The sequence below is a fragment of the Sphaerodactylus townsendi genome, linkage group LG04 (genome assembly GCF_021028975.2).
Source record: "Sphaerodactylus townsendi isolate TG3544 linkage group LG04, MPM_Stown_v2.3, whole genome shotgun sequence".
NCBI classification, from domain to species: Eukaryota; Metazoa; Chordata; class Lepidosauria; order Squamata; family Sphaerodactylidae; genus Sphaerodactylus; species Sphaerodactylus townsendi.
The window spans coordinates 155842016-155966388 of NC_059428.1; the positions used below are offsets into that span (position 1 = coordinate 155842016).

Consider the following 124373-nt stretch of genomic DNA (forward strand, 5'->3'; position numbering starts at 1 on the left):
CCACCTGAGCTGTGGAGGCTTCTCTGGGGAATTCAGATTAGCCTCTGCACTCCAACTCAGCTGGGTGACCGTGGGCTAGTCACAGTTCTTCTGAGCTCTCTCAGTCCCACCCACCTCACAGGGTGTTTGTTGTGAGGGGGGGAAGGGAAAGGAGTTTGTAAGCCCCTTTGAGTCTCCTTACAGGAGAGAAAGGGGGGATATAAGTCCAACTCTTCTTCTTCTCCTAGTAGGGCTTCAAACACACCCTTGCGCTAAAATCGCAAAGAGGCCCTGAGCTACCCTTTGCCATCTGCATTTGCACACCAAGATAGACGTGGAATATTTCACCAGATGAACCGGCTTAGCTGGTAGCTGCTGCCCAAAATCCTAGGCTGGGGAAGGTTTTGTGGAACTCCCTGCCACACGATCCAGTAACGGCCACAAGCTTAGATGGAAAAGAGTGGGGCACAGCCTCTGGTTATCAGAGGCATGGAAGGCTGTGATTGCTGGCTCTCTGTCTGCTGTCTGCTGTTGGAAACCAGATGCTGGCTTGGAGGGATCACTGCTTGCCCTGACATTTGGCTCCTGAGGATCTTCAGTAGATACCAGAGAGCAAAATTGGGACATCACCTTGCAGAGAAGCCTGTGCCCAGTCCCAGAACTGCATCCCCCACGCCTGGCTGCCGACTGACCATTCTGGCCTGACTCCTAGAGCTTCACCTTTGCCCTGCAGATGGGAACACGGTGGCCACTGTTCCCTGTGTCACGATAAGTGTGATTTTTCTGGGTTTCCGGAGATATGTATGCAAGCCTGGTAAAGCACACTTAATATTGGGGGCTTTTTGCTTATTTGTGTTTAAAAAATAGGCTTCTAGCTGCTCCCTGCTTTATCCCATGGCAATGCTGGCGTCCTGTCTTGTGCCACGTAAAGTGTGCTGTGCCACCTCCCTCCACCTGTGCCCACGTTCACCTGGGGGTTTTCTTGTCCCGAAGCCATCTTTGTCCCAGGAACTGTAGGCAGACACAAGGACACCTGAAATTGACCTCTTCTCCTGCCAGTGTAAATTTTATACTGGGCCACAGTTATCTAATCTGACTGGAAAACACACCTCGTTCCTAGAACCAAAGGTCTGGATAAAAATTGCAACTGCAGGTTGCTTTTGGGGGTAATGGCAGAGCTTAGACAACATCGATTGTCCCAGAGGGGTTTACATAAATTTCCACAAACTTCCTTAAAACTGAGTTGGAAAGACCGTCTGTGTTTTCCATACCTTCACACCTGTCTTGTGTTCATCTAGCTGAGACTGAGTTTCTTCCCACTTAACCCTGATTGGCCTTCCAAAATAGAGCTGAAGAACCAACAGGTGGGTTTGAGGTTTCTGTCGCTCAGACATTTCTGCCGCTCAACATCATAGTCTAAACCAGTTGTTTTTTTGAAAGGAACCTGGTGGCTGACCACAAGGCGCCTGTCACCCTGTCCATCAGGTAGCTAAGACGTCAGTATTATTTCAGCTGGTTCCGAAAGTGCCGCTGTTGTACGTTCATCGTGTCTTTCCCCCTTATTTTCCAGGTGCCGTGCGAACGAGGATTTCCTTTAAGTGCGTGAATTCATAACAATTAAAATTCGTTATTGGCTTATCAGATTTTTTTTAGTCTGCTTTTTTGGTGGGTTTCCTTTTCTTTCTCGGGTCATGGCTGTTCAGGTGATCGGGAGCAAGGAAAGAAATTCAGCAGTGACCATTAGAGCTGTGGGGTTCTCTAAAGTTTGCAACCAACAGGCACCTGTTGCAGCGTTGCACATTTGGAAAGGAGATGACTGGAAATGGGAAATCACAGGAGTGCTTCTCTTAAGTGTCACATGACAGAGATAACGGACGCGACCAAAGAGCGTGGGTCGATAGCTGAGAATCCCTATGTCTCTCTGGCTTTTGGGATGCAATACCTGTACTAATTTGGGATGGTGACCCCCCCTGCCCCTGCCTAGTGGGAAGAGGAAAGAAGGTGTTTGGAGCCAGTTTGGAGTTTAAATTGGAGGGTCTGGAAGCAAAGTCAGCTGGCTTTGAGACCTTAATGTAGGGTTAAGTAGATTTGCTGCCTGCTGCGAGGGCATTGATTTTCTTCCATTTAAGTTCTGCTTCTATACATATTAGTGGAGTTGGTTCATTTAATACTATCAGATACCCAGAGTAATTCATGGTTCTCACTGATAGAGAGGAAGATCGAATCAATTGGTATACCTCTTGACTCCCTTCTACCTTTAACTTGTTCAGAATCGTATAAATTATTAAAACAAAAATTGTTGGTGAGAGAATGGAACTATTTAACTCTGGCAGCGAGGAAAACTTGTTCACCTTTACATCTATCAATCCCCTTACAACAGTGGTGGCGAACCTTTGGCATTCCAGATGTTATGGACTACAATTCCCATCAGCCCCTGCCAGCATGGCCATTTGGCCATGCTGGCAGGGGCTGATATGAATCCCTGCTATCTAGTATAAGGATTATCCTAACTTTATAACAGAATGGCCTCCTATTTGTATCATCTGCCCAATCCAGACCAGAGAAGAGTTTTTTCACTCGCTCGCTTCAATGTTTTCCCTTCAGCCATACTACAAGGTAGATATGACAATATAGAAATGTGCAAAAGGGTGTGCTCATGTGATGCAAATCAATCAGAAACATGAACTCACCAATTGTTCTGTTGTCCCAAATCGGCAAGCATTAGAGTCAAATACTCTAGGTTGCTTTCTATGATACCTAGCGAGCTGGATGAACTAAGCAGACTATTGTTTTTATTAAATAACTCTGATGCTACAATCTGTAAAATGACTGTGAACTTTCTGCTGGAAATATCCCATATCCCATAAGCACCAGCATGTAAACTTCATTTGCTATATGTGGCAAGTTTGCATTTTGATGTGATTTTGATGCGATTTTCATATCGTTTATGCCAAATAAAGGCTGAATGAAATGAAAGTATTAGTGGAGTAAATCTTATCAAGACACCCCAAGTCTCCAGCGTGGTGTAGTAGTTAAGAGCGAGGGACTCTAATCTGGAGAACCAGGTTCGATTCCCCCGCTCTTCCACGTGAATCCTGCCGAGTGGCCTTGGACCAGTCCCAGTTCTCTCGGAACTCTCTCAGCCCTACCTACCTCACAAGGTGTCTGTTGTGGGGAGAAGGAGGTGGTTGTAAGCCACTTTGAGACTCCTTGAAGGTTGGGAAAAAGCAGGGTATAAAAACACACACTACAACCACTTCTACTCTCTCATTCAATGAAAAATGGAATATTATGGCACTGCCTGTACAAACTTGTCTTTGATTTATAGGCCTCTCTTCCCCAGCAACACGTTCAATGCTCAGCAAGCAGGGAGTGCCTAACAACAGTGATCCAAATTGTGGGGAGGTACCCATGTTTCCCCGAAAATAAGACAGGGTCTTATATTAGTTTTTGCTCCAAAAGATGTGTTGGGGCTTATTTTCAGGGGATGTCTTATTTTTTTTCCCCATGATTTTGCGCCCCCCACATGACCAGATCAGCTGCACCGGGGAATCTGGAACTAGGGTGGTGAGAACCACAAAGGATTGCGAAGAGCTCCAAGTGGACCTTGATAAATTAGGTGAGTGGGCTCCAGAAATGGCAAATGCAGTTCAATGTAGCTAAATGTAAAGTGATGCACATAGGGGCAAAAAATCCAAACTTCACGCCCTGCGCTTCAGTTACAGGGGTCAGTGCTATCAGTCACAGACCAGGAAAGGGATTTGGGCGTCTTTGTTGATAGTTCCATGGGAATGTCAACTCAATGCATGGCAGCTGTGAAAAAGGAAAACTCTATGCTGGGGATAATTAGGAAAGGAGTTGATAATAAAACTGCAAGGATTGTCATGCCCTTATATATATAAGGCAGAGTAGATGCGACCACACTTGGAGTCCTGTGTGTTCCAGTTCTGGTCGCCCACATCTCAAAAAAAAGGATATCGAAGAGTTAAGAAAAGAAGAGGTGCAAGAGAAAGAGCAACAAAAGGTTGGATTGAGGGGACTGGAGCACCTTCCCTATGAGGAGAGACCTGCAGCGTTTAGGACTCTTTAGTTTGGAAGAGGACGTCTGAGGGGATATGATTGGGAAGTCTGTAAAAAAAAATTATGCATAGGGTAGAAAATGCTGAGCCAGAGAGAAATTTTTTCTCTCTTTCTCTCACAATCTTTACTAGAACCAGGGGCATTCATTGCCAGAAAATGCTGGGGGGGAAGAATTAGGACTAATAAAAAAGGAAACACTTCTTCCATAGCGTGTGATTGAAGGTGTTTGGAATATGCTGCCACAGGGAGGGTGGTGATGGCCACTCACCTGGATAGCTTTAAAAAGGGCTTGGACAGATTTATGGAGGAGAAGTCGATCTATGGCTACCAATCTTGATCCTCCTTGATCTGAGATTGCAAATGCCTTAGCAGACCAGGTGCTCAGGAGCAGCAGCAGCAGCAGAAGGCCATTGCTTTCACCTCCTGCATGTGAGCTCCCCAAGGCACCTGGTGGGCCACTGCGAGTAGCAGAATGCTGGACTAGATGGACTCTGGTCTGATCCAGCAGGCTAGTTCTTATGTTCTTATGTTCTTAGGGCTTATTTTTGGAGTAGGCCTTATATTTCAAGCATCCTCCAAAAATCCCAAAAAATCATGCTAGGGGTAGGTCTTGTTTTGGGGGGAAACGGGTATATGCCCTGCTCAGACTAAGAACCTCATGTTTGCCCTTCACAGGAGGAGTCTTAAATTAGTTTTGGTAGCACTTAAGGCACAGGTGTCAAACTCACGGCCCTCCAGATGTTATGGACTACAGTTCCCATCATCCCCTGCCAGCCGCGATGCTGGCAGAAGGGGGGGATGATAAGGCTGTAATCCCTTTAACAATCTGGAGGCTTCTGTGACACCACTGTGCTACTAAAGCTACATTCCTAGAATTGTGAACTTCATTCAGTCGCTCATCTCTTTAAAGACTTATCAGCTGAATGAGTATGAATGGCCTCCACTGGGAAGCAGTGTGTTCAAGGTGATGTCAGGTAATCGGGCAGGTTTGATTGTAAAGTGTCACACAAGTCATTGTGACATTTCATCAGGTGGGGTGTGTGGTTGACACCAGATGTCTTTTGCTTGATTTTTGGGTTTCAGCAAAGTTGGGCGAAGACTTTAAGCCGGGGATTAATCACACTTGATGAAATTCTTCCGCACTAACAAATTCCTTTCCATCCCTACTTGCCCCCCCCCCCCCCAGCGTTTTTCAACAGAACACTTTATGGCTGTTCCACACCTTTGTGACTTGGCTAGCTCTGCACCGCTTTACAAAACAGCCAGTGGCTGTGCTTGGCCAAAAGGACTCTAGAAGATCTGGATCCCCAAAAGTCAACCGGAACAAGGTAAGCGTTTTGTTGTTGGTTGCACAGATCCAGGTTTCGCCCTGGATCTTCCATATAGTGGAGATATCCCAGTGTCAGGATGCTTGCTTGCTTGCTTGCTTGCTTGCTTGCTTTATCTATCTATCTATCTATCTATCTATCTATCTATCTATCTATCTATCTATCTATCTATCTATCTATCTATCTATCTATCTATCTATCTATCTATCTATCTATCTATCTATCTATCTATCTATCTATCTATCTATCTATCTATCTATTTATTTATTTCACTTTTATACCGCCCTCCCCCGGAGGGCTCAGGGCGGTTTACAGCACCAACAAACAAATAGAAACAAAATAAATACAAAGTTAAGAGTTAAAATGCAGCATTCAATTATCACACCCAATTAAAATAGATGGCATCCGACTATTAAAACTCCTCTTAAAAGGGGAACAGTGGGTCTTAGATTGTTTCGGGCACCCACATCAGCAGCTGGTCTCCCCAAAGGCCCAGTGGAATAGCTCAGTCTTGCAGGCCCTGCGGAACTCGTTGAGGTCCCTCAGGGCTCGGACAGCTGGAGGGAGAGCATTCCACCAGGTAGGGGCCAGGGCCATAAAAGCCCTGGCCCTTGGGAGAGGAAGGGGGCCAGTCACCAGGCCTGGCAGAGATGGAAAAACGCAACCCGGGTTACATGGGCCACCTGGGTCTCCATTGAAAGAGACGAATCCAGGTGGACCCCCAGGCTGCGAACTGAGGGGGTCGGTGGGTGCTTTGTGGGTGCTGGGGCTGCTTAGCACTTTGGGCTTTTGGGGGGATGGGAACGTTGTTCACTGTCTGTTCACACTTCATTTCTTACAGCTCCTACCACCAGGTAGGACGACCTGGAAAAAAACTATTCGGAAACTTCATCTGGTTTCAAATACAGATTGCGTCCAAGTGACCACAATAGATAACACATCTTCCCTGCTTTAAAAGTCCCGTTGGGTGCCAGTTTCTTTTCGGAACTGCCTCTTATCTTGAAAGTCCTCAGCACTGTGGGAGGGACCAGGGTACACGAAAGCTTGCCGGGTTTTAGAGGATCACACCCAACAAGATTTTAGCCAGAGGTCCGGCTGTGAGCTTTCACTGAGTGGAAGTGGAGGAAACAGCTACTGGTGAACGGGGCCTTTTCTGTTCTGGCACCTCAACTTCTCTTCTGTATGTAGCTGGTGCCAGATTTTGTTGTCATTCACAGCAAAAAAGTTCATCTTCTCTTGGTCACTTGTTTAACTAGTTTTAGCTGAGTAATATTCAGTCGATTGATTTTTGTAGTTTCTGCCCTGATGTAAAATCTGCTGCACTATATATAGACAAATACACTGATAGCTTTAGGATTGCTGTTCACAACAGGAAGTCAATTGTCGCTGCTTATTGCTATTTTACATTGGCTGAATTGCGACGGGATATTTTTATTTCATGCTGCTCTTTTGTGAGACAGACTTTGATGCTGTCAGCTGTTTTAAGTGATCTTTTATTGAGAGCTGCTTTAAGAGATTGTTTCAAGGAGAAGAAGGTAAAAGTCTGTTAAAGAAATCGTTTGGAAGCTGTGTACTCCCGTATTCTCCCTTTGGAACACATATTCTGTTTGTGGATCTGTCCAATCTCTCCTGGTTAATGGCAGCTTTGCACTAGTATTTCTTAATTTTTTTTGTTTTTGTTTTTGTTTTATTTTGTAAGCTGCCTCAGGCAGGCTCTTGAAGAGAAGCCAGCGTACAAGTTTTGCCATTCCCCATTTTGTCCTCACAACAGCCCTGGGAAATAGATTAAGCTAGAAGAAGAAGAAGAAGAAGAAGAAGAGGAAGATGAAGAAGAGGAAGAAGAAGAAGAAGAGGAGGAGGAGGAGGAGGAGTTGTTTGGATTTATATTCCCCCCTTTCTCTCCTGTAGGAGACTCAAAGGGGCTTACAATCTCCTTACCCTTTCCCCTTCACAACAAACACCCTGTGAGGTAGGTGGGGCTGAGAGAGCTCCAAAGAACTGTGACTAACCCAAGGCCACCCAGCTGGAATGTGTGGGAGTGCACAGGTTAATCTGAATTCCCCAGATAAGTCTCCACAGCTCAAATGGCAGAGCGGGGAATCAAACCCGGTTCCTCCAGATTAGAATGCACCTGCTCATAACCACTACGCCACTGCAACTCCTAAGGGAGAGCTAGGGGGGAAATGGCTTGCCCCAGATCATCCAGCAAGCTTTGGGACAGAGGTGACAGGGTTTTCAACCCAGGTGTAGATTTTAGTATGATACTTCAACTACTACAGGTACGCCAGTATCTTTCTTTTCACAAGGGGGCGGGGTTTCAACCTGGCAAAATCAACCCTCCGCCATTATTTCATCTGCAATACGTCTGTCATCTCCATACGTATCCCAAAGCACAGATGCGGTCTCACCTAACAAAATTGTTGCGTAACAGCTACAAATGCAATTGGAAGGAACAGAAATGTCACGGGCCGATGCGCACCTCCGCCCTGCGTAAGAAAAACTTAAACGACGCGACTGCGTGTTTTAAAAATGCCCAGCCGTTTATCTTTTTTTTTTTTAACTTCGTAACAATATTACAAGGAATTGGGGAAGGGGAGGCACGAAGGTCCCTGCTGACTCAGGGTCTTTTTCCGCTCGCCGAGATTGATTACGACTTGTGTCAATATGTACTTAGCGCCTGCGCGATTGTTTGCCTTTCTCATTTCTCCCTTTCAATCTATAATTTCCAAGAACAGAGCACTAAAATAGAGGGAGGGAAAAAAAACTAAATTAAATAGAAGAAAAATCAGGGGAGAGGGTGAAGGCAAAGAGGGGTGAAAAACTCAGGGGAATAAAGGCATACCAAAGTCCTTCTGCGTTGGTGTCTTTTTTTTCCTGGGACGCTCTTCTTGTATGTGCATTTTTCTCCAATCTGGCCAATGTTTGGAGAAGCTCTGTCAAAGCAAATAAAGAGCGCCGTTGTCTGTTACCAGAGTGGCTGCATCTTGCCCTCTTTTGACAAGCCAGAAGTCTTTTGTCAGGCAGTACAGATCAAGAAATAGCTGTGCCTTGGGCCTGGAAGCACTGGAAAACATCTTTTTATCAATCAAAACGAGTCCCATGAGTGACTTGGTTGAATTAAGAACATAAGAACATAAGGAAGAGCATGCTGGATCAGACCAGAGTCCCTCTAGTCCAGCACTCTGCTACTCGCAGTGACCCACCAGGTGCCTTTGGGAGCTCACAGGCAGGAGGTGAAAGCAATGGCCTTAAGAACATAAGAAAGAGCCTGCTGGATCAGACCAGAGTCCATCTAGTCCAGCACTCTGCTACTCGCAGTTGGGAAACACTTCTTCATAAAGAACATGTATTTTAATTGTGGCATATACTGATCAAAGAACATAAGAACATAAGAACTAGCCTGCTGGATCAGACCAGAGTCCATCTAGTCCAGCTCTCTGCTACTCGCAGTGGCCCACCAGGTGCCTTTGGGAGCTCACGTGCAGGAGGTGAAAGCAATGGCCTTCTGCGGCTGTTGCTCCCGATCACCTGGTCTGTTAAGGCATTTGCAATCTCAGATCAAAGAGGATCAAGATTGGTAGCCATTATAGTCAAATGTGTCAAATGTGTTTATAGTCAAATGTGGTAGTAAGCTCTCAGAATGGGCCCCCAGGATGTAGTTTCAGGCCACCTTCTTACCGTGGCATGTCGATATCTTGGGCAGTTGGGATTTTCGCTGGGTGCCTGATGCTAAACAGGGCAGGCCATCTGACATGGCGGCGGCTGGGAGAATGTGGCACTGTCAAGGTGTCCCGCTAAAAAGGCCTGCGTTTCCTCCCAAGTCCCGCACTGGTAGACATTTGCAGAAAAAGCCGTGGAAGACTCCTTTCTCCACTGCAATCGATGCCCAGCACCACTGCCTCCTCGTGCCATGGTGGCGAACCTTTGGCACTCCAGATGTTATGGACTACAATTCCCAACTGGCCATGCTGGCAGGGGCTGATGGGAATTGTAGTCCATAACATCTGGAGTGCCAAAGGTTCGCCACCACTGTCCTAGTGCCGTGTTTTGGATCTCTTCTCACACATATATCTGCTTTCATTCTCAGATCATTGGAGAAAGACCGTCTGTTTAGAGAACAAGAAAGACCGGCAACCGGGCCTTTTGGGTGGCTGCCCCAACGCTGTGAATTGTGGTCCAAGAGTAGCTTGCTCTTCAGCAAACTTTGGAGGACCCTGAAGCCACAACACATTCTTCAGACCTTTCTCGATACCCTTTTTTTAAAAAGAATGACTGATGGCGTCTTGATCGAAGTTATTGTGATTGTAATGCAACTGTGTTGGGATGATTCTGCTGTCTGGTGCTCTGAGAGTATTGTTGTTTTCTCAAAGCAAACTAACAGGAACATACTCCTTGTCCAAGCCTTCTTTTCGGTGGCCTGCATTTTGTACATGTCACGGTGGAAGGAAAGAGATTCCTCAGCCCTTCCAAGGCTGTTTCCCGTGGGTCCTCCTTTTAGAATTTTTACTTGGTGCTCCTTTTAGAATGGAACTTCCATGTTCAGAGACAGCGTAACTCTGAATGGAGAGCAGAAGCAAGGTTTTGACCTGTGTGCCTTCTGCGGGGAGCCCTGTTGGACCAGTTGTTGAATCGAAGGATCTCATCCTACAGAGCTCTCCTCCTGTCTCTATTTTAGCGCATCGTCTCTGAGTCCTTCCCGGTTTGTCAGCAGCCTTTGGAATTTCTTGTCAGGGCCATGGCACTCTGTTTGCAGAATCCCTTAAGTTCAGTCCCCCCGGCAGCTTCAGATAAACGCTGGAGCAAATAGCAGACCTGGGTAGCAGATCTGGGCACGACCTCTGGTGGAGGTCTTGAAGAGCGACGACCAGCCAGGCCAGAGATCTGGCTAGGCTCAATACACCAGTGGTCTGAGTTAGAAACCTTGGTGTAAACAGTTGAACACTGGGAGCAGTTCTCCTGCCTCCCTTGTTCTGTCATAACACTGCTTGTTTTGGTAGCTGAACGGTTGCTTGACGTTCCTGACCAGCACCAGAAGGGTTAAGAAAACAGCCCTGGCTGGACAAGCCTCAAAGCAGTTGCTGTAACCCTTCATTATCAGTAGGGGGGAAATGCAGACGGCAGAAACTGCTGCCCGTGACTGCCCGACTGCCGTGCAGAACTTTGGCTGCCAAACGTTCACCGGGAAGCATGAGGAAAGGTAAGAGGACTAGACATTCTACCCCTCGCTTCTTTCGTGTCTCTTTGGCGCTTTGCACGTGCACGCCTGCCCCTGGGCTAGCTGCTGAGAGCCCTGAAAATGACAGCAACTCCAGAGGGGTAGCTAACTTGCAATGCAGGGCTTAAGCAGAGTAATACCTTTAAGAACATAAGAAAGAGCCTGCTGGATCAGACCAGAGTCCATCTAGTCCAGCTCTCTGCTACTCGCAGTGGCCCACCAGGTGCCTTTGGGAGCTCACAGGCAGGAGGTGAAAGCAATGGCCTGCTGCTGCTGCTGCTCCCGAGCACCTGGTCTGCTAAGGCATTTGCAATCTGAGATCAAGGAGGATCAAGATTGGTAGCCTTAGATCGACTTCTCCTCCATAAATCTGTCCAAACCCTTTTTAAAGCTATCCAGGTGAGTGGCCATCACCACCTCCTGTGGCAGCATATTCCAAACACCAATCACACGTTGCGTGAAGAAGTGTTTCCTTTTATTAGTCCTAATTCTTCCCCCCAGCATTTTCAATGAATGCCCCCTGGTTCTAGTATTGTGAGAAAGAGAGAAAAATGTCTCTCTGTTGACATTTTCTATCCCATGCATAATTTTATAGACTTCAATCATATCCCCCCTCAGCCGTCTCCTCTCCAAACTAAAGAGTCCCAAACGCTGCAGCCTCTCCTCATAAGGGAGATGCTCCAGTCCCTCAATCTTCCTCATTGCCCTTCTCTGCACTTTTTCTATCTCTTCGATATCCTTTTTGAGATGTGGCGACCAGAACTGAACACAGGACTCCAAGTGCGGTCGCACCACGGCTTTATATAAGGGCATGACAATCCTTGCAGTTTTATTATCAACTCCTTTCCTGATTATCCCCAGCATAGAGTTTGCCTTTTTCACAGCTGCCATGCTGTGAAGAGATGTCACCTTTCTATGACAGATAGGTTTCAAGCGTGACTCTGATTGAGATTGCATTGTTAACTCTGTTGCAGAAAAAAACCACCACCACCACCACCCCAAAATATAAGGCCCTCTGGCATCTTAAACATGAACACGGTTTCATTCTAGTATAAGCTTCCGGGGCTAGAGCCCAGATTGTGAAGTTTCGGGAGGCCTTATCAGACATTTCTTTTATCTACAAAATTATTGGGCAGGGAGACAGCAGGGTGAAGGACTCACAAAATGCAGCAGGTACGAATAGAATAGAATAGAATCTTTATTGGCCAAGTGTGACAAGGCGTGTCCCGAGTGTTGTACGAGCTGAAAAACAATCACGCCAAAGAACGTTTGATGTTGCTCGTGGACATATTTCCGTTTAGGTTTCTCGAACCAGTCATGGACTTGTTTGCAGCACGTCATCTAATTGAAAGAAATACCCACTAACTTCCAGCCAGGTCACTGTGTTCCGTGGTACTCCTTTCTAGGGAAGATCCTTATTTTAGCTTAGTCTTGTCCCTAAATCCTGAATTTGTGAGGATGGTTAAGTGCGAGGGGATGTGAGCTTTTACTCTGTTCCTTTGTGGGAAAACCATCCGCCTGTAGGAGCACAGTGTCTTGCTTTCTTTCCTCTGGGAGATTCTTGGAGGACCATATCATACTCACGTAGGTGTCAACAAACAGTCTGGGAAGTTGGGTGTGTGAGAGAGATTTGAAGAGCAATTCAAAAGAGCTCTGTTCAGAGTCCTACCAAGGCCTTCCAGCGGGACGTACTTAGAGCCTCCACAAAGTTTCACGTGGCACCAGGTTTGAATCCTATAATTTGGTTCCCCAAGAGCACCTTTGATGCCATTCGGACTACCCCTGTTATTAAAAAGTCTGCGCTACGACAGCTTTCTATTGCAGTCGAGGGCTAGAAACTCTTATTATTTTTGCAAACAACAGTTGAAATCATCTGTGCTCCACGCGGCCATTGATCAGCACTGTGCACACGCAAGGACTTTGTATGCCTTTGTGCTCTTCTGTGCTCCTATTCCTCTGCCGGTTTCTCACCTTCTCTCTTATTCCTTTGCCTAACAGAAGCAGCCCTGATGCTAACTCTCCTCTGGGCCTTGGCGTCAGGGTCCCAGCCTCTTGAAGCAGGAGCCACTAAACAGGCATCGGCGGCCGAAAGCCAGAAGTGCCCCGCCCCGTGCTTTTGCAGCTACGACGACTGCAACGATGAACTGAGCATCTACTGCAGCTCCCGGAACCTCACGAGCCTCCCGGAAGATGTCCCGAGGGCCGTGCGGCTGTTTTGGCTGGACGGCAACAATTTCACCTCCTTGCCGGCCCTGACCTTCCGCAACCTGTCCAGCCTGGAATTTCTCAACCTCCAAGGGAGCCAGTTGGTCCTCATCGAACAGCACGCCTTCCACGGCCTGGAGGGGCTGTACTCCTTATTCCTGGAGCGCAACCGCTTGAAATCTTTGGCGCCCAACATCTTCCTCCACCTGCAGAACCTGGCCTCCCTAAACCTCAACAACAACCGGTTCAGCAAGATGGAAGAAGGCGTCTTTGCCGGGCTGTCCAACCTCTGGTATTTGAACCTCGGGTGGAACTCCTTGGTGGTCCTGCCGGACAGGGTGTTTCACGACCTGCCCAACCTGAGGGAGCTCGTCCTGGCCGGCAACAAGCTGCACTACCTGCAGCACCAGCTCTTCTACAGCCTGACGGAGCTGAGGGAGCTGGACCTGAGTGGGAACACCCTCAAGGGCATCAAGGGCAACATCTTCACCAAACTGCAGAAGCTGCAGAAGCTGTACCTGCACCACAACCAAATCAACGCCATTGCCCCTCGGGCCTTCCTGGGGATGAAGTCTCTGCGGTGGCTGGACCTGTCCCACAACCGCCTGACCACGCTGTTCGAAGACACCTTCTTCAGCCTCTCGACGCTGCACGTCTTGCGCCTGTCTAGCAATTCGATCACCGGGCTGAGGCCGAGGACCTTCCGGGACCTCCAGTTCTTGGAGGAACTGCAGCTGGGGAGCAACAGGATCCGGAGCCTGGCGGAAAGGGGTTTCGAGAAGCTGGGCCAGCTCGAGGTGCTCGCCCTCAACGACAACCAGATTCAAGAGCTCCGGGCCGGGGTGTTCCTGGGCCTGAGCAACGTGGCCGTGATGAACCTGTCGGGCAACTGCCTGAAGAGCCTCCCAGATTTTGCCTTCCGGGGCCTCAGCCAGTTGCACAGTCTTCACCTGGAGAACAGCTGCCTCAGCAGGATCAGGCCGCAGGTGTTCTCCAACCTCTCCAGCCTCCGGAGGCTGTTCTTGCGGCACAACGCCATCTCCGTGATCGAGGACCACGCCCTGAACGACTTGCACGACCTCGTCGACCTGGACCTGAAGAACAACAGGCTGACTAGGCTCCTCCCCAATCAGTTGGCGGGCCTCTGGAACCTCGGGTATCTCCTCCTCTCCTCCAACCGGCTGCTGGAAATCGCCCCCGAAGCCTTTGCCCCGCTTCGACGCCTCTCTTTGCTGGACCTCTCCAACAACTACTTGGAGGCGCTGGACGGGGACGTCCTGACGCCCTTATCGAGGCTGGAGTATCTGAACATCAAGAACAATTCGCTCCGAACCTTCTCGGTGGGCTGGCTGGGCCCTTCCCCGAAACTGACCCAGCTGTGGCTGGAAAGGAACATGTGGGATTGCAGCTGCTCGCTGAAAGGACTACGAGACTTTGCTCTGCAAAACCCCGGCGTGGTCCTGCGGTACACCCAGTCCGTCACGGAAGGGGACGCTCCGGTGTACTCGTTCAACAACGTCACCTGCCTCAGCCCAGAGGTCGTGATGGGGCTGGACTTGCGAGACGTCCCCGACAGCCATTTTGTCGATTGCTAAGTGCCAGCCTTCCCTTCCCAAATGCGTCCTCCCGTTTTCCACTCAGCTGGCGTAAGTGCCCTATCCCCAGGCCGTTGTGACTGTGCAGGACTGAGGCCCTTCTCGTGCGCTCCTTCGTCTTCTTCGTGAGCAGGAGAAGGAAAAAACCACCGTTTAATTTTGATTGGGTGTCTTTCAGGCAGGCGTGTCCCGAGTGTTGTACGCCAGCTTTCTTTGGCTGTTCGGCCTCCCATAGCCCCTCTTCGGTCTCTTTTCTCGCTGTCCCCGAGGATGGGCAGCCCATTTGTAGACTTGGCCCATGATGCCCTGCTCGCCTGAGGCCAATTCTCAGCGATTTCCCTTGGCAATATATATATATATCAATTATGATTTTTTAAAAAATGGGACAGGGGCACAAGAAAACTTGGACAGCTGCAAGGACACCAGAAAGCTCCCCTCCCACCCCCCCAAAAACCCCAAAGGGCATAGTAGGGAATGAAACAGTCACTAATAAATACTGGAAACTATCCGTTTGTACTGACATGACGTAACAGGAGGAAAAGACTGTGATCCTTCAAAAGGAACCCACCAAATGCACGTACGGCGCAATACTAGAAATATCAGGGATGGGGTCAGAGGGCTCAGAGTCACTTCCAGTGGCAGGCTGGGTCGTTAACCTGCTAAGAATGATCTTTGTGCAGCACAACAGTCTGAGGGCTACCCTAGGACTTCGGACACCCTCTGTTCAAATCTGCCCCCTGCCGTGAACTTCCTAAAGCTGCCTGCCCCTCAGGCGAGGTGTCAGCTCTCAGCCTAGCCTTCTTCACAGGGTTGTTGTGAGGATAAAAGAGGGCAGGGAACGACGTATGCTATCTTGGGCTTCTCAGAAGAAGGGTGGAGTAAATGTATGGGGATATCTATTCCCTTAATGATGTGCACAAAGGAAAGAAATTACCTTTGTCTGCAGGTGTTCTGCATGTGCGGGGTCTTTCAAAGAAAGTTAAAATTGCTTGTTGTTAGAACGGTTGATTTTCGATGTTCCTTCGCCAGCCTTTGCACTCTCTAAATTGTACTGTCTGTTCCAATTATTGCATCGATACACAGTGTTTGTTCCTAATATCTCTGATCCATAGACTGTGTTTATTGGGGGTGTCTCGAGCTATCGTGCTATTCCTGAGAAGCAGTTGGCTGCCCAATTCCAGTGATGTTAGTCACACCAGTGTGACCCTGTTATGGACCCTCAAAGGAGATGGGAACTACCCTTTTGAGGGTCCATAACTTTGGACCCCCTGAACCAAACTGCACCAAACCTGGGGGGTGCCATCATAACAGTCTCCAGATGATACCCTGAAATTTTGGTGCTGATACCTCCAAAAATGCACCCCCTGCAGGAACATCCCAGAAATTTGCCCAAGAATCTTTGTTCTGCATTGAGTTTTCTGCATTGCTGTCAATGGGGGTTGCAGGCTGGGGGGGGCACATTTATGAAGGCACAGTCTCAAAACTTTCATGGTCTCATCAGGAGACTGCCCTAATGATACCGCCCAGGTTTGGTGTAGTTTGGTTCAGGGGGGCCAAAGTTATGGACTCTCAAAACTGTAGCCCCCATCTCCTATTAACTCCCATTGGAAACAATGGGGGATGGGGCACCCCCTTTGGGAGTCCATAGCTTTGGACCCCCTGAGCCAAACCTCACCAAACTTTGGGGGTAGCATAAGGACAGTCTCCTGATGATATGCTGAAATTTTGGTGCCGCTAGCCTAAAAACTGCGCCCCCTGCAGGCCAAAAATGGAAAACCATTAAAAATACCCAAAAACGAACCCTGCATTTTGATGTCCCCCACAAGGTGGTGCCCTGGGCAGCTGCCCACCTTGCCCAGTGGGCATTACGCCCCTGCTCCTTCCCATGTGGTGCATGTAGGATAAATTCTCCTCAGACCCTCGTACTTTCTGGTCCTGCTCCCATTCGGCCCAACGGAGCAAGCAAAGGACAGACTCCTGTCCAGCTTGTCCCCAGAGAGACGGCCCCTCCCTGAGCACGGCCAGGATTTTGCAAGTGCCTGTCAGAATGAAAACTGTGACCTCAAGCAGACGTTGACTTTGGGATACGAATCTCCAGGCAGACAAGCTATCACCTAAATTGCACTGGGCGAGGGCCATAAAAAATGGGTTTCATAACGCCGGAGGGGCCTTAGAGCACAGGCCTGCCTTTTCTTAAATAATTCTTTGACCTTGCCGTCCTAGCTATTTAAAGCAGCCCCATCCAGCCCTCGCCCCTGTCTGCAAACAGTCGAATCCCCAGTTGCGCTGTCCACAATGACCCACCGTATCAACACAGGCCTGGTAATTCGGCATTCTAGTCGCTTGGCACCAGTGGGCCAGAGATGCCCAGAAACTTTGGCCGAAGGATTGGGACAGTGGAGAGCGATACGTAGCCATCTTTCTTTCCTTCTGCCACACCGTTCGTAGCTTGATGCATGCCGCTCTGTCAGGGCTGGAGTCCCCTTTTCATGGTAAACAGATTCTCAGCTGGTAGCTAGCTTTAAGGGTCCCTTCCCAGTGAGCAAGCACCCCAGGATAAGGCTTTGCATAAGAACATAAGAACTAGCCTGCTGGATCAGACCAGAGTCCATCTAGTCCAGCACTCTGCTACTCGCAGGGGCCCACCAGGTGCCTTGGGGAGCTCACAGGCAGGAGGTGAAAGCAATGGCCTTCTGCTGCTGCTGCTGCTCCCGAGCACCTGGTCTGCCAAGGCATTTGCAATCTGAGATCAAGGAGGATCAAGATTGGCAGCCATAGATCAACTTCTCCTCCATAAATCTGTCCAAGCCCCTTTTAAAACTATCCAGGTTAGTGGCCATCACCACCTCCTGTGGCAGCATATTCCAAACACCAATCGCACAACCTGGAAGTTTCTGGATCGTTCCCCTTTGAGGCCATCAGCGTTCTCCAAGTGTCTAATATAAGTTGGGCCAGGTGAGCTTCAAAATGTCAGTGGGGGAATTGGGGGCTTCCTTTCTGTGTCTGATCACATGACTTTCTCTTCAGTGCTGTAGTGGTTAAGAACAGGGTGTCTTCTGTTAAAGGACGTCGGGCTGGGAAAACCTTTCTCTGCCTAAGATCGTGGAGCTAGATGCACTCAGGCAGCCAGCATAAGGCAATTGCTTATGGGAAGGGGGGAAACCAAAAGGACTCTTTGACTCCTATTTCTGGCTAAGCCTGGAAAAAGAAATGGAGGGACATATAGAGCTCTGCCCACAACTAAAGGACAGGGAGAGATACATGTCAGTTCTTCATCTGGATCTACTTCAGTTTAGTGAGTGGGGAGCACATTATGTGGATGCAGCGGCGTAGTGGTTAAGAGCAGGTGGACTGTAATCTGGAGAACCAGGGTTGATTCCCCGCTCTGCCGCTTGAGCTGTGGAGGCTTATCTGGGGGACCAGATTAGCCTGTGTGCTCCAACACATGCCAGCTGGGGGACTTTGGGCTAGTCACAGTTCTTCTGGGCTCTCTCAGCCCCACCCACCTCACAGGGGGTTTGTTGTGAGGGGGGAAGGGAAAGGAGTTTGCAAGCCCCTTTGAGTCTCCTTGCAGGAGAGAAAGGGGGGGATATGAATCCAAACTCTTCTTCTCTTCTGGGAACCATTGCTCAGTGGCAGGGACCTAGGGTCTGCAAGAGGTGGGAACAGATTCACACTCAGGGTTTTCCACTGAAGGGGTCTCCAATGGCAGGGCTTAGAACAGCCCTCTGCCTGTGGGAGCCACTTCCCAAAGGGAGCTGGTCGGTCTCCGTTAGGTGGACCCACCGTCCGACTCAGCGAAGACACTGCAAGGGAGCAGTTTCCCAAGTACAGTCCTCCACCATATGAGAGCCACAGTCTTTTTCGGGAGCACAACACGTATGCCTAGTGGACATGCTAATGATGTATGTCAAGACTCGCACATTAGGCCTCCCGCTTCAGAAGGTGTATGATCTGAAGCAACACTGTTCAAGGGTTCTTGTGTCCCTCTTGGAATATTCACACCTTGTCTGAACTCTCTGCGTTGTGGCGTACGCAGCATGGCGAACTGGTTAAGAACGGCAGACTCTGATCTGGAGAACTGGGTTTGATTCCCCGCTCCTCCACATGCAGGCTGCTGGGTGATCTTTGGCCAGTCAGAGTTCTCTTTGAACCCTCTCAGCCCCACCTACCTCTCAAGATGTCTGTTGTGGGGAGAAGGAGGTGATTGTAAGCTACTTTGAGACTCCTTAAAGGTTGGAAAAAAGCAGGGTATAAAACCCACACTGCTACTACTACTACTTCTACTGTCTCATTCAATGAAAAATGGAATATTGTAGCACTGGCTGTACGCATTTTTCTTTTATGTATAGGCCTCTCTTCCCCAACAACACGTTCAATGCTCAGCAAGCAGGGAGTGCAGAGACAGAGTTCTCTTCAAACCCTCTCAGCCCCCACCTTACCTCACAAGGTGTCTGTTGTGGGGAGAGGAAGGGAAAGGTGGCTGGAAGCTGTTTTGACACTCCTGACGGTTGAGAAAAGTGGAGTATAAAAACCAACTCTCCTCCTCCTCCTCCTCCTCCTCCTCCTCCTCCTCCTCTCCCCCCCCCCCACTCATTGTCAATCTCTCAAGCCTTCCATTCCCATCTCCAGGGGGTAATTCCTGTCCTCTGTCCAGCCCCCAGCAGCTTGTAGTCTGGTCGCCACATCTCAAAAAGGATATTGAAGAGATAGAAAAAGTGCAGAGAAGGGCAATGAGGATGATTGAGGGACTGGAGCACCTTCCCTATGAGGAGAGGCTGCAGCGTTTGGGACTCTTTAGTTTGGAGAGGAAACGTCTGAGGAAGGGGGTGTGAATATGATGGAAGTCTATAAAATTATGCATGGGGTAGAAAATGTTGACAGAGAGAAATTTTTCTCTCTTTCTCACAATACTAGAACCAGGGGGCATTCATTGAAAATGCTGGGGGGGGAAGAATTAGGATTAATAAAAGGAAACACTTCTTCACGCAACGTGTGATTGGTGTTTGGAATATGCTGCCACAGGAGGTGGTGATGGCCACTCACCTGGATAGCTTTAAAAGGGGCTTGGACAGATTTATGGAGGAGAAGTCGATTTATGGCTACCAGTCTTGATCCTCTTTGATCTGAGATTGCAAATGCCTTAACAGTCCAGGTGGTCGGGAGCAACAGCAGCAGCAGCAGAAGGCCATTGCTTTCACCTCCTGCACGTGAGCTCCCAAAGGGACCTGGTGGGCCACTGCAAGTAGCAGAGAGCTGGACTAGATGGACTCTGGTCTGATCCAGCTGGCTTGTTCTTATGTTCTTATGTAGTAGCTTAAAAAAAAATAGAAGCAACAGCCCATCCATGCTTAGGACATTTGCATTAAGAGTCTTAGTGCAGCTGTCCTGAGCACGGGCGGGCCACTTCTTTTGAAGACATAACTTAAGGCATAGGAAAGAGTGGAAGCTTGCTCTTTTTTTCCAACTTGGTGCTAAAATCCCACGGCTCTGTTGTGCTAACAGCAGCGCTCTCTCTGCACGGTTGGGAAAAGGGGTACCGTTATCAGTACAGAACGAGAGGACAGACAGCCAAACAGTTCTCTTGCAGAGGTGACCAGTTCAATTACTTAGTGGCCTCACGGTGTCGTAGAAGCTTCTTCCCAGAGGATCTCTGGGGGATGCTTTGTGATGAAGCAACAGCGTTTGCAGCGTGATGGGCGCTACCACCTGGGACAAGAAAGGGTGCCAAAGTTTGGGGGAGAGGCACAAACAAAACTCTGACCAGTCAAGAGAAAACATACACACAGACAAGCCTGCATGGCAACTGAAACCATTTAATTAATGCTCCAAAATTCCTGAGTCATGATTAAATCTGCAGAGTAGCGAGGAAATATATTCAATTGACGCGGACTGATTCACGCTCCCATGGGAGTGTTTTCCATCCCAAGGTGGCAGGTGCCCAGCTGGGTGCATGCCGTACCAACTTAATAAGGCTTTTGTGCAAGGCGGCGCAGAGAGCGCGAACCAAATGCTCCAGTCCTGCTCCCACAAGTCGGCTTTATTAAGGTGTGTGGGGAGATCTCACGTCTGGCCCTGGTGTGGAAATGTGCAGAAGGGCCACGGCGCAGAGTTCCTGGCGGCTGAAACGAGGGCCAAACAGGTACGTTACGCCCTGTGCTTCAACCGCTCTGCAGTTGCTTTTCCAGGGAGCGGCGACAGCCCAGGATTTGGTTTTGCATCTCCTCAACCGCCGCTGTCCAAAGATGCTCCCTGCCTTGCCAAGCACTCTAAACAGCTGCCATTGAGCACCTCGCCAGGAGACCGGGGGCACCGGTGCCAGTCTCAGGAGCTGCCAGGAGTGGCCACGTTCAAGATGTGCTGGGCGATCCTGGTGAGCGCAGGGAAGGCCGAACTCTTGGGAAACTCCTGGATGAAGTCCCGGCCTTCCTCCAGGCTCCGGCTGAGCTGCGGGTCCAGGGGCACGCACCCTTGGGCAGGGAAGCAGAAACACAACAGGTGAGAAAGGCATGCAAGGGCCTCACCCGACAGAGTGACGCTCGACTGCCCACCCGACCCTGAAGCCTCAGTGGTCGAGCCTGTCCTCCCCATAGAGGTTGGGTGGAAATGGTACGTCCTTATAGAAGGACAGCTCTTTCCCCTGGGCAGCCTTTGGTGCCACAGTGGTGGGGGCCGAAACATGAATGTCTTGGTTGTGAAAATTGGTGCATCATGGGTCAGAATGTTGCTTGATCCTGGGTCGGGTCATCTGGCCCAGCGTGGTCTGACTGCCGCTGGTTCTGCAGGAGTTCTCAGGCAGCAGCTCTTTGAGGGTCTGCTACCAGAGACCTTTTTGCTGGGGGATGACGGGGGAGTGAGTCAGGGACCCACCACAAGCAAAGGAGATGCTCAGCGACTGGGCTGAATGTCGTGTGGACTAGTAACACCCAAGCACTGACATGAAAACCGCCCTCAGCTCCCACCCAGCTCAGCAGTTCGAGTTTCCCTCCCTCTCATTCCGCCACAGCGTCAGAAGCCTCTGATCACGACTACTTGTCATTAGTGGGCCTACTTGGTCAGATTGCCGCCTCCTCGGGGCAGGGGCCTTTTATTTGGTTGACATATCGCAATAATTCCCAACCGCCCTCTGAAGCACTCACCTAGGAATGGGACCCCGGCGTGCTGGGCCAGCTCTTGCCCGCCTCCTTTAGAAAAGACATTTGTGCATTCCTGAAACAAGAGACAAGAGTTTCAATACAGGGGAAGGGACTGACAAAAATGTCCCATGATTTAAAAGACAGTCGGGTCCACATCAGGCTCTGCTAACAGCCAAGTGTTCCACCTTGGGATGGGGCGGCCTGTCCAAAGTCTAGAGGTTTCCTACTAATCAGATATGTGGGAGTGTCCTCTTTGGTACAGCCAGTCACTTCCCTGAAGTGTGTCACCTGGGCACGGCTCTCTGCCAGGCGGAAGCTAAAGGCGACCAGATTTTGGATGTGAGTTTTCAGAGTTATTGGCAGAACCTTGTTTCGGTACATAAACTGCCTCACTGTTTAAAGAACCCACAAGCAGGCAGAAGAGCAACCAACAACCAGGCATATTTCTTGCTCTTTGCTCTCTGCCGTAGTCTCCTTTTTGGAATGCTGATACTGGCGAACTTGTAGCGTTGCTGCATCCTGCCTGTGAGCTCCCAAAGGCACCTGGTGGGCCACTGTGAGCAGCAGGGTGCTGGACTAGATGGACTCTGGTCTGATCCAGCAGGCTCTTCCTTATGTTCTTAAGGCCATTGCTTTCACATCCTACCTGTGAGCTCCCAAAGGCACCTGGTGGGCCACTGCGAATAGCAGAGTGCTGGACTAGATGGACTCTGGTCTGATCCAGCAGGCTCTTCCCTATGTTCTTAAGGCCATTGCTTTCACCTCCTGCCTGTGAGCTCCCAAAGGCACCTGGTGGGCCACTGCGAGTAGCAGAGTGCTGGACTAGATGGACTCTGGTCTGATCCAGCAGGCTCTTCCGTATTTTCTTAAGGCCATTGCTTTCACATCCTGCGGTGAGCTCCCAAAAGGCTTCCCTGGTGGGCCACTGTGAGTAACAGAGAGCTGGACTAGATGGACTCTGGATGCTGATCAACCGAGGCTCTTCCTTGCCCATGTTCTTAAAGGCCATTGCTTTCACCTCCTGCCTGTGAGCTCCCAAAGGCACCTGGTGGGCCACTGCGAGTAGCAGAGTGCTGGACTGGATGGACTCTGGTCTGATCCAGCAGGCTCTTGCATACTGTTCTTAAAGAGGCCATTACTTTCACATCCTGCCGGTGAGCTCCCAAAGGCACCTGGTGGGCCACTGTGAGTAGCAGAGTGCTGGACTAGATGGACTCTGGTCTGATCCAGCAGGCTCTTCCTTATGTTCTTAAGGCCATTGCTTTCACCTCCTGCCTGTGAGCTCCCAAAGGCACCTGGTGGGCCACTGCGAGTAGCAGAGTGCTGGACTAGATGGACTCTGGTCTGATCCAGCAGGCTCTTTCGTATGTCCTTATGTTGCAAGGGGAAGGGGTGAAGAACGCTGCCACCCTCTTGGGTTAAATGTCATGCATGCTTTGACACCCTGACCCAAAAGGCGGAGTTCTGAAATGGCCTGGCAGGGGCTGACGGGAATCATAGTCCTTGAATATCTGGAGGACTGGAGTTGGATACTCCTGCCCTGTGCTATTCCATTTGCGAAGCTCCCTCCCAATCTCCCACCCTGAATGCTCCTGTAGAGTATTATTCTGAAATGGAGTGAAAGGAAAATTACTGAAAGGGTTGTTTAGAGACTACAATGTGTTATGACAGCATGTGTGAGGAAAGATTGTGACTATGTTAAACATACTGTACTCCTTGACTATGTTAAGAATACTATACTCCTTGGCTGTACTATACTCACAGGGTGTTTGTTGTGAGGGGGGAAGGGAAAGGAGTTTGTAAGCCCCTTTGAATCTCCTACAGGAGATATTGAGATCTAGTGCTTCAGACTGTCAAGCCTATAGGCCAATTGGCCATGCTGGCAGGGGTTGATGGGAATTGGAGTCCATAACATCTGGAGTGCCAAAGGTTCGCCACCACTGACCTATAGGTGAATCTGGCAATGGCTTGTAGGAGCACACCTGCAGCACCGGGGCCCATCTCTCTGCCAGATTTAAAAGCCATTTCAATGACCTGCCCCCCGCCCACCCTTTTTGAGACATTGCAAACTGTGCCTGCCCAACCCAGGACGGCCATTCTCACCGAACAGTGTGGGCAGACGAAGCCGCTCATGTTCTCCACGATGCCAATGACCTTCAACCCCGTCTTCTTGCAGAACGTCAGCTCCCGCCTCACGTCCCCCACGGACACGGCCTGCAAAAGGAGGGTTCGGCGTGGTGTTGAATGGGCTGGAGGCACAGAGCTGCCACTCGAAGCCACCTGTGTTAGTAACTGGGTGATGGGAGGCCGCCAAGGAATATCAGGGTTGCTTTGCAGAGGAAGGCAAACATCTGGGTTGCTGCTGGTGGCAAGGGAGTATCGAACTAGACACAGTTCGGTCAGACTGTGGGAAAGGCGGCCCTTTCATTCGGGTCCAGATGGCAGCATAACACTTCAGTGGCTTCTCTTATCCCTGTGGCTTCCTTCTTGCCACTGAAACCCTCTTCACTGTTATGTCCCTTATAGTGGGGCCACTTTGCTCCCCCCCCCCCCCCACCCCCAGGACTTTGCAGCTCCATTTCTGCCTGAATGTTGAATGACACTTTGACTAAGAAGAGCACTCCCTGGTGCTTCCTGCCGATGCAGAAATGGAGTGTGGGAAATTCACTGAGGGCAAACAGAAAGACTGTCCCCTCTGCTGTGACGGCTACAAACCGTAATGTGGAGGCTAGGAACCTTCCTGCAATGGCTTTGTAGGATCCAGTTGGGGAGGAAACTTTTGCCGTAGAATAGAAGCAAGGTGCTTGTTTCTCTTCATGAAGGTGATGCCATCTCAGATTTAGCCTCGCCTGCGTAGCTATGTCGGAAGCAACAGCCCAGAATCCAAAGGACAGCGTACCTGCGGCGTCGTGACCAGAACTGCCCCGAGGGGCCGATAAGGGCGGAGGGATTCTACCGCCGCAATGTGCTCGTCGGAGGTCCCTGGAGGCGTATCTACAATCAGGAAGTCGAGCTCTCCCCAAGCCACGTCCGAGACGAACTGCTTGATCAAAGCTGCTCAAGAAAAGAAAAAGGTGTTGATATGCTGGCAGGGGATGATGGGAACTGTAGTCCATAACATCTGGAGGGGCGCGAGTTTGACACCTGTGTGTTAAAGGATTTTGGGCTGGGAAAACCTTTCTCTGTCTAAGATCGTGGAGCTAGATGCGCTCAGGCAGCCAGCGTAAGGCAATTGCTTATGGAAAGGGGGGAAACCAAAAGGACTCTTTGAGTCCTATTTCTGGCTAAGCCTGGAAAAGAAATGGAGGGACCCACAGAGCTCTGTCCACAGTGGTTCAGAGCAGGTGGACTCTAATCTGGAGGAACCAGGTTTGATTCCCTGCTCTGCTGCCTGAGCTGTGGAGGCTTATCTAGGGAATCCAGATTAGCCTGAGCACTCCTACACAAGCCGGCTGGGTGACCTTGGGCTAGTCACAGCTGTTCGGAGCTCTCTCAGCCCCACCTACCTCACAGGGAGTTTGTTGTGAGTGGGGATGGGAAAGGAGTGTGTAAGCCCCTTTGAGTCTCCTATAGGAGAGAAAGGGGGATATAAATCCAAACTCTTCTTCTTTCTGGAGCTGACTAAATTCCATAAATCTTGCTCCTTTTCAAATATCTCAGGAACATCAAGACTGACATTGAAACTTATGCTTGTAACTGTGCTCATTCGTGGTGCAGATCAAAGAGTGAAAGAACCTGGGGGGAGTCCACATAATGTGTTGAAGTCCAATGAATCCTTTCTAATAGGGATCCCCTTTAATCTCAGATTTCTCCCCCTCCCCCCTGTACACATTGTCCCCTATTGCTGTGGGCCAGTGAGTCTGTTATTGCACCATGCCGGAAAGGTTGGTTTCTGGGGTAGCGAGGAACCGAGGCCGCTCCCTACCATTTTTCTTGGGTCCCCTCCACACCACGGCATCGTCCGGTTTCTCCAGGAGGAAACCGATAGACATGAGGGAGATGCTCTTCTCTTGGTCGACGAAGACCGGCACCCAGCCGCTGTCACACTGGTGGACGTCTCTGTCCTGCACACGGAGCATGCGGGGGATGCTGGGGCCGCAGAGGTCCACGTCCAGGATCCCAACCTACGTGCGAAGGGGAACGGGCATCAGTCTTGGGCGCCAGAAACATGTCTTTTGCAAGGCCGGAACAAACAGGGGCCCCTTCCTTGAGACGGATGTCTGCAGTGAAGTCGCCAGAGAGGCAGGTCGTAAATGGGTACAGCATTGGCGTCACTGGAAGTGGTTGCTAGGAGATTCCAACCTGTGGTTTATTATTTTGCGGGAGGAGGTTTTGAGGGAAGACTGCGACAATATGAAGTCCGCGGAGGCCGTTAGGTCCAATCCAATCCAATCCAAAAACCTTTATTAGGCATAAACCAGAAGTACCATACATTCCAAATACAAACACAGGATCATTTGTTTACATATCATGTAAGAACATGGATTAAAATGTAGCAACTTGCTTCAGAAATTTCTACATGAGGGCTGTTCGATAGCTTAGACATTTTTAGTTTGTCTGAGAGAAACAAATTCTAGAGGTAGTAAAGCTCCCAGATCGGTTGTAATATCATTATGCCTCGAACAGTAAAGCAGGATATGAGGGATTGAGTCTATATCATTGGGACAGTACCGACAAGCAGCAGCTCACTTTGTGGGATTTTAAGGAAACAACCTTGAAGATAGACAGAGGGAAATGAGTTGCACCTTGCTCTTGTCATGACCCATCTGCACTTATAATTAACAAGCTGTTCTAAGTATACAGCAGGGCTAGATTTTGGGGGTGTGATCCCAAAGTATAGAGGGGAACAGGAGCTTTGTGCAGCACTCAGGAGAGATTGGTATTCCTGGTTGTACAGTCTGATCTTTAGATGATGGTAAATTTCCGGTTCCCAGGTCAGTACAGCCTCTGTGTGATGGGCCCCGACTTGTGCGATGAAATGTACCACAGTTCTAGGGCAGTGCTGCATAGTGGTACTTGGGACATGGGAGTCTTGGATTCGAATCCCCATTTAGTCCTGATCGTCACCGGACAACTTTGGGCTGTTGTGAGGATGAGGCAGGGCCCCTCCCAATGGAGGGGGCATAAAAATAGACCTAGCCACCTTTTCCCTCAATCTCAGCTAATTCCCCCACTTTACTACAGATCTTGCTTTCTGTCACTGCAACTCCCCCACTCCCCAGCCCAGCCTTTCTGGGGGCCCACTGGGATTCCCTCCACTCTCCTTCACTCGCAGGAAAGCTAGTTAGCCAAGACCCTTCTTTCAAACTGATACGTGAAGCCCTTTGAACGAAGGCAAAACAAGCCAAACGCCTGATAGGAACCCCTGAAAAAACAACCACAGCCCCAAGGAGCCATACCTTTTTCCCGGCGTGCCGCAAAGCCAGGGCGAGCTCCGTGGAGACCGTGCTCTTCCCCACTCCACCTTTCCCCGAGAGAACCAGGACGATGTGCCAGACTCCTGCCAGGTTGCCTCGCTCTGGAAGGGAGGAGGAGAAGAAGAGAGACGGTTAGGCCGAGCCTCACACCGCCCGAGGAATCGGCGTGGGGCAAGACGGACCAGAAGCGAACCAGAGATCCTCTTCTCAAGAGGGGCTTGAGCTAGAGTGGACCAGGAAATGACACTGGGCCCATTCTCCGGAGTGTTCCGTTCTTACCTTTTCACATTTCCCCAGACAGGTGGCCTGGTTTTCACAGAGATGGCCAGCTAGCATCTGAAGGCCTATTTCAGACTGGACTGAGGAGTGCAAACCTTGCGTCTGACAGTCTTTGGGAGGAACACATAAGCATAAGCATTTTATTGTCATTGTGCACGCTGCTTGAGAATTTACAACAGGAATTCTACTCGATCTTTGCACAATTTCAGGCTCATCCCCCATCCTCACTTTCCCCTTCCTCCACCCCATCCCTACACAGCCCCAAACACATCCAACCGTAGCCGCATGAGTTTAGCATCGCCATACAGCTCTAGAGTAAGGTCTCTAAGCCTCTTTGTCCTAGTTTTGATAGACCTGTACCGTCTGCCGGATGGTAATAGTTCAAAAAGAGAGTGTGCTGGATGAGATGGGTCTCTCCAAGGAAGACTATTTTGAGGCTTTCTTTGGAGGCTTCCAGGAATTATATAGAGTTCTTCCAAAGGAGGGAGAGGGCAGCCGATAATCCCTCTGTGCAGTAGTGATCACCCTTTGGAGCGCCTTCCTATCTGCCCCTGTGCAACTGGAGAACCATACACAGATGCAGTAGGTTAAGACACACTCTATAGCACAGCGGTAAAAGGACACCAGGAGTTTTCCATTCAGTTGTTGTTTCCTTAGAAGTCTCAGATAGTACAGTCTTTGCTGGGCCTTCTTAACCACCGCGGCAGTCTGTACGCCCCAGGTCAAGTCCTCTTTAATCATAACGCCCAGAAATTTAAAAACACCACACAAGGAAACAGGGAATGCTGAAAAGCAGACGTGGGGGGCAGAAACAAACCTTCGGTCCCATTGAAGTGAGCGCTTGCGAATCCTTATTTTGTTACTCCGTGGGGGAACTTTGTTAGCGTTATTCCCGTTGCGCAGGTGGAGTGCACAGAGATGGGCATTTCACCCATTAACCCCCAACTCTGAAGTCTCACCCAGCATCTACTAATTGCTGACGGTTCACATGGCAAAGCTGCTTAAACTCAGGTATCAGTTGCTGTGCTCATCACCCCAACATATGTCCAAACACATTTTGGCTAAATCCAGCTTAGGCCTGGGTCCGTAGCAACACCAGAGCCCCCTGCACAGCTGGGCCACTTGGGGTTTTGGACCTGTTGCTTCTTGTCCTCTGAACAGATGTGTTGCATCACGTCTGACAGGACAGCAGAAGTGAGGCAGTGTCTGTTGTCGTGACACAATCAGAGCCCCTTTCCTGGGGCACGTCCAGGAGTGTGGGGGTGGCGTGTTGTTGTTTAGAAAACAAGCTGGAATGGGAGCGCTCCAGAGAGCTTGATACAGTGAGATCCGGGATCCCAACGGGCCAGGAGAGATCCCTTTCCACAGGGAGCTGGCGGAAAGTAAATCCAGGACACATGAAAGGAAGTGTTTGTCCAGAGAAAGAGCAGTTAAGCTGTGGAAGTTGTTTACCCAAGACATAATGACGGCTGCTCCTTTTAATTGGCTTGAATGATACAACTGTGTAGAGGGAGAGGTCCATCCGTAGCCATCAGCCACGATCACTAAAGGGAATCTCTATCCTCAGAGGCAATAACTTTCTGGATGCCAGTGCCAAGGGGAAGTCCTCGGCCTCCCAGCCTTGCTTGCAGGCTTTCCCAAGTCACCTGTGCAGTCTCTGTGCAAGAAAAGGGATGCCGAACAAGACGGACCACAATCCTTTGGCTGCGCCTCAGCCACCACCGTGTCTCAACGACCCGTTTAATTTGAGGTCGCTTAACCGATGCTTCTTGTTGGCTCAGAGTGACCCTTCGGGGCAAAAAGGGGAGCCAGACGGATAGTTTAGCGTTATAGAGTTTTGTGCTCTGAGGCAGTCAGGTCGGGAAGCGGACTTTGAGGGCCTTCGCAGGTGCTCCAGAAATGCAAGAGTACAGGCTGAGGCAGGTACAGCGCTCAACCTGGTAAGGTCCCATCCGGATGCCAAGCAAGGCAGACCCTGGTTCTGAAGCTTGACAAGATTAGGCTAACCTTGGCTTATCCAGGTCAGGGCTCTCACCCAGCCACTGAAATGAATCTATTAGTTGGCCTTGTTTTAGCGTGGTGTACTGGTTAAGAGCAGGTGCACTCTAATCTGGAGAACCGGGTTTGATTCCCTGCTCTGCCACTTGAGCTGTGGAGGCTTATCTGGTGAAGCAGATTAGCTTGTGCCCTCCAACACATGCCAGCTGGGTGACCTTGGGCTAGTCACAGTTCTTCTGAGCTCTCTCAGCCCCACCCACCTCACAGGGTGTTTGTTGTGGGGGGGAGGGAAAGGAGTTTGTCAGCCCCTTTGTGTCTCTTACAGGAGAGGAAGGGGGGATATAAATCCAAACCTTCCTTACTTACTTCCTTTCTTAATATATTAATCTTTATTCATTTATCCATATATTACATTGGTTCTAAAATATATAAGCAAAACTGTTTATGTAATTTTGGTCAAATCCAGCGATAGGGAAAACTTGTGACTTTCCTTGCACAGGACTTAATTAATCGTAAGACCCTTACTGTATATCTCAACCCTACTTCTAGGAAACGGAGCAGAGCCTGTTAGAGATTCAACTGTCAAGCCTGAGCAGGCTTGAATTAATTAACTCCGTGCAAACGTTTGTGTTGCATGATGTCTTTTATCTATTTTTTAAATCTCTGCATATTTTAAATTTTTGTATATTACGTAATACTTGCCAATAAGAGCCTTGGATTGGAAAGAAAATTTAACAAGAGATTCCTGGCGTATGCCAAAAAAGGAAAGAAAGAAAAAATGAATCAAAGTGAAAAGTCTTCTCCAACCCCAGCAAGTTTACTTGGAATAAATCCCACTGTACATCGAAGGAATTAATTTCTAAGCAAGTGTGGTTTGGCAGCCGGAGGGAAGGTTTCTCTGTAATTATTTCTGTGTTGGCTTAAATGTTTAATATCCAAGTTCCAAAAATATCTGAAGCCGCTGTGGGTTTTCAATTGCAAGCGGACTCCAGAACTCTCGTTGCAATCTCCCTCATCTGTAGAAACACCTGCAATTAACACCTGGACTGGCCCCATTGCTTGTCACATTCCTGCTATACCTGGAAGACAGCAGCTGCTGAGGCCACAACGTCATTAGGATTCCATGGGATCTCAGTCACCAACACGTGGAATGGAGCAACTTCCAGGATGTCTCAGGCTGCTTGGTTGGGAAACGAAATAAATAAATAAAGGCCCTGATTACACGCTTGTAAACTGAGGAACCTCTTGAGTCATCAAGGAATTTCCTGTCACTTCACAGGGCCGGGATGAGGCGAGATCTCAGCCAGACGATCCACCTTGGCACTGGGGCGAGAAGAGGCCGTCTGCTCAGTAGATAATTCCACACTTTGAAGGAGACAACAAGATGGAGGTTGAGGACCAGAGTTCTTGGGATCCTGCATGGGGCCCAAATGAGTCCACTGGGACCGTCTCCCTGGCGGAAGTCATCAGGCGGTCCACAAAAGGTAAGGCTCTTCTCTTATGAGCAGGGAAAAACAGCATCCGAATCAAAGTCCTCTGGGGAGCCTCCAGAACATTGTGCGTTGAGCGCCGTGATGTTTGGCGATCATTTATTAATGAGTTGCGGGAAGAAAAGGTTAGCTGGGATCCAGTGTCGTGCAGCTGTGTTGGAGCGTGGTTTGGGTGATCTGGGTACAAAGATTCACTTGGCTGTGAAGCCTATTGGGTTCATGAATTCCTTACTGGTCCATGGAGCTCAGTGGTTGTCTATACTGGCAGCCGCTGCCCATGGTCTCAAACAAGGCAAGGAATTTCACATTCACCTACTGGCCATTGTACATTGTACAACTGAAGATGCCAGGAGGGCTTGAACCTGGGACCTTGTGGTTCTTCATCTGAGCCATATCCCAGAGCGTGGTTTGGCCAAGGCTGTGCAGAGAACAGGTGGCCAAGGAAATATTGGAACGGAGGATGTTCCTGGTCACACCTCTCAACTGCTGTGTCCCTGCAGAGCAGTAGCTGAAGACTGTTACTTCTACCCTGCTCATTAACATTATCTCACTATGAAGTTTGGTTTCTTGTCTAGCTAGGATCAGAGTTAGCCCTACCAAGGGTCTGTTCAGACATTACTTTGCCTCTTGTTTGCACATGCAGGCAGTGGCAGAGCCCCAATAGAATGGACTATTCCATTTCAGATGGAAATGGCTCTGCCCTTCCCAAATCTCACCTATGACCCCCTTTATTGAAAAGTCTGGGGACTGAGATTCGCAGGTCGCTAAGTGGAATGCGTGGCTTTTTTCTTCCTTTGGGAAACCTCCAGACCATCCTATGAAGCAGTTTTGAAAGTCCTTGGGCAAAATCTGTGCACTGTATGCCTTGAGTGTAGGTACCATGGAGAGGAACACGTCGACAGTCCTCTTCAGTACACAGAAGAAGCTGTAGAGGTTTTGGGGATGCAAGCTGTAGTTCTGGGAGAATGTGAAGGAAATGGGGCAAAGCTCACATCTGATATTTCAAAGCATGTATTTGGGAGTTAAAGTATCAAGAAATCGCTGGTGGTTTTGGTGCCACAGGCATACACGCTTCTGTGCTGGAGTCGAGGAGATACCGATCCTCCTGAAAACACAGCACCAAACTGCAGGTGACACTCACATTCTTTCAGGGTGGTAATGGCTGCTTTGGATAAACTGCGTGTGGTCATTTCAGAAATGTGAGAAACCACCCATTGTGACTTGTGACCCTGAGGCAGTGATGCGTGGAGAGTGAAGCCACTTAATAGCTAGATGGGTGGTAATGGCTGGATCTCGCACCCAGGAAAAGAAGAGAACATGCTGAATACCATAGAGATTTGGGGCTGGTGGAAATTGGGGTCTGGGACCGGAGTTGAGTAAGATACAACACCATAAAGTCGACCTTCCTAAGTGGTCATCGTCTGTACGTGAGCTGATCTCTTGTTACCTGGAGATCTGCTGTAGTAGCAGAACCTGGAGGTTCAACAACATTTGTACCACAAACATCTAGCAGTCAAAGCTGCCTGAATATATTCACAATAATCTGAAAAGGCAATATTTACACACAATCCCTACAGAGTTTATATTGTAACAAGCCTCCTCCCAACTTCAAAAAGCTATATGCACGCTATTATAGACTTCTTGTGGTCTGTGGAAGTCAAATTTTTTCAGCGATGCAAGCCGATCCATACAAATATCACACAAACAGCATTTCTGGTATAATATGGAAAAATCCCCAAGCTGGTATTTCCCTGCCTTCCACAGATCTTCAGAGGCTTGTAGTCATTTCAGAGCTCCCCAATTTACCTCTGCGAAACAATCTCTTAATTCACGTGCTTCTCTTAGCAGTTTGTTCTCTTGCTGCACAGTATCCTTCAATTGCTAGCTGTTTGTTGTGCAAACATTGTTGCCCATGTGGACTTAAGATGCGCAGCTCCTGTCTTCCACAAACGTGACCATCTGGAGGTTGGCAGGGCAACAAGGGAGGCATGTCAAAACAACCGCACGTGAAAGAGGATTATGCTTGCAGGGTCTGTGGATGAGATGGGTCTCCCCTGTCGCCTATCAGGTGTGCACCCCCTACAGTTGCGTCCCTGTGGAAGGCAGTTCTGGCCCTCCAGATGTTCCTGGGACTACGATTCCCATCAGCCCCTGCCAGCATGGCCAATCGTAGTCCAGGAACATCCGGAGGGCCAGAACTGGACTCCTCTGCATTACGGACTGAAAACGGCAGAAATCTAACTGCAGGCAGCGGGCTGAACCTGTGGGATTTCCGCCCCCTCCCAATAGTCCTGGAAGGTGGAGGCGCCTGGCCGTCCCCGCGCACGCGCGTGTCACTCACCCGCCACAGCCTCCTCCACCTCCATCATGCTTTACGCAACCCCTGGGCCGCTTCCGACTCGCGGTCGCTCTGCGTCACTGACTGACAGCTGGGTCGGCCAGTGAGTGGAGCGGACCTTCCTCCCACCTTAGATTCCCTCCCTCCAACCGGCTCCGGCGCCTCAGAGATGTCAGGCGCGTGACTTTCCGGCCTCGTCAGTTTCCCCCCCGCCCTTTATCGTCATCAGCCAATGAGGCGAGCGCGACGCCGTTGAGTGGCGTAGGAAGTGCCCAATCGGAGGCCGTGAGAGCCTGTCAACGGTTCTCAGCGAGGAGCGGCGACACAGGCGGCGGGAGGTGAGCGGAGGGGCCCAGGTGGGGGCGCAGCCCCTTGACCACCCCCACGAGGAGACAGGAGGGGGAGAGGAGCACTTTCGGGGGGAGGGGCGCCGCTTGGTGTACGGCGAGGCCTATGCGGAGAATTGGCGGGCGAAGCATTCTGCGGCCTAAAGGAGGCCGCGCGGATGGTGGCCTCGGTGGGCCATTTCTATCAAATCCTTCCGTTTTCACCCGTATGCGTTGCAACTAGGGACTTGCGTCAATCTGAGCATATCTTGAAGTATTTAATTCAAGGATGTCGAACTCTGGCCTTCCGGATGTGCCTGGACTACGATTCCCATCAGCCCCTGCCAGCATGGCCAGTTGGCCGTGCTGGCAGGGGCTGACGGGAGTCGTAGTCCAGAGACATCCGGAAGGCCAGAGTCGGATACCCCCGATTTAAATAAAGTGAAACAGGGACGCCCTGACGTGCACGTATTCTGCCATTAATCATGTGACGTCTTTAATGATTCTGCACTGTAACACCATCACACTCGCAAGTCACAAAGTGACAGTGATTGACAGTCGCTGATCTGTATCCAAGCCCAGGCCTGAAGTGGCACATCCCTTGTTGCTGGCTCCCTGGGGTGCCACAGACCCTTAGCGTCATGAAACCAACGTGGATCCCACCATGATAGAAACTAAGAATCTAATCCTTGGATTTCCAAGAAAGATGCATCCGTGGACAGCATTCTGCTAGAACTCGAAGCGGTAAGCTGAGCTATGTGTTCTCCCTAGGGCCTAGGGCCAGTCAAAGGAAGAGACTTGTCTTCTGCCACGATAGCTGCCTCTCTCTGAAAGTAGACATTATTTGTCTGGGCTCCTGTGAAACTTATAACACAGGCACATCTGAACATATATTTGGCATGATGTGGTGACATTATCAGATCACGTATGGGGAATTAGGTGATGTACCTGCCCTCTGTTTTGTGCGATGGGAAATGATGTGATTTGTTGCCAAGATGGTGTGTCATATTCCACAGGAGTGTGTGTGGTCAGGAAGCAGGCGATATCGAGTTGTGATCGGATGTCCAGGATGCTGTGAAAGACAGGGTGAATCAGTGGCAGGTGCTGGTTATGTCAAAACCCAAACCGCTTCCTGCTGTGAAATCCCTCTAGCTGCCACTGGTCTGAAATCAGGGTGAGGTGCCGTGGTATGTTAAAATGCTGGGTTTTGTCAAGCGGAGCTGTGCGAAGAGACCCTCACCACTGTGTGTGTGTAAAATGCTGTCAAATTGCCACTGACATGGCGGCCCAGGAGGACTGTCAAGGCAAGAGACGAGTGGAGGTGGTTTGCCGTCGTGTTCCTTGGCATAACAACTCGGGCGTTCCTTGGTGGTGGAGTTGGCATTTGCATCTGTGTCTAGACTGTGCCTGTCGTGATGAAATGTGAATATTACGGCAAGTGAGGGCCATGATGAGAGATGCTGCGTCGCTTTGGAAATCGTTTTGAAAACTGGCCACAATGGGCCATTGGCATGTGTATAGAGAAAGGTAGGATGTCCTTTGAATGGGGCATCCATCCTTTTGTAATTGTGTATGTGCTGGTGCCCGTATGTGGAATGTCTTCTGAATGGTTGCTTTAGTAAACTGGGAGCAAGCCTCACATCTTTGCAGCGGGTTGACAACTCTTGTGATAGGATCTGGCCTGAAACTGGTCTGTCTTAGAGATAGGCCCCCTCCCTTGTGCTGGTGGTTCTTCTGTGATTTTCATGATTGAGTAGACATATGTGTCAGACAGTGAATGTTTCACACATTGATGCAAGAAGGTCACTGTCAGCACTGGTGATGCTGAATTGCATAACATTAGTTCGTAAGGTGGTAGCATCAGGTTGGTTCTGTGTCGAATCTCCTTATTGGCTGGCGGTCGCATCATGAGACCAGCTGTGTTCTGCTTTGTTGAAGAGGTTGAATGACAGCTTCTGCAGCCATGGTTAGTGTATGCCCACTATAGTTTATGTTTCTTCCTTTTCTTGCAGATTATCTCTCCAAAGAGGCCATGGCACGACGCATGCGGAACAGGAGAGGCTGGCATTATGTCTTGAGTGGGGTTCGTCGAGATGTGGACTCACGGGTGGTAGCGTTAGCGTCTGGAGCACGTGGCTGGGCCTATGATTCTGATGGACAGGTAAGAACCGTGCTGTGTGGGGTGAAAGAGACACAGAACGTGTGGATGGATGTGTGGCTTGTTGAACTGTACTGCAGTGTACGATGGAGGTCACTGTTTTCAGCGCTGAAATCTAACGCGATGTGGCCGGATGGTCATAATCCGACAGGCTGCTGTGAATCTCTCTTGAAATAATACTGTCCTGTCTTCACTGCGGAAATGTGCATCCCCCCCCCATGGCCCACCAGGTGCCTTGGGGAGCTCACAGGCAGGAGGTGAAAGCAGTGGCCTTCCACTGTTGCTGCTGCTCCCGAGCACCTGGTCTGCTAAGGCAATTAGTGATACACTCAATTTTAAAACCATGCAGGTCTATACCTTACCCCTGGAGCAAATAATCCAGTTATGTGGAAGTATGTACAAGATTTAGCCTATTTACATTCCAGCTTTTAGTAGCATTTAATAATGGTCTCTACAATGCGTTTCCCTTGCTCTGAGTACAGGACAATGAAAATTAATTGGCCAGCACAGATGACCTCCTTCCGAAGGCACACTTTTAGATTATTCCCCTCCCCCGTCTCTCCAAGGACCCAATTTCATCCTGAGGCATGCAAAGGTTCATGGTGGACTGCGTGACAGTTCCAAAAAAAAAAAAAGTTTCCTGCGCTCACCTGAAAGCGTCCGGGAAAAAGTACTGCAAAGCCTGAAAAATTCCTTAATCGTCTGCAACCGTTTCAAGAAGAAAATCTCTTCCAAGACCTGCCGATTGTTGTCGTCGTCGAAAAAGTTGGCCTGCGTGCTGCGGGCTTCCCTGATAATGTCGACCTTGCGCCAGGCCACGGGGATTTCCATCTTGTTGAGCTGAAGGGGGACAAACAAAGGGGGTCTGAGCACACGCTGCTCCTCATCTCTCACTCTTTGGACAACGTCCCAAGTCCACGCCTGTACCTTTTCAACCAACAGCCCAAACGCGGTCTCCACTTGGGCAAACATCCCGTCGAAGGCTACCAACAGCATCTGCCCCGCTGACATTTTGGGGGTTTCATCCACCGAGCCGTTCCTCGGCTGAATCAGTTCACCGTACTGGGCGTGAAGCATCCTAAACCAAGGAAGAGAGAAAAGAGCAGGACTTGTAACAGCTTTGGGGATTTGAAGACCCGAAAGCAGATCGTCAAGGAGTCGAGGAATCTTTTTTTGGTTGCTCAACAACAGTGCATCGTTCACCGCCCAAGCGAGCATCTTCTCATGAAGAACCCTTGTGGGGAGCGGAGAGGAAACACACGTGAGCTGGGGACTTGCCTCGCCACATCAATGTAATGAGCGTGGGTTTCTTCTTCGAGCCCCATGGCCGCGTTTCTCAAGTATGCCTGAAGAGACTCCACCAGCGTTTGCAAAGGGACGTCGGTCGTTTGCTCAATGAGGCCGTCCAGTTCGTTCAGCATGCTCTCCAAGGTGTGCTCGCCCTTCATTAAGCACCGCAGAGCCTCGGGGAAGATGATCTGGCGGAAATTGGAATTCAACTCCTGTCAGGGGAACAAGAAAAGGTCGGTTAATTATGATGCTGTCAATTGTGGTTTTTTGAAGCACAGGAACCCCCCATTATCAGACCAAGAGCCTCTCTAGTCCAGCCCTCTGTTTCACACAGTGACCAACCAGATACCACCAGAAAACCTCAGAGGAGGATATGAAGGAAGCAAATGTTGCCCCACACTGCCTATGAATATGCAAATTCCATGTAGCCATTATAATCAACAGCCAAGGGTGGAACTATCCCCTCTATGGCTTTCTCTATTCCCACTGTCATGTCCTCTCAGCAACTGGATGTTACTTAACCACGTGGCAGTGCGTTTGATATGTTAATCACACACTGCACAGAGCAAGTTGTTTCTCCTGCCTGCTCCTTAACTTCACAGGGGCAAAGGGTTCTGGTTAACTTCACCACTGGGGCAGAGGGTTCCAGCAGCCACCTGGCTACACCATTGCTACATTCTGAAGTCCAGACAGAGGTTTCAAAAAAGAATACAGTCACGTTTGCAAGAGCTGAGCTGCTACAGTGGAGTTGTGTACCGACGGGCCTTTAAAGTGTCAATTTGCCTCTCGGTCTATGTGCACATGTCCGTCTTCAAAGGAAACCCATCGTCAAGAGAAAAAAAAGCTTATCTTCACATGTTAATCACAAACAAAATGCTCTTCTGGGAATCACATGTTCAAACAGCCACTGCGCAGTTTCCAAGTTTGCAGCAGTGGCGTAGGAGGTTAAGAGCTCATGTATCTAATCTGGAGGAACCAGATTTGATTCCCCGCTCTGCCGCCTGAGCTGTGGAGGCTTATCTGGGGAATTCAGATTAGCCTGTACACTCCCACACACGCCAGCTGGGTGACCTTGGGCTAGTCACAGCTTCTCGGAGCTCTCTCAGCCCCACCTACCTCACAGGGTGTTTGTTGTGAGGGGGGGAAGGGCAAGGAGATTGTCAGCCCCTTTGAGTCTCCTGCAGGACATAAAGGGAGGATATAAATCCAAACTCTTCTTCTTCTTCAAATAAAGGACAGTAAAACCAGTGGAAATGTTTCAGACACAGCACCCAAAGAGGGGGAGGAATTCTGAATGACAATGTAATGAGAATCACGTGTGTGTGCATGCGCCAGTAAGTCATCGTGACAGCCCCATAGGGTTTTCAAGGCAAGAGATGTATAGAAGTGGTTTGCCGTGGCCTGCCTCCTGGGAGAGTTCAGAGAGAACTGTGACTGGCCCAAGGACACCCAGCAGGGTTTCCTGTGGGAGGCTGGGGAATCAAACCCAGTACACCAGATCAGAGTCTGCACAGTGGCTCTTCACCACTACACCACGTGTCTCAACGAGAATCTTGAAAAACTTAGAAATATTTTTAGCATTCACCTTCCAGGCCAGCTTCTCCAAACTTGTGAGGACAGGAAGCCCCTCCCCCACTGGCTCTTGGCAAGTTTATTCTGCGCTATATCTCAAAATAAACGGGGCTTGGCTGCTCAGCCGGACCTCCGTGACCTTTATCTGAACACAACGCGGCCCCGCTGTCACTTTTTCACCTGAAGAGAGATGTAAACTCCGTTTGCCAGGTGAATGGCTTCCGACGCTTCGACGGGATTGGGGATATCTAAGTCCTGGGGGACCAGGTGGCACTGTTTCAGCAGCTGCACCAGGCACGTCACGTTCCCGCTCATGCTGCACAGCTCCTCCAGGAACCAGGCTCCGTCCCTGGAAGTCAGATCCACCAGCTGTTCCCCAGCACTCGACGCTGCGCCTTCCATCATGAGATTACGCCTAAAGGGAGAAGTTCGTTCGTTACTACATAGGGGATCATGCTCCGCTTCACGTAAGAACATAAGAACATAAGGAAGAGCCTGCTGGATCAGACCAGAGTCCATCCACTCCAGTACTCTGCTACTCACAGTGGCCCACCAGGTGCCTTTGGGAGCTCACAGCCAGGAGGTGAAAGCAATGGCCTTAAGAACATAAGAAAGAGCCTGCTGGATCAGAGCAGAGTCCATCTAGTCCAGCACTCTGCTACTCGCAGTGGCCCACCAGGTGCCTTTGGGAGCTCACCTGCAGGAGGTGAAAGCAATGGCCTTCTGCTGCTGCTGCTGCTCCTGAGAACCTGGTCTGTGAAGGCATTTGCAACCTCAGATGAAGGAGGATCAAGATTGGTAGCCATAGATCCGTGGGGGCGAACCTTTGGCACTCCAGATGTTATGGACTACAATTCCCATCAGCCCCTGCCAGCATGGCCAATTGGCTGATGGGAATTGTAGTCCATAACATCTGGAGTGCCAAAGGTTCGCCACCACTGCCATAGATCGACTTCTCCTCCATAAATCTGTCCAAGTCCCTTTTAAAGCTATCCAGGTTAGTGGCCATCACCACCTCCCGTGGCAGCATATTCCAAACACCAATCACACGTTGCGTGAAGTGTTTCCTTTTATTAGTCCTCATTCTTCCCCCCGTAGCTTATATGGAAGCTACCACATGTAGAATAGAATAGAATAGAATAGAATAGAATAGAATAGAATAGAATAGAATAGAATAGAATAGAATAGAATAGAATAGAATAGAATAGAATAGAATAGAATAGAATAGAATAGAATAGAATAGAATAGAATAGAATAGAATAGAATAGAATCGAATCTTTATTGGCCAAGTGTGATTGGACACACAAGGAATTTGTCTCCGGTGCATATGCTCTCATATGTAGCTTATATGGAAGCTACCACTGAGAATCAGGACAGAAGGAAACCTTTAAGCTCAACTTTTTAGAACCGGGGTGGGGTGGGGTGGGGGGTGCTGATAACATGAACCAGAGGAGCAAATTGATGCATGAAAAAATCATCAGAGGAATGGGGACGACGTATTCACTGTTGGGCAAAGCCTCCCCTGGCAGCTCTCCAGCGTCAGGGAAAATATCATTCGAAAATCTATCATGTAGCCTGTGAAAGTGAGAAAGACAAATTGCCCCGAAGCCACCATTGGTTCTGCTCAGGCCAGGAGCTTCAGAGAAACCTCTCCCCATGAGATCTCCCTTTGTGTGGTGGAGAGCTCCCAGAAAACACAACCGACTTCTGGTGACCCTGCAGGGCTTTCAAGGCAAGGGACGTTTGGAGGTGGTTTGCCATTGCTTGTTTCTGTGGGGGCTCAGAGAGTTCTGAAAGAACTGTGACGGTGGCCCAGGTGGAGGAGTGAAGAACTGAACCTGGGTCTCCATATCTTAACCACCCGACCATGCCTGCCACTGAAAGAAAAGGAGCCGTCCCAACTATACGCAGAACCAAAACAGAGAAGGAAATATCAAAAGGAGGCTTAGTGAAAATGCATTTCTCACAGGAGCTACCAAAATGGAACACCGTTTAATTACCGCCAAATTAATTACCATTTAATTGCCGCCATTTAATTACCGTTCATGACACCCTCCAATGACACGAGCTTCTCACCTGGTAAGAGTACACAGAGCAGTAAGGATGACGCTCGCTAAGCTCAGAGAGCCCTCGTCTCCATTTTCATGGAGAAAGACCTTAATGCAGCGCTCGATTTCTTTCAGCTGCTCCTCGCAGACGGGAACCGTGACCGCCTCTTGCTTCAAGCGCTCCACCTGCCTGATCAGTCTGGTGTTTATGTCAGCGGCATACCGCTGCAGTGTCATTTCGGTCGTGGTGATAAACTGGGCGACGGCCGGTGGGGGCTGAGGAGCGTACTGAATTTCATACCTGGGGAGGTTAAAGCAAACATTAAAGTGATCTGCTCAAAAACGTACAGCCTGCAGACCAGGAATCAAAGAGGCAGATGTTCCAAAGACTTGCAGTCATTTGACCCTTCCCGCTTTCTGTCGGCTGGGCAGGCTACTTACTTCCTGTAAAGATCCTGACTGCATTCAATCGTCATGTTAACAATGAGTTCCTCCATCCAGGTCTTCCACTGCTCCACACGGTGCTTCTGAAACACCGTCTTGGGGTACTGGAGAGCGACCGTTGCGTAGTTGTGCAGCTGCTCGAGGCACCCGCGCAGCACAGAGCGCCTCTGCTGAAGAAAAGCCCCGACTTCTCCCTCTAGCTGCTCACACTGACTGATCAAGTGCGCTTGGCCGGCATTCTGGAGGAAGGCGGTTGCAGGCACGTAGCTCGGTGGGCCTTTGAAACAAGTAAACGAAGGGGGGGAAGTTAGCGTATTCAAATCCGTTCACATTTATTTTTATCCCGTGAGTTATGCGGAAACTCTCCCTGTAGGGGTCTGCAACCTGCGGCTCTTTCAGCCTTATACTGCGGCTCTGGCGTGGCCTGGAGGTCAGAGGGTAGCGTGGGCGTGTCCCTCCAGCCCTCCAGAGCAGTGCTGGAAGGAAAGGTGAGTGGAGGGGCCAAACCTCTCCGGCTCGGTAGATCTTCGGGGCCATGGAAAACGGGTCCAAATGGCTCTTCGGGTGGTAAAGGTTGCCGACCCCTGCTGTAGACAGTATGGACTGTATACATTGAATGGCCAATGCTTTGTTGTCCAACAGGATCAATATTCATTCTAAACCAATCATTAGCTAAGCCCCAGTAAAACAGGTTCAGAAGTTTCCATGCAACCTTTAGCAGTGGACGGGGGGTATTAAAAGGGCCAACATTTAGATATGCGCTTTCTTAATTCTGGGGTGGGGGGAGGGGGAGATGGGGCTGCTTAACACCAAAGTCCCTAAATCCACGTGGGGCAAATCCCACCATCAGAACAGACAACCCATTTGATGAAGAAAGCATCTACACGGGCTCTGGATAGGACACACTTGAGACGGCTTAGAGAGGACAACGTGATGAAATCACTCGACAAACCACTGAAAAACCAAAGCAAGTGAAAGCCCGGAGATATTTATGCAGCTTTTCAGGAGCTGCAGCCAGCCAATCCTGGGGAAGGGGGCGGGGAGAGCTTCAGAGGTTCCATACCGAGGTCCATTTGGGTGCTGATTTCCTGGAGGAGACTGGCAAGCTGCGTCGCTTCCAGGTTGTTGAACGCCGCTTGGTAGTGAGAGGTCCACTGCTCAAATTCGTTCAGCTTCACCTGGATGGCTTCCTGCACGGCTCTTTGCTGAGTCTGCAGCTGAGTGTGTTCAGAATACCTAGGTTGGAGGGAAGCGGCAAGAGCTGAAAGCACCTCGCGAGACATTAAGATCTTCAAACTTTATACAGCAACAGCTGGGTAGGATCCAAAGGTGTCCTTTCAGTGATCAAAAAGGCAGTTCTGGCTGCGTCTCTGCTTCTGCACAGATCCAAAAAGTTTATCTTTGCTAGAAATGAGGGAGCTTCAGCTTTCGAAGTGGTGGCTCCATATTGAAAAAATAATCTTCTCCTTGGGTCTCTTCATATGCTTACCACCACGGAAATTTACCATAATCTAAAGATCAGACTGTATGACCAGGAATACCAATCTCTCCTGAGTGCTGCACAAGGCTCCTGTTCCGCTCTATACTTTGGGATCACCCCCCGCCCCCGAAATCTAGCTCTGCTGTATATTTAGAAAAGCTTGCTAATTATAAGTGCAGATGGGTCATGACAAGAGCAAGGTGCAACTCATTCCCCTCTGTGTATCTTCAAGGTCGTTTCCTTAACATCCCACAAAGTGAGTGTTGTTGTCGGTACTGTCCCAATGCTATGGACTCAATCCCTCATATCCTGCTTTACTGTTCAAGGCATGATGATATTAGAACCGATCTGGGAGCTTTACTACCTCTAGAATTTATGTTTCTCTCAGACAAACTAAAAATGTCTAAGCTATTGAACAGCTCTAACGTAGAAATTTCTGAAGCAGTTGCTACCTTTTTAATCCATGTTCTACATGACAATGATCTGTTTTTGTACTTGGAATGTATGGTACTTCTGGTTTATGCCTAATAAAGGTTTTTGGATTGGATTGGATAAAAAAGGCTCCTGTCAGAGCAAGGAGGACTTTAATGCCCACCTAATGTCAGCTGCATGCTTCTTGCTTTTGTCTGGCACGCCGGCCTGTCGGTTCATCCTTTCAAGCAACAGCATCTCTATGGCCCCTTCCGCACATACAGAATAATGCACTTTCACAACTGTTTGCAAGTGGACTTTGCTCTTCCGCACAGTAAAATCCAGCTGCAAAGTGCATGGAAAGTGGATTGAAAGCACATTATTCTGCATGTGCGGAAGGGGCCTATGCAGTAACATACCCTTTTATTTTTTTTAAATCACAGCAGCAGATTTTTTTCTGACCATCCCCACAAAACAAGACTGGAATAGGTGCAGTTTTAAAACGTCAGTCCAGCATCCTCCGAACTGGATGCCTTATAAGGACAACAAAGACCCCCTCCTCGCCACCCCATACCTGTGCTGCAGCGTGTGAGACAGGTGATCCACCCCTTCTGCTCCCTCCAGGTAGTCAATTTCTTCCGAGAGTTTGCCTTGCAGTTTTTCAACCTCTGTTAATTGCTCTTGCAGGTTCAAATATTCTCCCAAGCTGCCATCCAGCTTCGGAAGGACAGACAGCATTTCATCTCTGTTCTTAAACCAGTTGACCTATAAGACGAGGGTTCCGTTAGCTGAACAACCAGATGGAATAGGAGAAGAACTTTTACTGGTGTTCTTGATATTATCAAAGCATTAAATGCTCTGTCAAGGGCTCCAATTAAATACTGGTTTTTTTACCCTGTTCACCTGAAAGGAAACCTAGGTTTGTGAAGTCAAGAAAAAGGGGACAGTATTAAAAAGCCTATTGTATATACTTAGGACGCACAACTATGATTTCTTTCTATATATTTGTTAAACTATTAATGTTTTCTTTTTTCCTCTTCAAATCTCTATTTTTTTCTATTATCTTTTTTCTAGGATTAGGATAAGATCAGAGTGTAAACTAATTGTAAACGGAAAGATTAATGTTTGAATGAATCACATACTCTGTATATGTGATTTTGAATATCAATTTTGTTTATTTGTTTATATATTTTAATTTGCATAAATAAACTTTTTTTAAAAAAAAGCCTATCGTACGTAAACCGTCTAAAGAGGGATCATCTTATTCAGGGTGGTTTTCCTTTAGAAGAAGAGTTTGGATTTATATCCCCCCTTTCTCTCCTGTAGGAGACTCAAAGGGGCTGACAATCTCCTTGCCCTTCCCCCCTCACAACAAACACCCTGTGAGGTAGGTGGGGCTGAGAGAGCTCCGAGTAGCTGAGACTAGCCCAAGGTCACCCAGCTGGCATGTGTGGGAGTGTACAGGCTTATCTGAATTCCCCAGATAAGCCTCCACAACTCAAGTGGCAGAGCTGGGAATCAAACCCAGTTCCTCCAGATCAGAGTGCACCTGCTCTTAGCCACTACGCCACTGCTGCTTTAGGGTAAATGACAGGTAGGGGAAACTGATATCAAGTCTTATGGCAAGCTCATGAGGTTTTCAAGGCAACAGAAGCTCAGAGGCAGTTTGCCACTGAGGTCGCCGTAAGTCCGCTGCAACTTGACTTTCCACCCCCGACCTACAGCAAGCAAAGCTCTAACGGGAGATGAGACAGCGACATCCGTGTCACACTCTTAGAACTAATGTTTTTCCAAATCAGACCTGTGCTGCTCCTACATGAAAGGAGTGTCAGCGGCACCTGCACGCACCTTGATTTCGGCTACCCTGGAAGAGAAGAGGCTGCGCGTGATGTCTCTTTCCATCTCTCTCTTGCTCTGCTTGTTCTCAGCCTGCTGCCCCCCTCCGCCGTACACGGCTCCAGCAAACCCGGCTTCCCCTCCGGCGGTCCAGTCCACGAGCGGGTCGTAAACAAAAGCCTCCAGCAACGTCAGCAGGGTCTCTCGGCCGCGTCGCATAATGTGCAGCACCTGTTTTTTTAAAAAAATATATACATCAACTATCTCATTCAAGTTCAGCCACGGCAGCAGGCCCAAATTCTGACCATAGGTGCCTTGGCGTTTAAGGCTCAATGGCGTGATTTATTTAAAAACATTTGTATCCTGTCTCAAAGCTGCAAATAATACATGAAAATTCACTCTCTATAAATACACCAAACAAACCCAGCAATTAAAAACAAGCAGGAAAGAAGACAGACAGACAAAACAGAAAAGTCTTCACGCAACAACAGAACACAGTGAGAAAGGAGGATAGATGCTCCCCTGGGGAGGGAAGGCCATAAGTTTGCCACCACAGCACGTTTTCATTGCTGCCTGTAAGTCTTTGCCCTCGGAACATGTTCCAACAGCAGAAGAAACAACAGACTCTTCCAAAATCAGTACGACAAGCGAAAGAGGGGGTGTCTGATGGGGTAGACCCCCTATCTTGTGGCTTACCTGTTCGCAGGAAAGCCTGAACACCCCTTCAACTCCAGTCACCCCAAACGCCGTCTCAATGTTCTGGGTCATCCGAAACGGAACTTTCTCTGGGACGCGAAGGCTTTTCCCTGCAAGAGGAACAATTCAGCTCCAGCATGGCATCCCAGCCTCGTCTGTTTCAAATGCCTCTTGGTTTCTCTCTCTCTCCCTTTTACCTTTTTCAAAGCAAACGTTATAATCTATGTGAACGACCTCTCCAGTGGTCATATCGATCAGGACGTTATCCAGATGTCTGTCTCCGAGACCGATGATGTAGCCAACCATAGACATTACTGCTGTGGACCTTGCATAAGACTTGGGAGGGAAGGAAAGGATGTTTTGTCAGGCTATAAATCTGATCTTCGCCACATACCAGTTCAAGAAGAAGAAGAAGAGTTTGGATTTATATCCCCCCCTTTCTCTCCTGTAAGGAGACTCAAAGTGGCTTACAATCTCCTTTCCCTCCCCCCTCAACAAACACTCTGTGAGGTGGGTGGGGCTGAGAGAGTTCTGAAAACCTGTGACTAGCCCAAGGTCACCCAGCTGGTGAGTGTTGGGAGCGCACAGGTTAATCTAGTTCACCAGATACATCTCCACAGCTCAAGTGGCGGAGCGGGGAATCAAACCCGGTTCTCCAGATTAGAGTGCATCTGCTCTTAACCACTACATATATACAACATATATATATACTCATATATATATATAAACTCTAGCTTACAGAAGGCCTCTGCCTACCTGTGTAACTCTCCACCATTCATCAGGGGTAGTACAGGATGACCAAAGTTCTTTAGCTAGAAGATTGGGCGGCGTGGTTTCCATTAACTCTTCCAGGACAGACTTCATGACATTCAGCGGCCAGTCTCGGCGAGACACATCCAAGCTAAGTCCAACGGCTTTCAATGCGGGCCCTATTTTACTGTAGTACAGTTCACTGGGTCTTGGGACAATTCCAGGATTCTGAGGCGTCTGGTAGGAATCTTGAGCCTAAAAGAAAATGCATTTTATGGCTATTTACATATGGCAATAGAGACCTATGTTAACACATTCCCAATTGGAATTATTATCCTATCTTGGCTGGACAGTGATTTGAAGCACATAAACAAATCTAAGATGAGTGGTGTGTTGTGGGTTTTCCAGGTTATATGGCTGTGTTCCAGTAGCATTTTTCTCCTGATGTTTTGCCTGCAGCTGTGGCTGGCTTCTTCAGAGGATCTGATGTAGATGTAGGTGAAAACGTCATGAGAAAATACTACTGGAACATGGCCATACAACCCGGAAAACCCGCAACACCCCAGTGATTCCAGCCGTGAAAGCCTTCAACAAATCTAAGATGAGCTTTTGTTTCATATGAACTTTGTTCCTTAACTATTATCCATGTCTTCTCTACTTACGTGTCCCACCCAGAACAATTTTAAACAGAATTAGTAAAACCGGTTGTGTAAAAAGGGTCTCTTTCAAATACTTCAAGATCCTTTTGGAGTATGATCAATTTTGTCCTGGTAAAAAATCGCTCCCTCTAAAAAAGTAGCCTCCTTTTCCTGAAGGCAATTTCAGGCCTATTCTTGGATCTCTCTTCCCCCTCCCCAGTTTCGCACTAAAGACTGCAGCAGCAGCTTTTGTTACCCCTCCCACGACCTGCTCGCTGAGAGCTCTCTGCATCTTGAAGCTCCAGCAAGCTTTCCTGCCCCAAATATATCCACTCTCTGGAGTCTCAACTTAGGCAACAGGGGAAACACATACAGCCCCTTCTGGAGCAATGTACACAATTCGTCCCAAGGAGAAACCCCATTTAGAACCTTTGCCTTCTTCAACCCAAAATAGCTCTCAGAGGGACAAAAAGAAAGTGAACTGCAAAAAGAGGGCTGTTATTTATGTGAAACATTTGTAAGCTTGCTTTCTCGGTCTAAAATGTCAACACACACACACACACCCCCAGATCAAGACCCAGTACTGCCCAAAGCAGTGCTGAACAAGGACATGCAAACAGCAGGTTACATCGATACAGTATTTCCAGTGTTTGTGTCTGGATTGTTAACATACACAACCCCTTTCAAGCGTCAGGGTGCTCCCCACTTTCATGACCTGCTTGCACAATAACAGAAAATGTCACTGATAATCTGGGCCTAATAAATCAGGTCTCCCATTTTACAGGCTGATCTTTATACTTTTAAAAACAAAAACTCCCCAGAGCCACCAGTCTACGCCTTTACCTTCTGTGCTTGCAAAGAGGCTTCTCTCTGCTGCCACCTCTTATACAGACCAAATAACGGGGTGGCTCCGTCAACCCACTGAATCAGGCCCGATCGGGTTCCCAGCGGTGTCACCGAGTAGTGCCTCGCGTGGAAATGGGGCGTCTCTTGGCGATTGATGGTGGCAAACATCGTGTTGACAATGGACAGGAACTGCATGATCCGTTCGTCGAGATGCAAGTCTTCCAAACCTGCGCGGAGAAGCAAAGGTGTATTTGGCTTCGTTTGATAAGAACAGGGTGAGCAGCCAGAACGCACTCCTGTATTTCCCTGAGTTCAAACTGCCCCAATGGCACGGCACAGTCACTCCGTTGTCATATTTCTGAACTAGTCAGGCGGTCAGGAGACCCCTGGACCTCGTTCGGGAGGCTTCTACCAAACCCCATCATGATTTCTCAGGACTTTTGGAGGATTCTTAAAATATAAGCCCTCCTCCAAATATAAGCCCTGCAGGCAGTTACAGATCACAATCACGGACAATGCCTTGTGCTCCCGGCCAATGAGGATGCAGCTTGTGTGTCACACGTGACAGGGGAAGCAACGGGCTGCCGAGAGCCCACCTTAATAAATTGTGAAGGTACCGTATTTTCCCAAATATAAGCACTACCCCGAAAATAAGTCCTAATGCATTTTTGGTACAAAAATTAATATAAGACCCTGTCTTATTTTCAGGGAAACACGGTATGTAAGTATGAAGCTGCCTTATGCTGAACTAGGGCACGGGTCCATCAAGGGCAGTTTTGTCCACTCAGGCTGGAGGTGGCTCTCTTGGGGTCTTTCCCATCACCTGCTCCCTAGACCAGGGGTCTGCAACCTGTGGCTCTCCAGATGTTCATGGACTACAATTCCCATCAGCCCCTGCCAGCATGGCCGTGTCCCCTCCCCGAAACACATACCTTTGAAAAGGTACGGGTAGTTCTTCCCATCCGAGCCCAGGAACAGGAGCTTCTTGGGTTTGGTTTTCGTGGGCAGGATTGTGATGGTGCTCCCCACGCTGTGGATCGTGACTGTGTCTCGGGCAGACACCTCTCCGGGGAGGGCGATCTCGGTGTTGGTCATGGCAGCCAGCCACGGGCTGATCTCCTCGAGACGCAGGATGTAACTGGCCCGCTTCTGGGCTCTCTGCTGAAGGTTGAGCATGACCTGTTCGAAACACACACAGAGGAGATGGTTTAAGAAGCAGCCTTCTAAGCACCCCTACAGTTCAAGCAGCAGCATTAGGATTTTTTCCCCAGGATGCAGCCAAAGTTATTTGGATTTCTCTATTCTTGGCAACGTTTGTGAAGATTTACACCCGCTCAGTCCCCTGATCGCCATACCTCTTTAAAAGGGATCCAGCTGCTCCCCGGCTTAGCCGGGTTCGACGGGTTCTTCAGTTTCTCCAGAGCGTTTTCAATGGCATCGCCGTAGTTGTCTTGGAACCACTTCTCATGAGGAGTTTCCGCAGGAGCCGCGGTGATGCTCCGCACATGCTCCAGGGCAAAGACAATGGGTTTCATCAGGGCTGTGTGTTTCTCGCGCATGATGGCCATTTTTTCCTCTCTGTAAAACAGACCGTCAGGGCAGGGGGTGGGGGTGGGGGGGAAGAAAACGTCACTTGCGTTCTGGGAGCGCTGATGTTGCCAGTGCTGATATTTTTGCAACCAGATGTCACATTCAGATTGTTTAGCATTGTTGAAAAGCTCACAACAAGGAATTTAACTCGATACTGCTGTGAATGGCAGGGCACACGGAGGACCAAGTTCCTTTTGAGAGTCAGCGTGGTGTCACGGTTAAGAGTAGAGGAATCTAATCTGGAGAGCCGGGTTTGGTTCCCCACTCCTCCATATGAGTGCCAAACTCATATCTGGTGAACCACTCCGTCACATGACGCCTGCTGGGTGACTCTGAGCCAGTCACAGTTCTCTGGGAACTCTCTCAGTCCCACCTATCTCACAAGGTGCCTCTTGTGGGGAAGGGAAGGGACTGTGATTGCAATCCGCTTGACCTCTTATTGTAAAGCAAGGTATAAAAACTGACTCTTTCTCTTTTTCAAACAAGCCATTGCCCATTAAGTACTGGTAGCATACATAGGGTTACTTCTGTAGTTCAAGGACAGGAGAGCATGCCCAGGGCATGATTCTCAAGAGGTTTCTATGCCGAGCCCTTTCTCATTGACAAGACACAGCCTGGACTTCACCCAAGAGATCTCAGCAATCCTTACTACGCTTTCTGGAGCTGGAGCCCAGCTCAAACTTAGCCCAGCTCCCACCAGAGAAGATGCAGCCGTCTGGGGCCCTGAATCACGTTTTCCTGGAAGAACCAGGGAAAGAGGGACCACGGGCACCCAATACGGCAATGGCGGAACCCCTTCTATAACAAGGTCTTTGAGGGGAGCCCACCTGAGGACAGGGGAGGCTGGGAGGACCCCCACAAACCAGCTTTCCAAGGAAAACAAAACCCAAATTTACTTTCGCAGGGTGTTGTTGTTCTGGACTCTCTTCACCTCGTCTTCCAGCTGCTGGATCCGCCGCAGGACGTACATGTGCTGCTGCAGTAGGACGCCCAGCCACAGTTCGTCCCAAAGGACGGTGACTCTGCGCAACTCGGCCACGAGCATCTGGACCTGAATCCGCAGCAAACCACAACGGAAGAGCTCTGTCATTTATTTTTAAGCAGCCATTTCAAATTATCTGAGAGGAAGCAAAATGAGTCGCCTGGACGGGCTGATGTCTGAGAAGACCAAAGGGCTCGAAGCTGCGACTCGACATTTTACCTGCAACACCATTGTCGGATTGGCGGTCGACAGCTTCTCAACGATTTTGCTGTAGCAGTCTTGCATCATGGCCTGGTCTTCGTTCAAGCCCGTTTTCGGCTCATCTTTTAGGCTCTCCTGAGAAGCGGGGGGGCTTCCTCCGTCACACTCGCCGGCCAGCAGTTCGTCCCCTTGGATGTTTCCCAAAAAGGTCGGGATCGCGGAAGGGAATTTGCTCCCTAGGTTTAAAAAAGAAGGCGGGAGGGAGAAAGCTCATTTCCGGCTGGTGAAAACTCCAAGGCTGGCAAACTACCCTCCTAACCAAAAGGACAAGGATTGGTCCGTCGCTACAACACATGCCAGCTGCCATTATTTGATTACATCGTTATTTGGTTCTGTCAGGATGGAGCCTGTCATCAATGACTGGGGCGAGGGGCGAGGACTCACGCCTGCCTGTGGGAAGGGGGGGGGGGGGAGTGTATCCACCTTTACTATGTTAATGGATCTTTCCTGTTCTTTCGTTTTCCTCTGATGCTTGTAACTGCAGCTAAACTGGACGCAACCCTGGCGCCGGCCCAGCAGGGAGGAGGCTGCAGGTGGCTAAACACCATCACTGCACTGCCCTCGAGATGCTCGACTCCCAAACATCTTTCTTTCAGTTGTGTTGTTCCCACATTCCACGGGAAACAGGGAGGGGGTTTCATGGCGGGAATCTACAGTTAAATAACTGTACTTCCATAGCCCAGCAGAACTGGCTTTGCCAAAGCCAGGTACTGGCTGGGTCCAATAAAGACTTCTGAGCAAGCAACCAGAGTTCTCTTATTGACTTCAGACCTGACAGGTTCAAACGAAGCATGGGGCAACGGTGTTCACGTATGAGCCAGTTTTAGAGCATGAGAATCTGGAAGCCACACTGGCAGCATTCTCCTACACGCCACAGGCTGGCAACTTCTACTCAACTGGGTCTCAGAGCCACCGATTCTTTGTGAAACCAGGCCATCCTTGGATTGTGCGTCCAGGTAGAGCCGGAGCCCCATGGAAGTTACCGCCTTTAACTTGCGCAATTCAGCCACAATAACGCTGAACTGCTTTTAAGTGGAAGTTATAGACGCGAACTGCTCCACCGTATTTCAAATAAACGTCAAGCACGGGAGCGACGACACGATCGTATCTTTTAAAAGAGGATCGTCAAGAACATAACGGGCTTGGCAACTCTTCTGGGCTTATTCAACGTGCCCTGAATATTAAAACTCACTCACTCACTCACTCACTCACTCACTCACTCACTCACTCACTCACTCACTCACTCACTCACTCACTCACTCACTCACTCACTCACTCACTCACTCACTCACTCACTCACTCACTCACTCACTCACTCTCTCTCTCTCTCTTTCTCACATACACACAATGGACATCACATGGCAATCCGCTTGCAGGGCACAACATGTTTTGCTGCAAAAACTGAACCACTCATTCGACCCAATGGCCTTAAGCAGGATCACACTAGCCAAGGTAAAAACAACCCTCACAGCCCAACACCAGACTCTAATACTCATGTATTAAAAAAGGTTTGTTAAAGGTGATGACAGCGCTCGAATGAATACAAACAGTCTTTCTGCAGTTAGCAAGCGTCATTTCTGCTGGTCCGTACCTGAAGCCTGGGACTCGCTGCTGAGCGATATGGTGCCTACAATTGCAGGGTACAAGATAAGGTGCGGAGAATCTTGCGCTACTCGGCAAAGGAGGTTACAAATGCTCTGCCGGACGTAGACTTCGGGGTGGTTCAGGCGGGAGAAGAGTTGAGGAATGATGCCTTGATGGGTTTAGAAAGGAGGGAGCACAAAGATTACTTCACACGCCACAAGCGCTACAAAACACAACGGTCGTCTTTGCCTCTGGGAACTTCCAGTGTAATATTCCCTCCTGAACAACTGGCAGAAATCTCCTCTTTGCTCAAGAGCAAAGACTCTTCCCTGCACAAGAGGTTCGATTTGGGACAATTATTTATCAGTTGTCCTTGTCAATCAAGGTGGTTTATCAACAGGGAACTGTCAGATCCCAGGAGTTAAGCAAGGTCGGCCCTGGTTAGTATTTGAACGGGAGACCACCAAGGAATATCAGGGTCACTATGTAGAGGGAAGCAAAAGCAAACCAACTCTGTTCGTCTCTTGCCTTAAAACCTCATAAGGGATCGCCCAAGTTGGCTATGACTTGGCAACACTTTACACATATGAAACAAAGAACTATTTCTTCCCTCTTTTCTCTCACAACACACCAGGGCCGCCCTGGCTCAAACAGTGGACTGACAAACCGCCCACCCCACACTTCGCCCATTCATGCTTTTTAAACCACCAGACGCTGAAGGCTACTTCACCTCGCCATGGGGCTGTGGGGGTGGTTTCAAGCCCGTGTTCCAGGTACTGCCTCAGCTCCCCAGCGTGCTTCACGAGCAGCCGCAGCAGCCTCAAGGTGGCCATGACGATCACGTCATCAGTGCTCTGCTCAGAAGTGTTTCTGAGATGCAGCCTGGGGTCGTCCTCGTCCAGCAGAACCTGCACGTTGAATAAACGACTCATCCGCTCAGTTGCACATCACGCGCCAAGTCCTTCTTTGCATTTACTGAAAAATCTAGACCACAAACGCCGCTCCACCCCCCCCACCCCCCAAAACCCTCTGACATATGCCTCCATCCTGGTTTATGAAGCAGCCAGACTTTACATATTTTAAACATTCCACTTGCAACTCAAATTCTACATAAATGCCCATTATGCCTACTGACGGAATGCCAACAGTTGTCACTTGTTCTTTCTCGTTGAGTGACTGTTTCTCACTTCCTTTACAAAATGCTGTTGTTGTCACTCACAAAACCGAATATTTGTTTCATTTATCGAGGGAGAGAATGAGAACAAGAGAGAATTAGAGAGCGAGCAAGTGCGATAATAAGAGAGCGAGGGTGCGTGCGAGAGGGAACAAGCACGGAGTCAAAACGCAGCATACCTGCCCGGCGTTGAGCTTCAGGAAAGTAAAATATGCGCTGCACGAGAGTTTATAAAGACTGAAGATGCGGTCCACCACTTTCCTCCACACTTTGATCAGCCCCTCGGTCGAATTCTCGTCCAGGTCCGAAAGCCAGGGGCAACTCGACAGCAGCTGGCGCCAGATCACATCCACCATGTCGTCTTCCTCGTTGTCTTCGTTCTCTGCAATCTGAAGGGTCATGTCTTCATCCTGAATACACATCATCAAAGAATTATTAGACATCAAACGCGAAACAGATCATAATAGGCACCAGTCACTAACAACTATAGAGACGCAGATTTAACTGGCAACATTAATTCAGTGTGTGCTTCCGTTCTGCACTGCTTCTCTCCCGTCCTTCCCACTCATGTTCTACTTTTCGCGCTTCACTCAAATCCTCTTCTTCAGAGCCTGCTAAACCTCTTCCTGAGCTCTAGATCTTTAAGGACCACAACATCAGTTTATGGGATGGTTAAAGACAGAAAAGGAGCGGACTGTTTAACTGCTGTGCTCCCTACTTCTCTGCAAAGGACAATATCCAAAATAAAATACTAAGTTCTACACAGTACAATCATCTACACAGTTATTAGAGTCCCGCTGAGATAATGAAATCAGACCACAGTTGAATATGCAGAAGCTCAACAAAGCAAGTTCTCCAGGTTCTGTTCTTCACGACTACCAACGTTAGCATTTTCAAAGCATCATAACCTCACAGGAAGTTTGTTTTGCTCAAAATCTGGTTTTCCCCAAAACCGAATGGATTTGGTTCCCAAGTCTGAAGCATTAATTAATGGCAGCGTTGAATACGAACCCTCGTTCCCTGACTGCTGAACTACGCCGACCTTGAGGTAGTAGTTCTATTCATCGACAGACCCAGTTTTGTGTCACAGTTCATTTCTAATTTTTCAATCGTCGTAAACCCTAACCCCTTGAGAAATTATAAATGAAATGACGTGTTTCTGCCCGTCCCTGCCACACGCGCAACTAACCTGAATCCCAGCTGGCCGACACACTGCCTGCCCGAGAATGCTATAGATTTTCTCTCTGTCTTCTTCCGTAACGTTTTCTGGGAGCAGGTTCTGAACTTCGGATTTCTCTCTCGGCAGAAGGCAGACACCTCCCTGGCTGTAACACCACACATTTAGTCATCTTCAACAATAGGAGGTAACATATGCTCGCCACAGTGCTTGCCACAGTGAATGCTGCTTTCATTCTTTAGTGTTTAATGCTGGCTGCTTTCAGGCAACCAGTGACTGGAAACATGGCCGTGACTAATGACTGGTCTGTGGATACTTTCAAAGCGCAAGAGCAGATTCCCAAGACGATGTACATTCTTCCTTTCTAGCTCATTCTCTGCATTCCTTGCCAAACCACACACTCCTCTATTCAGCAACCGGGGGCAATGGGGGGCAGATTGTTTGAAAGAGCCCAAGAAAACTCGATCAAATTTTTGATTAATTTAAAAAACGCCTTGCAGCTATTAAGCTGAATGAAGAAGAAGAAGAAGAAGAAGAAGAAGAAGAAGAAGAAGAAGAAGAAGAAGAAGAAGAAGAAGAAGAAGAAGAAGAAGAAGAAGAAGAAGAAGAAGAAGAAAGAGGAGGAGGAGGAGGAGGAAGAAGGAAGAAGAAGAGGAGGAGGAGGAGGAGGAGGAGGAGGAGGAGGAGTTTGGATTTATATCCCCCCTTTCTCTCCTGCAGGAGACTCAAAGGGGCTTACAATCTCCTTGCCCTTCCTCCCTCACAACAAACACCCTGTGAGGTAGGTGGGGCTGAGAGAGCTCCGAGAAGCTGTCACTCGCTCAAGGTCACCCAGCTGGCATGTGTGGGAGTGTACAGGCTAATCTGAATTCCCCAGATAAGCCTTCACAGCTCAGGCGGCAGAGCTGGGAATCAAACCCGGTTCCCCCGGGTTTGAGATACATGAGCTCTTAACCTCCTACGCCACTGCTGCTCCTGGTTCCCCAGAGAAGCCTCCGCTACTTAGGTGGAGGAGTGGGGAATCAAACCCAGTTCTCCAGATTAGAATCCACCTGCTCTTAACCACTATACTAGTTGGCTCTCAAGATGAATGAGAAGAAGTGTACACTCCCTTATATCATTTGCTTTATGTGTTAATACAGGGGACCATTCAATTATTTTGGCCCTGAAGTCAGTTAGATTTGGCTAGGGTTATCATACAGTGGGACTGGAGCTGTACTGTAAGCAGTGGGAAATGGCCAGCCCTACAACAGTCACCCACTCTGACCCCAAAGTCATTGGCAAAAGGCAAGGGATGAGAACATTTTCCTGAAACATGGGGCATGTGCCACACTGAAGAATGAGGATCAGGAGAGTCACAACGGACCCGTCCCATGTGGTTCGCAATTACTAGTCCAATGGTTCTCCGATGGATGTTTCAGGACACCTCCATGAGCTGAATGGGTGAACAGTGCTGCTTCTGACGTCTTCAACATACCGTGTTTCCCCAAAAATCAGACAGTGTCTTATATTAATTTTTGCTCCCCAAGAGGCGCTATGTCTTATTTTCAGGGGATGTCTTATTTTTCCGCTCCACAGCTGCATGCTCTGGTGTTCTGTTTGACGGGCATGCTTCCAAACAAAACCTTTGCTACGTCTTACTTTTGGGGGATGTTTTATATTTAGCACTTCAGCAAAACCTCTACTACATCTTATTTTCAGAGGATGTCTTATTTTCGGGGAAACAGGGTATTCAGGCTAACATCCTAATAACTTCCTTGGTAAACAGTTCTTTGCAAGGGACATATTATGTAAGCGGCCACCGATAGCTGCAGAAAGTCAAACTCAACGGTTCACACGAAGATGATGATGATTTTGGATTTATATTCCACCTTTCTCTCCCATAAAGAGACTCAAGGTGGCTTACAAGCTTCATCTCTCCACAACAGACACTTTGTGAGGCAGGTGGGGCTGAGAGAGTTCCCAAGAACTGTGACTAATCCAAGGTCACCCATCAGGAGTGCGAAAACACATCTGGTTCCCCAGAGAAGCCTCCGCTACTCAGGTGGAGGAGTGGGGAATCAAACCCAGTTCTCCAGATTAGAATCCACCTGCTCTTAACCACTATACTAGCTGGCTCTCAGGATGAATCTCTGCCCACGCCCCTTCTGACATCAAAACTGAGAGATCCACTTTTGACGCTCACCCCTTCAACAGGTCCCATTCTGATGACTTGCTGGTTTTCATCCATTAAGACTCAGGCATTAGCAAGCATTTCTTTCACCGCCAGAGGCAAATTTAAATTAAAAAACGCAACTTGTCTAGAGGGCTAAACATTTACCTGGCGTTATCAACGACCTTTCGGCCCCATCTGTAAGCCCAGCTGGCGAGGGCTGCCCAGGATTTGGCGATTTCGGGAGCTTGTGCTGAAGACAGGTGGTAGAGCTGCCCCAAGATGAAGTCTGGTTCTCCAACACCGATATTCACTGGAAAGAAATCAAACACGGACTGTTTTGTTTTTTTTAAAGGAACACACCATGACAGTGCTCAGCTTCAAACTATGAGAGAGTTGAAAGTTTCCGGTTTCAGCCTATAAATGTATATATAAATATGTTCTGGCACATTAATCTTTTCCCGTGGAATTACCAAGGAGAGAAGGCGGCGTGGTACAGTCTGATCTCTTCAGATCTCAGAAGCTAGCAGGGTTAGTAAGTGGAAGGGAGATCTGAGAGGAAGGCTCTGCGGAGGAAAGCAAAGGCAACACACCTCTGCCTCTTGCTTGCCTTGAAAGTATATTGGTGGGTTTGTTGCAAATTGGCTGCGACTTGACAGCACTTCACACACACACACACACACACACACACGCACACACACACACACACACACACACGGAACTACCAACCCACACGGAACCTTTCATCGAGCATCAAAGAAGGCAATCAGAAGGTTTACAGAGGATCTTTCCCTACCTGTGGATTCACTTTCAATTCTGGGATAGTCCTCTTCGGTGGTGTTGACAGACGGCAGGTCAATCAAAGTGTAGATGTTTTTGGATAACGTCGAGAGGCCGGCCAGGTTTTGCTGCTGCCGTGCCCGGTAGACCTGCTTCAGCTGCCCCGAGATCTCTTTCCACTCGGCTTGGATCCACTTGGCGAGCGTCAGGATGGACTTGGCCACCGCGTATTCCGCTTTGGCAGACTTGCAGAAGCAGATGGCGCAGGAGCTCAGCATCTCCATGGCGTGGGTGGACTGACCTGGCGGCAGCAGCCATGTTGGGCAATTCAGTTTTGTTGCACAAATTGAAACTTACTGCACCCTCCCTCACTACAGGTATCATTTGGCAGGAACGGGCATTCAGACAGGGCAAGAAATTTTCACAGGGCAACATTTTTAGTGTCGGGGGGGGATGGTATTTTGGAGATGCCAATATTTCCCCAAACCTTTTCTTTTTCACACTATTTTGTTTGTTGGCTGCTTCGATGCCATATTTTTTTACAAAGAATATCCTTCGTGGATGGATTATTAAGCCAACAAGATGGTCACGCCTAGCCTGATCCTGACAGTTCTCAGAAGCTAAGCAGGGTCAGCCCCTGGTAGTATTTAGATGGAAAACCACCAAGGAACACCAGGGTTGCTTTGCAGAGGAAGAGAAGGAGGAGGAGGAGGAGGAGGAGGAGGAGGAGTTTGGATTAATATCCCCCCTTTCTCTCCTGTAGGAGACTCAAAGGGGTTTACAATCTCCTTGCCCTTCCCCCCTCACAACAAACACCCTGTGAGGTAGGTGGGGCTAAGAGAGCTCCAAGTAGCTGAGACTAGCCCAAGGTCACACAGGTGGTGTGTGCTGGAGTGCACAGGCTAATCTGAATTCCCCAGATAAGCCTCCACAGGCAGAGCGGAGAATCAAACCCTGTTCCTCCAGATTAGATACACGAGCTCTTAACCTCCTACGCCACTGCTGCTCCTTAGTTTTTATACTAATCCTGTTTCAGTGATCTCCACAATTTCCTTGTGCGCCGCAAAACTTTTGGCAGGGAACCCAAAGCCTACAAACATGCCACTTTACAGCACCTGGTAACTGAGAAGGTGTCTAGTTTAAAGCAAGCCTAGATCCAAAAAAAAAGCAGAAGAAGAGTTTGGATTTATATCCCCCTTTTCTCTCCTGTAGGAGACTCAAGGGGGCTTACAATCTCCTTTCCCTTCCCCCCTCCCAACAAACATCCTGTGAGGCAGGTGGGGCTGAGAGAGCTTCAAAAAGCTGTGACTAGCCCAGGGTCACCCAGCTGGCATGTGTGGGAGTGCACAGGCTAATCTGAATTCCCCAGATAAACCTCCACAGCTCAAGCAGCAGAGCGGGGAATCAAACCCGGTTCCTCCAGATTAGAATGCACCTGCTCTTAACCATTACGCAACTGCTGTGTGCGTGTCCTCAGTAGGTGAAAAAAAAAATAGGCCTGCCACAGCCACTAACAACTTCATGCCACTGGGACAGGGGAACACATTCCTTGAAGCTTCTCAGATGTGTAAAGGACACACTTACCTGCTGTATACAACAGTTTAGTTTTTTCAATTTCGAGTTCAGGGCCCCATTTCTCATCCATCTGAATGGGGGCAGAGAGTTTCTTGAAGTGCTGGACTAAGTCTTGGGCCGTCGTGGTCTTCCCAAGCTGAACTTCACTGCACTGAGCCAGCAAGCGGGTTGCCAGAGCCACGTTGCCCCGCTTCCGCGCAAACTTGGCAGCGGTCAGGTCCAGCTCCATCAAATGGCTTCGCACTGGAACCGCTTGCTCTGAAAAATGCAGGAACAGGGAGTGTCTTTGAGGGCAAACGGCGTGCCTTCCTTGAAGAAGAGCCAACTGCACACTACAGTGAGAACCACAGCAGTGCTGACCTTGGATTGGGTCTACATTTATTATTCCTTTCACACACTTGGACAAAGTCATTACCTGAAATGTTTGGGCGATTTACAGGGCAGGCCTGCATAAAGTTACTGTACTGTAAACCCACTGACAAGCAATTGGTTTAGACCAGGGGTAGGGAACCTGCGGCTCTCCAGATGTTCAGGAACTACAATTCCCATCAGCCCCTACCAGCATGGCCAATTGGCCATGCTGACAGAGGCTGATGGGAACTGTAGTTCCTGAACATCTGGAGAGCCACAGGTTCCCTACCCCTGGTTTAGACGGTTATGTCAGGAGACCTGTTATTATGGGTTTTGCTTTTGCTGCTTTCTAAATGCACAGGGGGTGGAGGAATGGGTTAAATGCATTTCTAACTGTCTTTCTACTGTTTCTGTAGGATGTTATGCAGCGCCAGGTGGTGCCCAAGGTCACTGCCTGACCATCGCATGTTATCTTTCTTATGGTAACTTTTAGGCGCGCTTTCCCAGGCTGGGGGGTGCAAGCTGTTTTAACTATTGGGTTCTGCGCGGTCAATTCTCAGTACTGGCTTTGACCAGGGAAGATCCAACACTATTAAAAACTACTGTTCTTCAACAAGAGTTTGTGTGTGTTTTTGGGATTCTGACATTAAGCCAGTTGTTTGCACTGTTGAAGAAATGCCAAAAAGTATCTGGTTCTCATGAGACACACTCTTTCATTCAGGCCTCTTCCGCACATGCAGAATAATGCACTTTCAATGCACTTTGCAACTGGATTTTACTGTGCGGAAGAGCAAAATCCACTTGCAAACAATGGTGAAAGTGGATTGAAAGTGCATGAAGCCAAGCTTAACTTTTATTTCGAAGAGGAAAAACAGGTTAACGAGAGGCTGAACTTCTGAATGGGTCTTTACATTTGGGGGAAAGAGACACAATCCTAAACACATCCTGCATGGAATATGTTGCCTCAGGAGGTGGTGATGGCTACTAACCTGGATAGCTTTAAAAGGGGCTTGGGTAGATTTATGGAGGAGAAGTCAATCTATGGCTACCAATGTTGATCCTCCTTGATCTGAGACTGCAAATGCCTTAGCAGACCAGGTGCTCGGGAGCAGCAGCAGCAGCAGCAGCAGCAGGCCATTGCTTTCACCTCCTGCCTGTGAGCTCCCAAAGGCATCTGGTGGGCCACTGTGAGCAGCAGAGTGCTGGACTAGATGGACTCTGGTCTGATCCAGCAGGCTCGTTCTTATGTTCTTGTGCACTGAATTAACAGAGGTAAATCAAAGAGACAAGGACTTCCGGTTTGATGTATATACCTTTCAGTTTTGCCAGCAACTGATTCTGGTACATTGTATATCTAAGGGCATGCATCCACGGTCTTACGTCGTGCTGCTTGCATGACCGCAGCGCTTCATTGAAGAGAGGAATGAGGCAATCCTGCGTAAAAGGACAGAAGTCGAGTGCTTAACAGGGGAGTCTCAAAGCAGCTTACAATCACAAGGCCTTCCTTTCTCCAGAACAGGAAACTCGTGCAGTAAGTAAGGCTGAGGGAGCTCAGAGCGGACTGTGCCTGGCCCAAGATCTTCACGTGGAAGGGGGAGGAACTGAACCCAGTTCTCTACATTAGAGTCCGCTGCTCATGTGGAGGAGCAAGGACTCAAACCAGTTCTCTAGATTAGAGCCCACGGCTGTTAACCGCTATGCCACACTGGCTCTCAGGGTCGCAAGGATTCAGGTGCATTAACACACAAAGCGTTTGGTACGCAAAAGGAAAATACCTCTGAGGAAAGCCGATTCGACACAGTGTTTTCCAAAGCAGACGAACAGTAGAGCTGCAAGGTGCTCAGTACCGGCAAAGACTGAGACACTGTCAAGGTGGCAAGCTTTAAGGGTCCAATAGCAATCCGTGACGTTTGCTTCAGGTACTTGACAAGATTCCTGAAAGAAAAGGGTTTAAGCAAGACCACAGTTGTTCAAGCGTTGTCTCTCACCACAGACACCAATCAACACGCTTTAATCCACAAGTGTCAAACTCGCGGCCCTCCAGATGTTATGGACTACAGTTCCCATCACCCCCTGCCAGCATGATGCTGGCAGGGGGTGGTGGGAACTGTAGTCCATAACATCTGGAGGGCCGCAAGTTTGTGTTGTGAATTTTACCACATCCTTTAAAAACACGCCATTTCGACACGGATTTGGGTGCTGTGTGGTTTCCGGGCTGTATGGCCGTGTTCTAGCAGCATTCTCTCCTGACGTTTCGCCTGCATCTGTGGCTGGTATCTTCAGAGGATCTTCTGCCAGCCACAGATGCAGGCGAAACGTCAGGAGAGAATGCTGCTAGAACACGGCCATACAGCCCGGAAACCACACAGCGCCCAAGTGATTCCGGCCGTGAAAGCCTTCGACAATACATCGACACGGATTGTTTGGAGGGCTTGAAATGTAGCGAAGGGATACGGGAGGCTGTGCTGGATTCCTTTTAAACCCACTGCATGTTTACAGATTTATGCCAAAGATTCAAAGAGCAGGCAAAATTAAGGGCTTACTCCGTAATTGGCTGCCACTTCTGCTCCTGTTCCATGTGGTTAACTGCTGTTGCAAGACAGACCGAGCTTCTCAGTAACTGAACCTCAAGAGCTTTCTGGAGTTCTCTTGGATCAGGAGACAGCATGTTAGGAAGAAGCTTCTTCATATCTACAGAGATTAACATAGAGAGATGTATGTATCAGTGGTTCATAATACTGACGGCTGCGCGCACGCGCACACACACACACACACACAGACACACACACACTACACACACACACACACACTACACACAAGGCAATGCCAGTATATAAGTTTGGCAAATCTTGGTAAATAAAGCTTGGAAGGCTGAAGTCCACTGATCTTGGAGATCTTCAGACATCCAGCAGAGTTTCAGGCAATACCTATTTTTTCCTTGGCTCCTCCAATAAGTAGATTGATGTCTTCCCCCGGAAGCAATTCCAGCTGTTCAGTACATTCTCCAAGCTCTCCAATGCCAAAGCTGCTTAGAGATCTGAAAAGAGGTTTCGGTTCAAGAAAGTTATTTCATCTTTTATCCACCCCAAAAACTTGAGCTGGAAAAAAAAAATCAACGGAAACACAGAACCCATTCGCCAAGAAGTCTTTACTCAAAGTTGCGACACACACTCGCTTACTAAAACACACACACGTATGCCCCCAGAAAATTTCAGAATTAATGAAACGTCTCATAAATATTTCCATTTCAACTCGGTTTCAAGAGTATTTGCAAGCAGAAACACACCTCACAAATACTAGCTGTTACAGAACTAAATATGTAGATGGCTTTTTAAAAAATAGAACATTCTAGCAGCTCAGGCAAGGCCAGGAAGTAGGATCTAGCGGTTTCTGGCAGCAGAATCCACACAGTCCAGAACTTCAAGAGTGCTATAAGCAGAAAGAAGTATCTAAAACTCAAAAGTAGTTGCCCAAAAGCTGACGTTTCTCCCACTTCATATTAGGTTAAATAGAGGTAAGCCACAAGGGCAGTCAGTGACCCAGCTTTGGGCCGTTCTCTGCACAGACCTATTTGTTCTTGCTTTCTATATGAGGGAGACTGTTCCGAGATGAACCTCAGGGTCAGCTAGGAAAGTCACAAGACCAAGCCAGTGAGAGAAAATGTAGGGCCCTCACGAAGGAGGAGGAGGAGGAGGAGGAGGAGGAGGAGGAGGAGGAGGAGGAGGAGGAGGAGGAGGAGGAGGAGGAGAAAAAGGAGAAGGATTTGGATTTATGCCCCACCTTTCTCTCCTGTAAGGAGATTCAAGGTGGCTTACAAGCTCCTTTCCCGTCCTCTCCCCACAACAAGACAACCTGTGATGTAGGTAGGGCTGAGAGAGTTCCCAAGAACTGTGACTGGCCAAAGGTCACCCAACAGGAATGGAGGAGTGCAGAAACACATCTGGCTCACCAGATAAGCCTCTGCCACTCAGGTGGAGGAGTGGGGAATCAAACCCGGTTCTCCAGATTAGAATCCACCTGCTCTTAATCACTACACCACACTGGCTCTCGCATCCCTGACTGGACACTACAAGTCCCCTTCTGCTCTTGAGTAAAGACAGAAGCTAGCGAACAGGCACAAAGCCTGATTCGTAAAACCCCAGCAGAGAATCCGAAGGGTAAACAAAGAGTTTTCCTCAGCAGGTATGGCTGCCAGCTTCTACGCAGCAGGAAGAACTCCCCACGGCAGCTCAGAAGGCCAACAGTCTTCGAGCAATGTCCAAAGGACAGTAAGGAACCCTCCAATAAATAAAGAGAGTGCCGCTTTTCTGCTCTCTCATTCCAGGCAGAACGGATGGGCTAAATTCTTTCCGGGCAGCAGCTGCGTAAGTTGGCAACACTCACTTGATGTAGTTGAAGTCGACTTTTAAGGCGACCGAGGCGCCGCTCGAGTTCTTCTTCAGTTCGTGGACGGCGTTCTGCCATTCTTGCACGGCGGACCAGTCAGCAATGGAAACGTAGCACTCGCAGGCCTTGTTGCCCAGGTAGTTGATGACTTCGGGGGAAGAGTCGCTTGGCTTAGCCAGCACTGTTTTCCGCAAATCCCCTGTGAAATTATTTTTATTTTATTTATTTATTTTTAGACTTGTGTCCCGCCCTTCCCAATAGGGCTCAGGGCGGCAAACGTCAATATAAAAACAATTAAAACAATGCAACCAAACTGGTGTGAACACCACACCATGTAAGGCTTTGAACAGCAGAAGAGCAAAACAGTAAAAGATGGCGATAAAACCCATAATTAGACACCCCCGGGAGGTCACGATGTACCGCTCAGGCCGGCTGGCAAGATATAAAAACCTGGTGGAAGAGCTCAGTCTTACAGGCCCTGCGGAACTCACAGATATCCTGCAGGGTTCTGATCTCAGTTGGGGGCTCATTCCACCAGGTGGGGGCCAGGGCCAAAAAGGCCCTGGCCCTAGCAGTGGCCAGCCAAACCTGTCTAGGGCCGGGAACCTCCAGTAAATCCCCCCCCCCCCAAATGGAGGGGTCTAGAGGGGCAATATGTGGAGAGGCGGTCCCATAGGTATGTCAGAGAAATTAAGAGATGCGAATGGAGACACACACACACACACCCAAAGGACCATTTGGAAGAGAGGCTCTGATATAGCATACCCCTTTAGGTACACACACCAGTTGGCAAGCAACACTCGACTATCCCACAAGTTGCTTCAAGCAAGTGGTCATCGGTGGTCTCACATTGGTGGTCCCAAGCTCCCAGCACAACACATCTTTAATTTCTCAAAAGGAACATGAACTTGCGTGTCAAAAACCTGCGCTCGGGCCACCAGTGGGCTCCCATTAACGGAGTCCAAAGCTATTCCATCAATGCCCACTGTAGTGCTTACCATTCAGAGAGTGCTTGGGGCTAGCATTATTACCGCTGTTTGAATTGGCCAGCTTCAGGACAGATTTATCGAAACCTGTAACACAGCAATCCACCCCGGTCATGGCACACAGGTGCTCTTGGTACTCGACGGCAGCTTTTTCAAACCTTCAAAAGAATGGAAGTGTCACTGGTCAGAAAGACTTCCGAAAGAGCTCTCCTGCTTACACCAACCCAGCCCACCAGAAGCAAACACTTAGGATTCCATAACAAACAGGTCATCATGCCAGAGTTCTTTTCAACACACACAAGCCTTTGTTGGCATATAAAACAGGACAAAATTTTAAAACAAAACAAGGTTAAGAAATGCAGTTAAAACTACTAATTTCCAGGATAAAATCTGCAACAGTTTCACAAAAGAGCACATCAGAGCTGTTCAGGAGATTGGGTATCTTATAACACTCATGCCACTGAGAACACTGCAAGAAAATGGAATTCATGTATTTCATGCGTATCTTATTGTATTTAGGGCAGTGGTGGCGAACCTTTGGCACTCCAGATGTTATGGACTACAATTCCCATCAGCCCCTGCCAGTATGGCCAATTGGCCATCCTGGCAGGGGCTGATGGGAATTGTAGTCCATAACATCTGGAGTGCCAAAGGTTCGCCACCACTGATTTAGGGCATAGTAACAAAGAATGGTCAAGTGTTTCAACCATAGTCATATCACATGAACAAACTCTTTTAGAATGTTCCACATTCTTAAATCTTCCCTCCAGCAGAACTGATGGCAGCACATTACATCTTGCAGTAGCCAAGGCTCTCCTCTGGGTGGGATTAATCAGCAGACGAAGATATGCTGCCATAATTCCACGCTCGCATGGGATTAATAATGTAGTCGGAGAACAGGTTGTCTTGCCAGCACGACTCAAATTATGAAAATCAAGATCCAAGAGCCTATTCTTAACTAGTCTGAAGGCTTCCACCTTTGTGAGCATAAGGAGTGATTCCAAGGGGAAACCAATAGCTTCAACCTTTCTAAAGATCAAAGTATACATCATGCCAGAGTTAGAAACCAGAGGCTAACATGGTGTTGTGGTTAAGAGCAGGTGGGCTCTAATCTGGAGAGCCGGGTTTGATTCCCCACTCCTCCACCTGAGTGGAGTGATCCAGATGTGTTTCTCAACCACTCCTACATTCCTGCTGGGTGACCTTGGGCTAGTCCAGGGGTCTGCAACCTGTGGCTCTCCAGATGTTCATAGACTACAAATCCCATCCGCCCCTGCCAGCATGGCCAATTGGACCACACAGCCATGCTGGCAGGGGCTGATGGGATTTGTAGTCCATGAACATCTGGAGAGCCACAGGTGGCAGACCCCTGGGCTAGTCTCAGTTCTCTGGAACTCTCTCAGCCCCACCTACGTCACAAGGGGTCTGTTGTGGGGAGAGGAAGGGAAAGGAGCTTGTAAGCCACACTGAGTCTCCTTACAGGAGAGAAAGGGTATAATTCCAAACATTGTTTCTTCTTTTACCTGGCTCACTCCAGCACACTGAGAAGCACCTTGTGATCTGATTGCTCCTCCCTCCTCTTTCCCAGGTTTCTCCCTCAGAGAATGGGGAGCCAGAGTCTCAAGAAACATGCCGTTCTCTCGGTCAAAGGCTCCCTTCTCTCTCTCCCCTGCCTGTCTCTCCACTCAGCCTTGAAAAGCCACAGGATGATGAAGGATGCAGTCCAGGAACAGATGGGGAAGAAATCCCAACCTGGCCCTTCTGTTCCCTTTCCTCCACCCTCCACTGCCCTTCCATGACAAGGAAGGTAAAGAGAAAAGTACAAACGGATCAGGGTACTCTGCCATCAACTGCTTCTGTCTTTCTGAGCTTTTCCTGGCTTTGCAAAGAGCAGAGCAGGGACAAGGCAGAGATCTCGTCTATTTCCTTCCGTCAGGGCCGAGGGCAGCGAAGGCAGAATGCACGAGAAGCAAAATCCCAACCTACCGTCCTTCCGCTTGCAGAGCCACAGAACTGATCCAGGTAAGACTCCTCCCGACAACGGCGGCTGACCACACCGCAATTCCTTGGATGGCCTCAGGGCAATGGAGTTCACAAAGGGCTTCTACCACCATCATGATGGTCACTTCCAGTTCATTTCCCTGAAGGGAAAATAACAACTAATAGCTACAATCCCTCATCCATAAGTAGCCAATGTGTTTGCCATAAATTAGTTTCCCCTTTAGTTTCGTCAATCATGATTTCTGGAAGTACGATACCTGGGAAACGTTGTTGGTCTTCATTTCCGTCAGTAAATCGAAACCATGCCGGACGGTCACAGCCGGCTGTCCCGCCAACAATCCAACCCGCATGATAGACAGTCGAATTCGAGTTAACCAATCTTGGCAAGTCTGGCGGTTAGTGTAGAAAAACGTTCTGATGACCTTCACAAGAAGAAGAAGAGAACAGAAAACACGTCTTTGCCGTTGAAAGTTCACTTCTCCTTGATATAAGCCAGCAAAAGGTAGCTACAATACAGACCAATTTATACTAAATAGATATAATTCTAGAATATCTTGTTTGATTTTACTTTTTTTCCCCTCTTCAAGAGAAAACTCTGAAGAACCAAGACAAGGCAAATTAAGTTCAAACACTACAGCGTGCCCAGTGTATTACGTTAAACCAGGGGTAGGGAACCTGCGGCTCGAGAGCTGCATGCGGCTCTTCTGCCCTTGCACTGCGGCTCCACGAGCCGAGCTGCCAGCTCCATCCTTGCCCGCCCTGCAGGCAGCAGGGCGGGCGCACCAACTGCCTGCGGCCGGCTGGGCCACGCTGCGGGCTTCCCCTCTCACCCGCCCTGTTTGAGCGGGGCGGGCACTTTCCTGGCGGCTGGCAAGGCCGAGCTGCTGGCCCCATCTTTGCCCGCCCTGCAGGCAGTTGTTCACCGCCCAGAGCCCTCAGGGGATGGGGCGGTATACAAATGTAATTATAAATAAATAAATAAATAAATAAATCCATGCGCTTCTCAGAATGAGCGGAGTAAAAGGTTAAAAAACCCAATATATACAGTGTTATCTTTATTTTAAATGTCAAAAATTATTTGCGGCTCCAAGTGCTTTCTTTTCCCATGGAAAACAGGTCCAAATGGCTCTTTGAGTGTTAAAGGTTCCCTACCCCTGCGTTAAACACACGATGTGAGAAAAATATTAACCAACATAAATCTACACAGCGCACCACCGGCAAATGTGTAAATACAAAGACATAAAGTTGAAAACAGCTCACAGTATGAACAGAAGACACATCCAAAAGTACCCGCAACATAGATGGACTGCCAGCCAGACTGTTCCCAACAGTTTTTAAACTGCCTTGCTTGTTCATAACATTTGTCATTTTCATTTAAAGCATCTAACTGAACAATTCACACTTCAACAGGTCGTGTTTACAGTTTGATGGGCACTGGGGAAACAGCCAGTCTAAGCACAATGCAGAGTTTCCAATTAAGCAGAAAAGGAACAATCCAGTTTCTACTGCAGCTAAATAAGGTACAGTCCAGTTTAGATACAATATCAGCTTTCCTTAATCGCATGTGCAAATATTTTTTTTATTTCAAGGACGCCTTGGCCGGCTCCATGCCTAAAACAAATTGTGAGATTTTTGTAGTGACTGAAAGATGTGACCCACACCGATGGGGCCAACCTGTTAAGCCCCCTCACGTAGTTGTGGCAGCTACCAACCTTGGGCGGAGAAGTCAGCGCATTGGCACATCCTTCGTAAGCATTGTACATCAGCTTCTCCAAGTTTTCCAAGTACTGCAGAAGCAACACAAGTCTCAGCTGGTTGCTACTGTGGCCTTCGTCGTTGTCAGCTGTAGTCCACTGGCTGACATCTTGGTCAGGGTTCAAAGTGTGGGCCGCAAGACTTCGAATGATGCCTGTGAACAAACGTGGCCCACTTTTCAAAAAGGCGGTGCATCCGACCGGCAGCTTAAGACCAAAATCCTGCTTAAGACCCAACCCACCAATAATCTGCATCACCATGTTGAAACGCAATGTTTAAGTCTGTGGGACTCGCTCCATGGCTTTGGAGTCACATGTGGCTTTTTGTCATGCCATGTAACACTCCTCTGGCCACAATTCCCAAATGTACCGCCTGCCTCCATGTTTCAGGAAAGTAGGCAAAGTGGTAGTTAGCTCGCAGATGAAGAGAAGAAGAAGAGTTTAGATTTATACCCCACCTTTCTCTCCTGTAAGGAGACTCAAGGTGGCTTCCAAGCTCCTTTCCTTTCGCCACAACAGACACCTTGTGAGGCAGGTGGGGCTGAGAGAGTTCCGAAGAGCTGAGACCAGCCCAAGGTCACCCAGCAGGAATGTCAGAGTGCGGAAATACATCTGGTTCACCAGGTAAGTTTCTGCCACTCAGGTGGAGGAGTGGGCAATCAAACCCGGTTCTCCAGATGAGAATCCACCGGCTCTTAACCACTACACCATACTGGCGTAGTTTCTGCCGTGGAGGTATGGATAAGCTGTAAGCCCCCCTGAGTTTTAGGCCTCATATGAAGGAGAGGAGTTGACCTGGCTATTTGGGTTGACAGTCATGTGGCCCACTGTGAGTGCCACTCGTTGAAATAATTTCTAGTCCCAGCGTTCCACTCCAAGACCCCCCATAAATGGACAGACATTTATCCTCAAACCACAGTGCTCGCTACATTAACCCGTCACCCTAAAGAACCACATAATCTTGACAATTATGGATCAAATACCAGTCTGTAAACAACGGAATGGAGGGAAAAGGGCACGCAGAGGCTCTCTCTGTTCAAAGATGATAAATTACTGGAACAGAGGCAATTTCGATAATGCAATTCAAACTGCAATTCTGAAATGGATTTAAAAGTTGTTAAAGATGGATATTATTTTATCTTGAGGGTACGATAAACTCAGTAGATAAGATTCAACCACTGGGCTTAAGGATGGTTTGGTTTATGTTTAAGGATTAAGTATCTGACTTTCTGTACGTTTGTGATGCTTTTTGTTTGTGATGCGGGTTTGTAATCATATTTGTGACAACAATAACAGTAATTTTAAAAATTAGAAAACAGAATGTACAAATGTGTGCTTTAAAAAAAACTTCAACTGCTCCTTAAGTGTTATTTTTGCCTTTCAACATTGTTTTCCATAAGATGGCAAGAAACGGTTTTACGGCTCTTCTCCCCAGCTACGTATCTTTCTAAACGTATCTATTCCTGTATATATACACAACCACATGCACAGATGTACATACACATATAAGCTTTAAAAGGTTACCTTCAATTGTTTGGAAAGTGTCCTGGGCCCTACCAAGCGGGGTCCTCAGTTTTGACAGGACAGTAAATTGCGCGGCTTCCCAGACAGCCCACTGCCAAAGAACAGCTTCTGTTTTCAACAAATTGCGTGGAATACTTGATTGTTCTCGTTTATCTAACCTTTGGCAGCTGTAAAATAACCTTTCCAGCCAGCTCTCCTTCCTGAAACAAAAATCGGGTTTTGAGACAAGTTAGTGGCATTTGTCCACGTAAATCTGAATATTTCACTTGGGGCCAAAGAAGGAAGTTTGAGTGGACAACTGACAGGCAAGGAAAGTTTTGATGGAAACTCGGCACAAAGGGCAAATAAAATTCTAGATGGTACGCCTGTTTGCAATCATGCGATTAAGAATAAGAAACCCTTTATGGCGCAGCACAGTTGCAAAACCCCATGACGGCAAAGGCACGAAAAGCAAATGGAATTAAAAACGTTGGCTGATGAGAATTACAGTTGCTGGACATGCTTGCCAGTAACCAACGATCTGCCTGGCTAAGTTGTTGGTAAAGATCTGGATTGCCAAGATGGATTTTCCAATCATCTCTCTTGTACAGCAGTCCCTAACACAGCACAGAAAATCATTTTTGAAAAACAAAGGGCGCGCACAGAAATGAGGTTCTAACTAAGAGCTGTGGCCTTTCCTTGGATGAGTGAGGGAAAATCACTGAAACACAGAAGATAGTTCCACAGGGTAACCATGCTGGTCAGCAGTAGAAGAGCTAAATTCGAGTCCTTTCCAGATGAAGAGTCCTTTGACTCTCAGAAGCTGATACCTCGGAAAATCCGGTTGTTTCTAAGGTGCCGCTGGACTTGAACGATGACTGAAAGACTGGCAGGAAACTTCCTTCAAAAAAAAAAGCTGCCAGCTATTTCTTGAAACCATTGACATATGGCAGGGGTTTTCAAACTATGGCCCTCCAGATGTTCATAGACTACAATTCCCATGAGCCCTACCACTTGGCCATGCTGGCAGGGGCTGATGGGAATTGTAGTCCATGAACATCTGGAGGGCCATAGTTTGAAGACCCCTGACATATGGTAACAGAACTAGATATAAAGTTCTCTTGTGGATTAATAGCGTGACCTCTAAAAGGTATGCTCCAACAGTTCCACAATATTCAAGATTTTCTCCATCATCAGCAAGGCATTGAAGGGTCTTTGCAAGAATTTAGCTAGGAAGAAAATTAAAACCTGCTTGGGAGAATGTTGCCCATGCTCTGCAGGCAATCCCTCTTAGTCAAAGTATCTGCTACATTTCCATCACAAAGATGACATATCACACACAATGCTTATTATATTAAGCTATTCATGAGTCTCAGCAAAAATACTCAGCTTTCCCAAAAGAACATTCACCCTGCTGCTTATTTTTATTACGACTGAGCCCATTCTCCACTTGTCCGCTCGTAAACACGCAAAGACGAAGCGCTTACCCTGTTCTGTGAGAGCTCCCGTACAAGATGAAGCTAATGATGTCAGAAAAGTCCTGCGGGTGAAACGTGCTGCTCGGAGCCTTGCTCATGTGACTCCGGATCGCCAAAGAGATCTCTTGTATTTCTGTGTGATGGTTGTTACTGTAAATCCAAAAATAACTATACCGTTGGTTTCAGGCTTCAAATGGCATTCTGAACTTAAACCACTCTAGGTATCTGCTTCAGTATTCACTCTGTTCTGTCCCCTCCAGCCATCTGGTTCACACATCCTCTCACCCTCCTACACACAAAAGGCACTCTTTCTATTTTGCCTTCCACTAACAACAAGAAGAGTTGGATTTATATCCCCCCTTTCTCTCCTATATCTCTTCTTATATCACCCCTCACAACAAACACCCTGTGAAGTGCGCGGGGCTGAGAGAGCTCTGAAGAAAGGTGACTAGCCCAAGGTCACCCAGCTGGCATGTATTGGAGAACACAGGCTAATCTGGTTCCCCAGATAAGCCTCCACAGCTCAAGTGGCAGAGCAGGGAAATCAAACCCGGCTCTCCAGATTAGAGTGCACTTGCTCTTAACCACTACACCTCCTTTTCTTCAGCTGGAAAGTACCTGAAGACATGTAAGCTCCTACCTTGCCTTAATAGCAGGCACCCAACAATGAAGTATGATGCTAAGTTGAAGTGATGTGTGAAAGGGAGTATGTGGCTACAACACAATAACAGAAGATAACTGCTTGCGACCCAGTGACACCCCAGTCTCTCCTTCCAAAATTCATAATCTCATACCCAAGCGACTCACCTTAACACTACGTCCAAAGGAATAGATTTCAACAGTTTCCCAAACGCTTGCCTTATTCGAGCGCTGCTGTGAAAGAGCTGGACGCGGCACACGTCGACACATCTAGGTGTCCCCAAAGAGGGAGGGGAGAAAGAAAAACAAGTAAGAAGCGCGTGAAAACGTTTAAAAAAGGGTTTTTTGAAGCGGGAACAGAAGGAATTACCAAAGTACCTCTGCAACAGGTCATCAGGCAGAGACGGTGATAAAGCGTGAAGGCTGCTGCATGCCTGAAGGCAAATGTTTATATCTTCTAGGAGGGCTGTGCGTTGGATAAAAAAAGGAAGATCAGTGTCACTTTGCTGCCAGAACAGTGCAGCCGCTTTTTAAAACCTTTCTGATTTATGAAATCAGACAACTGCACTCAACAACTCAACAACTGCACTCAATTTCTTTACCTCAACCTTCTATTTATGCATGCCACGGTGTAAGCAGGTTCGCTAGTTCAAGACCATGGATGCTTTAAGCGTAAACCGACTTTTAAAAATAAGTTTATGTGGTGATGATTCTAAACCACAAAAAAATTTGGACAATTGTATTGTTATACATCGAGAAACTAGTGAAGATTAATACTGATTTAAATAATGACAGAAGGGTGGATAAAAAATATAGTTATATGTATAAAATAATGATTAAAGCAGCCCATGCAACAATAGCCTTGGGCTGGAAAGAAAAGAAAAAATGGACATTTCAGAAATGGCTAGAATATATCTGGGAACAAGTGACACTTGATATTTTCGATATAGTAACCAAAAATAAGACGTGGCAAGATAAACAGAATGAATTTTTTGAAGATATGGATAATATACGTGGACTGGATGACAGAAGCTCGAGTCAATGAAGAAATATGGGAGAAGAGGCTACAGAGAATGAACTTACTGCTGTTTGTGTGACAAAACTACGAAGATGTAATGGGGGGAGGGAGAAAAGGGGGGAAATGTATTGTTTGAAAACGTATGAAGAAATTATTCTAAACTGTAAAACTCAAATGATACAATAAAAAATTATTAAAAAATGATTCTAAACCACAATTTTACTCGACTCTCCCCTCTAAAAAGCTCAAGGCCATAAACACTTTTGAAACTGCCCGCAGTTCCAAGGAACACAGGGAAAGGAGTGATGCTTAAAGAAGCAGCCTGAAGCCTCCTTGGGTTCACAACACCGTCTTCACAGTTCATGGGATTTCCTCGTCTACTTTCCCTCATGTGAAATAGCCAGCACAGAAGCACAAAGGATTATTATGGCTCTGACAGCCAGGAAGTTATCTCACGACGCATCACAGTTCATTCCAATCAGGCAGGGCCATTTGTCTTCCTTGAACAATGACGTTTCAAGCCGGGTCAAAAGAGCAAAATGTGAACAACTGGACTGGGAAGAATTGGGTCTGCGGGAAAGAACAAGCCTCTTACTGTTTGCTAGAAGTCCTTTGCAGAACTTGTGAAAGGATGGGAGCGAGAACAACGGGGCGTACGTCTCGGATTTCTTCATGAGGACAGCCACTTCCAACGCCCAAGTCATTAGCAGTTTCCTAGAAACATAGAAGCATAACAACATAGTGCCTGCCAAGTATTTTTGCACACGGGTGGGGCCAGTCTGACTGACAGCTGGGAGATCCTCATGTCAGAAGATAAAGAGAAAAGGAGAAGAGTTTGTATTTATCCCCCCCCCCCTTTCTCTCCTGTAAGAAGACTCAAAGGGGCTTACAATCTCCTTTTCCTTCCTCTCCCCCCGCCCCACAACAAACACCCTGTGAGGTGGGTGAGGCTGAAAGAGCTCCAAAGAACTGTGACTAGCCCAAGGTTACCCATCTGGCATGTGTTGGGAGTGCACAAGGTAATCTGGTTCACCAGATAAGCCTCCACAGCTCAAGTGGCAGAGCAGGGAATCAAACCGGGTTCTCCACATTGGAGTGCACCTGTTCTTAACCACTACACCATGCTGGTGTAGAAATTTACCTGGTATCGTGTGTAAGGTTGTCCTTCTTAAGCAGGAGTCCCAAGAGGTTCAGTATGATCGTAAAATGTTTCTTGGTGGCCGTAGTTACCGTGCTGATGACAGCCCCGTCGAACAAGGAAGGGGAAGAGGAGCTCAGGCTGCTAGAGATGAAGTGCTCGTGCCTGAAAATTAAATGTCAGCCAGCGTCATCTGGGACCACTTTGCGCAGAGAGGTATAAAGCGGCAAAGCCCAAACTTTGACTCAGCAAAACCAAGAGTGATTTGGCAAAGGTGCAATCTCTGCGCAATCTCCGGGTCAGTCCTGACCTATGGGGTGATGTCAGATCACGATCAAGGCAGACTATGTTTACAGGTGGTTTTTCTACTAATCTCCTCCGTCATCTACACTTCACCCTCAGTGAGCTGGGTCCTCATTTTACCAGCCTCGGAAGGAGGGAAGGCTAAGTCAACCTTGAGCCGGCTCCCAGAAACCAACTTCCGCCAGAACCAAACACAGTTTGTGAGCAGAGCTTCGATTGCAGCACTGCAGTTTGCCGTGCTGCGCCACGGGACATTAGGATAACAGGATATTTTACAAAATACCCTACAATGCAAGCTTTCATTCATCAGACAGTGTTTTGTGGGGAAACCTAAAAAACTAAGTAGTGGTTGTACACCAGTGTCTGTGGGATGCCATACACACATCCACCAAATTGCTACATGCCTACTGACCAACATGTTCTTCCCGAGGTAAACATCAGTGGTTTAACCAGATGATGACGAAATAACCCTTATTAATGTATTGTCGAAGGCTTTCAAGGCTGGATTCAACTGGTTCTGGTGGGTTTTCCGGGCTGTGTGGCCGTGATCTGGTGGATTTTGTTCCTAACGTTTTGCCTGCATCTGTGGCTGGCATCTTCAGAGGTGTATCACAGAGAAACAGACTTCCCTCTGTGACACACCTCTGAAGATGCCAGCCACAGATGCAGGCAAAACGTTAGGAACAAAATCCACCAGACCACGGCCACACAGCCCGGAAAACCCACCAGAACCAGTAACCCTTGTTACTTTTTTATATCCAGAATCTTATCAAAGGATAATTTCCTTTTTTTTTACAACTCTGTTGCGTTTTACTCTGCTAAACAACTGAGTCATTTCAGCTCTTCTATCAAAAATAACCCTTCGATGGGTGGACGTTAGCTTTTTTTGTGGCTTACGTACTGGAATGAACTCCCTTCATACCTAGTGCAATGTGAATACAGTGTGTAGAGCACAGCAAACTGGACGGCAGGGAAGTAAACCGCAATGTCGCCGTGCGCAATCATCAGGTTTTTGCTCAGCAACGCAAACACCGTTGGAGATAAAGCCCACATCTGCCGAGGCAATAGTAAAGAACAAAACAGTCAGCGTCATTATGCTACTATCAGGCCCGATGGTTGCTTAGTTGCTAGGAGAAAGCCGGGCAGGGGGATAGCAACAAATGCCAAGCCCAGAAATAACTGGCTCAAATTCACAGGAGGATTTCTTGTGAAGTCTAATACTAAAGGCATGCAATGGCTTCACAAATTTATAAAACCCTGAACAGAGCGAATTTCTACTGTATTTAAGAACATAAGAAAGAGCCTGCTGGATCAGACCAGAGTCCATCTAGACCAGCACTCTGCTACTCGCAGTGGCCCACCAGGTGCCTTGGGGAGCTCACAGGCAGGAGGTGAAAGCAATGGCCTTAAGAACATAAGAAAGAGCCTGCTGGATCAGACCAGAGTCCATCTAGACCAGCTCTCTGCTACTCGCAGTGGCCCACCAGATGCCTTTGGGAGCTCACAGGCAGGAGGTGAAAGCAATGGCCTTAAGAACATAAGAAATAGCCTGCTGGATCAGATCAGAGTCCATCTAGACCAGCACTCTGCTACTCGCAGTGGCCCACCAGATGCCTTTGGGAGCTCACATGCAGGAGGTGAAAGCAATGGCCTTAAGAACATAAGAAAGAGCCTGCTGGATCAGACCAGAGTCCATCTAGACCAGCACTCTGCTACTCGCAGTGGCCCACCAGGTGCCTTTGGGAGTTCACAGGCAGGAGGTGAAAGCAATGGCCTTAAGAACATAAGAAATAGCCTGCTGGATCAGACCAGAGTCCATCTAGACCAGCACTCTGCTACTCGCAGTGGCCCACCAGATGCCTTTGGGAGCTCACAGGCAGGAGGTGAAAGCAATGGCCTTCTGCTGCTGCCGCTGCTCCCGAGCACCTGGTCTGCTAAGGCATTTGCAATCTCAGATCAAGGAGGATCAAGATTGGTAGCCATAGATCGACTTCTCCTCCATCAATCTGTCCAAGCCCCTTTGAAAGTTATTCAAGTAAGTGGCCATCGCCATCTCCTGTGGCAGCATATTCCATATTTGTTAGTAGCTACGATAAAAATCTCTATGCCCAAAAGGACACACATCATTCCCAACCGACCCCTCCCCACCGTCCCAACAAAGGAAACTTATACATAGTGGAAAACACCCGTGTATGCGATGTGACCGCAAACGACAGGCACGTACACTTGCTCTCCACTAAAGAGGGTCAAAAGTGAAACCAGAGAGCTTTTTCTTGCTCACAAAATCTGTGAGCCTACCCTTAAGTCCAGAAGGCAAAAATAAAAAAGGTTCCCTGGTCTAGCAAAAATGTACTCACCCGCCCTTGTTCACTACTTCATAGCTGACCAACGGCCCACAAAATACTTTTGATTTTGCAAAAGACACCCCCGTTGTACTTACGCCAATCAACGAGTTCTTTGCATTTCCAATCGTGGTGAGGGCACTCAGGTCAAATATCACCACAAACTTGGCATTCGCCACGTCAAACACGTGGCTCTTGAAAGCGTCGTGCTGGATTTCGGAACAAGCTTCCGGAAGTTGCAAGCTGCACAGGAGGCTGTTCAAGGCGCACGCCATTTCCCCCAGGATCAGCTTGTAGGCTGTCTCCAGAACAGGAATGTTCTTGAGGCTCAATACTGCTTGATAGACAGCGTGCGCCGCCGCAACAACCTGGGAAACCGAAAATGTCCGACATGTCACTCAAGCGCAGACCGCTTTGCGGTGAAGACGTCTGCAGCCGATTAGAAAACAATGACAACTGCACACCACACATCTACTACAGGTAATATACTAGTTTTAAAAGAGTTAGTCAAACTAATATGAGCCCTTCGGGGATAGGGCGGGATATAAAACTAAACGATAAACAAACAAACAAACAAATATCTGCAGCGCTTGCCACCCTACTATAGATCTCTTTTCGTCAGAGGCCAATTTACTGGCGGTCCCCGGCCCCTCAATGATGCAGCTGGCCTCCACACGGGCCACAGTCTTTATGGCTCTGGCCCCGGCCTGGTGGAACACTCTTCCTCCAGCTGTCTGGGCCCTGCGGGATCTTGGGAGAATTCCGCAGGGCCTGTAAGACAGAGTTGTTTCGCCGAGGGTCCAGCCGCTGAGGTGGTGCCCCCCCTTTTCTTCTGCTCTGGTTTTACATCAGGGTGCCCTATATCCTTGGGACCCGCCGTCCTCCCCTTTTTCTGTTCTGAGGGGAGGGTTTGATATTAGGTTTATTGGGCGCCTTCTACTTTTACTTTATAACCGCTGTTTTAAATGGGATTTTATCACTTATCTCAGTAATTTAAATTGTTGGAGCCTGTGTAAATTGTTGTATTGTTTGCTCCTCGTTAATAGTGTATTAGATTTTATGTTGTAAACCACTCTGAGCCCCTGGGGGATAGGGCGGTATAAAAAACTAATAAGTAAGTAAAAATGAGAAATAGAGAAGTAAGTGGGGTGGCAGTAAGGTATGAAGTAAGTGAAGTAAGTAAGTAAAGTAAGTAGAGTAAGTAAGTAAGTGATAGTAGAGTAAGTAGAAGTAGAAGTAGAGTAAGTAAAGTGGCAAAACGGAAACAAACAAACAAATAAATAAATTTTAAAAAGCTGTTTTGTCAAATAAAGGAGAAAAGATAAGCTACCGGGGTTGCCATCTTAAAACCTTATAGTATATCTACTTGTCACTGTGCAAAAAGTGAATTTCATTCCTTTAAAGCCATGTTCTAAAGTTTCCCTTCTCTCTCACATCTCTGAGAATTACTTACACTCCCATTCAGCCCAATCACAAGATACGTGTCACGTTACTTAAAAGGTTTCGCGCAGCCCCCTAAAGGAATACACACACATAGACACAATAAAGCCCCAGTTTGCATTGCTCGATGCGGAAAGGGACGATTGATTCCGCCAAACCAGAACTGCAAAAGCATTCATGACACATGACAGGAGACAAATGGTTTTATTTATGCCTCGACTTTTGATTTACAGAAAGAGAGCTGTGAAATGGTAAAAAGCTGTGCTTTGGGGACACTGTTTACTAGTGTGCGGGTGAAAACTTCCTGCCGTGGAAAATTGTGAAACTACTTATCTATGCACTCTGCCACACAAAAACTGTACCTGCAGCGGTCACTCTATTTCAAAAAGGATAAGCATACTATAAAAAATTCTTGTGTAAACATCTTGGTTATCCTCATGAATACATATTTACAGGCATATGAGAGTGTCTGCTTTCAAATGTTGCAATTACCACGTTAACAAAGTGCTTTAAAGATGTATATGGGTTAAAAAAAATTTCAACTTTACCTCTTTTTCCTTGTGGTAGCGGAGCACAAGCAATTTAGACTCTGGTATAAATAGCTTCTCTATAAACGACGATGGAAGTTTTGTATTTATTTGTTCAACAATCTAGACAAAAATAAGCACTCATCATATCAACAACCCCTTATTAAATCTTCCATTTTTTTTCAATTTAGCTTTTAAGACATTCAATCAGATAACTGCCACAACTAAAAACGAACAAATTTAAAGGTGTGGCCATATAAAATACTCACTAAAGTTGCCAACTGTTCAGAAAGGGTGATTGATCATCCCAAACAGAGATCAAAGATATAGTATGGTATAATCTGTTAAATTATAATGGCGTTACAATGATTCCTGAAATCAGCAGGGGCCTTTGGTGCAAAGCTAATCTACATTTTGGCAGGAAATCAAGTTTTTATACATGTCATAATAGATCCAATCATCAGTTATGAATGTCAGCATATTCTAAAACCATTATTCAAATTTCAACCCCGCAAAAAGAAACCCAATTGCTCTCTTCTCCCCTCCCTGCTCGTGTGCCTTTCAAAAACATCTAGCCTGATGAAGAGTTTTGAGGAACTCAAGTTTGCAATACAGTCTTGCACCGTTGGTCCTAAGATGGTATTATGTGCATTTTATTTTTGCAGCGATCGGCAACTTCAGGTACTTTCGCCCATGCACGATAATGCACTTTCAATCCACTTTGCAGTTGGGGATTTACTGTGCAAAACAGAAAATCCGCTTTCAAACCTGTGACAGTGCGTTATCCTGCATGTGCGGAAGTGCCCTTCTACCCAACAGTCTTCTCGCCCCACTGGGATCTTTCCACACTTTAAATGAGAACCACCCCAATGAGAGAACCCAAAAACGAAACTAAGTTCTACCCAAGCCCTCCTCTTATCATTTCGTTTAGATAAAGGGGGGGGAAACGTTATCCATTCAGTAAGCCCAGATATGATGAGGGTTGTATGTACCAGCATTAATAAGTTCAACACCGAGATGATATAATCAGTACCGCAAGCCTGACAATTCTCCAGCTGATCCAGCCCATAAGTGATGACCATTTCACAGTGTACATTCATACTGGGATCCAAACTGCCCAGCAAGACACTGACACACTCGTTGGCAGCGGTCAAGACAGCCTCCGAAAAGAAGACCTGGTTGGCGGCAGTCACGCACCTCATGACTCTGTACAGAACCTGGGGGAGAGGGAAGGAAGGAAGGGTGGGAATGAATTCGCAACACTGGCCCTGCACTGGAATTCACAACACTGGTCCTCTGAGCTGGCACTAAAACCGAACCTCCCCCTTAGGGTCACTCTTGTCGTCTCTTTGCTAGGAAGAAAAAACTGTTCTGATGTCAGCAGACGGTCAAAGCGTGAGTTCGATGAGAAGTGGGAATCATATTTTCTATATGTGGCTGAATCAATGACTTAAAAAAATAACTGAAACAATAATATTCGTTGAGATCAAAATTAGACTTAGCAGAATTGACTGAACAGGTTCATATGTCATTAATATGTCTGTAGTTAACGGTTACAAGAAAATTTTAAGTTGCTATAGACCAGTGGGTGTTAGTTAAACCATTAAATAGCAGAATGTGAGATGAAATAAGGACAGAAGGTTCTCTCTTAAAATTGTATAATGTTTATATTTTATGGAATATTAAGATCCATCCTGTTGAAGGGTTTGTTATATGGTAAGGTTTTTTCCTGCTATATGTTTTTCTATTCTCTCTCTGTGTGTGAATAAAAGTAATTAAAATTATTTTAAAAAGAAAAGACTGTTCGGTATAAAATTCATAACCTCTATTTAACTGAAAAGAAAACCAAAAAGTGTGGAAAATACATGTGTTACATCCTACTGGTTTACAAAGAGAGAGACTTATAACACATGCTGAGCTGTTAAGACTTTCTGCCACTCTGTTTATATTCGCTTCCCGCAATTTATGAACCGAACCGGCGAGCAGAATGAAGTGTACCAGCGAGTCTTACATCAGTGACATAAGCTTCAGTAATTGGTGGCCCTCTGATGGGACTGAAACGCTCCCCGATGCTCCTCACCACCGTACTGAAAACCCGAAGCAGTGCCGCCAGTTTGGGCAGCGAAACAGAAGGAGGTGGTATATCTTCATCGACGGATTCGCCAGACGCCACGTGGCTGAGATCCTACATAAAGACAAACAGAAGGACCACTCAAACAGGAGTCATCCGTGCCAACCAAGCGTGCCAAGGTGAGATCTGGTTTTCAGACTCTCGACTTGCACACGCCCCTTTCGCAATACACTACAGGGCTGCAAAGCTTAACTTGGCTTTATGTGATAAATTCTGAATGATTGCGTCAATGTTTATGCAGAGGAGGACAATGGCACGCCGCCTCTGAAAAGTCCCTTGCTGGGGTTGTCCTAAGTCAGCTGTGACTTGATGACTCTTTCCATCACCGGGCTCACACCTGATGGTGATGGTTAAGGGTCATCAAGTCATGCTCCGTGAACAGAACTGGTTAAAAACAAGGCGGATTATTTGATCACGTGAGTTCTACCCTATCTGTCAATTTGGAAGGACCCCGAAATTATCTCCGCTCCCAAAAGCAGCTTGCCTGCAATGATAATTTGGGATGCTCCTGTTCATCTGGTGCACAGGTGTCAAACTCGCGGCCCTCCAGATGTTATGGACTACAGTTCCCATCACCCCCTGCCAACACGATGCTGGCAGGGGATGATGGGAGACAATAACCTCTTTATCCTGGGCTCCTTATTCCATTTCTATGATTGATTCTGACATAACAATACGCCAGGATGACGTCCCACTAAAACTCCAGTTCTCATTAAGTTTTTCATTAAATCTCACTCACTCAGCTGTTGAAAATGTGCCTATTTGGCAAATAACATGGAGTACAGTACCACTTTGTTATTATCAGCTTAATAAAAATGTCTGCCATCAGGGCTGACGTCTCAAACAACAGCGGTGCCAAACTGGAAGGGGTTTGCCATTTATCCCAAACAGCTACTATGAAAGTTTAAAAAAGGGGTGCATAGAAGACCAAAATGCTGGCATTGCAGCCAAACATCCTGATTCAAACATTACATGTTTTTCCTGATCTTCACACAGATCAAATACTTCCTTCAAATGCAATTTTAACGCGTTTTACACAAAACATGTCACTGACAAGCTACAGGAAGTTGACCCTTTCCCAAAACCCAACATAAAACACAAAATGCACAGGAAGGGAGAGGTTGTGTGATACCCTCCTCCTTTTCACCCGTCATCCTCATTGTATTACCTCAGCATACGCTTCCATATCTTCTAGGAACTGACCCAAAAGCGTGGTAGAAAATGCGAGATCAGCTACCCAAAAAGGCTCCAGGCTCTGTAACCATCCTGCCAAAAAAGGAACAATCCAGACCAATAAAAAACAGGTGCAGAGTGAAAGCCTAAATGGCTTCACATATTAGAAGAAGAAGAAGAAGAAGAAGAAGAAGAAGAAGAAGGAGGAGGAGGAGGAGGAGGAGGAGGAGGAGGAGGAGGAGGAGGAGGAGGAGTTGGATTTATGTCCCCCCTTTCTCTCCTGCAGGAAACTTAAAGGGGCTTACAATCTCCCTGCCCTTCCCCCCTCACAACAAACACCCTGTGAGGTAGGTGGGGCTGAGAGAGCTCCGAGAAGCTGTGACTAGCCCAAGGTCACCCAGCTGGCGTGTGTGGGAGTGCACAAGCTAATCTGAATTCCCCAGAGAAGCCTCCACAGCTCAGGCGGCAGAGCTGGGAATCAAACCCGGTTCCTCCAGATTAGATACACAAGCTCTTAACCTTCTACACCACTGAAGGAACATAAAGGTAAACAAACAGTCCAGTTCTGTCGTGCTCGACTACAGGTGCTTGGTGCAGCCAAGCACTGACAGTGCACCATCTTAAACAGGGAAACCAAAATGGCGGAGAACGGTCAACTCAACTGAAAGCTGGGCAGAGGTAAAGAAGCATGTCTAGAAGCCAGCGTGGTGTAGTGGTTAAGAGCAGGTGCACTCTAATGTGGAGAACCAGGTTTGGTTCCCCGCTCTGCCGCTTGAGCTGTGTAGGCTTATCAGGAGAACCAGACTGTGTACTCCAACACATGCCAGCTAGGTGACCTTGGGCTAGTCACAGTTCGTCAGAGCGATCTCAGTCCCACTCACCTCACAGAGAGTTTGTTGTGGGGGGGGGGGGGGGGAAGATTGTAAGCCCCTTTGAGTCTCCATACAGGCGAGCAAGGGGGGGGGGATATAAATCCAAACTCTTCTTCTTCTCTTCTTCTAATATGACACTGTGGCCCCTTCCGCACACGCAAAATAATGCGTTTTCAAACCACTTTCACAACTGTTTGCAAGTGGATTTTGCCATTCCGCGCAGCTTCAAAGAGCACTAAAAGCAGTTTGAAAGTGCATTATTCTGCATGTGCGGAATGAGCCTGTGATCGCTACACCACAATGGTCTCTGATAGAACACATGGCTTGGACCTAGGAGGTTCTGGTCTCAACCCTGACCCCTCCCGTTTGACAAACCACAGACCACAGGGCTAGCAAAGGTTCTCTGCCCCAGATGCTTGGGATCAAATGATTATGAGTCAGACGAATCACTCATCTGACATCATACACAGAATTCACATCCAGGGAATCCAATTTCACACTAGGGGGTTGCATACGGCTGGCACGTACAGATGTTTCACTTTTCAAGACTTACCAGAGACCTGCTGGGTCAAAGAAGGTTTCTGAGTGTGATCGATATGCCACCCAACCAGGATGTCAACAGTGTCCTTGGAAAGCAACAAACCAACAACAAAAAAAGTTAGCCCATCTGTAAAACCCGATCGGCGGACACGAACTGAAAGCGAGGTGAACCGGCTTACCCGAAAGTTGGTGCTGAAAATGTGGGGGTAACATCGGGACACGAGAAGGATGCACTTGACACATTTACACAGCAGTTCTGGAGTATCCACGTTCTCCAGGATAGATTGCAAGCTAGTCATCACAAGCTTGAAGACGGCAAAACAAAGACCCCCCCAGGAAGATAAACAACACTAAGTCAGTTTATTCCAAGCACTATTTGCAGACTTCCAAACAATCAATTCAGTCCGTCACAGAACCTGGTTAACAGTGACTCATTTAGAAAGGCTGGCTTTGAAAACAGAAGGCGGCTCCAGCTTGAACTGTTGGCCTTCGCCACATGATGTGCGTTCAGCACGTGAATCATGCAAGCGGAAAATCTTCCGAGACCTGCCAAGAGCTGACAGAACGGAGACAGCTCCAAAATACTGTGAGGCCATTCCAGGATGACCTACGGCCTGCTGAAAGGGACACGCCCACTTCTATCACCTGTCTTTTCTAGATATGTTATGTCTGTTTGCTAGGTCCCTCCCACCTGGTGCCAGCTTTCCACTGTTCTTTTGGAGCATTCCTGTCCTTCCCACAGGTAAACAGATGAATTAATCCGCAGGTAAACAGACGGCTGGCACAACACCTGTGCCCCCTACTGACAGATCAATCTGCGCTCAGTGAAGAGGTCTTTTCTGCTGTACCTTTGGGCTCGCAGTCACATGAAACAACACACATTTTCCTAGCCTATAAAAGGCTGGAAGATTTTTTTTATGTGTAAGTTTACAAAGAGTTCGATCAACAGGACTGCCAGTCTTGGTAGTGGAGACTGACCATTTAAGGCTGTTGCTGGTAACCGTTCGCTGCCTCTCTTTACTTAGTTTTTTTCCACATCAGTAACAAACTGAAATCACAACCTGAGTCATCACTGGCAACCCTCACAACAAACTGCAGTGCTATCCAGAGAACTTTTTTTAGAAGTCCAATTCCCCACTCCTGCTGGGTGACCTTGGGCCAATCACAGTTTTCTCTGAACTCTATCAGCCCGTGCAGAGGTGGGTGATGGCCTTCTGCCCCACGGCGTTGCCATAAGTTTGCTGTGACTTGACAGAACTTCTCACTGCTACTAGCAACACATTTCAAACACTTCTGGATTCCAGATATTTGGAATAAGGAGAAAAAGAAGGAAGACAGAGGAGAAAAATGCGCAAAGAGAAGAGGCAGGGTGGAGCAGGTAATCCAGAACATGCTACACCCCTTGGAGGCGGGAATTAAACTGGAGGAAATGAGGCGGTCCCACTGCAAAGGAAGAGGAAGAAAATCCATTTCCTGCCTCCCTGACAGGACGATTTCCTGCCTCCCTGACTGGACGATGGGAACCACCCACAAGATGTCCTCTATCTCAGGGGAGAAAGCACTATTGGTTGTGGCTTTAACACTAATAGTCAAAACTTAATATTACTTCTATGCATTTTAGAAAATCATTCCATCTCCGAAAAGACAAATGGGTCCAAATTTGGCTTTTTGCTCTTACTTGCATGATGGATGAAAAGGCTTTCTTCTCTCCCACGGTCTCCAGCGCTTTGTACATTGCGCACAAATAAAGGAGTTTAACTTCGTCTTTAGTGGATGAGCTGAATTTGCTAAAAATCCATTTAAAGATCTTCTCAGCTTCGTAGCTCAGAGAAGCACAAAGCAGGCCGAGACAGCAAGCGCCCTCCTGTCTCAGCTCTTGAAGCAATTTGCTACTGCATTGACACAAAAAGACGAAAAACATTGTTTACTTGTGGAAACTAGACCTTTTATCCAACCAGGAGGACACAGACCTGCAGAAATGGTTCTCGCAGAATACCCCACTTTCCCTAGGACAAATGTGAAAGCCCACGATCGTCCACAGTGGGGTCTCTCTATTTGCCCCCACTCATCAAAGATCCAACTTATACATTCGAGGACATTCCTCTGTAGCTTCCTGGCCACAGGTGAGAGTTGCACGGCTATTGGATTTCAGGTGTGCACAGACAAAGGTAAGAATAAAAACTGTCCAGCCCCCCAGCATTAATTCTCTCACCCACATACATCCCTGCAGGCATGCTCTCTTTGAGCAAAATGTTTGCCAGAGGAATTCTGATTACTTAGTGACCTTTTCACTAGCTGAGAAGTTCTCCCTCAGATAATTCAACGAGGGAAAAACCCCACGGAAACACTCTGCATTTTGGAAAACAAACGAAATCAAACTGACAGCAGTTTGACGACTTCCACTCCAACTTACCTTTCGTTAAGCACATCATGTATGGCAGTCAAGATATTATCCAGCTGTTTAACTAGCACCTGAAACAGAAGGCATGCACAACTTTTAGACTCGGTTCTACCAGCTACAAGTTCAGTCTGCTGAAGCATTAAAGAAGGCAAGCGGTGTTTGCTGTTCTATGTCTCCCTGTAAGCCCGTTTTGCACAAGGCAGAATGGATGCTCTACCACCTGCTAAACTCAGACCCCACACCTGATGCACTGTAATAAAACACCACGTGCGGTGCTGTGCAGCTCAGCCCACAGGCTACGCACCAAACAAGACACCGTGTCCAGAAAGCCTCTGCAAGAGTCGCTGAAAACTTTGAGACATCCTGTCATTTCACATGGGAAATTCAGTTTTGAGGGGAGGAACTCAAGTCCCTGGAAAACTACTTTCTAGCCACGCCAACCCCCTCCCTTGAACAATTCACTGAATTCAAAAGGTCGAAACGAAGAGCTGGTTTTCCATGTTCAACTGTGTTCACAGAGTAGCCTTTCGGCGTAAAGCACCCACAGCTGTTTGCACAATAAATCCTCGTGGGTCCTGATGAACATGTGAAAGTCACTTCCCTCTCTAGGAGGAATCCGGAAGGATGGAGAAACCTCCGTCTTGCTCACAGGGCCGACAGAAAAGCTGATAAGCACTGAGAGCACTTGCCAGCGCCTGATCTCTTCCTAAGCTCAAAGACACCACAGCCCTGGCTGCTGCGTGTTTCCCGGAACAGAAGTATTTTGTCAGAAGAGGGCCACCGTCCTCCTTTCAACTGCCATGTGACTGGTCGTCCCCATCTCTTTCCCCTCCGAACTGCTATGAAAGATCAGCCCTCAACAGGGCAAAAAGAGAGAAACAGAGCCGGTTCGTGTCGGAGCGACAAAAAGGTGAGGAATATGTAAGGCATTAAGTGCTCTTCAGTTCCACTGGCTGTGGGATGGGACAGTTCTTGCCCACTCCTTCAGGGTTTCAAGCAGTTACAGGTGAGGTCAGTTTGTAAACAGAGCTCTGAAGAAAAAACACTGTGCCCAGAAAAGCCTCTTAGTTCCATAAATGACACAACCACGGGAATGCGAATATTTTCTCTTCTACCCGCTAGTTAACTTTTGACCCGACAGTCATTTTGTTACAAAGACCAGAAAGTTAAGGGAAAAGAGAAAGATTTACAGGGCACTACAGCCATGGTGGTGAACCTATGGCACTCCAGATGTTCATGGACTACAACTCCCATCAGCCCCTGCCAGCATGGCCAATTGGCCTGCCATGCTGGCAGGGGCTGATGGGAATTGTAGTCCATGAACATCTGGAGTGCCATAGGTTCACCACCACTGCACTACAGTAGGAGCAGCAGTGGCGTAGGAGGTTAAGAGCTCGTGTATCTAATCTGGAGGAACCGAGTTTGATTCCCAGCTCTGCCGCCTGAGCTGTGGAGGCTTATCTGGGGAATTCAGATTAGCCTGTACACTCCCACACACGCCAGCTGGGTGACCTTGGGCTAGTCACAGCTTCTCGGAGCTATCTCAGCCCCACCGACCTCACAGGGTGTTTGTTGTGAGGGGGGAAGGGCAAGGAGATTGTGAGCCCCTTTGAGTCTCCTGCAGGAGAGAAAGGGGGGATATAAATCCAAACTCTTCTTCTTCTTGTTCACGCACACTCCAAACCTAACAGAATGCCACCTCTCAAGACAAGGACTGTCACGTTAACATGTCAACTGAAGGCAAATATCCACACGCTACTTAACCAGTTTGTTCTCTGGCTGCTGAATGAATTCTTTCAGTTGCTTTACAGTAGCCAGTCTTCGATCTCTGTCGTCTTCCCGAGTAATCCTCCGAAGAAGATTTGACAGTCGAGACTCATCAGAGTAAGACAATGATCGCTCTGGAAAGAGAAGCACAACCACGTACGACATTCAGTCAAAACGTCGAAATGAAGCGAGGTACAAGCGAACTGTCCCAGTTACCAAGAAGGGGAAAAAACCACAAGTAGTTCTGCCATCAATTGTGATGTCAAGTTATTGGTTTTCTGAAAAAGAAAGCATATTATGCTTCTAAAAGGGCCAACTGAGAGCAACTACAGAAACGTCTCTAGCTTTCACACAGCCCATTACCACTGTCTGCCTTCTGCTATGACTGCTCCGTCCAGGACTTCATCTAAACCAGGAATTACTACACAGACGGCCATCTTGTCGCACACATGCAAGACAGTGCCTAGGTTCCACCTCTTCACCACACTCTAGGCCAGTGGTGGCGAACCTTTGGCACTCCAAATGTTATGGACTACAATTCCCAATTGCCCATGCTGGCAGGGGCTGATGGGAATTGTAGTTCATAACATCTGGAGTGCCAAAGGTTCGCCACCACGGCTCTAGACAGATTAAAAACAGCACCCAAGACTGAAATGTGCAGAGGAAAATATAGGGCTCTTTAAAGAAGCCAGATGACAGTAAATATGACTGAGAACTAGGCCTGCCCCTACTTGCAAAACCCTGCCTATTCTTCCATGTAGCCCAATTTGTTCCTGGCACGTTAAATACGACAAGGAAGACAATTCAATGGCTCTCGTCAACCTATAGGGGACAAAATAAATTGCTCCAGCTAGCAAGAGCCTTGGGGATGGAGAATCCTGTCCCAGACCCTGGTAAGTACCTTTAACAGACCTAGCCTCATGCCCCTTTATTGTCTCTCAAAGGAGTGAATGGATGCACCGAACATGTTAGGCCTGTCTTCCGAGACAGGGAGCATGCAAAGGGGAAGTGATCCCCAAATATATTATCAATCCTCTTCTTACACCTCCAGCACAACAGGCATTGTTCCAAAATGGCCTAAAAGCATAAAGATCCAGCCAGTTTTCCGGGGGAAGGGTTGCACTTTTAATCTCTCTTTTCCACCTCTCTTACTCCATTTAGTGTTGTCACGGGAGAAAAAGCAATTGGCCTGCTTCAGAGGGCCGGCAATTCACCTAACCATTACCCCAGAAAACACCCATGTAGGAAGGAGCCTAAGAAACATAAGAGAGAGCCTGGATCAGACCAGAGTCCATCTAGTACAGCGCTCTGCTACCGGCAGTGGCCCACCAGGTGCCTTGGGGAGCTCACAGGCAGGAGGTGAAAGCAGTGGCCTTAAGAACATAAGGAAGAGCCTGCTGGATCAGAGCAGAGTCCATCTAGTCCAGCACTCTGCTACTCGCAGTGGCCCACCAGGTGCCTTGGGGAGCTCACAGGCAGGAGGAGAAAGCAATGGCCTTAAGAACATAAGAAATAGCCTGCTGGATCAGACCAGAGTCCATCTAGTCCAGCACTCTGCTACCGGCAGTGGCCCACCAGGTGCCTTTGGGAGCTCACAGGCAGGAGGTGAAAGCAATGGCCTGCCTTAGAACATGGGAAGAGCCTGCCTGGATCAGAGCAGAAGTCCATCTGGTCAGTCCAGCACTCCTGCTACTTTGCGCGGTAGCCCACCAGGTGCAGCTTAGGGGAGCTCTCAGAGGCAGGAGGGTGAAAGCAAAGTGGCCTTAAGAACATAAGAAAGAGCCTGCTGGATCAGACCAGAAGTCCATCCTGAGATCCAGCACTCCTGCTACTGCTTGGTGGCCACCAGGTGCCTTGGGGGGCTCAGGCGGGAGGTGAAAGCAAGCTATTGCCCAAGAACATGAAAGAGCCACTGGATCCAGACCAAGAGTCCATCTAGTCCAGCATCACCTTTCGCAGTGGCCCACCAGGTGCCTTGGGAAGGCTCAGAGGCCTTGGGAGGTGGCTGTGTATGCAGAAAGAGCCTGCTGGATCAGACCAGAGTCCATCTAGTCCAGCACTCTGCTACTCGCAGTGGCCCACCAGGTGCCTTGGGGAGCTCACATGCAGGATGTGAAAGCAAGGGCCTTCTGCTGCTGCTGCTGCTGCTCCTGAGCATTTGGTCTGCTAAGGCATTTGCAACTTCAGATCAAGGAGGATCAAGACTGGGAGCCATAGATCGACTTCTCCTCCATCAATCTGTCCAAGCCCCTTTGAAAGCTATCCAGGTTAATGGCCATCACCACCTCCTGTGGCAGCATATTCCAAACACCAATCACGCGTTGTGTGGAAAATATGTTTCCTTTTATTAGTCCTCATTCTTCCCCGCAGCATTTTCAGTGTATGCCCCCTGGTTCTAGTATTGTGAGAAAGAGAGAAAAAATTCTCTCGGTCAACATTTTTTACCCCGTGCATAATTTTATAGACTTCAATCATGTCCCCCCTCAGCCTGTGACAAATTATGCTAGACGAATGACAGGATATGACACATGCTCAAAAGTGAAGGGAGAAGGAAGGAACATCACAGTTCCAAGCCTCACCACATTCTCCAAAAGAACTTTCTTACTGTAGCATTTCATTTTGCCGCCACACATTTTCAGACTCCGCAGTCCAACAGGGCTTCACATTTGCTTGAGATTCCATTGCACTCGGGACAACTGCGGTCACAATGGAGGGATTTCAGTTCTTCCACAGAGTCGGCAGAAACCTTACCTTGTGTTTTCCTCATGTCTTTTGCGCCTAAAGCACGATTCCCATGCTGAACAGTGGTAAAATCAGGATTGTTCACATTGTTAACTCTCAGCTCTTGCCCCAACGACTTCCGACCATAAGTATTTTCCCCAGATCCTCCATTGACGCTGTAGCCACCTAAAAATGGCGATATCAGAAGTCACAATTTGTCGGTTTCTCTTGGGAGTCACATACTACACGGTTTTTTACTCCATTAGTACAACCTCTTAGCTAGCTGCTCCTCCCCAAGGAATTTCATCCCATAACGCCTCTTTTAAATGGTTGTCTCATGCTGATTTAATTACAACAGCTAGCATTTCCTGTTACATATAAATATTATTAAGTACCCTTTTCTTCATTCTGTACATCAGCGGGGACTCGGATATCATCATGTCTATGTCGAGACACCGCCGCTGAATTTGAGGGTTGTAATCCATAGGAGGAGGAAGAACTCCGGTCTCTGGATGAAGAGTATTTTAAATTCTCTTGGTCAGTTGATGCACTATCAGTTCTGCAAAAAAGTAGTAAAGATCTCAAGTTGGGTATAGTCCAACATATACATTTCTCAAGCACACATGCTTTCAAAAAAGGAAATTTGGAAAGGGCGGAGCATAGAAACATGATGGAACATAGGTACCTCACAGCTGCTTCAGAAATCGTGATAAATATTACATATCCCTCAGAATAACAAAATTGTACAGAAGGATTACCATTAAAAGACTTTAATCTTGAACAACTGTAACAGATTGTGGTGTGTTTTCCGGGCTGTGTGGCCGTGGTCTGGTGGATCTTGTTCCTAACGTTTCGCCTGCATCTGTGGCTGGCATCTTCAGAGGTGTATCATAGAGGGAAGTCTGTTACACACTGTGACAGATGAAGAGGCCAGCCACAGATACAGGCGAAACGTTAGGAAATGGAACTACCTGAGCTCTGTTCCACACTGACAACTCTAACCTTCAGTTGAATCCGGCTGTGAAAGCCTTCGACAATACAACTGTACCAGACACAGTTCAGTTCTGCTGTTTTTCCTACTTACAGCAAGCAACAGTGCATAGCCTGGAAATGTACAATGTACAACCCAGTTCCACAGAAAGAGATCTATCTATCAAAGACTGCAGTGACTCTTGTATCATCAGATTAATTTCCCATGCAAGCAAAATGATGTTTAAATTTTACAATCCAGACTTTTACATGTGGATCAAGATATGCCGGACGATTCAAGTGGACTCGGGAGAATCTTATTACTGATAGGTTTTTTTTAAGTTTGCCACCCTGTGGCCCCTAATTGGGTAGAAAGATGGTACAAATAAAATAAATATTTATGCATACCCCATACATCAATATATGGACTGTACTGCATGCAAGCAAGATCTACCGTGTTTCCCCGAATATAAGACAGTGTCTTTGGGAGCAAAAATTAATATAAGACACTGTCTTATATTAATTTTTGCTCCCAAAGATATGCTATGTCTTATTTTCAGGGGGATGCCTTATATTTTGTACTTCAGCAAAACCTCTACTATGTCTGATTTTCAGGGGATGTCTTATATTCGGGGAAACAAGGTAGTTATGAGACCGGGGGGGGGGGGGGGGTTTGCAACATTGGGAAGTGGCTTATGCCACTGCCTGCCTCCATGTGGGCTGAGAGAGTTCTGAGAGAACTGTGACTGGCCCAAGGCTACTCTGAAGGTTTCAGGCAGAGCAGCTGGGAATCGAACCTGGTTAGAACCCCACTGCTGTTAACCACTACACCTCACTGCTCCCTAGAGCACAGTTTCATTGTAGCGCTTTCCATCCTGGGTGAGAGGAAAGGAAATAGGATCCTGTGCTGGAGCATCCCAGGAGTCCTTCCTCGATGGCCTCCTGTGTCGAGATTTTATGTGGAGGCCGCAGTGGCCACCTTCCCCATAGGCTCCGTTCCTCAGCCAGGCACGTTTTTACAGACTTGATGTGGGCTGGAGAGAGCCGGCCCAGTTGCAATGCTACCAGGGAGCTTCCTGGCCACCTGTCATCTACATCAGAGGGCCTGTGTGACTGAGGAACGGGGTTTTGCTAGGACAGGGGTCTGCAACCTGTGGCTCCGGAGCCGCATGCGGCTCTTTCATCCTTGTACTGCGGCTCCGCATGGCTTGGGTCCTCTCAGCCTGCTTTGGAGAGTTGCCCTAAGAGTTAATGGGATAGAGTTCCCGTTCCTAGAGAGGCACAGCCCTAGACAGCTATCCCACTTCCGGCTTTCCTGTCCCAGCTGCCTGGTTGGCTGATGACAGTGATGTAGCACTTGATGGATTTCATAACACACTATAATTGTTTATACAAAGTGTAAAGGTAATATATACAGTGTTATCTTTATTTTAATTGTCAAAAGTATTTGCGGCTCCAAGTGTTTCCTTTTCTGTGGAAAACGGGTCCAAATGGCTCTTTGGGTGTTAAAGGTTGCTGACCCCTGTGTTAGGAGCTTCAAAGGGACGAAGCCCCAATTCTTCCTACCACCATCCCTGCATGTTAAAGCAGCGGTGGCAACATAAAACTGGCTCGTGGGTTCGTATGGGGCAAAGAACTTTCAGGTACATTCCTCGACTTCATACTCCTAACAGCCAGGTCACATATGGACCTAAGTGTGCTAAGCCCACAGACTTCAAGGAGCTGCTTGAAAACCAAGTAAGACTACCTTCTGTCTATGCTGAGAGTAGGTACGGTGAACGTCGCAGTTGGTACGTTGTGCCAGATTCAAAACCACGCAACTCAAAAGAAGAGATGCAAGTAAACTAACAAGGGTCCACAGCTCCTGGAAAAACACCGTAGGCCAATTAAGAACCCCCATCAGTGATTTAAAACGGCAAACATCTAAATGCTTAACCAATCAGGACTTGCTTATACACTGCTGTGAAAATCTACTCTGGCAAAGAGGTTTAAACAGCTACATTCCTGATGCTTCCAAAGGTTGCTTTATTAAATTTTAAAAAAAAGGACCCCTCCAGCACAAAGCAGAGAGACGTACCCTGAACTAAGCTTTATTAAAGTGGTGGACATTAATCTCAACAAGTGTTTCTCTGCCAAAGCTCAGCTTAAAAGCTGTCGGGCAGAATCCGCACAGTAAGTATGAACAGAGCGAAGTTTCGTTTTTAAAAGAAAACAAATCTGAATGTGAAAACAAATTAAGTGAAAACGAATCTGAATGCTGGAGAAGTTTCTAAACAGTTGCAGAAGGCAAAACAGGACGTGTCCGAATCAAGACTCCCATTAATATAGGTGTCAAACCCGCGGCCCTCCAGATGTTATGGACTACAGTTCCCATCATCCCCTGCCAGCATGATGCTGGCAGGATGATGGGAACTGTGGTCCATAACATCTGGAGGGCCACGAGTTTGACACCTGTGCAACAGACTACTTTCATCACCAGTGGGTGTGGGTGTATGATACATTGGTCACTTAGAAGACGAATAACATAAAGTTCATTAAAAACTGTTGTGGAGGGGGAAAAAACAGTTTTAGGGGAAAAAAACTACTACAGTTTATTCACAACACCGGACAAACATGTATGCAAGATTGCAGCCTCGTTGAGTTTTTACTCTGAGCCCAGTTTCGTTACTTGCAAGAGCGACTCAGTGACCCATACAAATTGATACATCAGTACAATAACAGGGTCATTTACCATATGAACAAAAATGTAATAATACCACTCAGCTTATCATAACACTTGCTTTTCTTTTTCTTCCCTTTTTTCTATTTTTACACACACACACACCCGGCAAATAAGCTATTCCAAAACCTAATGTTCACCCCCTATTTATGACTAGAAAGTATTATGTCTTTGAGGGATTCCCAAGAATCCTTACAATCTCTGCAAGCTTCATACATTTAATCGTGGCACACACTTTGACTAACCATTCATTAATTTGGGTGCTGTGTGGTTTCCGGGCTGTATGGCCGTGTTCTAGCAGAAGAAAGGTTAGAGAACACAGTAAGTGTGCTTTCCTGAGCCGTAGTTTTTCCAATCTCCGTGTGTCTTGGAACAATTTCTCCCCGTAGAGATGTTCAATGTATTGTCGAAGGCTTTCACGGCCGGAACCACTTGGGTGCTGTGCGGTTTCTGGGCTGTATGGCCGTGTTTTAGCAGCCCGGAAACCACACAGCACCCAAGTGGTTCCGGCCATGAAAGCCTTCAACAATACATTCATTAATTATTGGGATGTCGAGACCCGGTCATGATCTTTCTTCCTCTATCTTAGTGACCATCGATAAGGTGGCTGCTACCTCCAGATTTTTAATGCTGGATTCAAATATCCAAGACAGGTAACAGAAACAGCTGAGAACTAGTAACCCAAAACTTTTCAGTATTATCTGTATACGCTGCTGCCAAAGCGCTTCCACAAACTCAGTGGTTCTCAACCTGGAGGTCGGGACCCCTTTGGGGGTCGAACGATCCTTTCACAGGGGCCGCCTAAGACTCTCTGCATCAGTGTTCTCCATCTGTAAAATGGATAAATGTTCGGGTTGGGGGTCACCACAACATGGGGAACCGTATTAAAGGGTCGCGGCATTAGGAAGGTTGAGAACCACTGCACAAACTGAATAAAGTCAGCAATCTCTTTGCCCGCAATTCCAAAGTCCTGCAGCATTTCTTAACTTATTTACTTCATCTGAACTCCACCTGTCTCCCCAACAAGGACCCAAAGAGCCGGAGTGGTATAGTGATTAAGAGCATGTGGAATCTAATCTGTAGAACCAGGTTTGATTCCCCACTCCCCCACATGAAGCCTGGGTGATCTTGGGCCAATCACAGTTCTCTCCAAACTCTCTCAGCCCCACCTCCCTCACAAGGTGCTCGTTGCGGGGAGGGGAAGGAGTCTGGGAGCCATGTTGGGACTCCTTGTGGTTGAGAAAAGCAGGATAAAAATCTGAACTCCTCTTCTTACAACCATCTCCCTTGCTCCAATTTATCTTCACAACAGCCCTGTGAGGTACATCAGGCTGGGAGCGTTGCAACTAGCTCAGGTTTACCAAGAAAGGTTCCAGTGGGTAGCAAGTCTCCCAGATCCTAGGCTGACTCACTAGTCACGATGCCACACTGGCCCTCAAGAGTTAAATATCATCTGATCAACTCTTCATGGTAGTCCTATAGGTTAACGGCTACTGAGGACTTTGACTTGCTAAGGAATAAACATATTCCTGAGGTTTACTTGCCTATACGGTATCCTGTTCACCTGCTTGTTTAAACATTTCCCGACTTGAAAACACAGTAAAGATAGTCAGTACATTTCAAACAAACTGTTCCAAAACAGACATGTTATATAAAACCAATACAAAAATGTACTCAACTCCAAAGTGCTATGCACAGTCGTTTATTTCGTGCAGTGCCTTACCGAGAAAAGCTGATAAAATCGGATTATTAAAAACTAAATTCGATTTCATGATGAGAAAGCAACGAACTTTCACTACCAGCCGCACCTACAAAATTCCCCCACTCCGGTCTCCTGTGTACACAAACGGCCTAACTTCCCACTCAGTTTGCGCTTTCTATTGTGAAGATCTACACTTCAGGGGGAAGTTTGAGAGAGTAGCAAAGGATCAGAACTCTGAAATAGCAGTTTTCAGAGCACCAGAATGAGCTTGGAGGGAAGTTATCAAAATGACAAATAAGGCAGAGTTGGGGACTGCTCCTAAATCAGGGGTCTGCAACCTGCGGCTCTCCAGATGCTGGCAGGGGCTGATGGGAATTGTAGTCCATGAACATCTGGAGAGCCACAGGTTGCAGACCCCTGTCCTAAATGAAGCGCAAGACTGAAAAGGTGGAGGTTTGAAGTCTGTTTTTGGTCTCGGGATGCTACGACAATAACGAAAAGCCAGATCACTGCCAGAGTGTGGGCCCAGAGACTGCACAAACAGAAAGGGTTTTTAAAACCAGAACCTCGTGTTACTCTTGTACCAAACAGTGCCCTGTCCTGGACAACCAGGGCTAGCATGATCTCATCAGGTCTCAGAAGCTACGCAGGGTCAGCCATGGTTAGTATTTGAACGGAAGACCGCCAAGGAAGCCCAGGGCTGCTATGCAGAGGCAGGCAACGGCAAACCACCTCTGAACTCCTCTTGGCTTCAAAATCCTACAGGGTCACCGCAAATCAGTTGTGACTTGACAGCCCGTCTCACCACAACCAAACAGTAGAATGTGCCAAGAGAATTATTAACTACAGCATGACTACAACTTTTAAGTTTCTCACCAAAACTGCCGGTTTGAAGCATAGCAGGAATGATGGGTTAACGTCACGGAGTGATGTAGTAAGCCAGCACGCTTCTCGCAGCCTAGCTTATGAAATTAGTTTTAAAAAATTTAAAACTGAGAGACAGAAAAAAGGGAAAGGCTGTTTGAATAGTCAATTGGTGCCCGATCTAAGTGGCACTTGCGTGCCATGAAGCAAGGACAGGGGTCTCCAGAAGGGGCACGAAGTTAGCAAGAAAAGCTTTCTCCACGACTTCTCTTCCTAACGGGAAAAAAAGCTGTGCATGCTTGTAAACACAACTGATAAGCAAAGGAAAGGCAATTCTACTTATTACCAGGAAACTGTTGGGATTCATCTGAAGTGTCTTTAGCATGGGCAAATGACTAAATTTGGGGTGTTGCAGGCTTACTTACAAAAACCACTACAGAATCATCCAACAAACTTCATACCTGACATACACAGAGAGAAGCTGTTTCAGATGTCACATGCCCCTGTGAATCCTCTCTTCAGTTCACACGTGCATCCCTTTCAAGATTTTGGATAGCAAGATGAGGTTTCCCTCCCCCCGCCGAATATACCAACAAAAGAAGTGGTCTTCTATTTGCATACAACTTATGTCCAGTAATTGTTTTTCCGTATATGACATCTTCAAAGGCCAGGGTGATTCTCTCTGAGCGATTGCAGTAAGTATTGCACAATCCCACTAAAGTGACAGTTGCCGTGTTTACGTATTTGAAGGGATAATGTTAATTCCAGATCACTGAGCCATTCAAAATTGCTGACGTGCACGTTTGTGATTCTCACACGTGCTCTCGTGATGTCAACAGAACTTCATTGACACAGCACCCCTTAAGCTGCTTGTAACTGACTTACAGAAACAAACAAGGTAACATTTTCCAACCCCTCCGCTGCTCAAAGAGAACACCAACTAACACCTGCCTCTCTGTTGTGGCTTACCAGTTAGCCAGCCGGCAATAACAAGTTCAGACCTCTCGGAGATCCAGGCATTACAGAAAGTAACAGATCTCCGCAATTTTGTATTGCTTTCATATGCAGAAATGTTACTCTATGGCTAAAATCTTACGCATACCCTAAGGAATCTAATGCAGAACTGCACTGTAAATACTATATTAAAAGATATGCCCTACTTTAGAGAACTAGATGCTAGGCAAGCTGATTTAACTGAAGGGACACACAATTCATGAACAAAAGACACACAACTTGACTGAACGTATTCGCCCACAGAAGGCAGAATCTCTAAATCTTAAATTAAATTCGTCCTAAATAATTTCTCGAAAACAACTTTCCATTTTGACCCTTTTGTTAATTTTCATTCCGTTAATTTTGAGGTCTTCATGGAATCTGTAACAAAAATCTCAACACTGTAAGTCTGGTCCGCCTCTTAATTCGCAGCAGTTTCACTCAGATGCCAAAAAAGACACTGTATCCCACTCCTGAAATAATATTTTACATTGTATTGTCGAAGGCTTTCACAGTTGGAATCACTGGGGTGCTGTGTGGTTTCCGGGCTGTATGGCCGTGTTCTAGCAGCATTCTCTCCTGACGTTTCGCCTTCATCTGTGGCTGGCATCTTCAGAGGATGAAGGCGAAACGTCAGGAGAGAATGCTGCTAGAACACGGCCATACAGCCCGGAAACCACACAGCACCCCAATATTTTACACTGCTGACACTAAATTATGATTAATGGCAAAACAGCAGAGCGTAGGGAAATAATGGCCCATACTGAAAGAAACCTATAACTACATTCCATCTAGTCCAGTGATGGTGAACCTTTTTGAGACCGAGTGCCCAAACTGCAACCCAAAACCCACTTATTTATCGCAAAGTGCCAACAAGGCAACTTAACCTGAATACTGAGGTTTTAGTTTAGAAAAATCAGTTGGCTATCAGGCATGCGTTACTCGGGAGTAAGCTTGGTGGTAGTCGGTGGCTTTGCTTTGAAGCAACTGTGCAACTCTTCCAATAGGTCAGTGGTGGAGAACCTTTGGCACTCCAGATGTTATGGACTACAATTCCCATCAGCCCCAATTGGCCATGCTGGCAGGGGCTGATGGAAATTGTAGTCCATAACATCTGGAGTGCCAAAGGTTTGCCACCACGGCAACAGGTGAATTACGACCCCAGGAGGGTTTACTCAGAAGCAAGCCCCATTGTCAGCAACCGATCTTACTCCCAGGTAAAGGATCACGCTTTAGTTCTTCGCATGAAAATCAGTGGAGTTTAACAGCGCTTAACAGGGTTACCTACACTGATTCCCAAAACTAGGTCTTAGGTTTGATGCTAATAATCGAGCCCAGCAGCCCAGGCCAGCCTAGATGTGGGGGCGGGGGGACGACTCTGTTTGCGCGTGCCCACAGAGAGGGCTCTGAGTGCCACCTCTGGCACCTGTGCCATAGGTTCGCCACCACTGATCTAGTCAATGGTATTTCAAGCTCGAATTTTCTGCCCAGAAATCCCCCCACCCCATACCACACGGTGGTCCATTTTTGCAAAGGAGAGGCCAGCCAAAAGCAGACAGCAGTGTGACATCAGAGGGTCTGCTCTTCAAGGAAAAACAAATAACCACAGCCCAACCCCTAGATCAGTGATGGCGAACCTATGGCACGGGTGCCACAGGTGGCACTCGGAGCCCTCTCTGTGGGCACTTGCACACAGAGTTTGTCATGTGGGGGGCGGAAAATCACCCCCCCCCCCTACATACATCTAGGCTGGCCTGGGCCACTGAGCACAACATGTGCACACCACAGTGAGCAGGAAGGACTCGGCTGGTGGGCCCGGTGCCTGTGCGCCGGGTGGCTGCTTCCGGGGGGGGGGGGCGGGGCGCAGAGGAGGCAGAGATGCTAGAGAGGAACAGAGTGGTACGCGTGGGAGTTGCTGGAGACTAGAGCAGGCTGGCCCCTGCTTGCGCAGGTGAGGGCGGAGGAAGAGGGAGCCAACTGTTCTAAACTAAAACCTCAGCATTCAGGTTAAATTCCGGGTTGGCACTTTGCGATAAATAAGTGAGGTTTGGGTTGCAATTTGGGCACTTGGTCTCAAAAAGGTTTGCCAACACTGCCCTAGATAAACAATTACAATTACAATTCCACTTTGCAGGGGTTAGGGCAGGGGTAGGGAACCTGCGGCTCTCCAGATGTTCAGGAACTACAATTCCCATCAGCCCCTACCAGCATGGCCAATTGGCCATGCTGACAGAGGCTGATGGGAATTGTAGTTCCTGAACATCTGGAGAGCCGCAGGTTCCCTACCCCTGGGTTAGGGGCACTGCACCCCCCTTGATCTGTAAAGTCGAGTAAACTCCCTTCATACCAGAGAATAAGCCTGATTTCTTTTTCAACAAATTGGGTATGTTTATGGCAGGGGTAGGGAACCTTTAACACTCAAAGAGCCATTTGGACCTGTTTTCCATGGGAAAAGAAAACACTTGGAGCCGCAAATAATTTTTGACATTTAAAATAAAGATAACACTGTATATATTGGGTTTTTTAACCTTTTACTCCGCTCATTTTGATAAGTGCATGATGCGTCTGCCCTGCTGCCTGCAGGGCGGGCAAGGATGGGGCCAGTGGCTCAGCTCGTGGAGCCACAGTGCAAGGGCAGAAGAGCCGCATGCGGCTCTCGAGCCGCAGGTTCCCTACCCCTGGTTTATGGTATTAAAAGATAAAATAGGTTGACACTATAGACCCATGATGGCAAACCTCTGGCACTCCAGATGTTTTGGACTACAATTCCCATCAGCAGGGGCTGATGGGAAATGTAGTCCAAAACATCCAGAGTGCCAAAGGTTCGCCACCACGGCTATAGACTATACAGTACTGAACATATATTTTATGCATTTCTGAGCTTCTAAACTTTTTCTGTGGCGTCTGCTGGCCTTTGTGGGTCATCTGTGGCTTTCAGCTCCCAAAATATTCTCATTTAATTCCTTGCGCCGACCTGCGATATGTCGAAACCACGAGGGGGAACCCGTGATGTGAGAGGGATAACCGTACCTAGATCCCAACCAAAATTAAGTGATTTGATATTAGAAGATACTTGGCACTTTCTCTCAATATAAATACTGAAGAAAAATTCTAGGAGGTTTTCTTCCATGCATGAACATTAATCATGGGGCAGATAATGTAAGTTAATTAATATGGGGCAGGTAATCTATTAATACGGGGCAGGTAATCTAAGTAATCATCATGATGCACAAAGTTTAAGGCAAGTAGGTAAAAGTTCCCTTAACAATGATGCATATTCAAAAGACCGAGATGCACTATTAAGCCACATTAAGTGTTTTAAGTTTTTTAAAAGTCTGCATGGAATATGTAAGGATTCAGAATAGATATCACAGCAAGTTTAAACATTTTTAAATGAAAGGAAAACCAAAAATATCCTACACGCCTGTGAAACAGCATTTATGTTTGATAACAGACTTGAAGTACAACTCACTCAGTGCACCTTAACTGCAAACAATGCCAACTTTGTTTCAAACTCTTCTCTCTCAATTAACTGCCAACGAAAAATGCACGGACAACAGACTACTACGCAAGCCACAGGATCGCCTTCAGAGTCTCAACGCCCACCTAGCTAGACTTCCTCTCTTCTGGAAAAGTTAAAAAGTAATCAGAGGAGCGTCGAAGTAGCGATTCAAATGTCCTGTGAGATTGTCCCGGCAGGTGACAGAAGCAAAGAAAGGGGTGAAATCAATGAAGTGAAATCTACGATATTAATAACAAATTCTGCCAGGAAAGAGGCTGGAGCAACTGTGAGTGCTGTCAGGTTCCTTGCTGCTCACATTATCCAAACAGAATTAGCTGCAGAAGAACCTTAAGACCTTTGAAGTTACCCCCATACTTCTCAGCCTTCATCAGTCAGCCTCCTATAAATGATGCCACAGTTCTCTCCCTCTGCATCAGCTCTCAATCACTCCAGAGAAGGTGTTGTGTTTGTCCGTTGCAGCAGAAACAAACAGCGGCCCTGTGGCACCATCCAAGACCAACAACCTTTTATCCAGCACAACCTCCCATGAACTATTTATTCATTTAATTCAATGTATGGGCCACCTTACCCCATACAACAGTGGTGGCGAACCACCATGGCCATACAAGCTCGGGGCGGCTTACACCATCAAAATACAACATCAAAATCAATAGAATATATTTATCCGCTTCTTCAGATGCAACAGGTACCTTCTTTAAGTGGACTCCAGTGGCACCCCTGAAGACAAACCAGATTTTGTTACAGACCCAGCTGTCCTGGACTACAACCCCTTCTTCAGATGATGAGGCACAAGGAACACATCAGATGCCACAGAGTGAGGATCAACTCAGAGCATCTGAGGGAGCGGACTGTAGTCAGCAAAGCTGAAACTGAGGTTAAATTTCGTCTCCTTTCTGTAGTGCCAAAGATCCCAATGAACCTGCAGGCGTGGGCTATAGGCCACAAGCACCGATGCTGGAGCAAAGCTTTGGTTGTCTGCACAAGCAGATGCAAGCCAACGTGGCGTAGCGGTTACAGTGTCAAACCACAATGGGGGAGGCCCAGAATATCCATTCTGCCACGGAAGCTCGCTGGGTGACCTGGGGTCAGTCACTTCCCAACAGCCTAACCCGTCTCACTTGGCTGCTGTGATGAGGATAAAATGTCAGAGGAAAGGACCACGTTGCAATCTGCTTCGGCTCCCAATTGGAGAGAAAGTTGCCGGCATAAACACTTCAATAATGATAGCGGGCTCTAGTCCATAGAAGCCAGTACCAGAGCAACACCTTGCTCACCTTTATGGACTCACAAGTGCCAGTTTGTTCATGTCCCCACAATCTATCCCCACCCTGACACAATCCTCATTTCCCACACCACTGTGCAACAAATAGCACAAATTCCACAAAACCTCCCCTTCCAAAAAGGGCTGCTGGGTGTCTCTTGGCCACCAGCGGGAGTAGGGTGGCCAGATCCAGGTTGGGAAGCTCCGGAAGGTTTACAGGTGGAACCTGAGGAGGACAGAGGCCACAGAGTCACAGAGTCCACCCTCCAAACCATCTAACTTCTCCAACAGAATTGATCTCTGCAGTTTGGCGGTGAGCTGTCGTTTCAGGGAATCCCCAGGTCTCACCTGGAGGCTGGTTTACCTAGGAAAGCATTTGGGGTACAATGGAAACCTAGGAAAGCATTTGGGGTACAATGCCATAGAGTCAAATCCTCCCAAACAGATTGTCTCCAGGGAAAATGATCTCTGTAATCCAGAGCTGAGCTGTCGTTTCAGGGAAACCTGGAGGCTGGTTTCCCGAGGAAGAAGACCTCAGCGGGGTACAATCCTGCACAGCCCACCCTACAAAGCATTTCTTTTCTCCAGGGGAACTGGTATCGCCAGTCTGGAAGATGGCATCCCTACCTGGAGACTGATTTGGGGATAAGCGTGGGGAGGAAAGGGACCTCAGTGGGGCGTAATCCCATACAGTCGACCCTCCCAACCATCCATTTTCTCAGGTGTCAAACTCGTGGCCCTCCAAGTGTTATGGACTACAGTTCCCATCATCCCCTGCCAGCATGAACAATTGCTCATGCTGGAAGGGAATGATGGGAACTGTAGTCCATAACACCTGGAGGGCCAGGGGAAAAGATCTCTGGCGTCTGCAGGTAACCTGTCATTCAGGGGTCCCACCTGGAGGCCGGCATCTGTCCCTCCAAGTCAGATTGGCAGGGTAAAAACGCAATATGTACACAAACAAAAATGTAATATACAAATCTTCTGGAAAAACTGTCTTGACCTATATACCCACACATCCTGTGATCGCTGGCAGACGACTCGTGAGCACAAGCACACATCCGGAACGCTTCTCAGCGGAGAGCATGGGAATTGGGAAGGCGAGGAGAACTGGCGGAGGAGGGGGGGTTCCACCCCACCCCCATCCCTGCCTTCTTTTAAAAAGACCCCACACACGATCCGCCCAAACCCACTGGGGGGGGGGGGCAACAAGGGGAGGGCTGGTTTTGACACCACCTCTTCCTCTCCCTGCCCGACAAAACACACAACCAGGAAAGGGCCTCCTCGGTGATAGTAAAAGCGGAGGGAGGGAAGCCAAGTGGGCGTCTCCTCCTCCTCCTCCTCGCCCCCCCCCCCAAGGCACCCCGACCCTGGCCCAGCACGCGCTTCTGTCACCCTGGGCTCCAAGGAGGAGCCACTGAAGTGGGGGCGAGCAGCAGAGATCCCCCGACCCATTATGGGCAGCGACAGCAGACGCCTCTCCCCCCTCCCCTGTCCCCAGGCCTGCCTCCATCTCACGCCGACCTCGCAGGGTCGTCCCACCCCCACCCCCGTGGAGGCCGCATCGCCCTACCTGGGCTGCCAGTCATTCCAGCCCCGCGGGGGGTAGTGCTGCCTGGCGCCGGACGACGACGAGGAGCCGCTCAGCCGAGATCCCGGGCCTCTGCGGCTCATTCCCTTGCCCGAGACGGCATGGCCGGCCGGGGGGGCGGCGGCGGCGGGGGAGGGGGGCGGCGGGCGGGGAGGCGGGAAAAGGAGGCCGGTAATGGCGGAAGGGCGCGGGAGGAGGGCGGCGGCGGCGGCGGCTCCGTTCCCGCGGCGGATCTGGGCGTCTCACGCGGGCAGGGCGAGGGGGGAAGCGGGGCGACGACAGCGGCGGCCCCGCCTGCGCCTCCTCCTCCTCCTGCTGCTGCTGCTGCTGCTGCTGCTCCTCGGGCTCGTCAGGCTGGGGCGAGGCCGCGCGGCATGCCGGGAAAGCAGGCCGCAGGGGCTGCGCTGGGCCGCCCGCCGCGAGGCACTCTGGGAGGGAGCGACGGGGCGGGGCGAGCGCGGCCGTTGCTCAGGCCAGGCGACAGTCAGGCCCGCGTTGCCAGCCTCCCGGCCAGGCCGGGAGATGCCCCTGAGTTCTCTTCCGCTGGAGAAGATGGCTGCTTTGGAGGGTGGCCTCTATGGCATTGTCCCCTGCTGGAGGAGGGATGCCAGCCTCCAGGTGGCGCCTGGAGATCTCCCGCTATTTCCATGCGTTTCCAGCCAAGCAAGAGCAGTTTTCCTGGAGAAGATGGCTGCTTTGGAGGGTGGGACCTATAACGTTGTACCCTGCTGGAGAAAGGATGCCAGCCTCCAGGTGGCACCTGGAGATCTCCCGCTGTTCCCAGTCAAGCAAGAGCGGTCCTGCTGGAGAAGATAGCTGCTTTGGAGGGTGGGACCTATAACATTGTACTCTGCTGGAGAGGGGATGCCAGCCTCCAGGTGGCGCCTGGAGATCTCCCGTTGTTTCCATTCGTCTCCAGGCCAGCAAGAGCAGTTTTCCTGGAGAAAATGGCTGCTTTGGAGAGTGGGACCTATGATATTGACATGACATGATATTGACACTGACAGCCCTCCATCTTAAGGATCCCATCCTCCAGGTGGAACTTGGGGGTTCCCTGGAATGACAACTCATCTCCAGAGATCAGTTCCCCTGGATGCAGAGGTGGGATCCAGCAGGTTCTCACAGGTTCCCGAGAGGAGGTTACTAATTATTTGTGTGTGCTGAGAGGGGGTTACTCATTGGTGATTTTGCCACGTGATTTTTGCCTTAGTTACACCCCTCCTCGGCTCCTCAGCAGTAGCGCGCAGAACTTGAAGCAGTCTAACAGGAGGTGAACCGGTGAGCATGGCAGCCTGCACCTGCATGCATTCGTTTCCCGCCCAAGGACCGGCGCAGTGGCTGCATCCTTGCCACAGCCCTGCCCAGCAATGCCCCGCCCCTGGAATGCCCGGCCCCGCCCCTGTCATGCCACGCTCAGCCCCATTGGCGCTACGCCACTGTTTGAATCCCACCACCATGGGAACCTGTTACTAAAATTTTTGGATCCCACCACTGCCTGGATGTTTTGCAGGGTGACCTCTATGGCATGATACCTGGCTGAGGTAGGGTTGCCTGCCTCCAGGTAGGAGATCAATTCCCCTAGAGAAAATGGACACAGGAATCTGTAGCACTGTACCATGCTGAGGTTCTCCCCGAGCTCCATCCCCAAATTTCCAAGAGTTTGTCAGCGTGGATCTGGCTACTCTGTGCCCCCATTCCCTGCTGGCTGTCAAGGGGGACCTGCCAACCCAGGAAGGTTTTCAGGGCAACATGTTAACAGAAGTGGTTTGTCATTGCTTGCCTATGCATAGTGAGCCTGGTCTTCCTCCGTAGTCTCTCCGATACTTCCCAGGGCGGAGCTTGAGAAGGCAGGGTCTGGAAAGGAAGCAGCCCATCCTCCAAGACTGAACATCAATTGCCTTGAAAACACTACAGGATTGCCACAAATCGGCTGCAACTTGACAACGCTTTCCAACCCTGCCGTAAACATTACATAAATAAATAAGCCTACCATACGGGGAACAGACCTTATCTCATGATAGCATATGTTCAAGCGTTGATGGGTTGTTGTTTTTTAAAAAAATGGGTATTACATGTGTATTTCCATCTGTAGCCCGCCTGTTGTTTGACTTATCTCACATTTTGTATCAGCTTGGGACGTGGTATACTTCTAGCTACAAGCGCTAAGAGCAACTTTAAAGGAGGGGGGGAACCCTACAATGTAGTCTCTCAGAAGCTAAGCGGGAAACTTTCCCTGCCCAGATGTTCTAATTCCCTTTAATTTGGGATGGTCACTACTGAAAACAGCCTGGGATGTACATTTATCATGAAATGCCTGTCTTTACCTACAGATGGCTTGATTTCCCAACACATTATGGAATATTTTATGGAATATACAGGACACAATAAAGAAACAGAGATTGCTTTAAAAATGTCTTCCTGACATTAGAAAAACGGCAATGAGCAATCATTATTAGTAGCTACACACACACACACACACACACACACACACACACACACACACACACACCCCAGAGGACTTCTTATAAGCTCTGTTGTTTTGTAGCTACAGGTGTACCTTGAGAAAACGCTGCCAACAGCTCAGGGCAGTTTGGTTTCCCAATGGTGTTGTCCCATGCAAAATGTGAAAAAGCAAATGCCCAAACCAGATAAAGACCATCACATCTTCACAGTATTTCTTACAAGCTAAATAATACCTGCATCAAAGTAGGGTGATTCTGATCAGGGCTCCATTGTAGGAGGCGGTGGCATTTAGTGCTATTATTCCAACCTCAAAACAGCGCCCCCTGGAGCAATTTCATCCAGGATCAGGGGCTAAATGCATATTTGAGTATGATTCTGCAAGGCTCTGACAGTATTAAACACTGGAATCTATCAGATTTCATACTTTGCCCTGCAAAGATAACTTCACATGGGTGGGTGAGGTCATGAAAACTGTTCATAGGGATTTAAAAACATATACACACACACCTTTTAGAAAGCTCTACTTAAAAAGCTAAACAGAGCCTCCATGTTTGGATGCAGGGTACCTCAGAATACCAGGTACTAAGGACACATGAGCGTAGACTGCTTTCTAGTGAATCAGACCGTTAGTCCATCAAAGTTAGTATTATCTATTCACGCTGGTAGAAAGCCAAGGTTCTTGAGTGGGAGGGTCTAAAGCAGGGTAAAAGACCACCTCCTCACATACAGTCCAGTCTGTCAGCGAAGATCAATTTCTGAAGCACCGTTCTCTGTGCCTCAGTGGGCAGAAGCAAGGCGGGTGGCAACTAAACGGGGCTCATTTGGTGGTGGCCCCTCACATGTGGAATATCCTCCCCCAAGAAGGAGGAGGAGGAGGGAGGGGGAGGAGGAGGAGGAGTTTGGATTTACATCCCCCCTTTCTCTCTTGTAGGAGACTCAAAGGGGCTTACAAACTCCTTACCTTTCCCCTCTCAAACACAAACCCCCTGTGAGGTGGGTGGGGTTGAGAGAGCTCCAAGAAGCTGTGACTAGCCCCAAGGTCACCCAGCTGGCATGTGTGGGAGTGTACAGGCTAATCTGAATTCCCCAGAGAAGCCTCCACAGCTCAGGCAGCAGAGTTGGGAATCAAACCCGGTTCCTCCAGATTAGATACACGAGCTCTTAACCTCCTACGCCACTGAAGCTTGCCTGGTGCCTGCTTTAGGCTCCAATGCCAAAACAATTCTCTTTAGCCAGCCTCTTAACTAAGGGATCTCTCTCCCTTCCAGCTAGTTTACGGTCTCTTCCTGGTCTTAGAACTGGTTTTATCAGCATCACTTTAGAGTGCTCTGTTTTATGTGCTTTTAGGCTGGCTGGCTTTTACTGGTTTCTTATTTATTTACTGGGAAGGATTGATTGATTTGATCTTAATTATTTATTTGATCCATTTTATTGATTTCTTGTTATTGACATAATTTATTTTATTGACTGGCTTTATTATTTTCATAGTGAGCGACTTCAGGCTGGTCTGGACAGGCATCATACTAATTTCTAAGTAAACAAAAACCAAGACACAACACTTCTTTCTTTCAAGTGGTGGACTCTTATCTGATCGGCCGGGTTTGTTTCCCCGTTCCTCCACATGAAGCCTGCTGGGTGACCTTGAGCCAGTCACGGTTCTCTCCGAACTCCTTCAACTCCACCAACCTCACAAACTGCCGGTTGTGAGGAGGGGAAGGGAAAGCAATTGCAAGTCACTTCAAGACTCCTAGAAGATAGAGAAAAGTGCAGTATAAAAACAAACTCTTCTTCTCTGAGAAACAGGAAGCACCATTGGCCCAATGAACTTCAGGGAAGAGTGGGGATTCCCTTGAGATATCCCCATGTGCTACTCTAACCATTACACCAGCTCTCCTGTGTGATGAAAGATCTGCTGCCCTCTTACCACCTTCCCCCCGTGCAGAGTCATGAACCCTACCCATCTGGCATTGCCCTTACAGGTGTCACACTAATATTGCTCACATCCCATTTCCCCTGACGACTTCCTGGTCTCAGGTAAGTGACACCATTAAGACCCTCCCCCTCATGGCCTCTGCCCTCCAGCCCTGCAGGTAAAGCCAGGCGGCTCTCCTGATTCAAGAGGGGGCTGCTAAGCAACTGAACCCTGGAGCCAGACTCAGTTTGGAGAGGATGCTAAAAATAGAATCGAGGACAAGCCAGCTGGGGGACTGAGTCATCGGAAAGATGGGGAAGGGGAGAGGAGGGGTTTTTTGGCTCTGTTTGTCCTTCTAGGATCAATCCGAGTCCTAGTTATGGTGGGTTTTCCAAGCTGTGTGGTCGTGGTCTGGTAGATCTTTTTCCTAACATTTCGCCTGCATCTGTGGCTGGCATCTTCAGAGGTGTATCATAGAGGGAAGTCTGTTACACACTGTCTGTCCAGTGAGAAGGGAATGTTTTAGTAGGGGTATATATCAGTGGTGGCGAACCTTTGGCACTCCATATGTTATGGACTACAATTCCCATCAGCCCCTGCCAGCATAGCCAATTGGCCATGCTGGCAGGAGCTGATGGGAATTGTAGTCCATAACATCTGGAGTGCCAAAGGTTCGCCACCACTGGTATATATTGTCCATGTCCCAGGGTGGGGAACCAATCAGTAAGTGTTTGGGTGGAACTTGCTATGCAAAGGTGTGGTGGATGGCATTTTATTGTGGGTGGGGTTTTCCAGTCCAGGGAGTGATTCACATTTGCATTCCCTTATTTACTCCCTTCTTTACATAACCATAACCATGAGGTGGCAGCACCTCCCCACTGAAACACGGCCTCCGACGCATTAACTATCTCCTTGGGAAGCACAAGTGCAGATAAACTAGGAATCTCTCGCTCGCACCCGTTCCACTGAGATATATGGTCTCATGTGCCTTCAATGCCCTTCTGCCATTTGCATTGGCCAAGCTAGACAGACACAGTGTTAGATAAGACTATAAGCCACAAATAAGACACTGCAGGAGCGTACCACCCAGGGGAACATATGGGGCCACTTAGTTACGTGGGGGAGGGGGCAGAAAATCGCCCCCCACACCTGTCCTCCTTCCTCCAGGTCCAAACACTGACTTCAAGACCTGGTGCAAAAAAAACGATGTTTGCTCATGGTGGGGGAGGGTGGCTGCCCATACGGGGGGAGGGGGGCGTCAGATTTTGCACCGGGCTACATTTTCCCTAGATACGCCTGTGAGACACTGAAAACGGGAATGCTTGGAAACCAGCAAGAGGACGTTTCAAACCTCCCTAGGCTTTGAAGCATAGACTTGCAAAGCAATGCTTCCGCGGAGAAGTTTAACTGGGACCACTTCAGTGGAAAGCCACAGGCGGATAGGATACTGCTAGACTGGAGAAGGACTTGGGATCACCCTCCACCGCAGCCATTCTCACCAGAGCGCTGTAGTCTGGAGACCAGTTATAATGGACTGTCTTCACCCCAAATCTCCATGAATTTTCCTAGCCTAGAGATAGCAATCTTATGTCTAGCACTTCTGCTCTCAATATCGACACCAGCTATCCTTCACCCTGATCCTGTGGACCTTTTTGGAATGCTGATAAAAGATAGTCGGTACCAGAACAAAATGGCTGCCATGAGAGGGCTTGGCCAACCAGTGTCGTAGCTCCAATGGGGTGGGGATGGGGGCACAGAGCTGTGGCGGGGGCGTTCCGGGCAGGGGCGCAGGGCATGTGTGTGCCCCGGGAGCAGTTTCCCCTCGCTCCGCCCCTGTAGCCAACCACAAAATGGCTGTCATAGGGATGGTCCTAGTCACAGAATGTTGGAAGGTCTCTATTCAAGCATGTAGTTTGAATAGGGGTAGCTATATCTAAGGATGTGCTCCCTACAGATACTAAGGGCTTTTCTGAAGCACCCCTTCCTCTAGTGAGGTGGAGGAAAAGTCAGATTTGGCATTTCGCTGTGTACCTTTCACGAGAACCTTTCACAAGAAGGAAGGTGGGATGTGGAAACTTAGCTGATCTACATGGCGCTCAGAACATGACTTAGACTACCTACAACATACCTGTTGGTCAAACATACCATTTTAGCTAGAGATGAGCACACCTCCCTTGTGGAACACCCATGGTTCCAGAATTTCACTCTGTTGTGGTCCACTGTTCCTCCATTCCAATTTAAGTGGGAGAGTTTCTCACATCAGATCCCAACCTGAAACACGCATGGTTTTGTACAGTTCCCTGACATCTTTGGTTCTCCTGTGAGTTGTTACTAATCTTTCATTTTAAATTAGAAAAGTACATCTTAAAGTGCCTCCCATTATTCAGAAATCAGACTGATTTAAAGCATCGGATAAACACCCTATACAAAAGAGAGAGAGAGCCAAAAACGCTCATAATCCAGACACATGTCTATACTAATGCAAAAGGTCCATGAAAGTTCATATCCATGCTCAAATGTGTATTTATAAATTTAACAAGAAGTTGCCATGGTAGCTGGAACATCTCTATCCTCTTTCTTCAGTCCCTCACGCGTACATATTCAAATTAATTTAGCCATTTCAGCTTGGTTCCATATGTTAACGATCCAATTTTCAGATTCTTCCTTTTTAAAAAAAATTGCACCCTGCCTCTCTGCAAAGGGCTTGAGGCAACTCGCCAAATGAGATCAAATAATAATTCCTTTTTTAAAAATAAAATCCAAACAAACAGTTCTGAAAAGTTTAAAAAAACCTAATTTATAAATCACAGGGGGGGGGGAGAATATTCACATACTCAGACCCATTTCAATTCTCAGACATAAAACACCACCAATTCCACTAAATAGGACATGCACAGTTAACGATCCTCACTTTTAACTGACCTTTGACAGGGAGTATGAAACTAGTCACTGGCAAGCTATCCCGGAAGGCCAGAGCAAAATAATGTCTGTTTTTCAGCAGTATGACTGATTTTCCCCTCATTGTAGTTTCCAAATAAAATTTTTTCCATATAATGGAGGAAACAGGAGATAATATGGATGGCCAGATGATGATGAAGAAGAAGAAGGAGGAGGAGGAGGAGGAGGAGGAGGAGGTTGGAATTTTATCCCCTTTCTCTCCTGTAGGAGACTCAAAGGGACTTACAATCTCCTTGCCTTTCCCCCACCCCCGCACAAAGGGGCTTACAATCTCCTTGCCCTTCCCCCCTCCCCCACCAAACATCCTGTGAGGTAGGTGGGGCTGAGAGAGCTCTGAAGAACTGTGACTAGCCCAATGTCACCCAGCAGGCGTGTGTGGGAGTGCACAGGCTAATCTGAATTCCCCAGATAAGCCTCCACAGCTCAGGCGGCAAAGCTGGGAATCAAACCCAGTTCCTCCAGATTAGAATGCACTGCCGCTTGATTCTAGAAACTGAAGACAGACAAGATTTTGAGGGTATAAGCTTCTGGAGTATGATCCTCACTTCAGCTGGAAGGTACGGCAGTAACATTTTGAGACTCCATCAGCAAACCTCTTAAGAACGAACTGAATAACATGACCTGTTGTCGTGGGTTTTCCTGGCTGTGTAGCTTTGGTCTGGTGGTTAAGACCACCAGACCGTGGCCGCATAAGCCGGTTGATTCCAGCAAGAGAAAGCCTTTGACAAGACATTGAATAATTTGACTTCTACGCTTTTGTCAATCAAACATATTTTTAATGATTGTAGCCAGAGATGTGAAATAAGATAAATTGTATACATTTGTTTCTCTGTGTGATGTGTTTTGTTTTGCTCAAGTTTACCATGAGATAATTGCATGGAGGGGGAGGCGGAGTTCAGTCCATAATTTGAGATCTCAAGATCTCCAGTGCTATTTGAGCAACTTGGTGGGTGCATTTCTGTGCATTCCCCCCCCTTCCCCCCCCCCCAGCTCCCGGCGTGGAAATCTGTGTACGATGCACGGGTTGTTAATTGCCAGTTCATACTGCTGAAAAACAGACATTATTTTGCTCTGGCCTTCCGGGATAGCTTGCTGAGTCTGCCGTTTTTATTTAGCAATTATTTTCTTTGTCTCAAAATGTCATCTGGGTACCGTCCCATGCAAGGATCCAAGCTGTAGGACTAACGAATAGCATAACGAGGTTTTAACAGCTGACCAATTGCAAGCAAGAACTTTCCCCAGAATATTTGTGTCTTGGGGCATAAGAACATAAGAACATAAGAACAAGCCAGCTGGATCAGACCAGAGTCCATCTAGTCCAGCTCTCTGCTACTCGCAGTGGCCCACCAGGTGCCTTTGGGAGCTCACATGCAGGATGTGAAAGCAATGGTCTTCTGCGGCTGTTGCTCCCGATCACCTGGTCTGTTAAGGCATTTGCAATCTCAGATCAAAGAGGATCAAGATTGGTAGCCATAAATCGACTTCTCCTCCATCAATCTGTCCAAGCCCCTTTGAAAGCTATCCAGGTTAGTGGCCATCACCACCTCCTGTGGCAGCATATTCCAAACACCACTCACACGTTGCGTGAAGAAGTGTTTCCTTTTATTAGTCCTAATTCTTCCCCCCAGCATTTTCAATGAATGTTCCCTGGTTCTAGTATTGTGAGAAAGAGAGAAAAATTTCTCTCTGTCAACATTTTCTACCCCATGCCTAATTTTATAGACTTCAATCATATCCCCACTCAGACGTCTCCTCTCCAAACTAAAGAGTCCCAAACGCTGCAGCCTCTCCTCATAGGGAAGGTGCTCCAGTCCCTCAATCATCCTTGTTGCCCTTCTCTGCACTTTTTCTATCTCCTCAATATCCTTTTTGAGATGTGGCGACCAGAACTGGACACAGGACTCCAAGTGCGGTCGCACCACTGCTTTATATAAGAGCATGACAATCTTTGGCAGTCCCACTAAATGTGCAGGGAACAGACATTTAGGTTGTAAACACCCCGCAAATGCCTTGCTTCTACTCTAATAATGCCATACCAGTAAAACAGAATTTAAGTACCAAGAATATACTGATTTATAACAGCTCTCCCTTGGTTTATGCACGGTGATGACGCAGGGCCATAAAAGAAAAACAGACTGCCAAACAGAATCTGGGAGATGCATCTGGAATATCTCCCCCCTTTTCTAATGGCTAAAATACACATGACATATAATTTGACTTTAAAGAGCAGCTGTAGGGAGATAATTCCGGATAGCGGCTGGAAAGAGAGGCAGGGCAAACTCCTCTGTCTGTCCCCCACCCCCCATGACCCCCAAATTGACTCCCCACCATAGCCTAATTTCTGTCTCTATATTGGGAGTAAAGCATCTGGGAATATTTTCAATCCGGGAAACAGCCCTGGAGGGGCAAGAGCTAGCTCCGCCTTCTTAGAATCTCCAATCCTTGCTAATCCTTACACAAGCAGATTCCGCATGGGCCAAAAACAGCGGTGTGAAAACAACGTAAACCCTTTTACACTGTTTTAAACCCTTTTATACCATTTTCACACCGCTGTTTTTGGCCCAAGCGGAATCTGCTGTAGTATCCCCAATCCTCGGAGTCAGCGTGGTGTAGTGGTTAAGAGCTGGTGGATTCTAATCTGGAGAGCCAGGTTTGATTCCCCACTCCTCCACCTGAATGGCGGAGGCTTATCTGGTGAACCAGATGTGTTTCCGCACTCCTGCATTCCTACTGGGTGACCTTGGGCTAGTCTCAGCAAAACACTCTCAGCCCCACCTACCTCACAGGGTGTCTGTCGTGGAGAGGGGAAGAGAAAGGAGATTGTAAGCCACCTTGAATCTCCTTACAGGAGAGAAAGGTGGAATATAAATCCAAACAACAACAGCAATAGCAACAGCAACTCCTCCTCCTCCTCCTCCTTCCTCTTCCGAAATTCCACTCTCCTAAAGTCCTTAAATTACATCCTGGCAGTTGGCCAGCCGACTTTCTGACATTCTGCTTCCACAAGCCAACAGATTCAAAACTCGCCAGAACGTTTTCATGTTGCAGTTACACCAGTGGGGGAAAGTTTGTTTCCGGTGCAAAAAGTCAGATAGCAAAACCTGTCACTCTGGATATTTCTCACCTCTGATTCTGGCCTGAACATCTTGACTGTAGCCGCTGGACTGTGAAGGGCTTCAAAGCGTGCCGGTGGATTTCAAGGGATTCTGTGCTTGGCCGAACTCTTGAGTGGAGCACAACTGTGCTCATCTGTTGCGGAAGGAAGGAACTTGCAGCCAGTTCTGGGTTTTTGGATGAGGCTTTTCTCCCACCTCTCCTTCAACTCTGGGGGGTTAACCCAATTTTTTGCGGTTTTGATATATTGTGGGTCGGCATAAGAAATTACGTGAGAATTGTGGGGGGGGGGGGAGTTTTGTGGAAGTCGTCCTGCTTGAATTGTTGTGAAGACAGGATGACGGAAATGAGAAGTGCACATGCCGCCAGGAAAGGCAAAATACATTGTTGCGGAAAGCTAGTGTGGGGTTGCGGTTATGATACCATACTAGGCAGAGGAGAGATCGGATTTAAATGCCCATAGTCCCGAATGCAATAGACACAGGCCCTAAGAATATAACGAGTTGTTGGTTTAGATCAGGGGTAGGGAACCTTTAACACCCAAAGAGCCATTTGGACCCGTTTTCCACGGGAAAAGAAAACACTTGGAGCCGCAAATAATTTTTGACATTTAAAATAAAGATAACACTGTATATATTGGGGTTTTTTACCCGCTCATTCTGAGAAGCGCATGGATGTGTCCGCCCTGCTGCCTGCAGGGCGGGCAAGGATGGGGCCAGCGGCTCGACCTCGCCGCTCCAACGGGGCGGGCGAGAGGGGAAGCCAGGCAATTAGTGTGCCCACCCTGCTGCCTGCAGGGCAGGAAAGGATGAAGCCGGCGGCTTGGCCTTCTCGGCCACCGGGAAAGCGCCCGCCCCGCTCGAACGGGGGCGGGCGAGAGGGGAAGCCCGTGGCGCGGCCCAGCCGGCTGCGGGCAATTGGTGCGCTTGCCCTGCTGCCTGCAGAGCGGGCAAGGATGGGGCTGGCGGCTCGGCTCGTGGAGCCGTAGTGCAAGGGCAGAAGAGCCGCATGCAGCTCTCGAGCCGCAGGTTCCCTACCCCTGGTTTAGATAAACAGGGCATCTAATCTGGCATCCTTTTCTCCACAACGGCCAACAAGAGATTCTACGAACAGGGGCACAGAGACCAAAACTTTGCAGCGGCCCAAACTAAAAATATGGTGCCCATCTCTTTCACCTTGTTCCGGCTTCTGGAACTGCGAGGATCCATTAATATTCTGCCATTCTGCCGCCCTTCAGAGCCAAGCTGGACTGAAACGCGGAGCGACAGAACAGAGAGCGTGCGGGGATCCTGTGGTCTCTTTGTATTTCTAAAAAGAAGTGGGAAGAAGAAATGAAAATAATACGGTATCTAATCTGTCTTTAAAGCCACGCTCTATGTCAGGTTAACTTAACCAGACTGCTGTTCAACCTTGACATTTTAATAGCAAAGAGTAAGGAGCTTAATTCAGATCTCTTTTTTCCTGCGCTGCTGTAACAGAGAAGCCAAATAGCTTTTCTCGGAGAACGGTTTTTAAGGTTGGGCTTTGGATGTCGTTCCCTTTTGTTACATAGCACGCTGTGTGGAATTGGGAAGTATGGACAGGGAGCCTGTAAATGAATTGAAATTCCAAGAGAAATTCGGGCCTGACCTTGGGGTTGAGATCCCTAACTAGCATTGCCAATCTCCAGGTGATAGCTGGAGATATCCCACTGTTACAACTGATCTCCCGGTGACAGAGATTAGTTCATGCGAAGAATATGGCGGCTTCAGAAGGTGGAGTCTGTTGAAGCCCCTCTCAAACTCTGCTCTCTTCAGGCCCCTCACATCAAATCTACAGTTATTTCCCAACCTGGAGCAGGCAACCTTATCCCTAACCTGGAGCAGCAGTGGCGTAGGAGGTTAAGAGCTTGCGTATCTAATCTGGAGGAACTGGGTTTGATTCCCAGCTCTGCCGCCTGAGCTGTGGAGGCTTATCTGGGGAACCAGATTAGCCTGTACACTCCCACACACGCCAGCTGGGTTACCTTGGGCTAGTCACAGCTTCTCGGAGCTCTCTCAGCCCCACCTACCTCACAGGGTGTTTGGTGGGGGAGGGGGGAAGGGAAAGGAGATTGTTAGCCCCTTTGAGTCTCCTGCAGGAGAGAAAGGGGGGATATAAATCCAAACTCTTCTTCTTCTTCTTCTAACCAATATACACAGTCTATATGTGGAGGCTCAGGTGCAGGAAAGTTGGCAGAGCTAACATTCGAACCCACAACCCACTACATCAAATCCTTTTAGCTGCAATGTTGAACATATAAATACCCCAAGTCTTAACCCAAACAATTAGAAGTTAATAACTGAAGGGCCTTTTTTTCTCTTTCTAGTGAAAAACACAAAACAAAACACCAGATCACTGTTTTCCCACCTCCTTATTTATGGATGATTCATACACACAGACACAGTTTGCGAGGTAATTGGCTCCAACGTGCAATTACTGCGATTACTAGGCAATCACAGTAACACAGTCCGAAACGCTGGCAATTAACAACCCGTGCATCGTACACAGATTTCCACGCCGGCAGCTGGGGGGGGGGGAGGGGGGGGGAATGCACAGAAATGCACCCACCAAGTTGCTCAAATAGCACTGGAGATCTTGAGATCTCAAATTATGGACTGAACTCCGCCTCCCCCTCCAAAATCTACTGTGCCTTTAGCATAACAAGGCTCTTTCAGAGCTATGGAACATACCCAAGTGGCCCGCACCTCGTTGAGGAAATTACATAGAAAGCCAATACCAAGTCAACCGGAAACACAAGCTCTGTCATTTTCTGCTCTGGGCCTGCTTGGCCTGTCATTTGTTGCCATGGCAGGGATAAGGGCTTTATCTGGCAGGGAACTGTGATCCAGGGTCGGGATGGGTAAGGTTACTAGCTTGCGTGATCTTATTTATATTCACTAATGTGCCCTGTACGCCACTAAACGGAGCCAAACAGAAAATGGCAGCTCAGGGAGGCGGAGCCAGTCACAAAATGGCAGCTCAGGGCGGCGGAGCCAATGGCAATTACCATATCCTCTCGATCTATACACCACCTATGGAAGAAGAAGAAGAAGAGGAGGAGGAGGAGGAGTTTGGATTTATATCCCCCCTTTCTCTCCTGTAAGGACAACTCTGTTGTGGAGCTTTTGTTAAATAGCACAGAGGCCATGCTCTTGGAAAAAGTAGCAAAATTTCTTTTACAAGTGACAGAATTTTCTAAGTAACATACAATGCTAGATACATTTTATCTGTCTGTGTTTTGAATGAGCTTTTGATTTGTACTTCAGAAACGTCTGTAATGCTCTGGAGCCTATTTTAATATACCTAATAAAGGTTGTTGTATTGTATGAAGAAGAAGAAGAAGAAGAAGAAGAAGAAGAAGAAGAAGAAGAAGAAGAAGAAGAAGAAGAAGAAGAAGAAGAAGAAGAAGAAGAAGAAGAAGAAGAAGAAGAAGAAGAAGAAGAAGAAGAAGAAGAAGAAGAAGAAGAAGAAGAAGAAGAAGAAGAAGAAGAAGAAGAAGAAGAAGAAGAAGAAGAAGAAGAAGAAGAAGAAGAAGAGGAGCAGGAGCAGGAGCAGGAGCAGGAGCAGGAGCAGGAGGAGTTTGGATTTATATCCCCCCTTTCTCTCCTGTAAGGAGACTCAAAGGGGCTGACAATCTCCTTTCCCTTCCCCCCTCACAACAAACACCCTGTGAGGTAGGTGGGGCTGAGAGAGTTCTGCAAGAACTGTCACTAGCCCAAGGTCACCCAGCTGGCATGTGTGGGAGTGCCCAAGCTAATCTGGTTCACCAGATAAGCCTTCACAGATCAAGTGGCAGAGCGGGGACTCAAACTCGGTTCTCCAGATTAGAGTGCACCTGCTCTTAACCACTATGCCACTGCTGCTCCCTATGTAAGTACTCTCACGCAACGACTGGGCGAATCCATGCACTGAGCCTAAACAAATGCCAGAAGAGGTACAGAGAGAGGAGTGCTTAAGCTGAGAAGTAATAACCAGGACAGACACAGATATCCAGGGTTGGTCTTAGTGTTTTGCGGGGGCACGGACCAATCATTGCAACCTTAACTGCTCCCCCACCCCCCGCCCCACCAGTGCCAAGTGGGGAGCAGCCTTCATCCTGGGCAAAGTGGGTGGGAGCCAACACCAGCCAGCCAGATGCCACAAATGGGATGGGCACGAGCAGTGGTGGGATCCAACAATTTCAGTAACAGGTTCCCATGGTGGTGGGATTCAAACAGTGGCGTAGCACCAATGGGGCTGGGCGGGGCACGACGGGGGCGTGGCTGGGCATTCCGGGGGCAGGGCATTGTTGGGTGGGGCTGTGTCAAGGACGCAGCCGCTGCGCCTGTCCTTGGGCAGGAAATGAATGCACGCAGGCGCAGGCTGCCACGCACGCCGGTACACCTCCTGCTAGACTGCTTCAAGTTCTGCGCGCTACCGCTGAGGAGCGGAGGAGGGGCGTAACTAAGGCAAAAATCCCGTGGCAAAATCACCAATTAGTAACCCCCTCTCGGCACACACAAATAATTAGTAACCTGCTCTCGGGAACCTGTGAGAACCTGCTGGATCCCACCTCTGGCTGCAAGAACCCGTGGCTGCAAGAACCCGTCCCCCCCCCCGCCCCCACCTTTAGAAGGAAGGAGCTGTGGGTGTCAGGTTCCCCCCCCAAAAAGCTCCAAAAAAAGAAAGACAGAGAAATCCCAGATCTGGCTCCACTTCAGGAAGGGGCTGGTTTGTGCAGCTTGCAAGCCAAGATCCTGCAACACAGCCATTGTGGGTAGCTGTTTATTTCCTGAAACAAAGCTGCAGGTGTCTTAGCTATTCCCTCATCCGCGTCCTACTTTCACAGTGACCTCAGCGTCTGCTGTCATCCCTTGGCCTGAACTTCTGGCTTTTGCTGTGTGGTGCCTTTGAACAAACAACAGAGAATGCGGGGAAAGAAGATAATATTTCCCAGCCAGGCCAAGTTCTCACCAATCTGGGTTGTACTGCTTCAGACTGCAGCTCACGGGACTGAATTTCTTTTCTAAAAACTCCCTGCATGTAGAAAAGTAGCATTTCAGGGAGAAGCTTCAGCTAGAGCCTTTGTCTAACTGCACATTACACGGTCTACCATGAGTACCTTCAAATCAGCAAATTTCCCACTGGGAATTCAGGCAAGTGGGAACCCAATTTGGATTGGGACCACAGCAGAAGGGGAGACGGTCCTTCGGCTGTCCCCAAAGAAGGTACCATTTGCCCTGCTGGGGTCTCCATGTATACTGATGATGCACATATAGTTTTCCCCAAATAAGCAAATAACACTTCTCCCCTTTTACAGGCATTTGCCCATCTTGATTCTGTTCCTCCGTACAGTGCAGAAAAAACACTCCTGAAGGCAGATTCACTGTTTGAATATTTTTGAATTTCAAAACCTCTCCTTGCATATAGAAACCTAGCTGAGCAGATAGAAACATTTATTTATTTATTTATTTATTTATTAGTTCCACTTTTATACCGCCCTCCCCCAAAGGGCTCAGGGCGGTTTACATCACAATAAAAAGCGGATAACAAAATAAAATACTAAAATTCATATCAGTTAAAAGCAGCGCTCCTAATTCATAGTCAGTTAAAACAGATGGCGTTTAGCCATTAACTCCTCAACTCCCCTGAGAGGGGAACAGCGGATCTTAGTTGTTAATGGGCACCTATCAGCAGCCGGCCTCCCCAAAGGCCCGGCGGAATAACTCAGTCTTACAGGCCCCAAGTGGAATCCATGTAGAACCTGCAGGGTCTGGACAGTTGGAGGGAAGAGTATCTCATTCAGGGGGGCCAGGGCCGTAAAAGCCCTGGCCCTGGTGGAGGCCAGCCGCATCATAGAGGGGGCAAGGATCTCCAGTAAATTGGCCTCTGCCGAGCGCAGAGACCGATGTGGGACATATGGGACATATGGGACATATTTCAGCTTCTCTGTTGATTTGTCCCGGGGGCAGGTTTTCTGTTTGACTTCTTAACGCAGGGGAGGATCCCAAAATGTGGTCCGTCACCTGCGGTCGGAAGCGGGGCAGCCCCATTCTGACCCCTCGGCATTCTGCCACATTATTCCCACCTTGATCTCTTTCAGCTTTTTTACGAAATTCAAAAATATTCCTTAAGCCACCTTAAGTCACCCCAGGGACAGAACTTAAGAGACTAATTTCATATAAGAAGAAGAAGAGTTTGGATTTATATCCCCCCTTTCTCTCTTGTAGGAGACTCAAAGGGGCTGACAAACTCCTTCCCCTTCCCCTCTCACAACAAACGCCCTGTGAGGTGGGTGGGGCTGAGAGAGCTCCGAAGGACTGTGACTAGCCCCAGGTCACCCAGCTGGCGTGTGTGGGAGTGCACAGGCTAATCTGAATTCCCCACATAAGCTCCACAGCTCAGGCGGCAGAGCGGGGAATCAAACCCAGTTCCTCCAGATTAGAGCGCACCTGCTCTTAAACACTACGCCACTGCTGTTCCCTTCTGCTGGAGGGTGCACAGCCTATTCCTGAGAGGACTGAATCACGTTCCCCCTCTATCTCTGTCAAATTAAGCGGCTACGGTGCGTTCCCTCTTCACCACGGCTCCCTTCTAATCACCGAAGTTACTATTTTAGGATGTCATTATCTCAACTGCCCTTCGAGATACCGGTGGCTATTTTAGCCACTCGGGCAGCTTCGAAGGCATCACTGTAACCCCGGGACTGCAGAGAACTGTATTTCACTTTGCATGATTGACAGTTAAATCAGAGACGGAAGAAGCACGTGCTCCGGATACACAGATCTGGTGCACTTTACAGGATTCTTTTTAAATATTCTTTCCAGTAAGACAGCACGTGCACACCACAATGCCTGGTGACAAGATTGACATTTAATTCAAGGAAAGGCGCCCAGGGAAGCAAACTTCTTTTCTCCCACACCTCAAGGGGACTGCTGTTTCCGACCAGCAAGAAATCGTCTTTTGTTGCCAGTTTCATTATGATGTGTCTGTCTGGGGTGTGTGTCGAAAACTAAAAGCCTTTATTATAAATCATAACACCATTATGAAACATTTGGCTACAGGCTGAAGGCAACGTTTTTTCCCCCCAGCCGTCAGGTTGGAACTGACTTATGGATACGTTACCGTGGTATTTGCTGGTGGTCTAAGCCAACCATGCGAAGAAGAAGAAGAAGAAGAAGAAGAAGAAGAAGAAGAAGAAGAAGAAGAAGAAGAAGAAGAAGAAGAAGAAGAAGAAGAAGAAGAAGAAGAAGAAGAAGAAGAAGAAGAAAATAAAAATAACAATAAAAAGAGGAGGAGGAGGAGGAGGCGGCAGCAGAGAAGGAGGAGGAGGAGGAAGAAGAAGGAGAGTTTGGATTTATATTCCCCCTTTCTCTCCTGTAGGAGACTCAAAGGGGCTGACAATCTCCTTTCCCTCCCCCCCCCTCACAACAAACACCCTGTGAGGTGGGTGGGGCTGATAGAGCTCCGAAGAACTGTGACTAGCCCAAGGTCACCCAGATGGTGTGTGTTGGAGCGCACAGGCTAATCTGAATTCCCAGAGAAGCCTTCACAGCTCAGGCGGCAGAGCGGGGAATCAAATCCGGTTCTTCCAGATTAGAGTACACCTGGTCTTAACCACTATGCCACTGCTGCTTAGCTTCTGGGATCTGAGGAGATCGGGCCAGCCAGGTGAGGGATGCAATAAAGTATTATCAGCAAAATTAATAACATTTACAAATAAGGATGCAGTCCTATGCAGAGTTACCACAGCCTAAGCATGCTGATTTAAATGGACTTAGACTGGCATTAATGCCACTTAGGACTGCCAGCACTGGGTTGGGAAATACCTGGAGATTTTGGGGGTGGGGCCTGAGGAGGGCGGAGTTTGGGGCACGGCTTCAACGGGGATGATGTCATACAGCTCCCTTCCAAAACAGCCATGTTCTCCAGGGAGAATTTACCTCAGTCAAAATAGAAGATGATGATTTTGGATTTATACCCTGCCTTTCTCTCCTTTCCCTTCTCCCCTCACAACAAACACCCTGTGAGGTAGGTGGTGCTGAGAGAACTCCGAAGAACTGTGACTAGCCCAGTTGGCATGGGTTGGAGTAGCATAAGCTAATCTAGTTCACCAGGTAAGCCTCCACAGCTCAAGTGGCAGAGTGGGGAATCAAACCCGGTTCCCCAGATTAGAGCACACCTGCTGTTAACCACTACCCCACGCTGGCTCTCTGGAACATCTCCAAAAGGACAGCCCTCTCTGGTGACCTGAAAAAACAGCACCTCGGCTCTTCCTTTGCTCCCAACCTCTGCGCCAAAAGGAATCAAGACTGAGCTGTTTTCGCGTCCCCCTTGATCTTCAGCACACCAAGGGCCATTTGTCGTCTCTGCTCTGTGCACCTGGTTATGAGTCACCCCTGAAAACAGCAGCCACCTCTTGGCTTTAGTGCTATGCCAAATTGGTATGAAATAACACAGTGCTTCTCTGCACGGGAGAAGGCTGAACAAAACACATGGCAGGTGCCCAGCTTCCCACTTGGTCCGCTGATTCGCCTGCAAGCGATTACGTCCAGAGTAACTGCTATGCCTGCTTTCTGACTTCTCAATATGCGTTATCTGTCTTTTCTAAGACGGTTTTCCAGTCTCAGGAGACCTGACTGAATCAAAGATGGCCCCTTGTTTGTTGTGGCTGGCAAATAGAAGCATTAAGAACATAAGAAGAACATAAGAACAAGCCAGCTGGAACAGACCAGAGTCCATCTAGTCCAGCTCTCTGCTACTTGCAGTGGCCCACCAGGTGCCTTTGGGAGCTCACGCATGCAAGCAATGGGTCTTTAAGAATTACAAGAAAGAGCCCGCTGGATCAGACCAGAGTCCATCTAGTCCAGCACTCTGCTACTCGCAGTGGCCCACCAGGTGCCTTTGGGAGCTCAGAGGCAGGAGGTGAAAGCAATGGCCTTAAGAACAAAAGGAAGAGCCTGCTGGATCAGACCAGAGTCCATCTAGTCCAGCACTCTGCTACTCGCAGTGGCCCACCAGGTGCCTTTGGGAGCTCACAGGCAGGAGGTGAAAGCAATGGCCTTAAGAACATAAGGAAGAGCCTGCTAGATCAGACCAGAGTCCATCTAGTCCAGCGCTCTGCTACTCGCAGTGGCCCACCAGGTGCCATTGGGAGCTCACATGCAGGATGTGAAAGCAGTGGCCTTCTGCGGCTGTTGCTCCCAAGCACCTGGACTGTTAAGGCATTTGCAATCTCAGATCAAAGAGGATCAAGATTGGTAGCCATAAATCGACTTCTCCTCCATCAATCTGTCCAAGCCCCTTTTAAAGCTATCCAGGTTAGTGGCCATCACCACCTCCTGTGGCAGCATATTCCAAACACCAATCACGCGTTGCGTGAAGAAGTGTTTCCTTTTATTAGTCCTAATTCTTCCCCCCATTGGTTGGACGGGCAAGGATCCATGGCCCAAGCCGGCATTGCAGAGCCCCAGCTCAAAAGAAGATGAAGATGAAGAGGAGCTTGGATTTATACCCCACCTTTCTCTCCTGTAAGGAGACCCGAGGTGGCTTGCAAGCTCCTTTCCCTTCCTCTCCTCCCATCAGACACCTTATAGTTGGGCCGAGAGAGTTCTGAGAGAACTGTGACTAACCCAAGGTCACCCAGCAGGAATGTTAGGAGTGCAGAAATACATCTGGTTCCCCAGATGAGCCTCTGCTGCTCAAGTGGAGGAGTGGGGAATCAAACCCGGAAAAGATTATCTTGGTCCAGAGCAAAAGGCACACTTATCCTATCCTTATTTTGATCTTCCCAGCAACCCGAGAAGTAGGCAAGGCAGAGAGAACGGGGAGCGGACAGGCCCGAGTCCACCCAGCAAATCCGATACCAGGCCTTCTACGCTATCCTGATATCCTAACCCCGTGGTGGCGAACCTTTGGCACTCCAGATGTTATGGACTACAATCCCCATCAGCCCCTGCCAGCATGGCCAATTGGCCAATTGCTGGCACTACACCAGTGGGCC

The 124373-nt window shown here is 48.2% G+C and overlaps 3 protein-coding genes across 4 annotated transcripts; 1 reads left to right on the forward strand and 2 right to left on the reverse strand.

The window, feature by feature from the left end:
• The first annotated feature begins 10509 nt into the window (after positions 1-10509).
• IGFALS (insulin like growth factor binding protein acid labile subunit) lies at positions 10510-15474 on the forward strand. The gene is made up of 2 exons (XM_048494796.1): positions 10510-10584; positions 12601-15474. The coding sequence occupies exons 1-2, from the start codon at positions 10575-10577 to the stop codon at positions 14400-14402; spliced, it is 1812 nt and encodes a 603-aa protein (XP_048350753.1). The 5' UTR covers positions 10510-10574; the 3' UTR covers positions 14403-15474.
• A 4724-nt stretch (positions 15475-20198) lies between these two features.
• NUBP2 (NUBP iron-sulfur cluster assembly factor 2, cytosolic) lies at positions 20199-33209 on the reverse strand. Of its 2 annotated transcripts, none has more exons than XM_048495396.1 (7): positions 33064-33209; positions 26938-27056; positions 25464-25662; positions 24438-24592; positions 23642-23752; positions 21542-21611; positions 20199-20872 (listed from the first exon to the last, which is right to left on the reverse strand). In XM_048495396.1, exons 1-7 carry the CDS (start codon positions 33089-33091, stop codon positions 20727-20729), a joined length of 828 nt encoding a protein of 275 aa, XP_048351353.1. In that variant the 5' UTR covers positions 33092-33209; the 3' UTR covers positions 20199-20726. The 2 variants fall into 2 exon arrangements, with proteins under 2 accessions (XP_048351353.1, XP_048351354.1); XM_048495397.1 differs by lacking the exon at positions 33064-33209 and adding an exon at positions 27235-27645.
• Positions 33210-35972: 2763 nt separating this feature from the next.
• Positions 35973-104286, reverse strand: SMG1 (SMG1 nonsense mediated mRNA decay associated PI3K related kinase). The gene is made up of 54 exons (XM_048494185.1): positions 103906-104286; positions 90697-90860; positions 90332-90487; positions 87578-87714; positions 85826-85884; positions 85091-85304; positions 83592-83717; positions 83426-83498; positions 81996-82093; positions 80708-80881; positions 79689-79913; positions 78718-78819; positions 76828-77097; positions 75310-75440; positions 74088-74249; positions 73542-73660; positions 72307-72394; positions 72097-72198; positions 71299-71439; positions 69833-70032; positions 68267-68463; positions 66812-66976; positions 66540-66694; positions 64566-64711; positions 63565-63766; positions 62109-62218; positions 61725-61872; positions 60957-61116; positions 60495-60615; positions 58840-59088; positions 57272-57556; positions 56644-56788; positions 54336-54471; positions 53326-53556; positions 52703-52880; positions 51980-52141; positions 50347-50564; positions 50042-50196; positions 48911-49133; positions 48488-48734; positions 47553-47782; positions 46078-46326; positions 45519-45657; positions 45322-45431; positions 44638-44856; positions 43364-43554; positions 41962-42134; positions 40896-41175; positions 40483-40755; positions 38587-38821; positions 36823-37046; positions 36472-36622; positions 36195-36384; positions 35973-36016 (listed from the first exon to the last, which is right to left on the reverse strand). Exons 1-54 carry the CDS (start codon positions 104004-104006, stop codon positions 35973-35975), a joined length of 9183 nt encoding a protein of 3060 aa, XP_048350142.1. The 5' UTR covers positions 104007-104286.
• Positions 104287-124373: the final 20087 nt, after the last annotated feature.

What these genes read in the sequence shown, in the direction of transcription:
- NUBP2 (XM_048495396.1), bottom strand. Translation starts at nt 33,091, where the DNA reads ATGATGGAGGTGGAGGAGGCTGTGGCGG. An exon ending in TGCGGCACGCCGGGAAAAAG is followed by an intron (nt 25,663 to 26,937) that starts GTATGGCTCCTT and finishes CTTCGCACGTAG; the next exon opens with GTTGGGATCCTGGACGTGGA. An exon ending in TTCTGGTCACGACGCCGCAG is followed by an intron (nt 23,753 to 24,437) that starts GTACGCTGTCCT and finishes CTCCTTTTGCAG; the next exon opens with GCCGTGTCCGTGGGGGACGT.
- SMG1 (XM_048494185.1), bottom strand. Translation starts at nt 104,006, where the DNA reads ATGAGCCGCAGAGGCCCGGGATCTCGGCTGAGCGGCTCCTCGTCGTCG. An exon ending in GCTACCACAAGGAAAAAGAG is followed by an intron (nt 77,098 to 78,717) that starts GTAAAGTTGAAA and finishes TCGGTTTCCCAG; the next exon opens with GTTGTTGCGGCGGCGCACGC. An exon ending in GGGAGCTCTCACAGAACAGG is followed by an intron (nt 70,033 to 71,298) that starts GTAAGCGCTTCG and finishes TTTTTGTTTCAG; the next exon opens with GAAGGAGAGCTGGCTGGAAA.